The 144,179-nt window shown below is 36.3% G+C and overlaps 3 protein-coding genes and 3 pseudogenes across 4 annotated transcripts in view; 5 read left to right on the top strand and 1 right to left on the bottom strand.

The window, feature by feature from the left end:
* The first annotated feature begins 9,366 nt into the window (after nt 1-9,366).
* LOC129892969 (uncharacterized) lies at nt 9,367-10,276 on the top strand. Its single transcript, XM_055968471.1, has 2 exons — nt 9,367-9,784; nt 9,897-10,276. Exons 1-2 carry the CDS (start codon nt 9,367-9,369, stop codon nt 10,274-10,276), a joined length of 798 nt encoding a protein of 265 aa, XP_055824446.1.
* A 71,468-nt stretch (nt 10,277-81,744) lies between these two features.
* On the top strand, nt 81,745-104,638 carry LOC129891381 (uncharacterized). Of its 2 annotated transcripts, none has more exons than XM_055966720.1 (4): nt 81,745-81,918; nt 99,247-99,350; nt 99,486-99,558; nt 104,397-104,638. In XM_055966720.1, exons 2-4 carry the CDS (start codon nt 99,266-99,268, stop codon nt 104,407-104,409), a joined length of 171 nt encoding a protein of 56 aa, XP_055822695.1. In that variant the 5' UTR covers nt 81,745-81,918; nt 99,247-99,265; the 3' UTR covers nt 104,410-104,638. The 2 variants fall into 2 exon arrangements, with proteins under 2 accessions (XP_055822695.1, XP_055822694.1); XM_055966719.1 differs by lacking the exon at nt 81,745-81,918 and adding an exon at nt 97,762-97,963.
* LOC129892968 (ribonuclease TUDOR 1-like) lies at nt 88,491-96,639 on the top strand (annotated as a pseudogene).
* Nucleotides 104,639-104,780: 142 nt separating the features above from the next.
* LOC129891380 (zinc finger protein ENHYDROUS-like) lies at nt 104,781-118,963 on the top strand (annotated as a pseudogene).
* A 6,565-nt stretch (nt 118,964-125,528) lies between these two features.
* Nucleotides 125,529-126,878, top strand: LOC129893145 (UDP-glycosyltransferase 75C1-like; annotated as a pseudogene).
* Nucleotides 126,879-143,962: 17,084 nt separating this feature from the next.
* LOC129891379 (hemoglobin-2) overlaps nt 143,963-144,179 on the bottom strand; it is a 2,182-nt gene continuing 1,965 nt past the window's right edge. The window contains exon 4 of the mRNA XM_055966718.1: nt 143,963-144,179. This exon is cut by the window's right edge and continues 200 nt beyond it. The gene's annotated coding sequence lies outside the window, so the exon portion shown is untranslated.

Below are 144,179 nucleotides of genomic sequence, written 5' to 3'. Positions count from 1 at the left end.
GAACATACAATATTTACAACATTATACCACCAAGAACAGGTTCATCAATATAACAGGCCAGCAAGTGATCATTTCACACATAGTCTAGAACGTTTCCCTATTTATATACACACATGCATATCATGAAGAAATTTAACAAGTATATGAAGCACATACAGGAAACTAGACCATCACCTACCTCAAATTTAAGCTTTCAGAACCTCACAACGCAATAGCCTTCCCTTTTTGACCCTCACCTCTCTCTTCTCTCAAAAATTCGCCGATGAATCTCCTCGTCCTCTCTTCTCCCATCTATGGCGAACCTCAAGAAGATGGTCTCTTGTCGCCGGTGGAAACCACCAAGTCATCGCTGCTCCTCTCTTTTTCTTTTTCTCCATCTCTCCGTCACACCTCCATCTCTATCTCCCTTCGTTGCTGCTGCTTCTCCTCCGCCAACAACAACCACTACCTCTCCCTCCTCAAACTCTCCTCTCCACAAATCAACACCACCCCATACGCTACTGGACCATCTCCACTGTCCAGCAACCCACCTCACTAGTGCCACCCATATACTCCTCTCCCACTCATCGGAGAACCACCTGCAAACAACCCACATCCCTCAACAACGTCGTCTTCTCCTCGCTGCTCTTCTCCGTTGACCACGCTCCATCAGCGATGAGGACCGTCCTATCCAGCCACTGATCAGCAGCTCAGTCAGTAATAATGATATCCGCAGTCTATCTGGATCGATTGAAAACTTCAAGGTTTGTTTTGTTAAAGATGGATCTTCACAGATCCGTCCGGGTTCATTTCTTTTAATTTTATTATCACCTCATCTTTTAGTTTTGAACGAGTTACTAACTTGCCTATGATTATGATTAAGACTCTTACGCATTTTAGTTCCTCAATGTGAAAATATCAAATATTGAAATAAATGGCTTTAAATTTGCTTGTTACTTATGTTAATTCGATATATTTTTTTATGATTTCGTACTATTAGAGTTGTTGTTGTTTGGGTATTTTGAATAAGTTGGATGGAGAATTGATTATTTGTGGATCTTTGTCATACTTCATTCTCTTGATTGATTCAACAATTTGTTGAAATTAGATTAAATTATGTATTTAGCTCAGTTATGGTATAACTTGATTAGTTAAGTAATTACTCGTCAAATTCGGTGATATCTAAATTAATTATTATAATATTCTTAGTCTTGTATTTTAATTATTATGATTGTGACTAGTTCTTTTGTTTGCTTAAGTTTACATATTTAATGCTCTAAATTGATTCTTGTTACCTTAATTAGTCTAACAGATTGTTACTCGTCTTATTATGGTAAATCTCATTACATATTTTCTTTGGTGAACATTAATTTTTTAGATTGCTTATGGAATTTGTGAGCATAATATTGCCTATAATTAATTATTTTCTCTAAATTGAGTTGCATAATTTCTTTTACAATTATTGATAATAGGTCCCTCTTGGCATGATTTTTGGGATTTTGTTAGCTGTTTTTTTGACTTTTTTCACCAAATTTTGAAATAATGTTTGATCAAATTTGATCAAATCACAATAATTGATTTGGTTGTTGAAAATCTTGACAGATTTTGTTGTTGAAATTTGGTATCCCTTTTTGAAATATTGGGTCTTTTATGGACGTATTAAACAAAAAAGTTTGAAAAAGGGTGAGACCATTTTTGTTGATTTTCTTGCTTCATGATTGTTTTGATTATTATAAAATGAGACTACATCTTCATTTTAAGGGAGATACACACAGAGAGAGACAGAGAATAGAGAAAGAAAAGAAGAACACATAATTCTGTCATTTTCTATTTCAACACCTCACACTCATTAGAACACAAAGAGACTTAAAACAAAATATTCATTGCTCTTAAGTTCTTTTTTTTCATTTTTTCTACTCCGTTACTTATTTGGATCTCAGATATTAAATTATAATTATTTAGATCTACTGGTTAATTACTTAGTGTCATCCTTATAGGCTCTAAATAATAGCTTCACCATGCTGACCAGTTAGATATCATCTTCATAGGATTTTAAAAAAATTCGACATGTCAATTGAATTATATTATTTATTGTACAAATATTTTCAGAATGTTACTTCATAGATATCCTGCATATAGGATTTAAATTTATTTTCAGCATATTATATTATCTAGAAAATTATGTCCATATGACTATAAATATTTTCATCATATTAAATTATAAAGAAATCAAGTCTATAGGATTTAATAAATGTTTTCAATATATACTTTATTTAGATATCATGCCTATAGGATTTGAATTGATTTTCAGCATATTATATCATCTTGAAAATCATGCCTATAGGACTATAAATATTTTCATCATGTTATATTATAAAGAAATCACGTTTGTAGGATTTAATGAATTTTTTCAATATATACTTTATTAAGAAATCATGACAATAGGATTTAATAAAATGTTCAACACATTAATCATTTAGATATCATGTTAATAGGATTTAATAAAATGTTCAACACATTGAATTCTTGAGTTATCTATTGTTTATTGGATTTCTTGTACATATTTAAAATACGTATTGATGTTATTCATGGGTTGAGTATTTGATTTGGATGCATGTTCATGTCTTCATTCACATGAACCTTAATTGAAAATTATATTTGATTTTAAGCATTGATGGTACAAGAGTTTGAGTTTTCACATAAGTTGATTTTTTCATTATTTTGAACATGGATATCTTGAGAATAAATTATGGTTTTAAGATAAAGCTTTAATGAGTTGTGATTGATTTTCAAAAATATATTTCTAAAAGAACTTGATGATTTGAGCATGAGTCCAGCCCGAGTTGAATTGAAAGAGTCTTCAAGAATTTTAACCGTTTTGATCGTGATTTCGCTATGCATTATTTTGAGTCAAAATTGCATGTTTTAAAGAGATTTAAAAGAGTTGATTATTTAATCTCAATGAATGGATTTGATTGAGTTGATTTGAAAGAGCATAATGATTGAGATGAGATTGCGTTTCGATGAGAGTCTAATGAGACTAGTCGGAAGTTTTGATTGAACTGATTTGTTTAAGTTGCATGAGCATTTTGAGTTTTGGAACTAGTATCAAGCACCAAATTGAGAGAGATTAAAACTCAATAACTACGTAGCCAGCGTAGCAGAGGATTGGACCGTTAAAGTCGGATGTTTTCCTATTTCATTGTCTTGAAAAGATAGGACTTGATTGATTTGTGGATCTAGATTGGTAGATTTATCCTTTACCTTGGCAAGTATTGGACGGATGTGGCAACGACGTCAGTTCGTTGTACATCACCTACTTATAGGTGGTGGGATTGTTGTCGGTTAAGAGAGACTCTCAGATTGTGCATGAAAGTATATGACATGTTTTGAACAAGTTGCATATTACTGAGTCCTTCTTAAAGCATTGTTATATTTTATACTTGCATATCATATTGAGTTGGGTGAGTTTCATTCTATCTTGAGTACCTTTGATGTATTGTTATTTCATTCTACCATATTACATATTCGTACATTCTACGTACTGACGTCTATTTGGGCCTACATCATTTTATGATGCAGGGACATATGTTAGATATCATCAACAGACGCTTCGTTGAAGATCTATTTCTTTCCTGATAGCGGTGAGACCTCCTTGCCTTCAGAGGGATCATATTCATTCTTTCCATTACTTATGAGTAGTTTTTTTGAGATAGCCATGAACTTGTCAATAAGTCAAGAACGAAGGATTTTCCATGAAGGCATAGTTTAGGATTGTATCCCTACGTGGGACTGGTTATTTGTATCTCTTTCTCCCATTATGTATCCCCATTCAGTTTATTCATAATATTTGTATAAACATAAGTTTTGGGGCAATGCAACGTTTAAAATAACGTTATACATTCTTGAAATCGTTAGGTCTACCCTTGGCACAAAAGGGTCACATATTTGTTTAGAACACATAATAACTGTTTATATGCTTTATGTCATATTTGTTTGAGTGCATATTTTCTCTATTTGAAGACATTCTAGCCCACTCCTTTCCAAAATATTTTTTCTAAATCCCCCAAAGCACAAACATCAAGTCACTATCGAAAGTGTGACCAAATGCTCCTAGAGTCTTTAGTTTCCCTACAAAATTTGAATTTCACTTTCAAGTCCTAAATCTTACTCTCTCCTCTCAAAAATTCATGATTTGTCATCTCAAGTCAGAAAAGTCTTAAGCTAGTCAAACTACGTAGGGCCTGACATTTCCTTCGTGAGATACATAGGCAGTGTGTCAAGGTTTGACCTCTATCTTTTAAAAGATTGCTTTTCCCCTTCATATTTTACAAAGAAATACCAATATCACATCAATAGATGTCGAGATAAAACTGTGAAAGATGCAAGAAGATTTTGATTCAACGCATGTCGTCTCTCTTGATACACTTTATCCTAAATTTAACTGGCAAATTCTTGTCTATTTTTTTAATTTTTAATACTCGTGGGTTATCTTGTCTTCAAACAAAACAACTCTTATGTGTTTTTCTTTTCCAGTGTGATATTTTGCATTATCTGTTATGAGTGCAGACTGATATATTTTTCTTTTAAGTTATTTTTTGTACAGTTAATTAGAATTGGTCTGTGTTGAATTCAAACTAGCCAACCATCCTTACTTTACGAGATCTAAAGCAATTATACCACCCTTCCCTGACCAATCTTCAGAAAAAAGCAAAGGTAAAATGACTGGTACCCCTGAGGAAATAGGAATAATGGACATTACCATTAGAATTTCTGAACTTATCGATCAAAGTGGATCGTTCAATTGATGCACGTATCGTAGATATGCAGGAAGAGCTACAACAGACCAAAGATCTGGCCAAATTAGCTATTGCAGAGAATGAACCTCCTCTCGATACCAGAAGACCTCCACCTCCTTTTATATCGCACAGTTACCCATTACCCAACTACTTCCCTACCCATATCACATGAGCCATCACTTCCAACACTCACACCATTGATTTAATCGTGTCCAATGCTCCCTATGCCAGCACTTCTTACCAGACACCACTCCCACCAAATCAGAACTAAATACCCAACACTAGTCACTCCCAAAACTTCACACCAATTTACAAAATAGCACTATTAGTTTCCCATAACCCACCTGTTTTGCCTAGCTAACTTGCGCACCCTTTGGTAATATTTCAAACTCCACCGGCTTATGCAATCCCTAAATCATATCCTAGCCTTCCCGTGCAACCAAAACTGGATCATTATAAAGAAATGGAAGAGAGTGGAGGTTCAAAGAAGAAAAGCGCGAGTAAAAAAGAGCGCTATGAAAGATGTCGTCTCTCAAGAAGTAAAAAGTGTTCAATCTTCGAAGAAAATCACAAGACTTGAGTATGAAGACCTTTGCATGCACCCTAATTTGGAGATACCCAAAGGTTACAAAATTCCACAGTTTGACACCTTCAATGACGTTGGGAATCTCATGACCCACCTCCGAGCTTATTATGACAAGCTTGTAGGTATTGAGAAAAATGATGCATTGGTCATAAGGTTTTTAAGCAGGAGTTTAAGTGGAGAGGCTTTAGAATGGTTCACTTCTCAGGAACTACGTCAGTGGTCAACATGGAGAGCTTTGGCCAAAGATTTCTTAGAAAGATTCTAATTTAATGTTGAATCTTCCCCTGATAGATATTATTTGGAAAAGATAAAGAAAAAAACTACGGAGAATTATCGTGAGTATGCATACCACTAGAGGAAAGAAGCCGTCAAAGTACAATCTATGATGTCAAAAAGTGAAATAACCACTGTTTTCATTCGGACTCAGGAGCCTGAGTATTATGAAAGAATGTTGCCCATGATGGGATAGAAGTTCTCAGAACTGATTCATATGGGAGAACCCATAGAGGATGGTCTTAAGTCTGGAAAGATTACGAGTTTTACTTCTTTGCAAGCGACAAACAAAGCCTCATTGTCTGTTGCCACAGGATTTTCTATGAAAAAGAAGGAAGATGTGTCTATTGTGTCTTATAGCCAAGACCAAGACCACAAAATATTTTGGGTCTAGTTCTGCCATCGAAAACTCCAATCAATTCCTTTCCCCAAATGACTACCCACTATCTCCACAAATTTCAATTTCATTTTACTATGCTCAATTAAACTATCAAGCATCCCCACCTATCTATCAAAATCATCCACCAACATACCAAAATGCAGGGCAAAATCACTAAGCCAATGCCACTAATGCACAAAATGCTTGCCACAATTATGTTAAGAAGTGGGTTTGAACCAGGTGAAGGTTAGGGAAGAACTTGGATGGGATATCTGAACCTCTTCCTATCCCATCTAAAAATTTTCAATTTGGCGTCGGTTATATCCCAACTGAGAAAGAATTATTTGAAGCTGATATAAGGAAGAAGCATGATCATGATATACCAAAGCCTATTCCAAGTCTATACCAGTCATTTTCTGCCAAAGCATCAGAGTGTGAGATTGATGATCTAGTGGAAGGGATGGGAAGATTGTTTGACGAAGAAGATTGCATCGTGATCTTGGGGGAAGAAATGGGAATATCAGGCATTCGTGATGCTGAGCCAGAGGAGAAATTATTAAATTGGACGTCCACGCTGCTCTTACTTCCTGGCTTATCTTGGTAGATAAAGACATATTATCTACTTACTTTTAAATCAGTGGTAGTCCGGAGGAGGCCCGAGACCCACCTTTTATGTTATTTTAATTTAGTTATGCTTTAAATTCCCCTTGCGATGTTTGGAATAAAAAGGCAGATTGACCCTCAGTCATGGCCAAAGTTTGTATTTCTTTTAGTTTAAACAAAGACCTCCTTTATTGCGAAATTTACTTATTATTTGCTTAGCGGTCTACATTTTACTTATCTAACTTTATTTTCTTATGATTTCAGTAAAAATAATTTAAAACCTGCCAATATCATGTCACAAGCTAAATGAACAAAATGAGATAGATGGTGATGAATTCGAAGATTATGATGAAGAGACTACGATACTTAAACACCTCATCAATGGATTGAAACAATTTGAGGAGCAATATTAGCCAAACTAAGAGAAAACTGAGGCTGTGAATCTAGAAGATGATGAGTGTATCAAGGAAACCAGAATCATTGTCCATTTAACAAAAGCTCAGAGGAAGGAACTTATCAGTTTGCTCAGAGAGTACATCGATATATTTGCTTGGTCTTATGATGACGTGTTAAGATTGAGTATAAACATCGTTTCTCATAAATTGCCGATCAATTCGGATTGCAGTCCGGTAAAACAAAAGACTCGAAAGTTCAAGTCAGATTTGAGTTTGAGGATCAAAAAAAGGTTACCAAGCAAATTCAATCTAGAGTTGTGAAAGTGGCACAGTATCCGACTTGGTTAGCCAACATTGTTCCATTTCCTAAGAAGAATGACAAGATTAAAATCATTGTTGATTATAGAGATCTGAACAAGGCTAGCCCTAAAGATAACTTTCTATTGCTAAATATCCATATTCTCATTAATAATTATGCCAAGCATGAGATGCAGTCATTCGTGGATTTCTACACGGGTTATCACTAGATTCTAATAGATAAAGAAGATACAGAAAAGACAGCTTTCATCACACCGTGGGGTGTGTATCATTATAATGTCATTTGGTCTCAAGAATGCTAGGGCCACTTATATGAGATCCATGATGACCATTTTTCATGATATAATTAACAAGGAAATTGAAGTGTACGTGGATGATGTCATTATCAAATCCCACGAGAGTGCGGATCATTTAACTCACTTGAAGAAGTTCTTTGATCATCTACGCAAAACAAATTGAAATTAAATCCCGCTAAATGTGTTTTTGGTGTGCTAGCCGGCAAGTTATTGGGATTTATAGTCAGAAGAAGGGGTATCGAGCTTGATCCTGCTAAAATCAAGGCGATTCAAGAATAACCTCCACCAAAGACCAAGAATGAAGTGATGAGCTTCTTGGGAAGATTGAACTACATTAGCCAATTCATAGCTCAACCACGTTGATTTGTGAGCCTATCTTTAAGTTGCTGAAAAAAGATGCATTGACAAAATGGACCGAAGAGTGTCAAACAACTTTTGATACTATCAAAAGTTACTTGTCTAATCCACCAGTGTTAGTTCCTTCGAGGGAAGGTATTTCATTGTTGCTATATTTGTCTGTATCAAATAATGCACTTGGATGCGTGGTAGGTCAACATGATGAGACTAGAAAGAAGGAACGATCAATCTACTACTTAAGCAAGAAGGTTACTCCATACGAGGCTCATTATACTCATTTGGAGAAAACTTGTTGTGCTTTAACTTGGATTGCTCAAAAGTTGAGACATTACTTGTATTCGTATACTACATATCTCAAATCCAAAATGGATCCATTGAAGTATATCTTTCAGAAGGCGATATCGACAGGGAAGTTGGAGAAATGGCAAATGTTTTTAAGTGAGTTCGATATTGTGTTTGTGACCCACAAGGCGATAAAAGCACAAGCCTTAGCTGACCATCTCACAGAAAATCTAGTACATGAAGTGTATGAACCGCTCAGAACTTATTTTCCCAAAGAAGAGGTATCATTTGTAGGAGAAGATATCTCTGAGGTATACCCTGGTTGGAGGGTATTTTTTGATGGGGCGGTGAATCATGAAGGAAATGGAATTGGAGAAGTCTTAATATCAAAATCTGGCCAACATTATCCTATGGTGACCAAACTCTGATTTCGTTACAAGAACAACATGGCGGAGTATGAAGCATGTATCATGGGTCTAAATATGGCTATCGATAAAGACATTCAAGAGTTGCTGATAATCGGAGATTCAAATTTGCTGATTCATTAGGTTCAAGGTAAATGGGCCGTAAAGAATTTGAAGATTGCACCGTACGTGAAGTTAGTTCAAAGGTTGTGTAAAAGGTTCCGCAAGGTCGAATTTAGGCATATTCCAAGGTTACAGAATGAATTTGCTGACGCTCTTGCTACTATTTCCTCAATGATCAAACATCCGGATACAAGTTACATTGGCCCTCTAGACATATATTTGAAAGAACAACCCACTCACTGTTCGCATGTAGAAGCAGAACCAGATGGAAGGCCATGGTATTTTGACATAAAGAAGTATCTAAAAACCAAAACTTATCCAGATAATGCGACTTTCAATCAGAAGAAAGCAATATGTCAATGTCTAACAATTTCTTTCCAAGTGGAGAAACCCTTTATAGTAGGACTTCAGACATGGGACTTCTGAGATGTGTCGATACCATTGATGTTATGAAGCTTCTCGAACAAATTCACTTAGAGTTTGTGGAACTCATATGAATGGGCTTACCTTGGCGAAGAAGATCCTTCGAGCCAGTTATTTTTGGATGATTATGGAGCATGATTGTTGTAAGTATGTACGGTGATTTGATTCGAGAACTCAGTGCTATGAGTTCTCCTTGGACATTTGTGGCTTGGGGTATGGATATCACTGGTTCAATAGAGCCAGCTGCCTCTAATAAACATAGGTTCATTCTAGTTGCGATTGACTACTTCACCAAGTGGGTGGAAGAAGCCTCGTATAAATCAGTTACGAAGAAGGTAGTAGCAGACTTCGTCCATAACAATTTGATATGTAGATTTGGAATGCCAGATTCCATCATTACCGATAATGGAGCAAATTTCAATAGTCATTTGATGGAAGAGATATGTGAGCAATTCAAGATTAATCACCAAAACTCAACCGTGTATCATCCTCAAATGAATGAAGCCGTAGAAGCTGCGAACAAGAACATCAAAAAGATCTTGAGGAAAATGATTGACAATCACAGAGGTTGGCATGAGATGTTGTCATATGCTTTGTTAGGTTATCGAAAGACTACCAGAACATCAATTGTAGCATTGAGCAACGCTAATTGGGTTCGTGATTGAATTGAACATTCAAGAAGTTGAAATACCTTCGTTGAGAATCATTCAAGAAGCTGAATTGAGCAATGCTGATTGGGTTCGTGATCGAATTGAACATTTGGCTTTGACTGATGAAAAGAGAATAACTGTTGTTTACCATGGTCAATTGTACCAACAAAGAATGATTCGTGCTTTTAACAATCGAGTGAGACCAAAAACGTTTGAAGTTGGTCAATTGGTTCTCAAACGCATTTTTCCACATCAAGATTTGTATAAAGGAAAGTTCGCGCCAAATTGGCAAAGACCATACATGGTTCGCAAAGTGTTATTTAGAGGTGCCTTAATATCTTCCAAAATGGATGGCCAAGAGTGGCCGAAACCAATCAACTCAGATGCCGTCAAGAGATACTACGTTTGAAGGTTCAGAGTTTTCTTTTATCACTTTACCTGTAATTGTGTCGTTTGCTTGTAATCATTTCTATGCTTGTTTGTTTTAAATTAACCCTCCTCTTTTTAATGAACTATGTCTGACCTGAATTCTTAAGAATGAGATACGTTGGCGGGCTATGTCATCTTTGGTCGCCCCTTTATCTTTTTTTAATATCTTTTTTGGTGTTTGAACTACGTCTGAGGTGAATTTTCAAGAATGAGATATGTAGGCGGCCTATGTCGGCCTCAGTCATTTTCCTATTAAAATCTCCCATTTCTCATTTATCTCCCAAGAGGGGAACTGCGTTTGACCTGATTTCTGCCTCAACGAAATACGTAGGCACCACAACAGTTCGTTCATGTCTTCCGTAAGTTCTCTATTTTATAATAGAAACTGGGATAGAATTTTTGAGAAGGACTTAAAAATTTCAAAGAAGATCTTTTACATAAGAGTCAAAATTGAGGTGCATCAGAAAAAGCAATTGGGATAGAATTTTTGATAGGGTCTCAAAAATTCTACAAATCTCTTATTGGTAGTTTGATATTCACTAAGACATCTAACTGGGACAGAATTTTTTGAGGATGACCTCAAAAAAATTTCTAGTTGTATCACACGTTAAAGGCAGTTTTGAATATTTTCAACATGATCAAAAATTTAAAGCTAACTACAAATGATCTTCAGCATCATCTGAAGGTTTTGGTCAGCTTCTAAAGTTCAAGACTAAATTCAAATGATCCCCAAAATTATTAGAAGTTTATTGTCAAACTCAACAATCTCCAGCACCATCAGAGTTCAGAGTTAACTACAAAAATTTTCAGCTATGTCAGGACTTTTTAACTTCAACCCTCAGGAGTTCTCAGAATTCTCCTAACCAGCTATCAGACATGCTTAAAGTTTTGAACCAAGGATGTTCATCTAAGCTATGCGTGACATAACATCTGGAAGTTACTCTTTCCAAATTGCTTTTCAAAAACTCATCTTTCTTAAAATCTTATAATACATCAAATACTTTTTGCATAAATATATTTTCGTCTTATGTCGACCAAGACGTGGGGAATCAGAGCAAACAATCGAAGATAGCAAGACAAGGAGCAAACAAATGGAGAATTCAACACAGATCAATTCAGTCAAAACTAACAAATTTACTGTAGATGCAAATTTATAAAGGATCATCATATCCCAGTTCAGCAAGTACAAATAAGTCAAAAGAACAAAGAGTTTTCAAAAGTGATAATTTTTCGTGAAAAAAAGGAAAGTCATTAGAATTCATTAGACGAAAAGAAGACGTTCAAAATACGAGTAACAATGCCTCATTCAAATCTCCAACAAACCATGAGCCACAACTAATATAAAGTGTTTGAAAATGAGCGTGATATTCGCACACTAATGTCGAAGTGATCAGGCACTTTGTACACATTTTCAAGAAATTTCCTTAAGAATTTTGGTCAGACATTAGTTAGAACGACAATGTGTCTATTACTTGTCTCCTTTTGAGTATAAAAACAGGCGAAAGAGCTACTTTCAAAGAATGCAAGCGTCTATAATGACGTTAAATTATATTTTTCAGCGTCAAAGACGTTTGATAGGCATACATAAGTCGCATAAATACCGTAGAGGGTTTGAAGTGCAGCTAGCCAAAATATTCGCTATCATGTCAAAAATCGATCAAATATAGATGTCTGAAGGATGTCAATCATCATCCCTATCAATGAAGCATGACCACCCTATCAATAGGACATCATCATCATTATCATTATCAATGCCAAGAGGGTCATTCATTTTATATTATCAGAAGTGGTAATTGTGAAGAGGGTCATTCATATTTTATTACCGAAAATGGTAATTGCCAAGAGGGCCATTATCATATCATTGCCGAGAGGGCCATCATCATTATCATATCATTGTCGAAAGGATCATTATCATATCATTTCCGAGGGGGTCATCATCATTATCATATCATTGCCGAGAAGGCCACCATCATTTTTATAACATTGCCAAGAGGGCCATTATCATACCATGCCAAAAGGCCATCATCATATTGCATCATATCAATTCATCATCATATTGCATCATATTAAATCATCGCATATTGCATAAATATTGAAAAAAATGGGCATTCGAGAAATATATTATATATCACATGAACTTAGGAAATATATTTTATTTGTTATACGTCAAAATCTGAATAGGTTGACATGCCAACATAGTAACGATGCTACCCTTTTATTTGAGTTACATTTTTATACAAATGAGTTTTATCTTAGTCTTTGTTGAGAGCATCCAAAAAAATGAATTCTCAATTAAACCACACGTGCGGACTACATCAAAAAGAATGCAGCACAATGTGGAACTTTTCTTAGCAGCAAATTGGGATACGAACTGAAGAAAAAATTCCACCACAATCAAACCACACCCCTATCAGAAGGCATGTGGTATCTTAGAGTTTATTAGCTTCAATTTCGCTCCGAAAAACTTCAACTTGTCACCGAAAGCAACTCCTCAATCTGAGTGAAAATACACCAAGATCTTTGGAAATTTTGTCCGTGTAATTTCTTAATTATGGGTGTGAAGCGCGTCACATTCATGGCTAAGAGGTTGAAAGCCTCTTTTTCATACTCGATTCATTTGTCACTCCTCCCAATCGAAGATTATCTTAGCATAGTAGATTTCCTTTTCAACCGATTGAGTTAAACTACAAGCAGTCAGATTCCCAAATTTAGGGATATATAGGAGTGCTCGCTGTTGAAAACTCGACTGTACTCCAACAAACTTCCTCATCTCATTCTCGAGCATTCTGTTTTCTCCATAATTCGACACTAGGATAACTTTTGTATTCTTTCAAAAATCATGCACCAAATCAAGTGTCTTGAACTACAAACGGTCTAAGTTCTCATGTAGCCTAAGATATATAGAAACCCAATGCCGGGGTTCGGCCATATTTCCCAATGTCCGTACCAAATCTCCTTTCAAAAAGAGGAAGATGTGGTCGGTACCTCTTTCATCGATCCTACTCAAAGAAAGTGACAGTTGTTGACACCCAATTTTTGACCAACCTATAACTACTTTTCGGATTGCTTTCTTAATAGGCAAACATTTCTCAAAAAAATATTTCTTTATTAAGTAAGTGAGTTTATATTTAGTTTAACCAATAAATCGTATATTTTGACATTCATAATTTATAATATTTTTACTATTTATTAATACTATAACTATTATCTTTATTATTTTTATTTTTTAAATAACAAGCTTCATAAGTTCAAATATTTTTACGTGTCTATTTAGTATATATTATGTATATGTGTGTATTTTTTTTCTATGTAAAATATTGCTTAATTAAGTTTATTATATATATATTACTTACTATTTTAATACATCTTATATGCATATGCATATAAAAGATTATTACTTAATTAAGTTTATTATATCTTTACTTAATTATGTTAGTATATATTATACATCTATTTTAGTACATAGTATATACATACGTACGTTATATGTATATATACATATATTTACATAGTACATACATAAGTAGTTACTTTATGTATAAAAATTTTATTACTACTTATTCAATAAATATATTATCGTTATTAATTAGATAGCAATCTATTCAATTTTTCTCTATTTTTTTAAGCATAGTCCTTTTTATTCGATTAATTTTAATTTTAGCCTAAATAAAATTCAATATGAACCAAATTCAAATCTTAAATTCGTCCTTTAATCACACCCATCCATTTCATCTTCATTAAATATCAAGATCCAATCCCACTGCTCATCAAAATTGATGAACGGCTAAGATTACAACTCTTATTATTCTTACCTATTTTCAACTACCCACACCTAAACCCTAAGAATATTCTTTCCATTTTTTTGACTCTCTCTCTCTCTCTACTCTTCATCTTCTCCAAAGAGAAGAGAAGACACAATACACCGCCCACACCCTCACTCTCATCTCTTCGTCGCTCCTCCACCGGCAAAGATCGGTTGAGGTCCCTCACCTCTCTCTTCTCTCAAACATTCTCCAATGAATCTCCTCGTCCTCTGTTCTCCCATCTCCGGCGAACCTCAAAAAGATGGTCGTCTATCGCCGATGGAAACCATCAACCCGTCGCTTCTCCTCTCTCTTTCTCTTTTTCTCCATCTCTCCGCTACACCTCCATCTCTATCTCCCTTCGTTGTTGTTGCTTCTCCTCTTCCTGCAGCAATCGCCACCTCTCCCTCCGCTACTATCTCCTCCTCCTCCTCAAACTCTTCTCTCCATAAATCAACACCATCCCACACGTTGCTGGACCATCTCCACTGTCCAGCAGCCCACCTCACCAACGCCACCCATATACTCCTCTCCCACTCACTGGTGAACCACCTGCAAACACCCCACATCCCTCAACCAATGATGCCTCCTCCTCGCAACTCTTCTCCGTTGACCACGCTCCATCAGCGAGCTCCAGTGATAAAGACCGTCCTATTCAGCCACTGAGCAGCAACTCAGTCAGTAATAATGATATCCGCGGTCTATCTGGATCGATTGGAAACTTCAAGGTTTGTTTTGTTATCCATCTGGGTTCGTTTCTTTTAATTTTATTAGCACCTCATCTTTTAGGTTTGAACGAGTTCCTAACTTTCCTATGATTATGATTAAGACTCTTACGCATTTTAGTTCCTCAATGTGAAAATATCAAATATTGAAATAAATGGCTTTAAATTTGCTTTGTTACTTATGTTAATTTGATATATTTTTTTATTAATTTGGTACTATTAGAGTTGTTGTTGTTTGGGCATTTTTAATAAGTTGGATAGGAAATTGATTATTTGTGGATCTTTGTCATACTTCATTCTCTTGATTGATTCAACAGTTTGTCAAAATTAGATTAAATTATGTATTTAGCTTAATTATTATATAACTTGATTAGTTTAGTAATTACTCTTCAAATTCGGTGATCTCTAAATTAATTACTATAATTTTCTTAGTATTGTATTTTAATTATTAAGATGGTGACTGATTATTTTGTTTGCTTAAGTTTACATATTTAATTCTCTAAATTGATTCTTGTTACCTTATTTAGTCTGGATAGATTGTTACCCGTCTTATTATGGTAAATCTCATTACATATTTTCTTTGGTGAACATTAATTTTTTAGATTGCTTATGGAAATTTTGAGCATGATATTTCCTATAATTAATTATTTTTCTCTAAATTGAGTTGCATAATTTCTTCTACAATTATTGATAATGGGTCCCTCTTGGCATGATTTTTGGGATTTTGTTAGCTGTTTTTCTGACTTTTTTCACCAAATTTTAAAATAATGCTTGTCTCGACTTGATTTTCCTCAGGTCATAATGGCAACTACTCCAACCAAGTAAACTGATCCTGGAGTCGGTCCCTAACACTCCTAGGAATGTATCGAGTCTGGAAAGCCTCTAAGAATTGGGCCCATGTCAATGGTGGTGACCCAGCTGGCCTGGATTGAAAATAAGAGCGCCACCACTTTCTTGTTGCCCCTCTGAACTGCTGCGCAGTGAAGTCGGCGCCTTTGGACTCTACAAGGCCCAAGGAATGGAGCTGCTCCTAACAGGTAGTCAAGAACTCCATGACATCCTCGTCAATGGCTCTAAAAAATGTCGAGGGTGATAGCCTCTGAAATACCCCTAACATCTTCTGATCTTGTATTGACATCACACCCTCTAGAACTGCTAATGAGGGTGAAACAATTGGTAGAGGCGGTTGAATCTCAGGTGTTGGCTGGGCAGGCAGATCCCGCAATGCTGGTATGCCCGCTATAGGGGTCGGGGCCTGTGGTACAACCCCAATAACCGTGAGGAGCTGCACAATCGTTGCCTGCAGTGCTGGGGTCATAATTGGTGCGGCTGGGGGCAGTGCTGGTGGTGGTGGTCCCTCTGGCTAAGGAGTAATAAGAGCATCTTGATGCTCCATTACTAGCTCCGTCTCTATCTTCGGGTCGAGAGTTGGTGCTACTCCCCTATCTATCCCATGAGGCCGGCCTCTAGGCTTTCTAGGCCTTGGGGCGTCATCACGACTAGTGGTACGATGCATACGAACCATCCCTATGAAAGAGTGGAACAAATGAGATTACAAGAAATCAATAAGACACAACACTGCATGAAATGATACAACATAGAGAACATTCCTAATGACATCCTACAGCCTCTCGAAGATAAGTTACGGACGTCTCCGCACCCATCCGCGAGACTCTACTAGACGTTAGCTCTATACAAATGAGACAAATGAACTTGGGGCTCTGATACCAACTTGTCACGACCCGATTTTCCTCAGGTCATGATGGCACCTACTATATCCCACTAGTAGATAGGCCAATCCGTAAACCCGAAATGTCAAGTAATGGGTTTGAGGATAAAAACTAAACAAGAATGACAAATTATAAAAGAAAGCAGAATGAATAAGCGGAAGTAAACCAAAATATGATATAAACAACTAAAGATCTCTTTCAAAATCTGGAAGTCATAAGTATAAAGATGCTACAAAATAAAAGACGAGGACAAGTTCCGAAAGTATACCGGACATATATATACAACAAATGGCTAGTCTCAAAAAAGCAAAAGATGGGTCATCTATACTGAAGGAGACAAAAATAATCAAAAAACGTCAAGTGGTCACCCTAGTCTCTGATGCTGACTGCAATAGGCTCAATTTATCCACGATAGTAGCTGGTGCTCGATCCTGCATCACGAAAGTAGATGCAGAGTATAGTATAAGTATCAAAACAACAGATACCCAGTAGGTATCATAGGCCGATTGAGCAGAAAAGGTGAAAATAATATGAAAAAGAGGAATAAGCCTAAATAAGAATCAACATAAGCATCACAAGGGAAAAGTGTACTATTTATGAGAATTATAGCAAACTATACCCAACTGGACTCCCGTAAGTCCAGCCGAGACACTCGTGTGCAAGTTAAATAAAAATCCGGATTAACCCCCATAAGCTCGCTAAGTACACAAAATAGCTACAACTACCAAGGTTGGGAACCAAGAATATGCGATGTCAGGAATCGAAGTACTGTATCATTTTCAAACCTAGAATCTCCAAGAGTCAATGAACTAGGGGTACCTTAGGGGTGAGGCTAGGACTGGGACCCAGATGCTCGCCCGAATGTCTAACGTGGATAAGGTCGGGACTGGGTACCCGAATGCTCGCCATAATATATCAGTGCGGTCGAGGCTAGGAATGGATACCCGGATGCTCATCGTAACACATCGATATGATCAAGTCCAGGACTGGGTACCCAGATACTTGTTATACTAGCAAGCTGGCAGAGGCCAGGGTTGGGTACCCAGATGCTCTACGATAATTCAGAACGGAGGCTGGGACTGGGTACCCGGATGCTCACAGATAATTCATCCCCTGATATCGAATATTCTCCTTTCCAACTAGACAACAACAGTACCGAGAATCTCCTCTCCAATATGTCAACACATATGCTGCCAAAACTTGAATCGAAGACGAAGCCAAAAGATCATGAAATTTAGTAGTATCGATGCATCTCGAAGTCATGGTTATACCGAGTTATGGATGAAGGTGTTATTAAGATCAAGGGTATCGCCTAGCTAAGGACAATTACTAGGCACTAGCCCGCTACACCATTCTACAAAGATCTAAGTTCATCGGAGCAACGCCAGGGCATCTAAAGCATGTTTACATCCTATACTAAGGCTAACATACTCCACAGTATCAACAACATGCTCATTCATGTTACACCCCGTACTTTGGTACCTTAGAACGCTTCTTAAGCTTTTTAAGTTCCTGGGAAGGCTACTAAGTTTCTTAAAAGTTATCATGCGCGGATACACTACGACACTATCAAACGACTCTAAAGGAGGGAGAATGTGATACCTCATACTAGAGAAGGTTGGAGATGCAGTCATAAGAATCCGGAAGGAATTGGAGCCCAAGTAACGAGTCATAGGACTCGATTTAACTACGTAAGTTATAAATGTAAAAGTCTTATATACTTGAGCTACTGGAGGACATACCAAGCCTACATAGCACGGATTACATAGGATCTTAAAATAAAGTGAGATGACAAACCTACGAAAGGGAGCAAAAACTAGTTTCCGAACTTATGAAAGCAAAGCAAGCAGGTGACAAGCAGGCAGGTGACAAGCAAGTAGATGACACACCTAGGTGGGACCCACACTGCCACATGGCAGCATGTGACTGGCCGAATAAGTCGAGGTGGCACCCTAGGCAGATGCCACGTGTCACCCTAGGGGGCTGCCATGTGGCACATTCTAAAAAGGTGTATATATATGTATTATGTGACTCTTAACTTGTTCATTATCCAAAAATCAGCCAAGGAAGTTGAGAGAAAACGTGAGAGAAAGAGAGAAAGCTAGGCAGCCACGGATTGAAGAACCCGTTTTTAAAGAGGACTGCTGTTACTAATACTATCATAACTCCTTCTGTATAGCTCCGTTTCAAGTGATTCAAGATTTTTTGGAAAGATATTTCATAGGGCTATAACTTTCGTTTAGACTCTACAACCCAGTTTTTCTTTTATCAGCTCGAAAAAGGGTGATGAAGTATGGGGTAGGTGCTGCCCAGATTTCGTTTTGGAAATCCTACACAGACTGCTGTTGGTATTTTGGGCATATCTCTTTGTACAAAATTGCTGTAGGGATGATTCGAAATGGTATGCGACCTTGAGACACATGTCTACAACTTTCCTTGAGTCCACAAATCCTGTTTCCGTCAATTACCCCTTCGAAACTAAGAGACAATACGAGACAGTAAGCTGCGCAGAATTCACGTTTTGACAACTTTGGCGAGTTTTGGCCAATTTCGGGTAAGGTAAGGTTTCTCCTTTCAATTTGGAGTTTATGGTGTTTTTAAGAAGGGTATTATATGTCGTTTAAGTTGCTGGAAATGTAAAAACACGATAGAAATGTTTGACGTTAAAGACAATGTAAAATTGAAGTTGTCATAGTGGAATTGTAATCGAAATGAGGCGTTATGTGTGTGGAGGTTTCTGCTGGTTGTGTGGTGCGTGTTTCAGGGTCTAAATATGTTCTAAATAAGGTGGGGGAGCTGCTGGTTTCAGCCACACGACCCTCCTCTCCGCACGATTAAAGGTTTTACGAAATAAAGGCTAAAGACCCTATTTTAATATCGTAATGTTAAGAAAGTTGTTTGGAGCCTATGTTGTATAATGTTGCCATGTTTTATGTGTATATGAGTTGCAGGTTATTGTTGTTGGTTGGCTGTAGTGATTAGGGATAGAATTGGGAATTCGGATAGGGCAAGTTATAGAGGAGATGCTGCCCGAATTCCGTTAACTTCTTAACTAGTTAATAAACTAGTCGAGACTAGTCGAGAAAAGAGAATAAGGAGTTGGTTCCTATGGGTGCTTGGTTGTGGATTTGGAAGATGGAAAGTTGAAGGTTACTAATATTAGTATTACCTTCGTGTTAAATAGGTTTAGAGGACGACGAGACATGCCGGGCTAAAAGCAGTCGACCAGAGGTATGTGAAGCTTTCTTTTGGCATATTTTTGGCATAAGTATGTAAAGCTTATCTTCTTTTCTTTTGGCATGTCTTAGCCATAAGTGGTTGGTATATGTAATGTGGAGATAGTCCCATTCGTAGAATCCCGAGCATGATTCATTAATTTTATTCACTTCTTGATGTTAGAACTCCCGCGATGGGTTGAGTTATGGTCTTGTAAGCCTTTTACGTGATAGAAAAGTAATACACGTGAAGCCTACCCCTCCCTCTTCCTTGAAATGGCTTAATGTAAGTGAAACGATGTACGATATGAGTTAGAGACAGTTCCATTTATAGGCTCTGGATGTGACTCAGGACTTGTACTCACTCCTAAATGTTAAAGGCCTTAAACTAGTTAAACTATGACCCTCGAGCCTTCTATAGGCTGAATAGTGATTGGAGGTGTAAGCTCCTACACCTAGGGGTTTCTTGGGCATACTTTATGATAATGGTTGAGGGATATTTGATATGCTGATGATTCGTACATGTATGTATATGCATATTACATTATATATGGATCGGGCCGTTGTTCCTCGACGTTGTTATATGATATGCATGTATACGGATCGGGCCGTCGTACCTCGGCTCTATTATGCATTATACGGATCGGGCCGTCATACCTCGACATTATCATTATTATAACATGATATATGGATCGGGCCGTCGTTCCTCGACAGGTACTTGTGTTATACATAGATTGGACTGTACGTTCCACAGCGCTAAAAGCATACATATGCCTATCATGATAGATGATGTTTTTGTACCATCGAGCCCCTAGCGAGCCGGGTACAGGGTTGATGAGGGTAGATATGACTCTATTTTGTAAGACGCAGGTATAGTGCTTTATTAACTGTTATACTTGTATCCTGCATCCCAATTTCAGTGTTGTCTGAATTATGATGTTGTATGCTTTATATACTCAGTACATGTATCGTACTGACCCCCCTTTCTTCGAGGGGCTGCATTTCATGCCCGCAGGTGCAGACACAGGTTTTGGGAGTCCACTAGCTCAGGATTCCACCCAGCAAGTTAAAAGAAGCTCCATTGATTCGGAGCTGAGTTTTGGTAGCAAACCTCTGATGTATATATTTATTTATTCAAAGGTATGGTGGGGGCCTTGTCCCGCCATATGATATCGTTACTACTCTTAGAGGTCTGTAGACATATATGTGGGTTGTATGTGTAAGTTTTGTTTAGCTGGGTCTGCATGATGTATTACAGGTATATGTTATGGAAGCCGTGTCGGCTTTTGTGCCCTTACACAAATGAAAGAGGCTACAGGTACATAAAATGCTATGACCCATTGGGATTCTCCTGTACATGATTATATTATTTGCAAACCGGTTTTGACTACACCTGATTTATATGCATACCGGGGGTCCAGGCTGGACTGCAGTCACGGCCTATGGGGCTGATTCGTGACAATTCAACTCTCCTTACAATACTAACAAATAACGACAAGATACACATGCTTCCAAATACCCGAAAAACTCAATAAAAAGCCTAAAGCATGATTTCTAACACCTAAGACAACCACACCCAAGTTTCAGCTTTTCTAACTAATGGCCAATGGAATATTGATCTCATTATCCAAAAAGCCCCTCCTCAGTTTGTTCCTAACATTTTAGCAAATCAATTCAGCTACCATCCTCTCAAACAGGACCATCCATGCTGGATTCCTAATACCAATGGGGAGTTCAGTTGTTCTTCTGCCTGGGAGCTCATTAGAGACAAGAGGACAAATACTATGCTGAATGCATATACTTGGCACCAACTAATACCTTTCAAATGCTCCTTTCTTGTTTGGAGAGCTCTTAGAAGGAAATTACCTACCAATGAGAAAATAACCAGCTTTGGCAAAGCCTTCTCTCAGTGCCATTATTGTGATAGACCTGGCCAAGACACCATAGATCACACCTTTGTTGCAGGAACCTTTGCCAAGAATACTTGGAGGGTGTTTGCTGATTCTTTGGGCATAAAAAAAGATTACACACCTCTTAGAAATATGCTTATGAGATGGTGGACATCTAAATACAAGAATGAAGCACATAAGCTCCTGTTACAAGCAATCCCTGTCTTCATTTATTGGAACTTATGGAAGAATAGATGTGCTTCCAAATATGAAGGGAAGAAATCTAACCTTTCAAGAGTCAAATTTTCTGTCTACAAAGACATCTCTAACTTGCTCATCACAGCTTTTCCTTATATTGAATGGCTAAATAACTGGAAGGACCTAGTCATTTCAGTGGAACAATGCTACCATAACACCAAAATTACCCCTGTATGCTGGATCAAACCAGGTGATCACATAGTAAAGCTAAATACAGATGGTAGTGCCCTTAACAACCCAGGCAACATTGGTGGAGGAGGAATACTTAGAAATACTCATAGTGACCTTATCTTTGCCTATACAATTCCATTGGGGGAAGGAACTAACAACTAAGCAGAAATCAGGGTTGCTATCTTTGGTCTATCTTGGTGTATTCATCTTGGTTATTTACAGGTAGAGTTAGAGGTAGATTCTCAACTCCTAATCAGGTGGTTACAACAAGAAGCAAAACCCCCTTGGTCAATAAAGGAGCTGCTGGACAATTTAAACAACATCATCAACCAATTCCAAACTTTCAGTTGTAAACACATCCTTAGAGAAGCAAACTACACAGCTGATGTCTTATCCAAACACAGCCACAAATGCAAATCCCCTGAACTCTATTTCACTGTGCATGATCTCCCCAAACAAGCTAAGGCATACCTTGAGATGGACAAGCTGGAAATGCCTTCTTTCAGAAGAAAGAAACTCAAGAGAATCAAGAAACCTCCCTAACTCATTCCATTTTGGTTCTAACTCAAACTTCAACATGGTTTTTGTCTATGCATAGCTATAAATACCTTGAAGATCTCACAGTTAGAACTCCTGGCAAAAGGAAAATCTCCCTTCCTTATTACTATCTTTATTATTTTCTTAGAATAACCAGTCTAACTTTAGAGGTAAGGAGTAAAGTAGTTTGTATTTTGTCTTCTCTTCCTTCTTGGCTTAACAAGTATAGGAATCTTGATTGGAAGCCGAGGCTGGTTTCCTTGCAACACACATGGGACACATTCAAGTTCTTGTTTTTTTGTTTTTGTTTGCTATTCTGTGCAGATACATCACATTACACATCCTGGAATTTTCTACATCAGTAACAACAAGAGGAGCCACAAGGGAAGTACTTCTTTTGGGGTGACAGAATTGTTTCCAGAGTTTGCCTTTTGTTTTTGTTTCTGTGCAGGTTACAAACTACAGCAGGAACAACATTCCAACCTCTTCCAAGATTACAACAGTTACAACAATCCAAAAGCATTCATCAGGAACACCTCTCAACAACTCCTACCAACCTGAAATTGCACCTCTTGAGCCATCTGTGTTTGTCTGTTTATCAGTATAGATTCACAACACACTCCAGCTGTGATAATTGGAACAACTTGCAGACATACAGCTCTACAGATTCAGTAAGATCCCAAGATCAAAAACAAGAGGAGCTGTTCCTTGCAACAAGATTGTCAAAACTAAGGAGAAGCAGATGCCAGAAACAAACCTCAGCAGCAGCCATCATCCCTCAACAACATGCATCATGCAACATCCAAAATCTTCCAAATTTTGCAGGATATTAGCATCCCCAAAGATGGTTGAGCCCAAGAAATTTCAGCTCGAACGGATAACCGGAGACGTTAGTCGAGCGATATTGAAGTTGCAGGCAGAACAGTAAATCTCAAGAGGAGAAATAGTATACATCATCAAAAATGCTTCAAATTTTGCAGGAATACAGCAACTACAACAATTGTAGAGCCCAAGAAATTTCAGCCCAAACGGAGAATCGGAGACGTTAGTCGAGCGACCTTGAAAAAGATAGCCGATGAACCCCTTGGTTTCTTCTTCTTTGGCAAAATCCGAATTTTAACAACTTTCAACAACTTGTATGTTAGCTATTATATGGACCCAAGAATGTAAAGCCCAAATGGATTCTCGGAAACGTTAGTCGAGCATCACAGAAGATATGAACGATCTCGACCCATGCAAAGGAAATTGGGTATACTTGATTTTCTTCAATTTAGCTAGGTTCTGTACCTTAGTTGAATAGAACTAGTTTCCTATACTTGATCTTCCTAGTCGAGAGGAGTCCTCTCATTACATATCTTCCATTTTATTTTCGGAGGTAAGGCTTTTCACGTCCCCCTCCTTGTACTCATCAGTTTACTTTTATATATATAAGATGAAAAATTTTATTAAAAAAAAAAAAAACAACTACCCAACCTAAATTTCAACTATTTCAACATGCTTTCACACATTCCAACTCAATCTAAAGAAAGATAAATTATAGCCTACCGGTAGACTAAACACGCGAGCTCCAAATTACAGTGCCAGAGCCTTTCCCTTCCGAGCAATCTTGGAACGTTGCCACGCTATCAAAAATAAAAGCATAATGTCCATATGGTCGTTTAGACACTAATTTTATAATTTTGGAGATGGACTAATTTCGGGTTTTAAAATGGAGAAGGTAGGACCCACATCTAAAATTCTGGATCTGAGCTCCAAAATAGGTTTTAAACGTCACCTCAAGCTCACAAATCGGATTTTATAACATAATTCGGACTAGAAAAAAAACTCAAGACGATTAAACAATCAATTCTCCCATTTTCAAACTAAGAAAACAAATAAGGAAGCTTCTTTACGCGTCAATTTCTCAAAAACGAAACTCTCCTAATCAAAACAAATTATAAAATGACGTTCTTTGTGAAAAACCTCACAATCTAGCCTTAAGAATCACTCAAAATGGAATTAGATTGACCAAGATACACTCTTTCAAAATCCAACAAAATACAACTCCAAAAATCACTAAATCTATAGCTAAAAATTAATTTATTACCTCGAAATACGTGCCAAAAGCAGATTCCGATATCTCTACAATGTTCTCCTCAAAATTCCACACAAGATAACCTCCGTAATAACCCAAATCGGAGTCAAAACGAGCAAAAACCAGTCCCTCAAAGATCAACACAATTCTAACTCGGAAACGTAATAACCCGTTGCTAAATTTGAAGTTTTACCTCAAACAAAGCCTCCCTTCGAGATTCCGAGCTCACCAACAGATTTCCCACCAAGTTCTCTTGAATTTGGACCTTTAGATCGTCAAATTTGAAATTGAAACGAAGGAGAAATAGAGGTATGAAGTGAAACTAATTTCCAAGTAAATGCTGAAATTGGTTACTTTAACAGAGGCGAGGGTGCACCAGATACGGTGCACCAGCGCACCACCAGATTTCAGCAATTTACCAAATCCTTGGCTTCGACACTCCAGACTCATTCCGAGTCAAAAAAACACTAACCATATATGAAATCTGATTGGAAAAGACAATTGGGACTCAATGGTGCGGTTAACTTTCTCATCAGAGATTGTTACATCAAAAAGTGGGTCCCACCTTCGAATATTGAAATCCACTGAGGGGGTTAAAATGAACCCGGAAGCCTCGAGAACCAAACAAAAGTCGTTCTAGACTAAAATCAATACTCCGGAGCTAACTGTGTTGTCAAAATTTCCATTCCAGCGTGTTTTCTAAGAATGTTGACCAAAGTCAAATCTTGGTTTAAAATTCCTCAAATTCTCAATTCAAGGCCTCAAATCTTCGTTACAACTCCAAAATTGATTTGTAAAGTCTACTAAGCCAATTTCGACATTTTGGAGCTACTGTAATTGACAGAATTCCGTTCCTAGACCTGTAGCTCCGATTGACCCCAAATACCACTTTTTAATACTTAAAGCTTATGAAAACTCAAAATTTCTAAAGACTTAACTTTTCATAGAATTTTCTAAAAATCAACACCCGGTACCAATAAGAAATGACTTAGGACAACTGAAGGGAGGGGTAAAATGGTTATTTTACAAATATTTCAAAAATGACCCTCAGAGTCATTACAAATGCTTGATCAAATTTGACCAAATCTCAATAATTGATTTGGTTGTTGAAAATCTTGACAAATTTTCTTGTTAAAATTTGGTATTCCTTTTTGAAATATTGGCTCTTTTATGAACGTAATAAACAAAAAAGTTTGGAAAAGGGTGAGGCCATTTTTGTTGATTTTCCTGCTTCATGATTATTTTGATTATTATAAAATAAAGACTACATCTTCATTTTAAGGGAGATACACACAGAGAGAGACAGAGAATAGAGAAAGAAAAGAAGAACGCATAATTCTTTCATTTTCTATTTCAACACCTCACACTCATTAGAACACAAAGAGATTTAAAACAAAATATTCATTGCTCTTAAGTTCTTTTTTTTATTTTTGCTACTTCGTTACTTGTTTGAATCTCGGATATTACTATTGTTTTTCTTTTGCATATTGATAAAACTTCCGCTAACTAGTTAGTAATTCTTTTCCTATTTTATTATATAGTCTTTACTTTAAGCTCTTGCATAAGATATCTTGTTAAATAAAATATGGAGAGCATCCAGGTTAGTCCCTACCCTTCCTTATATGTGTATTATTCTATTGTATTTTAGATGTATGTGCTATCATCTTTTCTATTTATATGAAAGCTGCATGATTGTTGCATATTTTGTTCTTTGGTATTTCGTTTGTATTTCTTTATGGCTTAGTAGGTTTTGAACTAGAGCTCAAGACACGAAGAGTTTGCCCGGTTGGAAATCACATCGGAAGATTTATTTATTTAGATTATTCTCTTTATGTGTATTTCTTTCTATAAAGTATTGCTCTATTTGATTTTGTATAATGTTGTAAACAATCTATATAATGAATTAACACGGGAGACTATCTAAGGGGAGAGAATATACGTGCTACTTGAATTTATTTTAGTTTTATCATGATCTTGCTTTGTGCTAGAATTAATTAGTCAAAATCATTGAAATCATGCTATTTCGTTGTGTTTGAATTTAATAATAACTTACGTGTTCATAGGTGTTTGTGTGATCATTTATCAATTACATATAATTTTTAATCACATTAGTTAAATATTCTTTGCAAAAAAATATGAATCTTACTACAGTGGTTTTGAACATCTCCTAATGAATCGGTCTAACTTTTATATTGTTTTGTTCAAATTTATTAAATTATAATTATTTAGATCTGCTGATTAATTACTTAGTGTCATCCTTATAGGCTCTAAATAATAGCTTCACCATGCTGACCAGTTAGATATCATATGATTTTTTTTTAAAAAAATTGACTTGTCAATTGAATTATATTATTTACTTTACAAATATTTTCAGACTGTTATTTCACATAGATATCATGTCTATAAGATTTGAATTTATTTTCAACATATTATATCATCTAGAAAAGTATGCCTATAGGACTATAAATATTTTCATCATATTATATTATAAAGAAATCACGTCTATAGGATTTAATAAATGTTTTCAATATATACTTTATTTAGATATCACGCCTATAGGATTTGAATTTATTTTCAACATATTATATCATCTAGAAAATCATGCCTATAGGACTATAAATATTTTGATCATGTTATATTATAAAGAAATCGCGTTTGTAGGATTTAATGCATGTTTTCAATATATACTTTGTTTAGAAATCATGGCTATAAGATTTAATAAAATTTTCAACATGTTAGTCATTTAGATTTCACGTTAATGGGATTTTAAATTAATATCATATAGTCAATTATGTCTATATAACTGAATAGATATTTTAGTAATTATAAATCATATTTAAATTTTAGCATGTTATTAATATGTAATGAATGGTTTTCAGAAGGTTACTTTAAGCAAAAATCATGTTTATAGGTTAAAATTAATCTCGATAATTAATCATGCCCAAATATTGGACATCTATTCTTGCCAATTTAGACATCATGTTCCTAGGGTTTAATTTAATATTTTCAGCATTTTAATATGTATAGAAGTCATGTTCATAGGATTTTAATAAATATTTATCATGTTAATATATATATTTAGAAACCATATCTATAGTATTTTAATAAAGTTTCAGCATGTTATTAACTAAAAATCATGTTAATAGGATTTTATAAGCACTTAGTTAATAACTAAAATTGAAAAAAAAGCCTTCTTTTATTACAATCACCTTAGTAATTAAATTGCCCTCATATGTCTAAATAATAAAATTTGCCTCCATTTTATTCAAGTTTTTATATTTATGATACATACGTCTGATTATGTATGCACACACGGTAATTTTATGACTTTCCACTATTTATCTATGTTTTCAAGCATGCTAATTAATTAATCTAGATGTTTATTTGAGATTCTATATGCTAACTGTTCGTCCTATCTGTTTTATTTGACGATGTATCTAATTAGAATGCCTATATTTTATTTAATCTAAAACCTACCCTAATAGTACGTCGAATGCCTCTTGATTATTAAGTTGAGACGTTAGACACCTTTTAGGATGTTAGTTTTTATTATTTCTTTTAGATTGCTTTATGATTATAATAATAAATAAACCTAGGAGGGGTAGGGGTAGATAGGCCCTTCGGACATGATGGAACTCGACCCGAGCAGAAAAACGATAAAACATTATATTTTTATCTTTCGATTAATAAGCCAGCACTGATCCGAAGAATATGAGTACATAAATATTTTTTCCCATCCACTTTTAAATATTTTTATTTGTATATATTTGGGGTAGTTTAATATTTTAATAAAACTAAAATAATTATTTTTAGGCATCACTAACTTCTATTATTTCGCTTGCCTTTACTCTCATTTAATTAGTTGATGATATTTATTTATCTTGTGTTAATTCTAACATAGATTGTTTAGTTTATCTTAATTAAATCCTTTGAAGAGAGGCCATTTTTATGATCATTTGTTTTCATTTAAATAATTTATTTAAATTATCCCTCCTTTATTTAATCGTTTTCATACCAAAACTATTTCTCTTATATATTATCCTAAATGTTTTAAAGTTTATAATCCTTTCAAATTGTATAATGCCTTGATTATTGTTAAACACAATTTTTCAAAGTTAGTCAAAATCATAGTTTTCAAATCACCGGATAACTGCGCGTTAGCGGTTACTTTGAATGCTTAACACGTTCTCAAAGTGGAAATAAGTATCTCGTATCTTTTTCTCTGAATTTTTAAGACTTAAATCTATTAGTATCTTTTAAATTACGTTTTTTTAATTTCTTTAAAAAATTAAGTGGCAACTCTTTCTTTTCTAAAATATATTTTTTCTCTATAAGGTTGAAATTAATTTTAAATCCTCTTTTTTCGACATAACAATGGGCAATAATGCAACTTGTAAAATAATTGGCATTGGTTCAATTCGAGTTCGCTACCATCATAGAATCGTGGGGACTATTACAGAAGTCTGTCATGTTCCAGATCTGAAGAAGAATTTGATCTCCCTGGGTACTCTGGATAACCAAGGCTACAAGTACATGAATGAAAAAAAGTAATGTGAAGGTCGCTAAAGGTTCTTTCGTCATGCTGCAGGCCAAGCTGGAGGATGGCCTCTACACACTAGCAGGAAGCACCATTGCTGGCTTTGTTAATGCATCTACAGCACGGCAATTATCTGATGATGACAAGGCAAGATTATGGAACATGAGACTGGGCCATATGAGCGCACGAGGACTGAAGATGTTAAGAAAACGCAACCTTTTGAACAATGAGAAGATCAACACACTTGAATTTAGTGAGCATTATGTCCTAGGGAAGTAGAAGAAGGTTAGTTTCAACACTGGCAAGCACAAGATAGGAAGAGTGCTAGACTACATCCATTTAGATTTATGGGGTCCCTCTCAACTTCCATCGAAGGGAGAAAAGAGGTATCTTCTCACATTTATTAATAATTTATCACAAAAGGTTTGAGTACGTTTCTTAAAGGCAAAAGGTGATGCTTTTGAAGCTTTTAAAGAATGGAAGATTTTGGTTGAGAATCAAATGGAGAGAAAAATTAAGTATCTTTGCATAGAGAATGGCTTAGAGTTTTGTAGTGAAGAGTTCAATAATTTCTGCAAGGTTTATGGGATCGCAAGACATAAGATGGTCAAGCATAACCATAGCAGAATGGAGTTGCCGAGAGGATGAACAGAACTCTTCTTGAGAAGGCTCGTTGTATGCTCTTACAAGCTAAAATGTCTAAAGTATTTTGGGTTGAAGTAGTTCACACTGCTTCTTATATTGTCAATTGATCTCCAGCATCATCGATTGACTTTAAGACTCTGAATGAGGTATGGTCAGCTGAACCCTCTAACTATTCATACCTACAAATATTTAGGTGTCCAGCTTATTATCATGCTAATGAAGAAAAGCTTGAACCAAGGGTTAAAAAGGCCATATTCGTAAGGTATGTAGATGGAGTAAAATGGTACAAACTTTGGTGTTTGTCTTTACTCAAATTTGTAGTTAGTATAGATGTTACCTTTGATGAATCCTCTATACTTGATCCTCGTAAAATTTCTATGGAGTTATTAAGAAACAAGAACAATGAGCAGGTAGAGCTACCGGTGGAGCTTACCAAGGAAAAGGATTAAGAGACTCAAGTTGATGAGTCAAAATATGCAGATCTTGAAGAACATGTTGTTAATGAACCATACACAAAAGGTAGATACAAAAACTGGAATGTCTTATAGAGCAAGCAAATATGATTGCATACACGTTTATAGTAGCAAAAGAAAAGATTAAAGACCTAGAGCCCTCTTTGTATGTTGAAGCAACTTCTTGCAAAGGTGCTGCACAATCGCGGTTAGTCATGATGGAGGAGATGAAGTCTCTTCACAAAAATGAAACATGGGTCTTATTTGAAATGCCAAAAGGGAAGAAGACAGTTGGATGTAAATGGATCTACAGAAAGAAAGAAGGTATTCCAGAAGTGGAAGATGCTAGGTTCAAGGCGAGATTGGTTGCAAAGGGTTTCAGTCAGAAGGGGGAATTGACTATAATGAGATCTTCTCTCCAGTTTTGAAACATATCTCAATTCGCATACTACTAGAATTGGTTGCATAATTTGATTTAGAGCTTCAATAGCTTGATGTCAAAACTTCTTTCTTACACGGTGATCTAGAAGAGATAATCTATATGGATCAGTCTGAAGGTTTCCGAGCTGAGGGATAAGAAGATCATGTATGCTAACTAAAGAAGTCTTTGTATGGTTTGAAGCAATCCCCTAGAAAGTGGTACAAAAGGTTTGATGCATTCATGACTACACATGGATTCTTGAGGAGTGCATTTGATATCTAGATAAATATTTTTAAGAATCTGTTGAGAAGGAATTTGATATGAAGGATTTGGGAGTTGAAAAGAAAATTCTTGTAAAGGAGATTTCAAGAGAAGAGGTCATCGAAAAGGTTCTTGAGAGGTTCAATATGCAGATGAGCAAGCCTATAAGTACACCGTTAGCTTCTTATTTTAAGCTTTCAGAGTTACAACTGCCTCAATCTGAGGATGAGGTGGAGCATATGTCAAAAGTTCCTTATACTAGCATAGTTGGTAGCATTATGTATGCTATGGTATGCACACATCCAAATATTTCCCAATCAGTAAGTGTGGTAAGCAGGTACATGTCCAATCCAGGAAAAATGCATTGGGAAGCTGTCAAGTGGATATTGAGATATCTCAAAGGAGCTTCTTATGTTGACCTAACTTTTCAAAAAAGTAAAGGTACTTCAGTTCTTGGTTATGTGGATTCTGACTATGCAGGGGATCTTGATATAAGAAGGTCCACATCTGGATACATCTTTATTCTAATTGGCAGTGCCGTTATTTGGAAATTGACTTTACAATCGATTATCTCTTTGTCTACAACAGAGGCAAAATATATAGCAGCAACAGAGGTAGTGAAAGAAGTTATCTGGTTGAAAGGTTTGGTGGCAGAATTGAGTTTGGTTCAGCTGGAATCAACTCTAAGATGTGATAGTCAAAATGCTATTCATTTGATTAAAAATCAAAGATTTTATGAGCACACCAAACATATTGATGTCAGATTTCATTTCATTTGAGATATTATTGAATAGGGAGTTGTTAAGGTCGAAAAGGTTACCACAAATGATAACGATGCAAACATGTTGTCCAAGATAGTTTTGCTTGCCAAGTTTGCTCACTGTAAGGAATTGGCGGGAGTATGCATCAACTGATGCAACTCTGGGAGAACAACTGTTAGGTAAAACTAGTGTGTTCAATAAAGGTTTGATTCTTCTTGTTTCTTACCATAGGATTGCCCAGTAAGCTTAGAATTTTTGTCCAGAGTTGTTCATATGCATGCTCGGAATGCAAAATATTGTGGAGATTAAAAGAGTTCAGGCTGAAGAAAAAATCAAAAGTTTTTAAGAGAAAATTGAAAATGGAGAATATTGCTAAGGTGGAGATTTGTTAAAATTGTCAAGGTGATGACACTCATCTCAACCCATCGAGACAAGTCAGCCTAAAATCCAACGAAAAGTAAATGTCAAAGTAAATGCGATAAAGCAAAGTTTAACTTAGTCAAAAATAAGTAAATAATCTCAAAATCTCCCAAGACTGGTTTTTACATGTACAAGCCACTAATACATTATCGAACTATGAAAGGAAATACAATCACAATGTCTTTGTATCTAAAATAGGGCTAAAACATAATAAAAGAGTAAGATGTGTCTGCTAGATGGATGTAATAGCTACCTCAACACTCGAAATGATAGCCTCAAATGTGGTAGGAAATACTAGGAGATCAAGCAGGTCCGAGCTCACAACCTACATAAGTGTAGAAGCAAGCGGTGAGTACCAAACAACATGATACTCAGCAAGTTTACAACTAAAATTAAGCAAAGCTCAATAGTTATAAGTACTCCTGTCATCCCAACCGAACCTCCTTAAATACAATCTGCATAAAGCTAGCCCAACTCTACACTTTGCACAATAATAATAATACAGTCCACAAATATTCATCAATAGTCTCATCAAGTGAATTATATCAAGTCAAGTTCAGCATATACAAAGCAATAAATGGTAATCACGAATTCACAAATACTAAAAAATAATGCGATGCAATGCAATAAAATGATGCATGTCTGTCCTATCAATACGCTTTCACTGAATCACAGTCCGGAACCTATGAGGGACATTCTTGTACATATAACCTGCCACAGAGCGTGTGACCCGTCCTCTCAATATACATATCCTGCCACGGAGCGTGTGACCCGATCCCTTTATTTCATATTATCTACCACGGAGCGTGTGGCCCTACCCCTTTATTTCATATCATTGTTTGGTCTTAGCACAGTATATCAGAACCAATGCAACCAGTTAAGGTTTATATAATTCACAATAATAGCATGATATCAATAATAATTTTCACATCATATCAATATAGTCACTTCACATGTCCAAAATAAGTCAATAATCTCATCACATCGATCACACCAATACACGTCATTAAATTGCCATTTTATACCCCTCATCTCCATTTTTAAGATCACTCATACAGTCAATAAACCCATTCCAATTCTCATTACTCCCCAACGCACATAACAAGGAAATACTAGCATTTACAAGCTTAAACTGAGGTTTAGAAGTTCACTTGCCTCAAATAATCACGCAATCACTTCGGGACTTGAACCTTTCCCTTTCGTTGGGCTTCCAAATCAATGTAATCTAGTCAAATAGTTAATCACAATAAGATTTCGAAACTAACAACACCGAAATTACTATATGTTTAGCCTAGACCCAAAAACTCATACAAATCTATAATCAAGTTCCCAAATCTTGATGCCAATTAATAAATCAAATCTCATATTTTTTTAAATTTCAAGCCTAGGGTTAAGTCTCAATTCTTCCAAATAATATAAATTTAATGGTGTTTATAAATATACCACACCTATTATTTAATCATCTATCTCAATATATCAAAACTTGAATCATAATATGATAACCCTAAGAAAAATTCCAACCCCAAACCGAATTGGTCACTAGTAACTTCGACCACGAAATCAATATGCAAACAAAACCCATCACAATCTAATGTCCCCAATGATTAACTCACTATTGGCCATCATTAATTTTCTATTTCAATAATTATCATCACAACTTAATCACTGCGACTATTTATATCACTAAGTTAGGCCATAATTCAAACGTCTATATGCTTTAGTATCTTTTCCAAAATAAATAATATTAGCATGATACAATTCAGAAGATTACTTACAATTGCTTCATACAAGCATCGTGTTTCTCTTCTGTTGTCGAGGAACCGACTGTGGGTTCCTATTCTCCCATCTCTCTCTTTTCTTTTCTTTTCTTTATAAAATAATTATCTACTAAAAGTGACAAACCCTACTAACTTATTTTAATAAATAAAGTGGTATATAATATTAAATAAATTAACAATTTAGCCCATCAACTAAATTAATTATCTAAAACACCTGTCAATTAATTAACCGTAGTTATCGAATAGTCCAAAATTTTCAATTTAAATTTACAGAAAGGGTCTTTTATGAAAGAGATATGACTCGTTCTCAAAATGACCTATCGGGTCATTACATGCTTTCATTTACGTTTTGGTGGCACATTCTTATTATATAAAATACTAGATGCGAGCTTCTGCTTCAATACAATGTGCGACATCATTGATGATCTTCCTTTTTTCTTGAATTAGACCCAAGATACTTGAAGTTTTCTTTCTTGGGATAACTTGCTTATCAATCATCACATCTCCGACCTGTGTCAAATATATACGTTCACAACGAATACAACCTTTGTCAAATGTATTTGTTTGTGCGATATATAGCTTATATCAACTGTATGCATTCGTGTAACGAATACAATCAAGGAGAAACAACAAAAATACAGCTTACTATGTCAAATGCATTTGTTCGTGCGATATATAGCTTACTATGTCATACACATTAATTTTACTTGTATTCATTCGCTCAAATGTATCAATGATTACCAATTTGTATTATTTATATTCATTTGCTCTAATTTCATTTATATTCACTCACGCTAATGTATCAATTATTATAAGATTGTATCATTCGTATTCATTCATTCTAATTTCAATTATATTCATTTATTGCTACTGTTCAATTATTACCAACTTGTATTGATTATATGCGTTCACTTAATTTTGTTGCATCAATATATAAAATCACAATATTAGAAGAAGAAGGAGGAGGAGAAGTGGAAAGAAGAGGAGGAAGAGAAGGAGCAGCAACAAAAGGAGAAGGAGAAGCCTTCATTTAAGTCTCAATGGCACATTCTTATCATATAGAACACTGAATGTGAGCTTTTATTCCATTTACTCTACTTCAATATAATGTGCTCGTTCTTGACGATCTGCTTATCTTCTTGAATTGTATACCCAATTAAATACTTGAAGTTTTCTTTTTTGGAATGGCTTGCGTATCAATCAACATTTCTCCATCTGCCTTCTGTGAACACTGAATTTGCTTTTTATGTATTCTATTTTAATCCTATTCAACCAAAAAAAATTTAGCCTCTAGGGTCTGTGTCTCCAAACCCCCGATTCTATCTTTAATTGTTCTCTTAATTAAAAAATTATTGAAAACGAGATATGAAGTTACTAACTCAATTATCAACCAAAACAATAGCAAGATGTGTTAAGAACGATTTCATTCATAATAATGAACAAAATTATCAATTACGGTCTATGGATTGTATATGTAACATATACAAATTTTGTTCAATTTCATAATACACAAACTACTACAATTAACAAAAATTGTTCATCAAAAGAACAACATGATATATATACAGATTTTATCAAACATGTATCGAAATCATGGACTTTTATTACATTATCAGTTATATGTAAGAAAGTTCTTATACCAATTGTTAGAGTATAAAGTTCATATACTCAGCGGAAGCATAATCACAGATTGTAAACTTACATTAACATGATAATATAAATTCAGAAAATACTAACATTTTGAAGGTTTCACCCAATTGGTTTACAAGCAAAGAATCTATAACTCCAATCTTCTATTGTTATCATGATTATCTCTTCAATTGAAACTCTTGTATTTTCTTATGGAAAAAGGATGATTCTTTCTGATGGAAAATCTCCTCTACTTATTCCCACCATTCTCCAGAAAAAGGGAAGGGAAAGGGTGTTAACGTTCAAGGCATTTAGGGTGATTAAAAGCCATTAAAACCCCATAAATCGCCAAAAACGTTTTTCCATTTAATAGAGAATATTCTATTTTTAAATCAGCATTATAACTATTTAAAAATAAAACAATTTGTTCTTATAGAAAACGAGCAACACTACTTCTTCCGGAACATACCTTTTCTTTTTCAAAATTCATTAATTAATCAGATACAATTGGGACCACAGACTTATTAATTGAGGCTTTCAATTATAATATTAATTCGTAAATGCATGAATTAACTATATCATAATAAACTATAAATTATTTCAATAAGAATTTATAATTGGCTATCCTCGATTTAATTTCGAAATCAATCATTACATTTTATTTAAATTCCCATTTTAGAATTACCGACACCAACTATTAAATCAATTTTTCTGAAAAAAATGAATTTATCGATTAACTTAATCCTTTATTATTATACTTAACTTATTTCACATGTAGGATAAAAATCCACCTACAGTGTTTCACGTGAAAACTTATAAGCAACCCTAAAGGGGTGTCTTCTATTTCAAGACCAAGATACGATTTTATCAACTAATTATTATTTCACTAATGTGATTTGTCATTATCTAATCTATTAGAAATTTATTGGCTTATTAAAAGAGTCTCACATTTTAATAGATTAAAATAATAAATCAAATTACATAAATCATAATTATTATATCAAGATTAAGAGTATAAGTACATGTAATGGACTATAGATATTTTTTATTAAAATTCAAAACCTAAACAAATATCTCAATTGGTCCATTCAATATATACTAAATTTACTAGCACAAGAAGTTGGAATTCTACCATTCTCATAATTAAAGTCAAATTATATTTAATCTTGTGTTATAATCATCAAGATGTTTGTTCAATTTTATCTTTGATTATAAACATTTAATTTATAACTTATAAGAACCAACAATTTTAATCTTCCGTATATGAGTTAAATAACCCCATACACAAAAACTGTCATATATAAGTAATGGACACACATATTAACACAATGATCTATACAAATAAAGACTTTATTATAATAAATAAAATAAAATAAATAGTCTTTACAAGAAATTAAATAAAACTCTATGACTCAATTACATGATTAATAGTATATTCCAATAAAGATACTTACTCTTGAATATAGTGTGTCAGTTCATTCATCATTAAAACACATAAAAATGAGTTGAGAGTTAATCATTAGTGCAATGTCATCTCGATCGGAAGTATTCCGAGTCTTCTCCCACTATCCTTACTCGTGTCTTGGCTTAAAGTGGCACTCTACCTGACTATTTTATCCACTTAAGCTAATTAGGATGTTTATTAGTGATTTTAATTAATTAGTGATTTCAGTTAAATGAGTAAAAGTTTTTGATTCCTCTCTACTACTAGACTTGCCAATTTTGTGGTCAAAAGTTGCTGCTAGGAGGAATAATAGTCAAAGTTGCCAAAAGCAACTGCTAGGAGGAAGAATAGTCAAAGTTGCCAAAAGCAACTTTTGACAGAAAAACTGGCAACACGTTTACAAAGCGCGTAAAAATTTCTTTTACGCGTTTTGTTCTTCTTATAAATAGAGGGCATTCTGCCCTCATTTATATCATCTAAAATCCCAGAAAGAGAGAGTAAAAATACAAAGAGAGTTATACACCAAGATAAATATTTTAGTCTTGAGTGTCCTCTTTAGTAGTTGTTCCTTTTACAAGAGAGAAATATTAATTGTTGTTTTTTCCTTGTATTTGAGAGCTGTGTACTCCATATTAAATTAGTGAGATCCTTCTACCCCGTGGTTTTTCCCCTCTATCAGTTAGAGAGGTTTCCACATAAAATTCTCGTGTCCAATTTATTTTCATTATTTTCATCATATCAAACTTTAGTTGTGGTACTTCCTTCCCTCAACAGTGGTATCAGAGCCCTCGGTTATTCTGTCTATTTTATGCAAAGGTACTATCTGAGAATAGTAACTTTTCGTGAATAGTAAAATTCGGTGAATAGTACTATTCACGTGAATAGTAAATTTCGATGACGGTACAGTTTGTCACGATTGTTCGCAAAAATATTCAGAAATGATCTAGAAGGGTGTGAAGCAAATAACAATGTCGAGTACAACAAAGTTTGACGTTGAGAAATTCAATGAGACTAATTTCTCATTGTGGAAAATGAAAATAAAAGCAATACTGAGAAAAGACAATTGCTTAGCTGCAATTGAAGGCAGGCCCACAGACTTTGTTGATGACAGCAAGTGGAACGACATAGACAGCAATGCAGTTGCTGATCTACACTTGGCACTAGCTGATCAAGTGTTGTCTAGTGTGGCTGAAAAGCGGACGGCGAAGGAAATATGGGATACTCTTACAGGGTTGTATGAGGCCAAGTCTTTGCATAATAAAATCTTCTTAAAAAGAAGATTGTATACTCTTCGAATGGCAGAGTCCATGTCAGTTACTGAACATATCAATACTTTGAATACTCTGTTCTCGCAACTTACAACAATGGGTTGCAAAATAGAGTGGACTGAACGTGCGGAGCTTCTACTTCAAAGTCTGCCTGACTCGTATGATCAACTCATCATCAACCTGACGAACAATACTGACAGTCTAGTTTTCGATGAAATTGCAGCCGCTGTCTTGGAAGAAGAAAATCGGCGCAAAAATAAAGAAGACAGACAAGCAAGTTCGCAACAAGCTGAAGCTTTGATGATGGTGAGAGGAAGACCAACTGAACGTGGCTCCAGTGGGAGTCACAATCATGGCAGATCTCAATCAAGAAGTAAGAAGAATATCAAGTGCTACAATTGTGGCAAGAAAGGGCACTTCAAGAAAGATTGTCGGTTCAAGAAGAATAGTGAACACCCTGAGCCATCAAATGCTCAAGGGAATGTTGCATGTACCTCGGATGATGGCGATATTTTATGTAGTGAGGCAATATCAAATAATGAAGGCAGAAAATATTTTGCTGATGTCTGGATCATGGACACAGGAGCAACATGGCACATGACTTCCAGGAGAGAATGGTTCCATCAATATAATCCTATCTCAGGAGGATCTGTGTTCATGGGAAACGATCATGCTTTGGATGTTATTGGTATTGGGTCCATCAAAATAAAGATGTATGATGGCACGGTTCGCACCATCCAGGAGGTACGACATGTAAAAGACTTGAAAAAAAATCTATTGTCTTTAGGACAACTAGATGATAATGGATGTTCGTATAAGACTCATGGTGGAGTTATGAGAATATCCAAAGGAGCGCTTGTAGTGATGAAAGCAGAAAAACTTGCTGCAAATCTATATGTGCTTAAAGGTGAAACACACCAAGAAGGAGAAGCATCAACCGCGTCAGCAAGTTCATTTGAAGAATCAATGATGATGTGGCATCGTAAACTTGGTCATATGTCGGAACGAGGTTTGAAGATTCTTGCTGAGCAAAAACTTCTTCCAGGGCTCAAAAAGGTTTCACTACCCTTTTGTGAGCATTGTGTTACCAGTAAGCAAAATAGACTGAAGTTTAGCAGTTCCTCTGCTAAAAGCAAGGAAATACTAGATCTGGTTCACTCTGATGTCTGGCAAGCACCGGTGGAGTCTCTAGGAGGAGCGAAATATTTCGTGTCATTTATCGACAATTACTCTAGGAGAAGTTGGGTGTATCCAATCAAGAGGAAGGTAGATGTTTTTTCAATTTTCAAAGAATTCAAAGCGCGGGTGGAACTTGAATCTGAGAAAAAGATCAAGTGTTTAAGAACAGATAATGGAGGAGAATACACTGGTGATGAATTTAATAACTTCTGTAAATAAGAAGGTATTAAACGGAAGTTCACGGTGGCATATACTCCACAACAAAATGGAGTAGCAGAGCGGATGAACAGAACCTTGTTGGAACGGACAAGAGCTATGTTGGCAACTGTAGGGTTGGAAAAACCATTCTGGGCAGAAGCAGTCAAAACCGCCTGTTATGTGATCAATCGGTCACCATCAACCGCAATTGATCTGAAAACGCCAATGGAGATGTGGACAGGAAAACCAGCTGATTATTCTCGCTTACATATATTCGGAAGTCCTGCTTATGTTATGTACAACACCCAAGAAAAATCAAAGTTGGATCCAAAATTCAGGGAATGCATTTTCTTAGGGTATGCTGATGGAGTCAAGGGGTATCGCTTGTGGGATCCCACAGCCCGCAAGCTGATAATCAGCAGGGATGTTGTATTTGTTGAAAACAAGATACAAGCAAAAGAAGGTAGCACTTCAAAAGAAAAATCAGAGACTACTACAGTTGAAGTTGAAGAAATAGAAGAAGTTCCAGTTTCTTCTAAAGCAGCACCAGAGCACGAAGAACAAGAGCAAGCTGAGATCGAAACTCCAGAAGTTTGACGGTCAACTAGGGAGAGAAGAGAACCAGCTTGGCTCTCAGATTATTCTATGGAGAGTAATATTGCATACTGTCTATTAACAGAAGATGGAGAGCCTTCAACCTTTCAAGAAGCTATGAAAGGCCAAGAATCATCTCTGTGGGTGGCAGCAATGCAAGAAGAAATTGAAGTTCTCCATAAAAATAAAACATGGGATCTTGTTCAATTACCACAAGAAAGGAAGGCCATTGGAAACAAATGGGTCTACAAGATCAAACACAATGGTAATGATCAAGTGGAGAAGTATCGTGCAAGATTGGTGGTGAAAGGATTTGCTCAGAAAGAAGGTATAGACTTCAATGAGATATTTTCTCTGGTGGTTTGACTCACAACAATTCGAGTGGTCCTGGCGATGTGTGCTACATTTGACTTGTACTTGGAGCAGTTAGATGTCAAAACTGCATTTCTTCATGGAGAACTTGAAGAGGAAATTTATATGCTCCAACCAGAAGGTTTTGAAGAACAGGGAAATGAGAACTTGGTTTGCAGGTTGAACAAATCTCTATACGGTCTCAAACAGGCGCCGAGATGTTAGTATAAGAGATTTGATTCCTTCATTATAAGCCTTGGATACAACAGACATAGTTCAGATCCTTGTGTTTATTACAAGAGATTTGGTGATGAAGATTTTGTTATTTTGCTGTTGTATGTTGACGACATGTTGGTAGCAAGCCCCAACAAAGATCGTCTCACAAATTTAAAGGCACAGTTGGCTAGGGAGTTTGAAATGAAGGACTTGGGACCAGCAAACAAGATTCTAGGGATGCAAATTCACCGAGACAGAAATAATAGGAAGATTTGGCTTTCTCAAAAGAACTACTTGAAGAAAATCTTGAGACGCTTCAAGATGCAAGACTGTAAGTCAATTTCTACCCCACTTCCTATTAATTTCAAGTTATCCTCAAGTATGTGTCCTAGCAATGAAGCAGAGAGGATGGAGATGTCTCGAGTACCGTATGCATCAGCAGTGGGAAGTTTAATGTTCGCTATGGTATGTACAAGACCTGACATTGCACAAGCAGTGGGAGTGGTTAGTCGGTACATGGCTAATCCTGGTAGAGAGCATTGGAATACTGTTAAGAGGATCCTGAGATACATCAAGGGTACCTCAGATGTTACAATGTGTTATGGAGGATCAGACTTTACTGTTAAAGGTTATGTTGATTCAGATTATGCAGGTGATCTTGATAAAAGCAAGTCCACCACAGGTTATGTGTTTACTCTTGCTGGAGGAGCTGTAAGCTGGGTTTCAAAACTGCAATCTATCGTGGCTACATCTACGACGGAAGCAGAATATGTAGCAGCTACACAAGCTAGCAAAGAGGCAATATGGATACAGATGTTACTGGAGGAGCTCGGGCACAAACATGAGAAGGTTGCTCTGTTTTGTGACAGCCAGAGCGCTTTGCATCTTGCAAAGAATCCGGCATTTCATTCAAGGACAAAGCACATACGAGTTCAGTATCACTTTGTTCGTGAGAAGGTGGAAGAAGGCAGTGTGGATATTCAGAAAATTCACACTAATGACAACCTGGCAGATATGTTTACGAAGCCGATCAACAGTAACAAGTTCATATGGTGTCGATCTTCTATTGGCCTAGCAGAAACGTAACATTGCAGTAATTGGGTAGAAAGGATGGTGTGAAGACTTAATTGATTCTCAATTAAATCTTCAAGTGGGAGAATGTGGTCAAAAGTTGCTGCTAGGAGGAATAATAGTTAAAGTTGCCAAAAGCAACTTTTGACAGAATCAAAAGTTGCTGCTAGGAGGAAGAATAGTCAAAGTTGCCAAAAGCAACTTTAGACAGAAAAACTGGCAACACGTTTACAAAGCGCGTAAAAATTTCTTTTACGCGTTTTGTTCTTCTTATAAATAGAGGGCATTCTGCCCTCATTTATATCATCTAAAATCCCAGAAAGAGAGAGTAAAAATACAAAGAGAGTTATACACCAAGATAAATATTTTAGTCTTGAGTGTCCTCTTTAGTAATTGTTCCTTTTACAAGAGAGAAGTATTAATTGTTGTTTTCTCCTTGTATTTGAGAGCTGTGTACTCCATATTAAATTAGTGAGATCCTTCTACCCCGTGGTTTTTCCCCTCTATCAGTTAGAGAGGTTTCCACGTAAAATTCTCGTGTCCAATTTATTTTCATTATTTTCATCATATCAAACTTTAGTTGTGGTGCTTCCTTCCCTCAACAAATTAACATTTATCCAAAGCAAAGAGTAACTTTTAAATTTTATAGTTTTAAATTAAAGACGTGTATAATTCGATCCTTTTAAGTTTTGTGGTCTTAAACTTGTCATTATCACGTAGAACATTAGAATTGGAAAACTTACTTAGAGCTCGTTTGGATGGGCTTAAAAAAATAACTTTTATGTATGAAGTGTTTTTAGAACTTTGAAGTGCTGAAAGTTATTTTTATAAATAAGCAGTTGAGTGTTTGGATAAAAGTGCTTAAATGAGGAAATTGATGTGAATTTTAGGGTTAAAAGAATAAAAAGGGTAGTTTGAAAATTTAGTTAAAATATAAGGGATATAAAAGTAATTTCCATGGTCAAAGAAAATGACTTTAAACACTTAGAAAAAAAAGTTAGGAATCTAACTTTTCATTTTTGACTGACTTTAAGAACTTTATGACTTAAAGTTAGCATTAGGCAAACACGTCCAAAAGCTAAAAAGGGACTTTAAGTTGGTTTTGACCAACTTAAAGCTCATCCAAACGGCTCTTAATATAGAAAGAGACTTTTTTTTAAAGAAACTAAAATTAATACACTTAAATTAGGACGGAGGGAGTATTAGTTAGTTATCACTTTGATTTAATGTGTGTTTTAGATCATAAACAGTTCATCAAAATATAATATAGAAATAATTTTATTATTGCCGCTAAATTATTTATCTATTGTAGTGTGTATGCAAACTTATGATATACGTACTTCAAATTTCTCTTATCAATTTGATTCAAACACTGACATTTGTAAGATTTTGTTTAGTTTTGATTCTCTGTTTCTTATTTGGGTTTATATTATGTTGATGTTTGTTCATGAGTTAATTTACCAATTAGTTCCAGTTAATGAGATTAACAACATATTCAGTGTAATCTTGCGAATGAGATCTACGGAGGGGTCCAAAGCTTTAGGAATCTTATTGATGTGGATGCATTAAAATGCCATTACACAAATAGGTTTCATGTCATTGCTCGAAAAACTTTATAGAAGTTTAGTAGGTAGTTGAATGCAGTCTCGCTTATTTTTTCATACTAGTAGTTGTAGTATTATTTCAGTAGGTTCTTGTTTCTTCGATTTCTATTACTATCTATTGACCCTTCTAATTCGTTTAACGTATTATTTTATTGTAGTTATCGTTCCTTTTTTCATATACTTTGTCATACCTTGTGTAGTATTTTGTCTTGGTTTCTTCACTCCTGTTATTTTCTCGAGTCAAGGGTGTATCAAAAACAACCTCTCTACTTCCCAAGATATAGGTATGATCTGCATACACACTACTCTCCCCACAGCCTCTCTACCTCCCTTTATATGGTACTATGCCTGGTTTTTCTTTTACCCCTCCATAGGAGTTTCCATCCTTTTTGCTCTCTTGGTGACTCAAATCCACAACCACAGATTTGAAGGTAGAAGGTCTTTACCATCTGAGCAATGAATCCCCTCTCGTCAGTATAGTATGTCTGTTGTTGTAGATGTTACACCCACCCCAGGGACCTCTTGGACCCTCTAAATCTATATAAATTGGATGTCCTGCTGTTACTCTTGGCTTCGTCTGTACAGAAGGTGTCTGCAATTTGTACAAATAAGGTAATATTCCATCTTAGTGTCCGTCAGCCACAACGTCTATATAAAGGATTGCTTATGGAAAATATTGAAATTAGTATCGCTGTGGTTGAGAGCCAACTATTCAGAAATCTTCTGCTAATCAAATACAACATTGATTTCTTTGAATTTCCAACTTAGGTATAGGCCACCTCTAACATATTTGGAGACCTAAAGCAAAATTTTAATTAGAGGCCTAAAATCTAAATAACTTCATATTTATATATATATATATATATATATATATATATTTAAATTTTATTTTTCTAACTTAGATGCAAATTATTACTTAATATTTTTTTTTTATAAATGATTTCGTCGAATACATTTTTTTCCAGTTATTAATTTTAGGTAAGACTTTATCAATTAATCGTTGAATTTTTTCCACCGAAGCAATCATTACATCAAAAAGTTGATAACTTGATATACTTCACTTAATATATTTGTTGTAATGCTTGAAAATTTAAGAAATATAATAAAGAATTTGCAATTCACTTTGTTCAACACTTTTCGACTATTGATTCATATTTTTGACAAAATATTACTCCAACTCATCAAAAATTTGAAGAAAAAGAGCACGAAATGTGTTAAAAAGAATAAAATAATATGAGTGTTAGTAGAGAGAATGTAAGAAGGAAAAACAATATTTTTTTGATTTCTTCTATTTGAATGATGTTAAAGAGAATAAAATAATATCATTTTTTAAAAAAAAATATTTTTTATCACAAATAATCACTTTTTAATGAAAAAATTAACACATAATTTATTATTGGTAAAAATTGGAGGCCTAAGGCATATGCCTTCTCTTTTAAAGGCTAGAGCTGGCCCTACTGTGGTATCACACGCCTATAATTCTCCGACCAAGTAGTAGGAGGAGGCGGATCTAAAATTTTAAATTTAAGTAATATTCTGAAAAATAATGAAATAAAGTGAAAGAAACAACTAGGCGCGCACACACAGTAAGACACTGGAAAAATAGTTTACTAGTTTACCTTCTCCTCTAAGTTAAAAAAGAGTGGAAAAAAAACAATCAAAGAAAGAGTTAAGATATGAATTATCACGTTTTTGCGAGTTTTCTATCTGAACAATCAGATGTTCACTTTTCCTCTTTTTAACTATCACTAACGATGTATGAAACACACTAAACTATTAGTTATTTCCTTTTTAATTTCCTACTTGAACTATCACCGATAGTTGAAGTGTATTGTGATAACTAGTTGATGATAGTTTAGGTAAAGAAAGTGAACAATAGTTCAGATAAAAAAGTCGCAAAAACATGATACATCAGATGTTTTTTCCTTTTACCATTATCTCTCAAAGAACTATATACATGTCAACAAATTAACTAACTCAAAGTTGTGCATAAAAATGCATTAACAAACCAAGAGATTGTTCACTAGTTTAATTACCTTCCTACTCTTAAGTTAGAAGAGAAAAAGAAAAGAATGTATCAGAAGATCAACATTTTCAAGGATGATAATACTTTGTTCCACATTTGCATTTCCATGAGAGGAGATAATAGCCTTCATCTTCTCTAGATTTTATTGTTTTTAAACCTTTGTTAGTATGTGGAGGAATGACAAGTGTAGCAATGCAAGGTCTACATCCTTTGCATTTATTGACACACTTTGGTGGACTTGATCCCAACATAACCATTCTCATTTGCTTCCTTTCTTCATTTCTTCCTATAACATAGACAACAATTTCAATTTCTTCAATAAAAAGGAAAACAAATGTTATGACTTCAATCTCGTCTCAGAGAAATAAGTGGTTCACGAGGAATTGAAAAAAATAATGTACTATATTTGTTATTGTGTCGCAGTGCATAACAATCCTAGGTGAGTAATCACTCGTTAGCATTAACATATGCTTCATATGTTGCCATATATACATAATGTTATAATGAAACTTCTTCTAAATCAAACAATTCCTAAATGACAAAGGCGAATCTAGGATTTTAAGTTAATAAAGGCAGAGTCACTGCACCCACTAACATGTTGTTCCAATGGGATTCATTTTGTATAAATGTAAGTATAGTTTAAAAAATTATTAACATTTGAAACAGTAGTTCAAGTGGAAAGCAATTGGCATTATTTGTACCATATCATAATACCATACCATAATAAAATACTAAATACTGGTAATTAATAGAGTTAATGATAAAAAAACATATCTGAACTGTTATTTTTTTTTGAGTTTCACATCTTAGTTATTGGGTGTTTTCTTTTCCTATCCGTAGCCTAAAATATCATCAGTTGTGTATGAAAACATACCTCTGATTAGACTAATTATCAATTAATAATTAGGGTATGAAACTTAAAAAAAAAGTGATAATTGAAGTGTGAAACTAAAAAGATAGTTCAGATATGTTTTATCATTATCTCTAATTAATAAGTTAGATTGAACTTTCCAATTAGTACCTATCATGAGCAAGTTAGTAGATAAAATAAACATTAAAGGATCCATATACAACAATAACAACAACATACCCAGTGAAGTTCTATTAAGTAGTGTTTGAGAAGGATAAAGTATACGTAAACCTTATTATTACCTCGGGAGATAGAAATGTTGTTTTCGGAAGACGCTTTGTGAAATTCAATGAATGAAGAAAGAGAAAGAGTAGTTCTTTGGAAAAGAAAAAAGAAAGGTTTAAAAGGGAGAGTGACAAGAAGATGAAAATTGTTTTACCTGATATAGATGCAAGGAATGTTAGAGAATAGATAAGCATCACAATGATTAGTCCATTTGAGTAGATATTAATGGTTGAAGCCATCACTCAATCTTGTCCCAAATTTTCACAACATGAAAAATAAAAACACCCACCACTATAGACTTGAGTGTGTTGGGAAGAATTTAGAAGTGTTTAACTCTGTATATCAATATAGCTCTACCTATGGTGGTTCTATAAAGACAAAATTGGAGCTTTATGATGAAACCCTCTCCCCCCCCCCCCCCCCCACACCCAACCCCCAACACCTATCTTTGTAGGGACAAGGACCAAAATACAGTGAACTATTTGTAATAGGTAATTTTATCCTATTATATTTTTAACTTAAAAATATTCTTATGTTAATTAACTAGTTCAAAAATTATTATTTCTAAACATGAAATCTTATATAATTTTTTTATATGATTATTTGAAAATTTATTTTAATTGATGAAATAATTGAAATGCGGTCTATGCCATCATCTTAATAAATAAATAAATAAAGGTGGCCCACTACAAAGAAACTCTGGTTTCCTAATTGAGAAAACAGTAATGCTGACTCTATTTATTTTCAGTGTGAATGACAGGAGTGACAATTTGAAGCAACAGGTTCTCAAATAATTGAAGTACAAACACCACTTTTTTTCACCTTATCACATATAATATCAGCCTTTGGTTGTGGAATTGTCCAATCCCCACTTGGGTTATTTGTTTTTTTTCCCTTTGATTGATGTCTTCTTTTTTCTTTTGTTTTTAAGTTTTTCGTTCGGTGTCCAGAGCCATGAAACTTTGATTAAATTCGGATCGCATATAGTATAAACTTATTTGGAGATGGTACTCCCAACATGATTTTTTTTATACCCAAAACTTGAATTTAAAACCTCTAATTAAGAGCGAAACAGTCACTGCATCACAATTCATGTTTTGTCTTCTTTTTTCTTTGCTATCTCTTTACCATACAAGGACATGACAGTTGACTAAAGATAGGAAATAGACTTATTTTTTCAACTTTGGGCTATGGGGTATGATGCAAGAATCCAATATAATTGCACACACTTTTTTTTTTCAAATACATGGTCAGCCAGTTAAATTTATCAACAAATTTCATTTAGATTTATGAAATTTGACATATTTTAATTGAGCAGCTGAACATATAATAAAATGTTTTTATTAGATATTTTAAATAAAATTTTGAAAAAGTTTCTAAAATGTTCATTACGTAGATAAGTAAATTATTTAAAATATGTCACTTTTGAACTAACTATATGCATTAACTTAATAAGTAGTAAAACATGTTTGTTTCAATTGATGCTGTTGAGTATAATTAATCAAGGTGCCATATTTTATGGAATCCATTAGATATGTTGTTGTTGTCATATTTTATGTAATCACAAAAAAAAAATCAAATTTAAAATGACGGAAGTGTCTAATAGAAATATATTTTTATATGTTTAGATATTTAATTGGAACATGTCATAATTCGAACATCTAAATAAATTTTTTTGATAAATTTAAGACCATATCGATCTATATATTTCACATTTTTTTCTTTATTTTTCTAAAGGCCTTTACAAAAGCATACAGTTCTGAACAGTATTTTTGAATGTTGTCTCTTTATTTTTATTTTTGTAATTCCTTTTTATTGATACTAATAAATTGCATGTAACTGTAGCAGACTTTCAGAAAGATGCTAGAAATATTCCAACATTTTTGCTTAAATAGTTACTTCATGACTTATCATGTAAAATAGATAAGAGCATTTGGCTGCAACGGTGGAGAGTGGAGACAAAGGATTTTACATTTCCCTTTACTCATTTTAAAATTTTCTACAAGTCATTCGCTTTTGGGTTCATTTACACTTTGTTACTGAATTCGTTATGTATCGTTTCATAATATTATATATATATATATATATATATATATATATATATATATATATATTATTTTGTATTGTGTTATGCTATGTTATATTATATCATATTGTTTTGATGGTTTAAGCATATTAATGGTCTAAAGCCTTGTATGAAGACCTTAAACTTTTTTTTAAAAAAAATAATTAAAGTATATTATAGTCTATCCATTTAGTTTTTCTTACGACATAATACTTTAAATGTGTCAAACTACTTCTCATAATTCTTTTCTCTTAAATAAAAAGTTTACATTTTCTAAAATTATACTCAATATTAATTTTTTAAAAATAATACCTAATTACCTATTATTGCTAAAAATAAAATAAAAATGAGGTTCCTCAAATTTGGGAGTCTAAGGCAGCTGTCATCTTTTAAGCTTGTAGAGCCGCTACGGGACTTTTGATAAATATGATATTTGGATATATTATATTTTTTTTGTCTACATAATATTACATTTGAAAAACAATCTTATAGAAAAATAAGGTATGGAATAAAATTATTATTTGACTTTTAGGGTTTCTAATTTGACTTCTGTTGACGGCAGTGGTGGCGCCGGAGATCCGGCGGCCGGAAAAAATAATTTGAATTAAATTTTACTCCCCAGCATCAAACTAACCCACAAGAACAAAAATTTTCAAAAAACGATCCCTCCAACAATTCAAACGTCAATTCTAGTTTTGAACTTAACGATAAAACCACCGAAACCACCTTTCTGGTGAACGCCCAAAATAATTCTCAAAGTAAAAGTAACCCTCATACCCTTAGGAATGATATAAACCAAACAACACAATTTTTAGGCACCTCCAACTCAAATTCTAAAATTCCAACTTGCGTCACTAGGGTCGAAAACAGTCTTCTCGTGCCCGAAGCTGTTTTGATTGATTGTATCACCACCCCGGGTAATCCTATCACCTCCACTAATCCTAAACATACCAACCATCCTCCCGTTTCAGACTTCCCTCCCATCTCGTCCAATTTCTAAAAATTCGACCCAAAAAACTCTAAAAATCCGGTAGTGTCCTTAATCCCTAGTGTGCTACATCCTAAGACTAAGTCCCCCAAAAACCAACCCACCACCACAAACCACCCTCCACCCCCTATAGCAAAGCAATCCATGGCTACAAGACTAAGAGTTAAACAAGCCGAGCCTACAACCAGAATTGACCTAACACCTCCAAAAGGGTTGACAAAACAAGGTTGTCCTGCTATCATGTTTAAGAGAGAAGACTACATGGTTAAGATGGCTAAATCATGTAAGTATACTCTCATAGGCAAGTTTTACAGTCCAATGCCCAAGATGGAGGTAATAAGAAAGAAGTTCATTACTCAAACTGAACTTCAGGGCAAGGTCAAGATCACCCATTTTAATTCTAGACATATATATATTGACCTTGATAATTGTCACGCTCCAGGAGGGTACCCTAGACGTAACCGGCACTCAGAAACCATTTCTGGCTCCTAAGCGAACCACATAGCCTGATCAGACATCCGTTCATCCATTAAATCAGCGGAAGACTCAGAATAAAGAGAATATTTGGCGGACAACTCAAATCATCAATCTAACTCAAAGAATAAAGGCCATGGGCCAACAAATCAACTCCAATATTTGTCATTAAAAATACTTTGACAAGAATAATTCTAGGAAAGAAATACTCAACCGACCCATCACTATCTAGTCTATGAAGCCTCTATCACTACTATCTAATTGGTGTCAATGCCATGTTCATGGCTACCTCAAATTAAAATGAAAGGGCTAACTAGACGCAAGAATAACATAAGCGGTATCCTTCGAATATAGGAGAGGACTCACCAATACGCTGAGTGTGAATAGATCCTCAATAGTGCTCCTATTGAAGATCTCTTAAACCTGTCTCTGCATCATGAAATAATGCAGGTCCAAATGGACGTCGGTACGTGGAATGTACAAGTATGTAATATGGTAGAATGAAACACACCTTAAGGAAGAATAATGTTGGTTCAAATACCTCAATTCAGAAAGATAAGAGGGACTCAATTAAAGTGTCATAAGTCTAAAGTAAGAATACAATTTTTAGACAAAGACCAATCATATACCATCCTGTAATGACCTTGAGGGTGATTTTTGAAAATTTGTACAAAACACGCGTGAACAGTAACACGCGTGAATAGTAACTTTTTGGGCAGAAAATGCCCCTTTCTTTCCATTTCAATATTTTTCATCATTTGTTTGAGTTCTTGAACTCCTTGAGGTGATTTAAGAAGAGATTTTCGAGGCAAAGTGTTGGGTAAGTGATTTTTGACCTAAAACCTTCCTCTTTCATTAAGTTTTTGACAATTTTAACTCTTAAATTTTAGTTTCAAACCCCAAAAATCTTTGTTTCTTCCCTAATCCAAATTTAAGGAAAATTGTGATTTCCAACTCGTTTTGAGCTCTATTTTTATGGGTTTTTCAACCATGAGTTCCTTATTACCAATAGAATGGGATTGTTCAATAAATTTACAGATTTGACCCTTTTCGAAAATAGTTAATTTTTGGACTATTTTACCCCCGGTTCCGAAACCTATCAATATGGGTGTCATTGGACTCCTTGTGACGTGTATGTTTCATTGTTGATAGTGGGTTGTCATTCCAGGTGCTGAATTCGAGAGTTGCTTGTCCGGTGGAGGTATTCGAGTGCGGTTTCGACAATTGAGGTAGGTTTGGCTATCTTTCTTTGAGATTGAGATGGGGTAATTAGTCATTCATATATTATAGACTTTGGGATGGGGTTGTAGTATGAGTTGAGAATGTTATATATATTATGATGTCCGTGTGGAGGCTTATTTATTAATGTGTTGCCATGACGGGGTTTATTTGTATTACATAGCCCGTGTGGGGGCCTTATTTGTTATCTTATTTGCTTTGAGAGCATGTGAATTATGATTTGCCTAAGAGAGAGGCTTGAGTATATTATTTGACTTGTGATGCCGCCTGAGAGATTGAGTTGGGGGTTTTGAGCATACTTGAGTATTGAAATATTGTTGAGAAAGGGGTGAATATTTAAATAAAAGTGTGTTCTTCCCATTACTATTTATTGAGGGTGAATATCATGTGTAGGTTAAGTTTTGAGAACTTTGAACCTTATACCACATGTGAGTTGATTATTACTTCCATGCATATGTGTTTTGATGCATTCATCCTCATTCATCATATCATGAAACCTGGGAAGTTGAGAAATATGAAAATTCTTTTTGAGAAAGAAAATGAAACACCTTTAAACCTTTGTATCTTGAGTCCCTGACCGAGGCAGTTTTCCGACAGGGTAGTGGATGCATTGTGATCCCAACCTTTGTATCTTGAGTCCCTGACCGAGGCAGTTTTCCGGCAGGGTAGTGGATGCATTGTGATCCCTTGACCACGAGGAGGTGGCAAGGATAATGAGATATTGTGATTGAGGTATATGGTCTGTGAGACCTCCATGGGTCCTGCTTGGTAGCACAGCTCGGCAGGTGTATACGACAGGCTGTGCGATAGTCTTGATTCCACCGTACCACCATATCATTGCATCATCATATTGCATTGCATTGCATTGATATCTGTGCTGCTTGAATTATCTGATTAATTGTGATTATGAGCTGTTATTATGGGTTTACTTTATTCGCGCCAATATATATATAAACTGGCGGCACCGATGCCAAAGTGGGACTTTTCTGTATGCAGGTGGAAGCGTTCCTTAGTTTATTTTATAGGTTTGATTAATTCCTTATACTCAGTCAGCTAAAACCTACTGAGTACATGTGAATTGTACTCACCCCTACTTCTGTGTCCCTTTTTGATGCAGATACTAGTCGGGGTACCCCACGTGGCAGTTAATATTCTAGCGGATTATGTATTCTCAGATTAGTGGTGAGGTCCCAGAATTCGGATCGTCACTAGTCTATCTTTATTTTTTAGTCTTTTGTATTATTCAGAGACTTATGTTGTATCTTCAGATTCGAACCTTGTATTAGATGCTCTTTATACTTATGACACCAGGTTTTGGGATAATTTCTTCATTTTTTTTTCTTTTTATTTAAATCATGGTATCACTTTCCCCTTTGGGAATCTTGTATGAGTTTTATTTTTAGGGTTATACATCAAATTGGGTTTTGAGATGTGTGTCATCATGACCTCAGTTTTTGGGTCGTGACAATTGGTATCAGAGCACTAGGTTCACCGGTCTTATAAGTTAAAGAGCAGGGTGTCTAGTAGAGTCTTGCGGATCGGTACGTAGACGTCCGTACTTATCTTCAAGAGGCTACAAGATACTTAATAGGAGAATTTCCTTCTTTTTACTCCTTTCGTGCGATTTATTCATATCAAGTATTGTATACCTCTGATCTATTCCTTCTATGCAGATGGTGAGGACTAGAGCCACAATTACTGAGGGTGAGGCTGCACCTGTTGCTCGAGCCCCAGTACGCGGGCGAGGTAGAGGACGTGGTGGAGTCAGGGGACGAGGCCGAGCAAGGGGAGTGGCACCTGCTCGTGGATGAGCTAGAGAGCTATCACCTGAGCCCATGTATGAGCATGAGGATGACTTAGAGCAGAAAACTGAGGAGCAGAGGCCATTCCAGCCTCCTGTGGTTCCCGATAATGCTCCGATTCTTCAGGAGCTACTGGTTCGATTATTGGCTAGACTGGATGGTGCTCCTACCTCTAGTATTGTTTCAGGTGCTATAGGTTCTCCTATCATAGTTGGTGCAACACCGCCAGTTCAGGGGCCTAGTGTAGGATTTCAGACTCCTGGTTCATCTTCAATGCCTTCTATTGCACCTCCGAGATTTGCAGCTCCGCCAGTTTCTGCTAATGCTTCTATGTCGGTAGCTGAGCAGAAGAGTTTCGAGAGGTTCGTTCGATTAACGCCTCCAAGGTTTGATGGTAAAACCGGAGAGAAAGCCTATGACTTTTTGACTGAGTGTCAAGACAGGTTGTTCAACCTAGGCATTTTAGAGGCACATGGAGTTGCTTACACTTCATATCAATTTGCGGGAGTGGCCAAAGAATGGTGGAGGTCAGTTCTTGCTCGTAGACCTATTGGTTCTCCTATGATGAGTTGGGAACAGTTTACTGAGGTGTTCCTTGAGAGATTTGTGCCTTATAGCCTTCGTGATCAGCGTAGGGATGAGTTTGACAGACTGGAGCAGGGCTCCTATCTGTATCTGAGTACGAGACTCGTTTCCATGAGTTATCTCGTTATGCTATGTCGAGTATTCCCACCAAGTTCGAGCGGATTCACAAATTAGTGAAGGGATTCGCCGGTTATCTCTAGGAGGCTACAGCCTCTCTTGTATTGTCTGGGGGTACGTTTCAGAGTATTATTGATCATGCCAAGATGATAGAGAGTATCCGATGTGCTAGACAGGGCGGGGCCAAGAGGTTCCGTCGGCAGGGTCAATTCAGCGATCATTCCTCCAAGGGTAGAGAATATTCGGGTTCAGGAACCCATGGTTATCAGGGCAGACCAATCCAGGCAGCTATTCAGGGTTCTTTGAGCTCTAGAGGTCGTTTTGACACTTCTAGTTATTCCCCACGGAGTTCAGGTCCTCGAGGTTGTTATGTGTGTGATGAGTTTGGGCATAAGGCCCAAGATTGCACCAAACGTGCTCCTTCTAATGGACGGCCTGGGGCACTAGTTGTTCGTTCTATAGATGCTCCAACTGTTCGAGGTTCTTCGCAGAATACTAGAGGTGGTACCCATTGTGCTAGGGGTAGAGTACGAGGTGGTGCTCGTGGTGGTTCGCAGGCTAAGGGTGACCGTCAGTTATGCTATGCTATACCGGGTAGATATGAGGCAGAAGCCTCTGATGCAGTTATTACAGGTATTGTTCCAGTTTGCCATCGTTCTGCTTCAGTATTATTTGATCCAGGATCTACCTATTCTTATGTGTCGACTTATTTTGATGTGGGTATTGATTATGTGAGTGAGTCCCTTATTGTGCCTATTACTATTTCTACCCCAATAGGTGAATCTTTAGTAGTGGATCGAGTATACAAGGGATGTTTGGTGATATTTTCGGGTAGAGAGACCCGTGCGGACTTGATTTTATTAGACATGCTTGATTTTGATTTGATACTGGGTATGGACTGGTTATTTCCTTATCATGCTATATTAGATTGTTATGCAAAGACCGTGACCTTAGCTTATCCCGGTTTACCTAGCTTAGTATGGAAGGGTAATCTGAGTTCGTATCCTAAGGGGGTGATATCTTATATTCGTGCTCGTCGCTTGATGGATAAGGGTTGTTTGTCTTATTTGGCTCATGTACGTGATCTTACCACGGAGTCATCTCATATAGAGACTACGAGGGTGGTGAGAGAGTTTATAGATGTATTTCCTACAGACTTGCCGGGAGTTCCTCCTGATCGTGATATCGATTTTGTGATTGATTTGGAGCATGACACTAAACCCATCTCTATTTCTCCTTATCGGATGGCTCCGGCAGAATTGAAAGAGTTGAAAGAACAATTGGAAGATTTATTGAAGAAAGGGTTTATTAGACCTAGTGTATCACCGTGGGGTGCACCGGTTTTATTTGTGAAGAAGAAAGATGGTACTATGAGGATGTGTATTGACTATCGACAGTTGAACAAAGTCACTATCAAGAACAAGTATCCTCTCCCTCGCATTGATGATTTATTTGACCAGCTTCAAGGTGCATCGGTGTTCTCAAAGATTGATTTGAGGTCGGATTACCATCAGTTGAGAGTTTGGGAATCTGATATCCCAAAGACTGCATTCAGGACTCGTTATGGGCATTATGAGTTTGTGGTTATGTCCTTCGGGTTGACTAATGCCCCAACTGCTTTTATGGAGTTGATGAACCGGGTATTTCGACCTTATTTGGACTCGTTTGTGATCGTGCTTATTGATGACATCTTGGTTTATTCCAAGAATGAGGCGGATCATGTTAGGCACCTGAGGACAGTCCTTCAGAGATTGAGAGAGGAGAAGTTGTATGCAAAATTCTCCAAATGTGAGTTTTGGCTTGAGTCCGTGACATTCTTGGGTCATATAGTGACCAAGGATGGTATTATGGTTGATCCAGCCAAAGTTGCAGCGGTTCGTGATTGGGTTAGGCCTACTTCGGTTACCGAGATTCGGAGTTTTATTGGGTTGGCAGGCTACTATCGTCGGTTTGTTCAAGGATTCTCTTCTATTGCAGCCCCATTGACTAGGCTAACTCAAAAGACCGTGGCATTTCAGTGGACTGATGAGTGTGAGGCGAGCTTTCAAAAGCTCAAGGAATTATTGACTTCAGCACCTATTCTAGCCTTACCCGAGGAGGGCGTGGCATTTATTGTGTTTTGTGATGCTTCGGGAGTCGGCTTGGGTGGTGTATTAATGCAAAAAGGTAGAGTTATAGCTTATGCTTCTCGACAGTTAAAGGTACATGAGAAGAACTATCCTACCCACGACTTAGAGTTAGCAGCGGTGGTGTTTGTTCTGAAGTTGTGGAGGCATTATCTCTATGGAGTGCATTGCGAGGTCTATACTGACCACTGTAGCCTTAAGTATATCTTTTCTCAGCCAAATCTGAACATGCGGCAGCGTAGGTGGTTAGAGTTATTAAAAGACTATGACATTACCATACTTTATCATCCAGGAAAAGCTAATGTGGTAGCGGATGCCCTGAGTCGCAAAGCATCTAGCATGGGTAGTTTGGCCTTTCTTAAGGCTGTGGAGAGGCCTTTGGCATTGGAGGTTCAGTCATTAGCTAGACAGTTGGTTCGACTTGATATATCTACACATCATGGTATTTTGGCCTTTGTGGAGTCTAGGTCTACTTTGATGGACCAGATTCGTACACACCAGTTTGAAGATGAAAAGTTGAGGGCCATTCGAGACAAAGTGTTAAGTGGTGAAGCAAAATCAGCCTCTCTTGATTCGGAAGGAGTTTTGAGGATTAATGGTCGCATTTGTGTGCCCAAGGTTAGTGAATGGGTACGTATGATATTAGAGGAGGCTCATTATTCCAAGTATTCGATTCACCCGGGAGTGGCAAAGATGTTTCATGACTTGAAACAACACTATTGGTGGTGTGGCATGAAGAGAGACATTATTGATTTTGTGGCTAAGTGTCTAAATTGCCAACAAGTGAAGTATGAGCATCAGAAACCGGGTGGTCCTATGCAAAGGATGCCCATTCCTGAGTGGAAATAGGAGCATATCACTATGGACTTCGTGTCTGGATTACCCATGGCATTGGGTAAGTATGACTCTGTCTGGGTGATTGTGGATCGATTGACCAAATCAGCCCATTTCCTTCCGGTGAAGACTAGCTACAATGCGGATCAGTTAGCTAGGATCTATCTTCGTGAGATTGTTAGGCTGCATGGGGTGCCTATCTCTATTGTATCGGATCGGGGTTCAGTGTTCACCTCTCACTTTTGGAAGGCATTACAGCGTGGTTTGGGTACGCGGCTAGAGATGAGTTCAGCATTTCATCCCCAAACTGATGGTCAGTCCGAACGGACTATTCAGGTGTTGGAGGATATGCTTAGGGCCTGTGTGATTGATTTTGGTGCCCGATGGGACCAACACTTGTCCTTAGTAGAGTTTGCCTATAATAACAGTTATCACTCCAGCATTCAAATGGCACCATTTGAGGCATTGTATGGTCGTAGGTGTCGATCACCCATTGGATGGTTTGATTCTGTTACGGTTGATGCATTGGTTACTGACTTAGTTAGGGATGCTGTGGAGCGGGTACGTTTGATTCAGGGTCGACTATTGACATCTCAGAGTCGTCAGAAGAGTTATGCTGATAGGAGGGTTCGTCCCTTAGAGTTTATGGTGGGTGATTGTGTGTGGCTTAAAATATCGCCCATGAAAGGTGTAATGAGGTTCGGAAAGAAGGGCAAGCCTAGCCCAAGGTTTGTTGGCCCGTTTGAAATCCTGAGGAGAATAGGTGGAGTGGCGTATAAGTTGGCCTTACCCCCTAAATTATCAGCTGTCCATCCGGTGTTTCATGTTTCCATGCTTCGCAAGTACATACCGGATGAGTCTCATGTGATTTCTTATGATGCGGTAGAGTTGAGTCCGGATTTGACTTATGAGGAGGAGCCGACAGTTATTCTAGATAGGCGGCTTCGTAGACTCAGGACCAAGGAGGTCGCTTCGGTCAAGGTGCAGTGGCAGCATCGGCCTGCTGAGGAGGCGACTTGGGAGTTAGAGTCTGATATACAGGCTCGGTACCCTCAGCTTTTTGAGACCCCAGGTACTTTATTTTATCTTATGTTCGAGGACGAACATCCTTTTTAGTGGTGGATATTGTAATGACCTTGAGGGTGATTTTCGAAAATTTGTACAAAACACACGTGAACAGTAACATGCGTGAATAGTAACTTTTTGGGCAGAAAATGCCCCTTTCTTTCCATTTCAATATTTTTCATCATTTGTTTGAGTTCTTGAACTCTTTGAGGTGATTTGAGAAGAGATTTTCGAGGCAAAGTATTGGGTAAGTGATTTTTGACCTAAAACCTTCCTCTTTCATTAAGTTTTTGACAATTTTAACTCTTAAATTTTAGTTTCAAACCCCAAAAATCTTTGTTTCTTCCCTAATCCAAATTTAAGGAAAATTGTGATTTCCAACTCGTTTTGAGCTCTATTTTTATGGGTTTTTCAATCATGAGTTCCTTATTACCAATAGAATGGGATTGTTCAATAAATTTACAGATTTGACCCTTTTCGAAAATAGTTAATTTTTGGACTATTTTACCCCCGGTTCCGAAACCTATCAATATGGGTGTCATTGGACTCCTTGTGACGTGTATGTTTCATTGTTGATAGTGGGTTGTCATTTCGGGCGCTGAATTCGAGAGTTGCTTGTCCGGTGGGAGTATTCGAGTGCGGTTTCGGCAATTGAGGTAGGTTTGGCTATCTTTCTTTGAGATTGAGATGGGGTAATTAGTCATTCATATGTTATAGACTTTGGGATGGGGTTGTAGTATGAGTTGAGAATGTTATATATATTGTGATGTCCGTGTGGAGGCTTATTTATTAATGTGTTGTCGTGACGGGGTTTATTTGTATTACATAGCCCGTGTGGGGGCCTTATTTGTTATCTTATTTGCTTTGAGAGCATGTGAATTATGATTTGCCTAAGAGAGAGGCTTGAGTATATTATTTGACTTGTGATGCCGCCTGAGAGATTGAGTTGGGGGTTTTGAGCATACTTGAGTATTGAAATATTGTTGAGAAAGGGGTGAATATTTAAATGAAAGTGTGTTCTTCCCATTACTATTTATTGAGGGTGAATATCATGTGTAGGTTAAGTTTTGAGAACTTTGAACCTTATACCACATGTGAGTTGATTATTACTTCCATGCATATGTGTTTTGATGCATTCATCCTCATTCATCATATCATGAAACCTGGGAAGTTGAGAAATATGAAAATTCTTTTTGAGAAAGAAAATGAAACACCTTTAAACCTTTGTATCTTGAGTCCCTGACCGAGGCAGTTTTCCGACAGGGTAGTGGATGCATTGTGATCCCAACCTTTGTATCTTGAGTCCCTGACCGAGGCAGTTTTCCGGCAGGGTAGTGGATGCATTGTGATCCCTTGACCACGAGGAGGTGGCAAGGATAATGAGATATTGTGATTGAGGTATATGGTCTGTGAGACCCCCATGGGTCCTGCTTGGTAGCACAGCTCGGCAGGTGTATACGACAGGCTGTGCGATAGTCTTGATTCCACCGTACCACCACATCATTGCATCATCATATTGCATTGCATTGCATTGATATCTGTGCTGCTTGAATTATCTGATTAATTGTGATTATGAGCTGTTATTATGGGTTTACTTTATTCGCGCCAATATATATATAAACTGGCGGCACCGATGCCAAAGTGGGACTTTTCTGTATGCAGGTGGAAGCGTTCCTTAGTTTATTTTATAGGTTTGATTAATTCCTTATACTCAGTCAGCTAAAACCTACTGAGTACATGTGAATTGTACTCACCCCTACTTCTGTGTCCCTTTTTGATGCAGATACTAGTCGGGGTACCCCACGTGGCAGTTAATATTCTAGCGGATTATGTATTCTCAGATTAGTGGTGAGGTCCCAGAATTCGGATCGTCACTAGTCTATCTTTATTTTTTAGTCTTTTGTATCATTCAGAGACTTATGTTGTATCTTCAGATTCGAACCTTGTATTAGATGCTCTTTATACTTATGACACCAGGTTTTGGGATAATTTCTTCATTTTTTTTTCTTTTTATTTAAATCATGGCATCACTTTCCCCTTTGGGAATCTTGTATGAGTTTTATTTTTAGGGTTATACATCAAATTGGGTTTTGAGATGTGTGTCATCATGACCTCAGTTTTTGGGTCGTGACACATCCAATCCAGTCTAATCATGTACGATACAATTCAATTAAATCATTCAATCCCATTCAATCATATACCGTTAACTCGAAGTCAATCACATATCATCTAATCCAATTCAATCACATATCTAACAAAATCATGTACAATCCAATCACAATTCGTCTAACCCAATCCGATCATATACCATCAACTCAACAATCAACTCAAAGGACTCAACTCAATAAATATGCAAATTAAACTATGCAATGTTTTACAATTCAACGCAAACATCTACAATCACAATCAAGCCAATCATATCAAGCACAATTCATTCAATTGGGAGTTTCTCTAACCGACAACTATCACTATATGAGCGAGTGATAGTATAATAATTCGACGTTTTTGCCACGTTGGTCCATACTTTGCTAGGGTATGAACGATCAACCAATCATGGATCCAATCCAATCAAGTCCTATAATGTCAGGACAGTAAAATGGGAAATATCCGACTCTAACGGTTCGATCCCATAGCATCCAACTTTAACGGTTCAATTCCCTCCTACGTTTGGCGATGTAGTTTATTAGTTCGAGTATGGACTATACTCTTACCCAATTCGGTGCTCGATACTCCTCCCAAGACTCAATATGCTCATATCTACCAGGTTAGTAAAATACTCAAAATACTCATTTAGTCTCATCGGACTCTTTCAAATTAACTCATTTAGTCTTATTGGACTCTTTCAAATCAACTCATTTAGTCTCATTGGTTTCTTTCAAATCAACTCATTTAGTCTCATTGGACTCTTTCAAATCAACTCATCTCAAACCATCAAACTCTTCTCTTTAAAATTTATACAATCTCAACTCAATCTCAAAAATCGGCATTTTTTTAGTAAAAATGCTCAACTCATTTATACTCAAAATATTCATGTTCAAAAACAATTAAAAGACTTCTCAAACTCAACTCATGCTTAAACTCTTTTAAAAATTATAGATGAAAATAATCATTCTTTAAAACTCAACATAGTGTATAAATAATTTATGCAAAAATACTCACAGTCATTTATTTAAAACTCCTTCTCAAAAGATCATTTATTTTTAAAATGCTCATAAGACTCCAATCAAATCAAATTATGCAAGTCACATATCACATAATCATATTTGACTCCAATCCACTTCATCACGCAACATCCTCATCAACATAACCTCTTCATTCACATCATCGTCAAATATCATCATTCATATCATCATCAAATATCATCATCGCATCATCACCAAATATCATCATTCACATCATCATCAAACATCATCATCACATCATCATCAAACATCTACTCCAAAATCCTTATTTAATTCTACATTCCATTTATAGAAACAAAAGTGACATTCTAGCTCTACCAATGTTTCAATTCTTTTTATGCCATTCACATTCATAAATATTCCAATTCATTCTTTTCATTCCAATCAACACATATACACAAACCATCCATCTCAAACTCAAGACAAATTATGACCAAAAAGAAATCTCATCTTGGGTTCATGTGAATGAATACATGAATCCATACTCTCAACAAAACTCAACTCGAGAACACCATCAATACATATGAAGTTATATATAAAATTTCATTTGTATTCAATAATATGAAATATAACTATTCAAGAATTTAAGTCATGAAAATCGCCAATCAATTTCTAGTAAATAAAAATATTCTAGAGTTTAGGAAAAATTTCAAGAAAAATCTTCATAAAAGGTTCAAATCTTTCACAACTTCTACCTAACATATCTATGGGCATATGGAAGAACTCAATCCATATTTTAGGTTATCCTTACATACCTTGCTTGAAGATCATCTCACCGGAAATCAAGACTTGACTTGAAGATCTTGAAGGCACTCTTTGTTGGAGAAGGATTTGGAGAAGAAGAGAGGGAAACTCTAGGGATTTTTTAGAGAGAGAGGGACTAAAAAAATGGTCCCAAAATGCCCAAGGATAGTGTATATATAATTTGGGGAAATACCCAAATTGCCCTTTCTCCAAAAATCTGGAAAATAGGCTAAAAATGCTCCTGGCGCGATAGTGGCGCATCGCGCCACTGCAGCGCCAAGTCGAATAGGCTTAAAACATGCACACCTGCTAGTGGCGCTTCGCGCCAAGGACCAAACTACTGAGGCTGTTTGATGGCGCGTCGCGCCCTTAAAGCGCCAAGCCTAAGTTTTTTGAGTTCTGGAAAATAGACTTAAAAACCCTGCACATCTCCTAGTGGCGCGCCGCGCCAGGGACCAAACTACTGAGGCTTGTTCCAGGCGCTATAGTGGCATGTCGCGCCACTGCGGTGCCAAGCCCAAGTTTCCAACAGTTGTCACCTAGGCCTGAAATTCCTGCAGTACTAGTCTGTCTTAGGATAGTCATAACTTTTGACTCAAGGCTCCAAAATTTACAATCTTAGCGGCATTGGAAAGAAGACTCAAAGACCTTTAATTTGATAGGTCATGAGCCATCCAATTCATCCTATTTTAGGATATATGGTCATTTAAAGTTGACCCTTATACTAACTCGTCCGAAAACTTAATCGATTGGAGTTCTTTGGACTCGACTTAGTGTTAGAGATCCCTTATGACCCCTAAACACATATGACACACTTCAAATACTTAGGAATTAATCCTAACTCATGTAAAAAATTACGAGTCCTCTGGTCCGAGTCTACACTCACATGAAGAAATATTCTAGTCTTTGCGAAAAAAATTCTGGGGTGTTACAATAATGAACACGATAGAACTATTGTACTAGATAGCAAGCGAATGTATATTGATGGTGTCTTTATGAGGTTTCAAGTTTGGACCCCTACTTTTGATCCAAACTATGAAACCTTCATTCTCCCTGTTTGGGTCATACTCCCAGAACTCCCTTGGCATTATTTCCATAAAGAATTTGTTACGCTCCTTCTTGCGGACGTGGGACAAGTGTTTCACTTGGACATAGCTTTCATGCAAAAGACGGGGGAAGCATGGCAAAAGCAAAGGTCCAAATGGACATCACCAATCCTAGAATCCAAAGTGTATGGATTGGATTCGACGAAAATGATTATCCAAATGGAGAAGGAAGATGGCAGGACATCGAATATGAAGATGGCCTCCTTTACTGTACTTACTGCAAACACCAAGGTCATACTCCTCTTGCTTTCCCCGTTAGCAGAAGAGATACAGAACAAAACAAGGCCAAAGACAAGGAAGAAGAGCCAAAGAAAGATACGTCGCCAAAACACAAAGGTATGATCTCTACTCCTATTGTCTTAACTAATGCTATAAGTTTCAGGTAGCAGGTACCACTTGAAGAAACCACCACCACAACTCAGGAAGGAAGTCCCAAGGGTAAGGAGCACTCAATCAACCCAAATAGGAATCAAGTCTCAAACGACCAATGAAAAACCCAAAAGCGAAGAAACTTCAAAGGTAAGACTCAAACTATGCAAAACACCCAAATGATACAAGGCAACACTCAACAGGTATATAAACCCACTCAAGCCAAGACTTCAGGTATTGATTGTAATACTGTTGCTATGACTGGTGCAATTCAAAATGGACAGCACGAGCATCAACCAGGTATTGACTCAATGCTCCCAATCCCCCATGGCTCCCCGAACAATATTATTATTGTATTGTCTGAATCTGAAGCTGATGGAGGTAAGGATGGTGGGATTAAGGAGAACTCAACTAACTTGCAGGAAGGGGTATCCAAAGAGGGGGCTTTGACTCATGTTTTGCATGAGAACCTTATGGTTGACCCTAGGAATGACTTTAGAGCCCCTGCTACCACTGGAAATATGTTTCAGCATTCTTCCTCCCAGCATGTTGACAAAAGGGATTTTGTTGATGCTCAAAATATAGCCTCCAAACTGATCTCTGATGGTGCTGAAATGAGGCTTATGAGTGGCTTTAGTTCCACTCAGGAACAAGGTTACACTACAGCTCCAACTCAAATGCACAAGCTGCAGTTTTTGGGAGAAGGCTCAACTACTGGTTTGAGTTCTTTGGGTGCAAGTTCAGCTACTAGTTTGAATGAAAATAATGTGCAAGCTATAAAATAGGGCTTGCAGGTTGTGAGAGATTTTCTAGCTGTTAGTTTGAAAGAAAACTTGCAGGCTTTGGTTCCTTCTTTAGCTCCTATTTTGAAGGAAAATAGTGTGCAAAACAGGGCCACTCAGCAGCTAGGATTGACACCTACAATTGCTCTTATTTTCAATCAAGAAAATAGCAACAATGCAGCTCAATTTCAGACTTAGCACCTGCAATTTTTGGGAGGTTCTGCAACTGCTAGCTCGAGGGAAGCCATACATGTTTTGGGTTCTACTTCAACTGCTACTTTGGAAGAAAATATGGTGCACAATAGGGCCACTCAGGTGCAGAGACTAAGACCTGCAGGTGCTCTTATTTCTACTAAGGAAATAAACAATACTGCAGGCCCCTATCAGTCTCAAAACTCACAAGTTTTGGGACATGCTCTTGCTACTGATTTACAGGAAAACATGCATGTGTTGGGTGCTATTTCAGCTGATATTTTGAAGGAAAATATGTTGCACAATAGGGCTACCCACATACAGGGATCAAGACCTGCAGGTACACCTATTTCCACTCAGGAAATGGGCAACACTGCAGCCCCTATTCAGCCTCAACAGTTGCAGGTTCTGAGACAAGTTTCAGCTGCAGGATTGGAGCAAAATTTGCATGTTTTGGGCCCTGTTTCAGCTTCTAGTCTGAAAGAAAAAAATGTGCAAGTTATGGCCCCTAAACTAATATCAATTCAGCACCACATTCAAGGTGTAGATCACATTGAAAGTGCTGAAAAAGACCAACATAATGGCTGCAGTTTCAGCATTACTTCAGGTGATCTAACCCCTAGTCCTAGTTCCCACCAAGTGCAACATTCAAACTCCAAACAAAAAGACAATGCAACCATTAATAGTATAGAATTCTCAGCTAGTCCTAGCAACTCTAACCAGCCTGCTACTTCTAAAACTCTAAGGAGAAAGAGATCTAGAAAGAAGAAACTAGAAAAGCAACAAGAAGTTGCAGCCTCCACCCCTACAACCACTATTGATAAGTGAAAAAGATAACAATGGTGAGGTGGTTTCAAACTCTTGCTCACAGTATGTACTCCTAGATCAGACCACACTAATAAGAAGCCCAGATTTTAGTTGTGAAGACCCTTTTAATCTTACACCTTTGAACATTCAGCCAGCTTATTTTATGCAACCTGAAAATGCCACCAACATCCTATGCACTCTCAAGGCTCAAACTTCAACTCCTGATAGTGATGATGAATATGGTGTTATTCATTCGGAGGATGAATATGACCAAGACTTTCAAGGTGAGGTTGAACTTGAGGATGAAGAAGGGACTGCTGAACAGTCCAACAAATCAGCTGCACCATCCAAGACCACTACTAAGGTCACGAATGATGAGATGAACCAACTAGCTAGTGAGCAAGGCTTATCACCTAGAGGCATTCATCACAATCCAAAATTTACAACTATGCATGCTTCTATTAGCAGACCAAACACTAGGCTCCACAATCTTAGATACCATCAATGATAAACACAATTGTATGGAATGCTAGAGGTATCAATACCAAAGGCATCATAGACAGACTAAAGTCGCTCAAACATATCCATCAAACGTCCATCAAATTTCCATCCTAGAACCTTTTTCTAACAATCCTCATCTCCAAAACTTTAGAATCAACCTTGGTATGGATAGGTCCGCTTGCAATCCTAATGGCAAGATTTGGATCTTCTGGACTCAGGATGTTGATTGTAAAGTTATTGATGTTGACGACCAACAGATCACTTGTGAGGTGAAATATGTAGAGCATTCAAATGCATTTCTCATGACATTTGTTTATGGAAAATGCAAAGATACTCTTAGAAGACCGCTTTGGGATAGGCTACTGCACCACACTTCCACTAACCTTCCTTGGTGCACAGTTGGGGACTTCAATGTCACCACCTCCACTATTGAGAAACTAGGTGGAATCCCTTACAACATGCAAAAAAGCTTCGAGTTTATAAGCGTTATTGAAGCATGTGGCCTAACGGATTTAGGGTATCATGGCTCAGACTACACTTGGTGTAATTAACGAGATATGCATAAAAGAGTATGTAAGTGACTCGATAGAGCTATGGTGTTCGATAATTGGTTAGCCGTTATGCCTCACACTTTTGTTACTCATCTTCGCTCTACTGGTTCTAACCATAACCCTTTACTAATAGAAATGAATGCTAGAAAGGATTCCTCTATTAAATATTTTAAATTCTTGAATTGTTGGGTGGATAACCCTACTTTTCTTGAAACTGTAGAGTCCTGTTGAGACAGGGAATCTAATGTGGTCCTTCCACCAAAAAATGAAAAGACTTTCCTCCACCCTTAGCAAATGGTCGCGAGTGGAATTCAGCGACATTTTTGCCAAAGTTAAGGAATATGAAGAATTGGTGAAAAGTGCCGAAGAAAATCTGATAGTGTCCGATAATGAAAAGAACAAGATGCAATTGCATGCTCTCAATGCCGAATACATCAAATTTCTTAAAATTGAAGAGAATATTCTCAAACAAAAAACTCAACTACATTGGTTCAAGGATGGAAATGCTAACACCAAGTATTTCCATGCTTTAATCCATGGTAGGAGAAGGAGGCTGTTCATTCATAAGGTTACCAATGAGGAAGGGGATTGGATTCAAGGCGACGAACACATTGCTAGAGCAGTTTGTGATCATTTTCAGAAAATATTCACAGGTAATGAGTCTCCGATTCCAAAGAACATCTTGAATTAAGTTCCTAGAATGATCACAAATGCTCAAAATGAAAGCCTTCAAGCCATACCTACCATTGAGGAGTTGAAACAGGTGGTCTTCTCCATGAATCCTAACTCTGCAGCTGGTCTGGATGGTATGAATGGAAAATTTTTCCAAGCTTGCTGGGAGATTATTTCGGAAGACCTACTAGCAGTGGTTACTTCTTTCTTCGGAGGGGGGGTATGCTATGCCTATGTTATTTTCTCATGCTTGTTTGGTCTTGCTCCCAAAGGTATATCACCCCAATACACTCTCTGACTATAGACCCATTAGTCTCAGTAACTTCACCAATAAGATCATATCAAAACTCATTTGCCTCAAGCTTGCTTCGATTATCCCCAGTCTCATTTCTCCTAACCAATTCGGGTTTGTAAAAGGAAGAAGCATCTATGAAAATATCATGCTAGCATAGGAGATTATCTACGATATTTGAAAGCCTGTTATTGGCGAGAATGTGGTTATCAAGTTAGACATGGCCAAAGCATATGATAGAGTCTCCTGGTCCTATACTTGTTTGGTACTGAGAAGAATGGGCTTCGACGAGACTGTTATTGATACAATTTGGCGAATCATGACTAACAACTAGTACTCGGTTATCGTTAATGGGTATAGACATGGTTTTTTCCACTCCACCAGATGGCTCAAACAGGGGGATCCTCTTACTCCCGCCTTATTCATTTTGGGAGCAGAGGTGTTGTCCAGATTACTGAATAGTCTTCATAATTATCACTTCTACCGTGGTTTTCATATGGAGAAAAGAGGCCCACAGATTAATCATTTGAGTTTTGCGGATGACGTTATCATCTTGTCCTTCGGAAGGAGGGAAATTCTTCAGATTATCATAAAGACCTTGACTCTATATGAAAAGACATTGGGGCAGCTTATAAACAAGATTAAGAGCCACTTCATGATGCATTCCAATGCGCTCCAAGACAATGTGGATACGGTGAAACAGGTTACGAGTTTCACTCAGAAGCATAGTCCTATCACCTACTTAGGATGCCCTCTGTACACTGGCAGGCAGAGAGTCATGTACTACATGGACATGGTCACTAAGGTTGTCAACAGAATTAGAGGGTGGCACTCCAAAATCCTCAGCTACGGTGGTAGAGTTACACTCATGAGATACGTACTTCAATCGCTCCCTATTTACCTTCTTTCGGTCATTACTCCCCTCCGTACTACTCTCAAACAGATTGAGAGAGTCACCGCTGATTTTTTCTGGGGTAGAAGGATAACAAGAAAAAATACCATTGGGTTTCATGGAAAAATCTTTGTTACCCTTACGGCGAATGAGGTATTGGGTTGAGAAAAACTACAGATTTGTGCAAATCTCTCCAGTTAAAGCAATGGTGGATCTTTATAGCTAAACCAACGTTATGGGTGATTTCCTTAGAGACAAATACTGTCAGAGAGCCAACTCCATCATCAAAAAATTCCATATTGGCCAGTCGCTTGTGTGGAAACACATAATGCACAACAAACACATTGCCAAACCTCACATTCAATGGAGACTTCACTCGGGTTTGTGCTGTTTTTGGTAGGACGATTGTCTAGGTATCGGACCCTTAGACAATTATAGGCAGGAGTTGAGAAGAGCAAAAAATGCAATGGTGGCTGATTTTCTTATAGATGGGCAATGGAACATCGATATGCTAAATCAGTTGGCACCAGCGCAGCTCATTTCTCTCATTACTTCTTCCACACCTCAACTGCAAGGAAATACACCGGATTAGGCCATTTGGAAGCGGAATACCAATGGAAACTTCACATGTTCCTCGGCATGGCAGCTTGTGAGGGAACACAGGACCAAGACACTTTCCGACCATTACACTTGGCACAAAAACATTCCATTTAAATGTTTTTTTTATTGTGGAGGGCTTTTAGAGGCAAGCTGCCAACGGAGGAAAAGATCATTGCATTTGGTCATGTTTCCACTCCATGCTATTGCTGCCACAGCCCAGGTCCGAATACCATAGAGCACATTTTCAGCACGAGCCACTTCTCTAGGAATATTTGGCGCTACTTCTCAGATTCCCTAGGCATAAGGCATGAAGCCACGCCCCTCAAACCTCTTATTATGAGCTGGTGGCTTCGCAAGTACCGCACAGAAGCTCACAAACTTATCCTTCACTCCACCCCACCATTTATATATTAGAATTTATGGAAGAATAGGTGCGCGAGCAAATACGGGGGGGAAGAGTTCTAGCCTGGCGAGATATGATAAGAATAAGAACAAAAAAAGGGCACAATTCTATCTGAAAATACAACACAAGGATAAAACTTTCATCCTTCGCCAAAAATGAGTTAGGAGATTACTATTTATACAAACTAACCCCCGCACTAATAAAAATTAGCTAAACAAAAAAAAATGGTCTTTATCATATTTGAAGGTGAGTCACTAGAAGTAGACTAAAATGCAAACATCAACTTGTGTTCAACAAGTGGAAACTAGGACTGGGCATAAATATCGAAAAATCAAAATATCGGATCGAATTAATTTTTTTTCGGTTTTTTGGTTTTGATATTTCAATTTTTGATTAATTTTTATGTTCATATTTTTTGTAATTTTTATTTTCGATAACACAATTTTTTATATTTCGGTTTAACCAAAAATTTTGCACTACTATATAATTTATTTTTTCATATTCTTCCTACAGGTTAAAAAGGTTTATTCTTCAAACTCTAGAATGAATTATTCTTAGCCTTATCAATACCATTTCAAATCACAGAATGCGTATAATAGCCTTTAACGCCCCAACTTGGGTTGACAAAAAAATGCTATTCTCCAGCCATGGAGGATTTTCTAATGTAGACTATCATTAAATAATTTAATTATTATTATACTAGAGGGACATCTCTAATCTTCTTAGAGTTGTGTACCCCTATATCCATTGGCCTTTGAACTGGATCCACACTATCTCCTGCATAGATAAGTGTACTCATGAGATGAAGATCACCCAAGTCTCGTGGATTAAGCCACAACTCAGTTTCATTAAGCTAAACACTGACGACAGCGCGTTGGGTAATCCGAGGGCAATTGGGGGTGTGGCAACTTAAGAGATTATATGGGTAGATTCATCTTCGCCTACGCCATACCATTATGGGAGGGAACCAACAATCAAGCTGAACTAGAGGCGACAATTTATAGGCTTAGATGGTGCATTCAACAGGGCTTTCAGCACGTTATCCTAGAAGTCGACTCGGAGTTGCTCACTAAATGGATCAATCATCAGACAAAACTTCACCAGGTAACTCATGACCTTGTTTCTATTTTTGAATTATTTGTTTTCTTTTCTTACAGGCATGTATACAGAGAGGCAAACTTCAGTGCGGATGCTCTCTCCAAGCACAGTCACACTCTTACCACTCCAAGCCACTACACCACCCTACAGTAGCTACCTCGTGGTACTCGAGGACACTACATGCTAGATAGAGTCGGCCTGCCCAGCTTCAGATGGAGGAAGACCAAACGGATTAAGAAGCCTCTATGATCTACTACTTTTTGTTGCATCCTTAGATTGAACACCTAATTGCAGTGTTTGTGATTCTCCATGTTATATCTTTAGCCATGTTATTTGATGATCTTCGCTTACGCTAAAATTTTGTTATATATATAGCTTTTATGAGGATTCATCTCCTTTTTTCTTTAGATCTTTCATTTACTATGTAAAGGGAGAGTCTCTCTTATTTATGCTTTCCTAGTTTCTTTGTATCGAGAGGAGTCCTCTCCTTTAGGTGCATAGTTTCTAGGTTTCTTTTTGTGTGCTTGTATCGGGGTTGAGTTGGCTGCTCTTAGTAGGATGGCCGGCTTATGAACTACTATAGGATTGGAGGTTAGGTTTATACCTCCCTCCATGTATTTTTCTATTTTTATGTATAATACAACTTGGGGGTGGGCGGCTCAACCCTATCCGCGCACGAGAGGTGAGAGCCTCGTGTATGGTCTTTTCTCATAAAAAAAACAATAATCCCAGTATAATCTATCATGTGGGGTCTGGGAAGGGTAGAGTGTATGCACACCTAATCCCCCACTTTAAAAGGTAGGGCGACTGTTTCTGAAAGACCCTTGGCTTAAGAGAGAAGAATAAGAGAAAACAAATAAGGAAAATAAGACAAAGGTTAGATAGAACCAAGCATATCGAAAATAATATAAAAAAATGAATAATGAGAGCGAGAAAGTCATGGTAAGACAGACCAAAAAGAAAGGAGCATTAACTACTATAGATAAATAGGATAGCCAAAGTATACCGGCCCAACAAATGTAAGCAGCAATCAAATGCAGAAATCAAATGTTAATAAACAAATAAGCAAAACTACGACTACTATGGTGAAAAGATAAGTCACCTAGCCTACTATCTTAATCTGAGTCCTTCACAATCTCCTATCTAAGGTCATGTCCTCGGTGAGCTGCAACTGTGTCATATCCTATCTAATCACCTCTTTCCAATACTTCTTCGGCCTCCCTTTACCCCAATTGAAACTGCCCATAGCCAATCTCTCGCACCTCCATACTGGAACATCTATGTCTCTCCTCTTCACATGCCCAAACCATTTCAGTCTCACTTCCCGCATCTTGTCCTCCACCGTTGTCACTCATACTTTGTCTTGGATATCTTCATTCCTAATTCTATCTATCCTAGTGTACCCACACATTCACCACAGCATTTGCATTTCCGCGACTTTCATCTTCTAAACATGAAGTTTCTTGGTTGGCCAACACTCCGCCCCGTATAATAAAGTCGGTCTAACTACCACTTTGTAGAACTTGCCTTTGAGTTTTGATGGCACTTTTTTATCACACAACACTCCGGAGGTGAGCCTCTTTTTCATCCATCCTGCACTAATACGATGTGAAACATCGTCGTTGATATCCCCATCTTTCTGTATAATAGACCCAAAATACTTGAAGCTTCTTTTCTTTTGAATAGCCTGGGTACCAAGCCAAACTTCCCCGTCAGCCTCACTCGACAGGCCACTGAACCTGCAGTCGCAGTAATGGTATGCATGCACAATGTACGATAATGTGGCTGATAACTTTTGACAAGTGAGCATGACACAGGTCAGCATGCATGCCTTGCCAGCATGACTGTCACGACCCAAGCCTAGGGCCTAGACGTGACATGGCGAATGAGGAACCCGAAAGTACCTCAAACAAGCCTCTTAGCATTCTTTTAGCCTTTCATAGGTAATAATGATAAATAAACAAGCGGAAATCATAATAAATCTTCAACTTACATATGTCCAACAATACCTCTAAATATTAGATTTAATGGGGCTAAGACAAGTTCCTAGCTCACCCTCAATCATACTAGAAGAAATGCCATAATAAAATATCTTAACATATCATAAGCTAGAAAGACAAAGGAGTATTGTTCCCGGAACATGGGAACTCACCAAAAGTAGTCTTCAATGGAATATCAACTAGCCACGTGGAGGAGAACGAGGAGGAGCACCGATCCTTACACGGTGATATCATGTAGGCAAAAGAGTATGCGTTAGTACTTTGAATGTACTAAGTATGTAAGGATGCATGAACATTGAGAAAATATTATAACATTTATGTAATATGGAACATAATGTAATACATGCATAATAAATCATATGGATATCCTTTAAAACATTTATTTTGTGGGAAGCTAACCATAACCGACATTTAAGACCATGCGAGCTATTACATGGAATCCAACATAACCCCCTACGTTGGCCGGGGAGACTACTTGCCAGGTAGAACTCCGTCAACTTCATTTATTTCTTTAACTTTAACTTTAAGGGCTATTTATGGATCCATTAGCCTAATCCTACAAGGGCTCCTATGTTGGCACATAGTTAATGAGACAAGGGGTTGCTACTAGGATTCCCTTACCGAATCCCACCTCAATGACCCATTCGGTGCTAAAGTCAATCCCACGGAATAGTTTAATACTTCAAAATAGTCATAACATATAGCTTGAATATTCAAAACATCATATTCGGTAGAATAGCTCATTAAAACATTTGGTAATTCAATTATGCAAGAATTGTCCTTATTGCATAAAGAATCCATCATTCATATCATTTCATCATTCTTTCATTTCATAAGACTCCCTTTTTATCAAAGATATTGCTTTCATAAATATTTATTTGAAGTCAAAGCTTTCAAGTCAAACTTTATTAAAAACATAGTAAAATTAGGTGGGTTCAAATCACTTCAACTTGCAAATATGTATGTAAATAAATATACATAAATACTTTGAAATCCATTAATTAAAAATCATGCTTTAAACAACCCACCATTAATTTCAAGAACCTTTAAATAGATAAATAAAAGAATTACTTGTAAACCATCAATTCATACATATGAAATTATGTTGCATCAAAAAAGAGCAATAATCATTAGTTTAACCATGATTCATATTATTAAGTAAAATTAAGAATTAACATAAGAAAATATTACTTGAAATCTAGAGACTTAATTGAAAGAGTTTTTGGACTACATGGGTGGAAGAACCCATGGATAAATACCCACATAACTTAGAGTAGAGCTTAGAGAAAATAAATATAATTTATCATATAATCAAAATAATTTAGACATGAGAGTGGAAGGAATACTCTCATTGAAGCCTTACATACCTGGAAACCGAAGCTTTAGTTGGTACCGGAAGACTTAATGACCACTCTTGAGTCCTAGCTTTTCTCCTTGCCGGAACGTTTTGTGTACTACCCGGAATATATGAATTACCGGAATAGTATTTCTTCACTACTAAGAACTAAAACTATATTTGAGAATGTGTAAAGAAGTGTATAGAGAGAAGATTTGCTTGAGAAAGCTTGATGAATAAAATGAGGAAATAAGGTGGGTATTTATAGGTGGGAAAGAGGACCTAACAATAAATAAAATAATTATAAATAAAAATCTGAAAATTTAGTGGAATATATTGATGTCATGGATGATGTTAAATGGAGGACAATTTATGTCATGAGTGATGTCAAATGTATCTAGATCTTTCTATGGTAGGTGAAATGAGTTATCTTTGACAGAATACTCGTTTTGGGAGCTACGTTTGAATAAGATAAATTCCTTATTAGGATTTGGTGTCTTCATAAGAATTGTAGATATGGAAGTCTAGTTTCATATCGTTCAAGAATCAACCAATTTGGATAAACCTACAGTGAGATATGATTTTTCTTCTATAAACACTCATTTCCGTCACAGCATCCTACCTTACAAAGATTAATTTATTTGACCTACTTAACCTCCGAATCTTAAAATATGGTCTTCATAAAAGTTGTAGGTAATGATCTTGTGGTTACTCAGAAATTTGAATCACTCAATTTGGATATTCCTATGAAAAGTTATGACCAAAATACAGAAGCTGTATCATGTTTAGGCAAAAATTGAAACATCGTATACAACGTTTTTAGGGGATCTTACATTATCTCCCCCTTGGGAATATTCGTCCTCGAATGAGAAAAGACTTAGTTTGAGTAGAGTAGAGTGTTAACAAACAACCTATCATTAATGCAACAGTGTAATTTAAAATATCATTTAAAATATATTTCATAATTTTGCAAGCATATGACAAGAAAAGTTGAGATGTAAGGATTTCAAGTAATTGAGCAAGGACAACTTAATACCTTAGGTTTGGGTAGAGGAGAAAAGATGAGGGTATCTCTTAATCATATCCGCTTCCGCTTCCCATGTTGCACTTTCTATTTGTTGATTCCTCCAAAGGACTTTAACAGATGCAATTTCTTTGTTCCTCAATCTCTTAACTTGCCGGTCCAAAATTTCCACAGGAACTTCTTCATAGGTCAAGTTTTCTTCAATATTCACTACTCTCATAGGTACAATGGAACTAGGATCACCCACATGTTTTTTCAACATAGACACGTGAAACACCGGATGAACCATGGCCATTTCCAATGGTAATTCCAACTCATATGCAACCTTACCAACACGTCTCACGATTCTATAAGGCCCTACATATCTAGGGCTCAATTTCCCTTTCTTACCAAATCGAACCACACCTTTCATGGGTGAAACCTTCAGATACATCCAATCATCCACATTAAACTCAAGATCCCTTCTCCTAGTGTCAGAATAGGACTTTTGACGACTTTGAGCCGTCTTCAACCTTTCTCTAATGATCTTCACCTTCTCTAAAGCATCAAGCACCAAATCGGGGCCCAACAAGGTCATCTCACCTACTTCGAACCAACCAACCGGTGATCTACATCGTCTCCCATACAAAGCCTCAAACGGTGCCATCTCAATACTTGAGTGGTAACTATTATTATAGGCAAACTCGATGAGAGGTAGATGATCATCCCAATTCCCTTTAAACTCCAACACACAAGCCCTTAACATATCCTCTAGTGTTTGAATCGTCCTTTCGGCTTGCCCATCCGTTTGAGGATGGAATGCTGTGCTCAACTTTACCTTAGTACCGAGGCCTTTTTGAAATGATCTCCAGAAGTGAGAAGTGAATTGGGTACCACGATCCGAAATAATGGATAATGGCACACCATGCAACCTCACCAACTCCCGAATATACAACTTGGCATAGTCTTCGGCACTATAGGAAGTTTTAACAGGTAAGAAGTGAGCTGACTTAGTCATTCTATCAATAATTACCCAAATCGAGTCATGATATTTCCGGGTATGAGGCAAACCCACTACAAAATCCATATTCACATTTTCCCATTTCCAAGTTGGGATTTCAATGTCTTGGGCTAGGCCACCCGGTCTTTGATGTTCGGCCTTCACTTGTTGACAATTTGTACATTCGGACACAAACCTTGCTATGTCCTTCTTCATGCCACCCCACCAATACAACTCCTTTAAGTCTCGGTACATTTTTGTTGAACCGGGATGAATGGAGTATCTAGAATTATGAGCCTCCATCAAGATCAAACTCCTTAGGCCATCAACATCTGGAACACATATCCGACCTTGGTAGTATAGAACCCCATCTCCCCCTTGGGAAAAGACTTCTATCTTCTTTTCCTTTACCAACTTCTTTAACTCGATAAACTTTGGGTCAAGATCTTGCTTTGATTTAACATCCACTACTAAAGAGGATTCAGAACTATTTTGAACAACCATACCCCCATCATTAGTACTACCCAACTTCACCCCTAATCTAGCCAATCGGTGAACATCTTTCACCAACTCCCTCTTCCTTTCATCCACATGGGCCACACTCCCCATAGATATTCTACTAAGTGCATCAGCAACCACATTGGCTTTACCCGGATGATAGTGCACACTCATGTCATAGTCCTTAAGGAGTTCTAGCCATCCCCTTTGCCTTAGATTAAGGTCTTTTTGGGTAAACACATATTGAAGACTCTTATGATCAGTATAGACATCCACATGCACCCCATAGAGGTAATGCCTCCAAATCTTCAGAGCAAAAACAACAGCCGCCAATTCAAGGTCATGGGTAGGGTAGTTGCGCTCATGCACCTTTAATTGCCTAAAAGCATAGGCTATTACCTTGCCTTTTTGCATTAAGACACAACCTAAACCAATCTTTGAAGCATCACAATAAACTACAAACCCTTCTAATCCTTCTGGGAGAGTCAAAATAGGAGCAGAGGTAAGTCGATCTTTTAAGGTCTGGAAACTCTTCTCACACTCATCTGTCCATATGAATTTGGATTTCTTTTGGGTCAATTTTGTCATAGGAGATGAGATGGAAGAAAAGCCTTTGACGAACCGTCTATAGTACCCGGCTAGACCTAAGAAGCTCCTAATGTCTGAAGGAGATAATGGTCTAGGCCAATTTTTGACTGCCTCTATTTTCTTAGGATCAACCTTGATTCCTTCACCGGACACTACGTGACCAAGAAATGCTACCTCCTTTAACCAAAATTCACACTTACTAAATTTTGCAAATAATTGTTTATCCCTCAATGTTTGAAGCACAACTCTCAAGTGATTTTTATGTTCTTCCTCACCCCGAGAGTAAATTAAAATATCATCAATGAAGACTACTACAAAGGTATCAAGGTAAGCTTTGAACACCCTATTCATCAAGTCCATAAACACCGCCGGTGCATTCGTCAACCCAAAACTCATCACCACAAACTCATAGTGACCATACCTTGTTCGGAAGGCTGTTTTGGGAATGTCACACTCCCTTACCCGTAGTTGGTGGTAGCCGGACTGAAGGTCGATCTTGAAGAAGTGACTTGCCCCCTGTAATTGATCAAACAAGTCATCTATTCTAGGGAGTGGGTACTTGTTCTTAATGGTCATCTTATTTAATTGCCGATAGTCTATGCACATTCAAAGTGACCCATCCTTCTTTCTTACAAATAGAACGGGAGCACCCCATGGCGAAATACTTGGTCTTATGAACCCCTTCTCTAACAAGTCCTTTAATTGTTCCTTCAGCTCTTTCAATTCTGCTGGGGCCATGCGGTAAGGAGGAATAGAGATAGGTTGGGTATCGGGGAGGATATCAATACCAAAATCAACTTCCCTTTCGGGAGGGACACCGGGAAGGTCATCAGGAAAGACATCGGGGAATTTATTGACTATAGGAACTGACTCAAGAGAAGGACTTTTGGAGTTGACATCCCTAACCCTCACAATATGGTAAATACATCCCTTAGAAATCATTTTGCGAGCCTTAAGATAAGAAATAAACTGACCCTTAACCACTGAATCACGACCTTGCCATTCAATAACAGGCTCATTTGGAAATTGGAACTTGACTCGACGATTCCTACAATCTATGGAAGCATAAGATGCATGTAACCAATCCATCCCAAGAATGACATCGAAATCTACCATATCAAGCTCAATGAGATCACAAGGAATAACTTTATGCAAGATAGACACAAGGCAACCCCTATAGACCTTTCTAGCAATAACTGACTCACCAACAGGGGTAGACACCAAATAAGGCTCTAATAACATTTCAGGTAAAACATCAAATCTATTAGCAAGGAATGGAGTAACAAAAGATAAATTTGCACCTGGATCTAATAGTGCATACACATCAAAAGAAAAGACCTTTAACATACCGGTAATGACATTGGGTGCATCCTCAACCTCTTGTCTCCCATGCAAGGCGTAAAAGCGGTTGGTGCGTTGGACACCTCCTTGGACTTGTTGACCATGAGCAATTTGGCCTTGAGTCCTACCACCACCATCTCTACAATCCTTAGCATGGTGGCCCAGCTTGCCACACTTAAAGCATGCATTGGAGCCAGCTAAGCATTCCCCTTTGTGAGTCCTTCCACACTTCTTGCAAGCAGGGAAAGTTTGAGTAGCAACATTCTCTCTTGGAATCATTGGTTTACCACTCTTGTCCTTGTTGAACCTTGGAGGAGGAGTATTGGTGGAACCTTGCCCCATAAATCGTTGCCCACCTTGGCCTTTGCCATTGTTACCATAATCGGACCTTTGAGGGTTAAACCCTCCACCATCCACTCTAGCCTTTTTGAACCCCCTTGATCTCTCTCTAAGCTTCTCTTCTTCAATTTGTTCTGCGTAAGTCATTAACCGAGAGATATCCATCTCCTTGATCAACATGGCCGTTTTGCACTCCTTGGACACCAAGCTTGAGACACCGGAAATAAACTTGCTCATCCTAGCTCTTGGGTCGGAGACCATAAAAGGAGCATACTTTGACAACTTAGTGAATTTGAGAGCATACTCCCTCACGCTCATACTCCCTTAACGGAGGTTGATGAACTCTTGGATTTTGGCCTCCCTTGGCTCTAATGGGAAGAAGCGGTCTAGGAAGGCACCTTTGAACTCTTCCCATTCTATCGATCCTATTTCTTCATCCCTCTCAACAACCCATTGTTCGTACCACACTCGAGCTACACCTTTGAGTTGATAGGCCACTAGCTCGGCCTTCTTATTTGGTGGCACACCCATGATAGCCACAATCCGGTACACCTCATTAATGAACTCCATAGGGTCCTCATCTAGTTTAGAACCATCGAACTCGGGTGGATTCATCCTTTGGAAATCCCGAATTCTAGAGGCTGGATTTTGCATTTGGGGAGGAGGAACACCTAGATTTCCTTGGTTAGCTACGACTTGAGCTAACAAAGTAATAACACTGCGAAACTCGGCATGGGTTACCCCGTCCTCATGATGTTGGGCATTAGGAATCGGAGGAGTTTGGTCCTCATCGTCAACCCTTGCTCTTCGAGGTGGTCTTCCACGAGTCATTATCTAGAGAACACAAAATGGGTCGTTAGTTAAAGGAAAGCTTAGGACACTCTAAGGCACGACATGAATTTGAAAGAAGTGAAAATTTTCCTAAACGTCTCATAGTCTCTTATTCATAATTGTGGCGCGCTTCACAACCATGAACAAGAACCTATTCGACGCGGTATGTTGGACTTCCAATGATCATTCAAAACCTCGGGCTCTGATACCAAGTTTGTCAAGACCCAAGCCTAGGGCCTAGACGTGACATGGCGAATGAGGAACCCGAAAGTACCTCAAACAAGCCTCTTAGCATTCTTTTAGCCTTTCATAGGTAATGATGATAAATAAACAAGCGGAAATCATAATAAATCTTCAACTTACATATGTCCAACAATACCTCTAAATATTAGATTTAATGGGGCTAAGACAAGTTCCTAGCTCACCCTCAATCATAATAGAAGAAATGCCATAATAAAATATCTTAACATATCATAAGCTAGAAAGACAAAGGAGTATTGTTCCCGGAACATGGGAACTCACCAAAAGTAGTCTTCAATGGAATATCAACTAGCCACGTAGAGGAGAACGAGGAGGAGCACCGATCCCTACATGGTAATATCATGTAGGCAAAAGAGTATGCGTTAGTACTTTGAATGTACTAAGTATGTAAGGATGCATGAACATTGAGAAAATATTATAACATTTATGTAATATGGAACATAATGTAATACATGCATAATAAATCATATGGATATCCTTTAAAACATTTATTTTGTGGGAAGCTAACCATAACCGACATTTAAGACCATGCGAGCTATTACATGGAATCCAACATAACCCCCTACGTTGGCCGAGGAGACTACTTGCCAGGTAGAACTCCGTCAAATTCATTTATTTCTTTAACTTTAACTTTAAGGGCTATTTATGGATCCATTAGCCTAAGCCTACAAGGGCTCCTATGTTGGCACATAGTTAATGAGACAAGGGGTTGCTACTAGGATTCCCTTACCGAATCCCACCTCAATGACCCATTCGGTGCTAAGTCAATCCCACGGAATAGTTTAATACTTCAAAATAGTCATAACATATAGCTTGAATATTCAAAACATCATATTCGGTAGAATAGCTCATTAAAACATTTGGTAATTCAATTATGCAAGAATTGTCCTTATTGCATAAAGAATCCATCATTCATATCATTTCATCATTCTTTCATTTCATAAGACTCCCTTTTTATCAAAGATATTGCTTTCATAAACATTTATTCGGAGTCAAAGCTTTCAAGTCAAATTTTATTAAAAACATAGTAAAATTAGGTGGGTTCAAATCACTTCAACTTGCAAATATGTATGTAAATAAATATACATAAATACTTTGAAATCCATTAATTAAAAATCATGCTTTAAACAACCCACCATTAATTTCAAGAACCTTTAAATAGATAAATAAAAGAATTACTTGTAAACCATCAATTCATACATATGAAATTATGTTGCATCAAAATAGAGCAATAATCATTAGTTTAACCATGATTCATATTATTAAGTAAAATTAAGAATTAACATAAGAAAATATTACTTGAAATCTAGAGACTTAATTGAAAGAGTTTTTGGACTACATGGGTGGAAGAACCCATGGATAAATACCCACATAACTTAGAGTAGAGCTTAGAGAAAATAAATATAATTTATCATATAATCAAAATAATTTAGACATGAGAGTGGAAGGAATACTCTCATTGAAGCCTTACATACCTGGAAACCGAAGCTTTAGTTGGTACCGGAAGACTTAATGACCACTCTTGAGTCCTAGCTTTTCTCCTTGCCGGAACGTTTTGTGTACTACCCGGAATATATGAATTACCGGAATAGTATTTCTTCACTACTAAGAACTAAAACTATATTTGAGAATGTGTAAAGAAGTGTATAGAGAGAAGATTTGCTTGAGAAAGCTTGATGAATAAAATGAGGAAATAAGGTGGGTATTTATAGGTGGGAAAGAGGACCTAACAATAAATAAAATAATTATAAATAAAAATCTGAAAATTTAGTGGAATATATTGATGTCATGGATGATGTTAAATGGAGGACAATTTATGTCATGAGTGATGTCAAATGTATCTAGATCTTTCTATGGTAGGTGAAATGAGTTATCTTTGACAGAATACTCGTTTTGGGAGCTACGTTTGAATAAGATAAATTCCTTATTAGGATTTGGTGTCTTCATAAGAATTGTAGATATGGAAGTCTAGTTTCATATCGTTCAAGAATCAACCAATTTGGATAAACCTACAGTGAGATATGATTTTTCTTCTATAAACACTCATTTCCGTCACAGCATCCTACCTTACAAAGATTAATTTATTTGACCTACTTAACCTCCGAATCTTAAAATATGGTCTTCATAAAAGTTGTAGGTAATGATCTTGTGGTTACTCAGAAATTTGAATCACTCAATTTGGATATTCCTATGAAAAGTTATGACCAAAATACAGAAGCTGTATCATGTTTAGGCAAAAATTGAAATATCGTATACAACGTTTTTAGGGGATGTTACAATGACACACGTCGTGCTTGTACAATCTTACAATATATAAATAGCTCATAACCAATTCATATTTGCGCATAAGAAAAGAGTAGCTTAGTGATATTTTAAAAATCACTGAAGTTAAAAGGTATTTTTGTCATTTAATTTAGAGCTGATCTTTCATCTTTTCTACATCAATCCTAAAGGCCACCTCTAGATCACCTCCGCCTGCTCTGTCCTCATCTTCTCCTGTGCTCAACTTAGCATTTTCCTCAACTTTACACCTCCGTCGTATCTCAGGTCAGCTAATAAATTTTACGGGTCTTTTTGTTGTGTTGCTTTTGATTTCCTAACTCTGCTTCTGCTATGTAATTTTGAAATCTTTCGTGCTTTAGATGATTTTTCCTAAATTAATTGTATGGCTCTTTTCATTTATTTGATTGTGATTCCCTAACTTTACTTCGGCTAATTGATTAATTAGCGTCTTACTTGTGATTTCTTTATGTTCGACATTTTTTTGTTCCTTGAGCTTTCCCGTTTCCATGGTTGTTTTCTAGTGGGCCTTGGTTCTTGGTATTTGCCTTTTTCTTCCATTTTCTTAACTGATCTTCTTATTAATTTTGGATTGGAACAAAGGGAGTGCTTAAAAGACGAAAAATTCAGTCTTAGGAGCTGTAGGGAAGATTATATCGTGAACATATATTTTGTGATAGAATAAAAAGCAGTACCTTGGAGATATCGATGTATTGATCTGGTTAGGAAAGATGCAGACACAATAAAAAATGAAGATTTGTTATTTAAGGTTTTCATAGTAAGTATCATGAACATTACCAAAGGGAAAAATACAATTTTATAATTTAGCAAGAAATCTCAACCATGTATTAGAAGATACTTTCATATATTGTGTACATTTAAATGAGAAGGGGAACTTTGGCTCAGCAGTAAGAGTTGACACGGTGTGGCCTAGACATAAATGGGTTTAATCGTGGAGACAATTTCTTGTAGAAATGCAAGGTAAGACTCTATAAAAGAAATCCATTCTGATCCAATCCTTTCTAAATCCTACAATTGGGCTGCCCTTCTGTGACACCCCAGAATTTTTTTCGCAAAGACTCGAACATTTCTTCACATGTGTGTAGACTCGAACCGTATGACTTGTAATTTTATATATGAGTTAGGATTAATTTCTAAGTATTTAAAGTGTGTTATAAGTGTTTATGGGTCATAAGGGATCTCTAACACCAAGTCGAGTCCAAAGAATTCCAATCGATTAAGTTTTTGGAGGAGTTAGTATATGGGTCAATTTCAAATGTGCATATCTCCTAATATATAATAAATTGGGTGACCCACAACCTACCAAATTAAAGGTCTTTGAGTCTTCTTTCCAACTCCACCAAGATTGAAATTTTTGGAGTTTAGAGTCAAACGTTATGACTATTTTACTACAGACTAGTACTGCAGAAATTTCAGGCCTGGACTCTAACTGCAGAAAATTTAGGCTTGGCGCTCCAGTGGTGCTCGGCGCCACTATAGCGCCAGAAAATAGCCTCAATAGTTTGGACCTTGGCACGATGTGCCACTATTAAGTGTGCAGGATTTTAAGCCTATTTTGTCTTGGCACTGCAGTGGCGCGGCGCGCCACTATAGCACCAGCAAGATTTTTGCCCAGTTTTTCAGATTTTGAAGAGGGGCAACTTGGACATTTTCCCTAAATATATATACCCTAACTTGGAATGTTTTAGGATTATTTTTCAGCCTTCTCACCTCCCAAAAACCCCAATCTTCATCCCCTCTTCTCTTCCAAACATCTCCAACAAGATTTGCCCTCAAAAGCTCAAGGATTCAAACTTCCCATTGAAGATCCAACAACAAGGTTTCTTCAAAATCTACTCTAAGGTATGTAAGGCTAACCTAAAATATGGATTGAGTTCTTCCATATGCCCCATAGATGTGTTGGATGAAAATGGTGAAAAGCTTGAACCTCCCATGGAGGTTTTCTTGAATTTTTCCCAAAATTATAGAAAGATTTTCTTTTTTTACTATTAATTGATTGATGATTTTTATGACTTGAATTACTAAATAATTATTTTTCACATTATTGACTACAAATAAATGAACCCAAGATAAGATTTCTTTTGTCATAATTGTCTTGAGGTTGAGATTGATGGTTTTTGTGTATATGTATTGATTGAAATGAAAAGAATGAATTGTGATAGTTATGAATGTGAATGACATAAAAAGAAACGAAACCTTGGTAGAGCTAGAATGTCATTTTTGTTTCTATGAATGGAGTATAGAATTAAATAAGAATTTTGGAGCAAGGTGTTTGATAATAATGTGAATGACGATGTTTGATGATGATGTGAATGATGATCTTTGATGATGATGTTTGAGGTGAAATGGATTGGAGTCTAATGTGACTACATGATATGTGATTTGCATAATTTGATTTGCTTGGAGTCATATGAGTATAAATTATTGTTTGAGGAGGAGTTTTAAATAAATAATTTGTGAACATTTTTGCATAAACTATTTATACACTATTTTGAGTTTATAGAATTATTATCTTCATCTTTGATTTAAAAAGAGTTTAAGCACGAGTTGAATTTGAGAAGTCTTTTAATTATTTTTGAATATGAGTATTTTAAGTATAAACGAGTTGAGTATTTTTACATAAAAATGCATTTAATATTTTCTGCATTCATTGAGTTGAGATGGTATCAAATTCAGAAAGAAGAATTTGATGATTGAAATGAGTTGATTGTGAAAAAAGGTCCAATGAGACCAGACTGATTGAGTTTTGAAAAGAGTCAAATGAGACTAAATGAGTTGATTTGAAACTAAGTCCTAAGAGACTAAATGAGTATTTTGAATATTTTACTCACTTGATAGATATGTGCATATTGAATCTTGGGAGGAGTATCGAGCATCGAATTGGGTAAGAGTATAGTCCATACTCGAATCCTATAAACTACACCGTCAATGTAGGAAGGGATTGGACCATTAAAGTCGGATGTTTCCCATGTGATCGAACTGTTAAAGTCGGATGTTTCCCATTTTATTGTCCTGAAATGATAGGACTTGACTGATCGATAGAATTCATGATTGGTTGATTCGTTCATGCCCTGGCAAGGTATGGACGGACGTGGCAACGATGTGGCTTATTGTGCATCACCTACTTATAGGTGGTGGGATTGTTGTCGGTTAGAGAAACTCCCAATTGAATGGATTGTGCTTGATATGATTGGTTTGATTGTGATTGTAGATGATTGGGTTGAATTGTAAAACATTGCATAATTTAATTTGCATATCTATTGAATTGAGTCCTTTGACTTTATGGTGAAGTTGATTGCATATGATTGGATTGGATTGAATCGGAATGTACATGATTGGATGGGATCGAATTGTAAATAATTTAATTGAACGGTATTGTACATGATTGGATGGGATTGAATTGTAAATGATTTGATTGAACGGTATTGTACATGATTGGATGGGATTGAATTGTAAATGATTTGATTGAACGGTATTGTACATGATTGGATCAGATTGTATGGTATATGATTGGGCGTTGTCTAAAAATATATTCCTACTTTAGACTTATGACACTTTGATTGAGTCTCTCTTATCGTATGACTCGAGATATTTGAACCGATATTATTCTACCTTGAGGTATATTTTGTTCTGTCATATTACATACTCGTATATTCCATATACTGACGTCCATTTGGACCTGCATCATTTCATGATGTAGAGACATGTTTAAGAGATCGTCAATAGGAGCACCATTGAGGATCTATACACACTCAGCGTATTGGGGAGTCCTCCCCTACATTCGGAGGATACCGCTTATGTTATTCTTGCGTCGAGTTAGCCTTTTTCATTTTGATTTGAGGTAGCCATGAACATGTCATTGACACCAATTAGATAATAGTGATAGAGGCTTCATAGACTAGATAGTGATGGGTCGATTGAGTATTTTCTTTCCTTGAATTATTCTTGTCAAACTATTTTAATGACAAAGATTGGAGTTTGATCTGTTGGCCCATGGCATTTCTTTCTTGAGTTAGATAGTTGATTTGGATTGCCCACCAAATTATTTCGTTATTTTAAACTTTCTGCTGATTGGTTGAGAGTGAATGGATGTGTGATTGGACCAAGTGGTTCGCTTGGGGACCAGCAATGGTCTTCGAGTGCCGGTCACGTCTAGGGTACCCTCTCAGGGCGTGACACATTTTTAACCATAAGGGATTTATATTTACATAGTTCAAGCTAGGAAAGATATGTTTTTGCCACAATGGGAGGAGAAGCCCAATCAGATTTATGTTAACTCTTTCAATGTCCTATATTTGATGTGAAACACTACACATCTTATCAATATCAACTCTTGTCACCATTCATCTTATTTTTTTCTTCCAACTAGATTTAGGAATACTTTTTGCATCTTTAAATCTTGTTCTTTTTTGCTCCTAAATAATGTTCTCTTATATGTGTTTGTTTCACTCTCTACGCATGTCATCCTATAAGCAAAAAAGGGAAAAAGATTGACATTCCTACTATTATAAGGATAGATCTTTTGTGGATTTGTTGTTAGTTACTATAGTTTCTCTTATTGACAACATTAATTCTTCAGAGATTTAGTAAAAAAGATGATCAAATTTATTGTGTCTGAAGAAGTGGACTATATGTAGAAATCATTTGATAAAGTATAGATAAGGATTGTAGAAATCATTTGATAAAGTATAGATAAGGATAAATTTGAGACAAATATTTTAAAATTTGTTGCAAAAAGTATTTGTATATATAGGAGTTTTGTTTTAAAAAATATATTTCAAAAATTAGAAATTCTTTCATAAAATACTTTATCAAATCAAAGAATTGGATTTGTTACTAGTTACTACCAAAAAAAAGCTATAGGAATTTTTTGGGGGAAATTTGGCAAATAATCACTATAAAAACTTAATTGGGCTCCTTTGGCTATAGTTTGCATTTTTACGGATTGGAGGCTGTAGATTTAATTTAAAATGTCATTTTTGTATAATTTGCGAATAATTGAGCTTTTTTTTTATATAAACTCAAAATAATGTATTTATACAAACACAAACACCTGAACTTTAAATATTTATACAAATTATATTATACAAAATTACATCATATAAATTATATTATATAAATTTTGAGAAGGGGATCCTTGGAGTACCTGGTAAAGTTGTTGCCATGTGACTAGGAGGTCACGGGTTCAAGCCTTGGAAACAGTCTCTACCAGAAATGCAAGGTAAGACTACGTACAATACACCCTTGTGGTCGGACTCTTCCCCGGAACCTGCGCATAACAGGAGTTTTAGTGCACCGGGCTGCCATTTTTATATAAATTTTGAATTATACAAACATGCAAATTATACAATCTAGAATCGTAATTAATCCTAAATGTTAGTGGCGAATTGTAAATTTACTAAATTGTAGTTATATTAACTAATTAACTAGTATATATTTGCTTATTCATCTTCAACTGACGTTTTCTTAATATTTTAAATGATCTTGTGTAAATATTTTATCCATCCGTTCTTTCTTATTAAAAAAGAATATGTTAGGTAGGAGGTAGTGCTAATTTGTGTATTCATTAATTAGTTATTTTTTTTGTTTCAGTTTGTTTGTTTTACTCTTTTTATTAATGTCTTTTTGTTTGTTTGTTTTACTTTTTTCTTTAATGTCTTTTCTTTTCGATAACCTTTTAATTTCAATTTTCATATGACGTATTTCTTCCGTTCTATTTTAGTTGTCATGATAAGATTTTGCACAATTCTTAAAAAATATTAATTAAGAGCGTTATTTGACTAATATTATCTCCGTCCCATATAAGATGGACACTTTCAACTTTACACGGTAATTAAAAAATCATTAATACATTGGAAAATTTTATCATTTTGCCCTTTATGTATATCAATGCACTATACATAGAGTATAAAAATAGCTAGTACTGAGAATTGTTTACATTCAAAAGGTCATATTAATTGTAGGGGTAAAATAGAAATTTTTTAATTAATTCTATCTTGATTTAGTAAGTGATCAAGTAATATGAGACAAACATTTTTAGTAAGATGCCATATAATATGAGACGGAGGTTGTATAGCCCTACTATAAATATTCTTCAACCATTATGAGAATTAGTCTCTATTAATGGATTATTAAATTTATACTCCCTCCATTCCAAAATAATTGAATTGTTAGAGCATGACACACATCTTAAGAAAAAAAAACAAAGACATAAATTAGTCATGTTTTTTCATTTTGTACATTATATCATTGATTGATGTGTTATTTATTGAATGATAGGCAAGGATTATCATAAGTTTAACAAAAAGTAATCTTGTAACTTTAAAATGACCTTTTTTTAAAACTGTAGTAACAAAGTAGAGTTATATTAATAACTTTTTCCACATTTTAAAATGACTTAATTACTAAGGATAGAGTTAGAAAAAATTGACTAATTATTTTTTGATTGTTTAAATTGACAACTAATTTAGGACAATTATTTTTAGTATATTTGACAACTAAAATGGACTGGAAGGAGTGTATTTTACATATTTTTAATTAAAATTTCTGAAATTCAAATATTTTCCTTATATTTTAAAACTCGATACGATTAATGAATAGACGATTGTGGAGGGGTCATATGTAATTTTTCTTTTCCTAAGGGGTTCATTTGTAATAATTTGATCTCCGGAAAACGACAAAGAAAAGTTGACGGAAAAAAAAATCTAATTCGGAGGCAAAAAGTCGTTAGCGTGTTTAAAAGGCGGCAGGATCAAGCAAATTTATCATTACAGCTATCACATTTCCTCTTCATAATATTAAATTTTTCCTGCATGAAGCTTGAAAGGAGAAAAATGAATTGGCTTCAACGGAAAATCTATCTCTATAATGTCACTTTTGGTTTGTACATGCTCAATTGGTGGAAACGTTGTCTCTTCAGTATCTTTTTTTTGTTAATTACTAATTTATTAGATCTGATAAAGGCTTTTTTAGTTTACTGATTTTCAATTCATTTTGCTAATATAGATGTCAGATTTTGGTTGGATATGGAGTTCTTAACGCCTTTTTTATAGATATTTTGGTGCTTGCGTTGCTATGGTTTATGTGTTACAACGGGTTTCGATTTGCTTCCGAACTCTTCAATAGGTAAATAATTGCTCTCACAAAAGTTACGACTACCAGTAGCTTACCATCCCCAACAGCAGAAAAGAAAAGTAAAACCTTTAAAGAAGCATTGAACGCACCCAAGGATGTGGCCTAGTGATCAATAAAGTGGGAGGAGAATCATAAGGTCTCAGGTTCAAATCTCAAGTGAAATGCAACTGAATATACATAGATTAGTCAAAATGAATTTGCTGGGAAAAATAGTCAAGTCAGAGTTGCAAAGTCATGACATCTAAATGAACCAATGTCATGAACACTACATTTGGCAACCTGTTGTTCTTCAAAGTTATGCCAATTCTCCATTGGCCACCATTGTCTATAAAGCTATACCCAAGTTCTGATATTTCTCTTGTTTCCTGATTTAGTTGATATGTTTTAAGGTAGATTCATGTTATTTTGTGATAGCTTTTATTTGTGCTAGATTGTTAATAGATGCAGGTTATTTTTAATACACTAAACCCAACAAAGTTAGGCCCCTAACTTTCTTTTTTGATGAAAAAGTCATTGCATTGCTGGCATCAAGAAGATGCAATGGTTACAAAGGAAGTATTGTTAGATCCAGTACATTTGTCAATGCTAGGACAGAGAACTAACAAAAGCAAACAAGAAGGGACAGCGTTTGGACAAAAAATGAGATTATGCTAATATAATGAAACTGTTAGCTCCAAATATCAAAAGAAACTAATCTATGTGCAGGAAGCTAACAAAGTCCAGAAACTATTCAGGAATATTCACAGGGGAAAGTTTACTTTAACTAAAGAGAAGTAGGACACATTTAGCCTTGAGAGAGTGATTTAGAGTTGCTACACCATTAAAACATCTGTGATTCCTTTCTGTCTATGCTATCCAAAAAATGTTGGTTGGTATCATAGTCTTCCTGGTGGCTTTATCAACTTTCCATGAGCTCCAAGATTCAACTGCTTCCTTCAGATTTTGTGGCATAACCCATTTAAGTCCAAAAGTAGAATAAAACATATTCCAAATGTCATTTGCAACTGTACAGTGGAGCAGCGAGTGATTGACTCTACTGATTTTTGGGCATGTCGCATCTATTTGTAATTTGAAAATTTCTTATGACGAGGTTGTCCTGAGTCTAGCGTGCTCCATATTAGTCCTAGCCAGTTGTAGCAATCTATCTTCATTGGTTTTGTTCCTAACTTGGAATGTTAATCTCAGGCATTTAGCAGTTGAAATGGCATCAACAGGATGGTTGAAGGGAAGAGTGAAAGCTGTTCCCTCTGGTGACAGTTTGGTGATAATGGGTAATTCCAAGGCTGAAATCCCCCCTGAAAAATCTATTACCATGGGATCTCTAATGGCTCCACGATTGGTATGTCATGCACTAATAAACCTTACCTTTTTATGATCCATACCTTCAAATCGCTCCTATATTTGTATCTCTTTTTTCACTACTCATTCTGGCTTTCCACTTGTAGGCACGTCGTGTAGGAGTGGATGAGCCATTTGCATGGCAAAGCAGAGACTTCTTGAGGAAACTTTGCATTGGAAAGGTGTCCTTGCATTGATCATACTAACTTGTATATATATTTATATATCTTTGCTTATTAGTAGTATAAGATTTAATGCATCCTTTTTATTTTCTAGGAGGTCACTTTCAAGGTGGAATATACTATACCTTCCATAGGGCGAGAATATGGAACTGTTTTCCTTGGTGACAAGAACGTTTCCATGCTAGTTGTTGCTGCAGGATGGGCCAAGGTTGGATTGGTGTTAATTTCTCTGTTTCTCAGCTGAGTTGTTTCCCACTATATATAGTTTCATGAAATGATTAATTTTGGTGGAACCAGGTCAGGGAGTAGGGTTAACAGAAAGATGCTAATCCCTATTTGAAACCACTGCAAGATGCTGAAGAACAAGCCAAACAACAAGGCCTAGGTCGTTGGTGTAGGGTGCGTTTCTCTTTGTCTTTGATGTATTTTTGTTATTGGACAAATATTGTATACTTCATCTTTTTACTTTATCAAGATCAGATACTTGTGATACTTGTAACTTCAAAGCAATATATTTCCAAGCTTTATAGTCTTTTGAATGGGGGGATGGGTTTTGAGCCAGGGAAGATGATATTTTCTGCTGACTGGAACATTAAGAAGTCGTTTACCTCTCCTTTTTTGGTGCCTATGTATTCTTATAGTTTTGTTCCATTTTGGTGTTCAATTCTGTCTATCCTTACATTTTTTTAGATGTTATGGAGCATATTTGTTGTCCCATTTTGTGGTCTGCATCTGCCTGCAAATCACCTTATGCTACGAGGATTTATCTAGAATGAGTTAAGCTTTGATGGCTAGCACTTCAAGTGCTGAGACAGTGGGTGGTATCTAGATTATCCTGTTATATTTCTCTTACTTGTTTTTCTTCTTTTTTTGGTGTAAAAGGAGTATATAAGAGAGCAAGGATCAGTGCAGCATATAGCCTTTTTCTTCTTAGGATCCTATTGTTTCTGCTTCAGCGGCCTATCTGAAAGGGATTCCGAAGCGAGCGAGTCCCCTATTCCGTAGGAATTTGGGGTTCGCTAGGAAATATGTAACTAGGAATCTTGTAAGGGCTGTCTGTTTAGGAATTATTTTTCAGTACCTTCTTGGTTTTACTAATAAAACTCCTATGTTATTAAAATAATTCTTTTACTTGTTATTCTTTCAACTTCATCTTTTATGAGTAGCTCCTGTCACTGTGGTTTGTGTTTGGTGGTGGATCTTTTGTGTTGTATCTTTTTCCATTTAGTTCAGTGTTCCATACATTTGCGATCAAGCTTGTTTTTTTCTTCCTTTTTTTGCGTGCATAGTAATTTCTGGCATACTGCTGTTTTTAGGCACCTGGTGCTTCTGAGTCATCTATTAGAGATCTACCTCCATCTGCGATTGGTGATGCTAGCAACTTTGATGCAATGGGCCTATTGGAGCGAAGTAAAGGTAAGCTTATAGAAGCATTTATTGAGCAGGTTCGTGATGGAAGTACGCTGCGAGTGTACATGCTTCCAGACTTTCAGTTCATCCAAGTGTTCGTTGCTGGAATACAGGTCAATGCAATACAAGTTAAATTTTCTTTATGACCAGATCTTGTTACTTTTCCAGTTCGTTTACCCTTTTGTTTCAATAAACAGGCACCAACTATAGGAAGAAGAGCAACACCAGAAACTATTGTTAATACTAGTGTTACCTCTGATGAACTAAACGGAGAATCAACTACTGAACATCGTGCAGCTCCGACATCAGCGCAGAGGTTGGCATCCTCAGCAGCATCCATAACAACAGAAGTTGCTCCTGATCCTTATTGCAGAGAAGCAAAGCATTTTACCGAAACTCGTGTCTTAAATAGAGATGTGAGATTCTATTTGTTAGCTCTTAATGATTTGTGTTTCCTGTTTACCCTTTTTCTAATGTAGTTTACCATACATGTTCGAATTGTCCTTGAGGGTGTTGACAAGTACAGCAATCTAATTGGCTCAGTGTACTACCCTGATGGAGAATCGGCAAAGGACCTGGGATTGGAGCTTATTGAAAATGTACGTGATAGACATACTACTGCTGATACTTTAGAACATGTGTCTAATAAGAAGCTGAAGTTGTTATGAGGTCACTGTAATTGATACACCAGTAAATTTTGTGTCTTTTTATTATAGGTTTCTTCAAGAAATTGGAAACTATCTTAACCATAGATGGACCTTTCTTGTTGGTTCTCTCTTGTAAAGATTATTTATTTACTGATAGATTTTCTCTAATTTGGAAGGCTCTGCTTTTATGCTTTGATATGCTCAACAAACGGCTTATATCTTGTTCAGTAACACCATTAGTCCTCTCATTTTGCTGGTGATTAATCGTACAATGCAGTCATTGATACTGTGCATCTGTGTGCAGTATTCACCGGTTTCCTATCATAGTATTTATTACCTTTACATTCAGTGTGTGCTCAGAGTCTTTATTGCCATTACATTCAGTGAGTAATATCTCTCCCATTTTGTACCATCTCTTGGTTTCTTTATGTGGATTAACAAGGGATCCTTCATCACCTAAATTTATTAGTTTTCTCTTGCCGTAACTTTCATAATTAGAAAAGTGTTTGTGATTTTCCCAAAAGAAATTAGCTTTTGTTTTATGGAATTGAAGCTGTAGTATAAAGAATGTTCATTTCGCTCGTCACTAATTTTTATATTAGTTAACTTGACGGTGATCGTCTAGTTACTCCTAATTCTTGAAAGGAAATGTATAACTTTTTTTTTTGGTTTCAGAACGTTTAAGGTCAATCTAATCTAAAGTTTATACCCTCCCCCCTTTCCTTTGACATAGGGTTATGCTAAATATTTTAATTGGAGTGCAAACATGCTGGAAGTTGAAGCCAAGAAGAAGCTGAAAAGTGCCGAGCTTGAGGCCAAAAAGACTCGCTTAAGAATCTGGACGAACTATGTAGCTCCAGCAATAAATTCCAAGGTTATTCATGACCAAAATTTCACAGGAAAGGTAGCTATGAGTCAAAGGGTCGTTTTAGTTCTTCCTAATCCCCCCTCTCTCTGTCTCTCTTCAAATGCTTTGTGCTTGGCTTTTTGTAGGTGGTTGAGGTTGTCAGCGGAGATTGCCTTGTTATAGCTGATGATTCTCTGTCATTTGGGGATCCATCAGCAGAAAGAAGAGTTAACTTGTCAAGCATTAGGTCTCCTAAAATGGGAAATCCTCGTAGAGATGAGAAGCCTGCTCCCTATGCTCGGGAAGCAAAGGAATTTTTGAGAAATCGCCTTATCGGAAAACAGGTATTGCTGTCTTTTCTGTTATCTCCTCTCCTGATTTTAGAGTTACAGAATCAGAAGGAGATGATTACTGACCTTATATCCTTTCAGGTGAATGTTTCAATGGAGTAGTCTCGGAAAGTCAGCATGGCAGATGGACCTGCTTCTCCCACCAGTGGCGCTGATTCAAGGGTGATGGATTTTGGAACTGTATTCCTGACATCCAAGGATGGGGATGATGCCTCACCCGCTCCATCTGCTGCAGGCAGTCAGTTGGCTGGAGTCAATGTTGCTGAGCTTTTGGTAGCCCGCGGACTTGCAACTGTTGTTAGACATTGTGATTTCGAAGAACGTTCAAACTATTATGATGCGCTTCTCTCAGCAGAATCACGTGCTACTTCTGGGAAAAAGGGCATTCATTCTCCCAAAGAACCTCCGGTGATGCATGTAACAGACCTGCTGACGGATAGTATCCTTGTCACTGGCTTTCTCTTTTTATGTGGTGCTAAGGAATAACTAATTTTTTCTGTTTTACTTTCAGGCAGCGTCAAAGAAAGCTAGAGACTTTTTGCCTTTCTTGCAGCGTAACAGGAGGATGTCTGCTGTAGTAGAATATGTCCTCAGTGGTCATAGATTCAAACTGTTCATTCCCAAGGAGACTTGCAGCATTGCTTTCTCTATTTCTGGAGTGAGATGCCCAGGTCGTGATAAACCGTACTCTGAGGAAGCCATTGCCTTGATGAGGCGGAAGATAATGCAGAGGGATGTTGAGGTAATATTTTTTCTTTCTTACATTTGTAATGTGATGCACATGAATTTCTCTCTTATTTCAATCTTATTGGCTTCTACATAGATCGAGGTAGAAACAGTTGACAGAACAGGGACTTTCATCGGAACATTATGGGAATCGAGATCCAATATGGCAGTGACCCTACTGGAAGCTGGTTTAGCAAAGCTTCAAACTTCTTTTGGAACTGATAGAATCACAGAAGTTCACCTCCTCATGCAAGCTGAACAGGCTGTCAAAAGACAGAAATTGAAGGCAAGAGCAAGATGTGTTATACTTATTAATCATGAATTTGTTCTTTACTATTATTAACAAGTGCCTCGATATAGATATGGGAGAATTATGTCGAGGGAGAGGAAGTTTCCAATGGTGGAGCAGCTGAAAGACACCAAAAAGAAGAGGTAAAGGTAATGTAATTAGACCTAGTGCTTCTCAGTTAATTATTGTTTGTCATTATATTACCATCTAGATTTATTGTGAATACTATTTCGTCTTATGATTGTTGGACTTCTATAATTTTACATGTTCATGTTATCAGGTCACAGTCACTGAAATTTTGGGTGGGGGTAAATTCTACGTTCAGTTGGTTTCTGACCAGAAAGTAGCCGCCATTCAGAAGCAACTTGCTTCTCTAAATCTTCAGGAGGCTCCTGTAATTGGTGCCTTTAATCCAAAGAAGGGTGATATTGTTCTTGCTCAATTCAGTGCTGATAATTCATGGAACCGAGCAATGGTATGTGATCCAACAATCTTATTTCTCTTACTTGAATTAAACATTTAAAGATATGACTTGAATTACTGAGTACCCTTTGTGTATGAAGGGAAATTCCAAGTTTGGATAGTTGTATGAAGTCAAACCGTTGAATCTTCAAAACTGCATTTGGTACTTTTCACTTAAAAAGTTACTGTTGGAATGTGTGCTTTTCCATCAATCAAATAAACTATTTGCTTTAACTGCATTCCTTTTTTGTTTTTTTGGTCATCACATATCGAGTCTTTTCTTTGGACTACACATATAAATCCCTCTATAAAAAAGACCTTACCTCGTCTTGCTGCTGCTCTTGTCTCATGAATTGAACTTTGTTCACCATCTAGTTGTCCCCTAAGCCGTTTTTCTTTAGCCAATCCAATGCATATCTTTGTTGGGTCATTAATGTAGATTATTCAAGTTTCATGTCTTCTGAAGGATATAGCTGATTTTTTTATGTTATATTTTTGGCTGTCATATCATATTCTTTTTCTGATTTTTCACTTGAAAATATGTTTAAGATTGTCAATGCCTCTCGTGGTGCTGTGGAATCTTCCAAAGACAAGTTTGAAGTTTTCTATGTTGATTATGGAAACCAAGAAGTTGTTTCGTACAGTCAGTTGCGTCTTATAGATGCATATGTGTCCTCCAGTCCTGGTCTTGCTCAGCTCTGCAGTCTTGCTCATTTAAAAGTTCCTGGGCTAGAAGATGATTATGGTCAGGAGGCAGTATACCGGCTAAGTGAGCTTCTTCTAAGTGGGCCAAAGGAATTTAGAGCTGTTATCGAGGAAAAAGACACTTCAGGAGGAAAAGTTAAAGGACAAGGAACAGGGACCGTCTTTTTGGCGACTTTGGTGATATCAGCATAAATGCTACCTTGCTTAAGGTTCGAAATTAATAGCCACTTTTATTTTAATTATGATTCGACATTATTTTACTCATTTCTATTGCTTTTGGATTCTGCTGAGTTTTTCAATAGCCATTAGGTCCCTGTTCAATACCCTCCACAGTATCATGGTGAAGCAGTGCCCTTGCATTTGGCTTTTCAAATTCCATTTAGCTAGACTAATCTTTTATCTGGCAGAGTTGGGTTTGAAATTCCTAGTGCTTCCACTTTCCTATGTCCCTTCAAGGTTTTTTTTTGTCGGCGGTGTTCTAACAAGGGACCTGTAAAATTTTCAGGAAGGACTTGCTATGTGGGAGTATGGAGATGTCGAGTCCGATGAGGAGGATATCCCTGCTAGGAAAGCTGCTGGGAAACGGTGAATGCTCTTCAACAGAGTTAAACTGGTGGCAATTGTTAGTTTGGATGGGCCTTTTTCAGCCTAAAATCTCTACCAATCAGACAATTGCTCTCTAGAGAAATAGAGAGGTGAAAGTTTGAGTTAGCTTTATGTGTTGTTCACATGTAACTTAGGAGAGAGAGACTTCAGGAGGCGAGAGAAATTTTGTTCTCTTTCTTTTTACTTAATTTTTTAAAAAAATTTATATGACTAAATAAATCGGCCTTCTTTGTCGTTCATTCATCAGGGATATGATCAATTTTATCAAACTGTGAGGCAATATTTATCTTGATCAATTTACTACTATCTGTTTTTTTATGAGGCAAAACGGAAACAAAAAACAAATGTTTTCCAACCAAAAAAACAACAAATGTTTTCAATCAATTTACTGAATATTATACGGGTAGAGTTTTAGATTATACTATAAAGAGAGATGTAGATAATCCCTATTCCTCGACTCTCCTTTTCCATTCCAGATAAGACTTTCACTTATTTACCATTTTTCTTCCCCCATTTCCGTCAACCATCGATCTTCTTTTCCAGCCCTTTCTATCAGAAAATTACGAAACATGAAATAAGATGGTTGAGAAGCAAATTAAATTATGAAAATGCAAGTACCATTATGATTTATATAGAGATCAAAAACCATTTAAAATTTTGCTGTCACGACCAAATGCAATTGTGAGTAGTGAAATGATCGAAAGATAGACGAGGTAGAGTCTTTGGTGGAAATGTTATTCAATGGCACTGCCTTTTCTTCTTTTTGTCTTTAACTCTTCTTTTTTTTATTCTGGAGGCATTCTATTCCGTATGGAAAAGGTTATAGAGGGGGACCAAACCTTACCTCATACAAGAGAAGCGAAGCTAAAATGGCATGCTATTCTTAAATTTTAACTTCCAAAATAAAAGCAAAAGAGGAGGATTGCTCCAAATACAGTAAGGTTTTCAAAAAATGTCTAGGTTAAAATACCTAGTATCATTCGAGAGGAGCTTAACCAAGATCGTGTTGTATTTGTTTGAACAAAGAAGAAAAATGTTAAAATTGTGAGCATTTGGTTGGTGGAAGTAAAAAAAGACTAATTGTTTTCACATATTTTGTCAAATATGGTGACATAAATATGTTTATAAAAACCAACCATGCCTCTAAATTGCCAAAAATTCAAGCCCATGGTTTGCTGCTGACATGGCAAAAGTATTGCCTCTAAGTGACATGGCAAGGCTTTATTGGAAGAATAATCTTACGTGGCACTCCATCGTGGTCATAACCACGAAAAATCCGCCTTTCTTTATCGGGTCCAAGCATGGCATTTTAGGTAATTTTACCCGAAAAACGAGGTGAATCTTATTTTCACTTCCCCTTCTATGCCCCCGGTTTCATATAAATCCACTCTACAATTAGGACTTTTTTCTAAATTTTCCCCGATCTGATCCGCCGTCCACCTCCAGACACAGCCCTCTGCCTTCACACCGTTCGTCGTATTCCGGTAACCGTCGTTTCTGAAGAAATTCATTTGTGAATAATTTGTTAGCTCATTCGCTACCAGATCCGTGTGTTACTTTGCTTTCTCTTGATCCATTCAGCGCTGATCACTCAGGTATCGCTATTGGATCGTGCTTATTTAATGTGTTTCCGCATCAAATCAACTTGCTTTTACAATTGAACGTTATGCCGATGCAATTCCATAATTTTTTTATTTTTTTGTTGTACATGCATAATGAATTCATATCACTGGTTTGAGGATTCGGATATCACTGCGTATATGTTTAAGGCGTATTCACATTGGCTGATAAGTACAAACAAGTAGCCGTTTGGTCATGTTTATAGGAAGACCGCTTTGATATTCGCTTTAAACTGTATTAATTTGTTTAATTAACACGGCTGAGATTTTGGCTGTTATTTTATTTAGCAATCTTTACCTTTCCAGAGATCTATAACTGAATTCGTTTTATTTTTAGTTTTGATTTCATTTACTTTGTCGATATAAGATCTCGTCATTCTACCAAAATTCTTAGTTATTCTACCAAGCTTTTGATTTTTCTGTACCAAAAGAGGACCCTTGAAAAGTGTGGCTGTGCCTTATTTTGTTTCTGCATGTCGACCTGGTCAATGAGAACTTTTTATTTGGTGTCAGCAGTATGATACCTGCCTCGATCAAATTTTGTTCTTAACTTGGAATGTTAATCTCAGGCATTTAGCAGTTGAAATGGCATCAACAGGATGGTTGACGGATAATTGAATTGTTAGAGCATGATACACATCTTAAGAAAAAAAAAACAAAGACATAAATCAGTCATGTTTTTTTTCATTTTGTACATTATATCATTGATTGATGTGTTATTTATTGAATGATAGGTCAGGATTATCAAAAGTTTAACAAAAAGTAATCTTGTAACTTTAAAATTTAAAACTATAGTAACAAAGTAGAGTTGTAATAATAACTTTTTTCACATTTTAAAATGACTTAATTACTAAAGATAGAGTTAGAAAAAAGTGACTAATTATTTTTTGATTGTTTAAATTGACAACTAATTTAGGACAATTATTTTTAGTATATTTGACTACTAAAATGGACTGGAAGGAGTATAGTTTACATATTTTTAATTGAAATTTCCGAAATTCAAATATTTTCTTTATATTTTAAAACTCGATACGATTAATGAATAGACGATTGAGGAAGGGTCATATGTAATTTTTTTCTCCTAAGGGGTTCATTTGTAATAATTTGATCACCGGAAAACGACAAAGAAAAGTTGACGGAAAAAAAATTCTAATTCGGAGGCTATAAGCCGTTAGCGTGTTTAAAAGGCGGCATGATCAAGCAAATTTATCATTACAGCTATCACATTTCCTCTTCATAATATTAAATTTTTTCCGCAGGAAGCTTGAAGGGAGAAAAATGAATTGGGTTCAACGGAAAATCTATCTCTACAATGTCACTTTTGGTTTGTACATGCTCGACTGGTGGGAACGTTGTCTCTTCAGTATCCTTTCTTTTGTTAATTACTAACTTATTAGATCTGATAAAGGCTTTTTTACTTTATTGATTTTCAATTCATTTTGCTAATATAGATGTCAGATTTTGGTTGGATCCGGAGTTCTTAACGCCTTTTTTATAGATATTTTGGTGCTTGTGTTGCTATGGTTTATGTGTTACAACGGGTTTCGATTTGCTTCCGAACTCTTCAATAGGTATGTGCTTCATTTGTCTTAATTACTTGCAATTAGTTTAATTTTTCCACAGAAATGATTAAATATTATAAAATCTGGAACATCTGTGTTTAATTCCAAAAGTGTGTTGATGGAGATTGGATGTAGAAATGGAGTGACAAATGGGATTAGTAAATCATTAAAGCAAACTGATTGTGTTTTTGCAGTTTAAATCTTCATTTTGAAAAATAAATTATAGTGAAACTTGCATAATGATATTTAGTTATTGCCCGAGCACTGAACTTGCATAGTGGTTTTTAGGTAGGTGATTTTGTAGTCTATACCGTCGAATCTCAATGAATGTAGTGGAAGGATTTGGATATAGTTTTATGAATATGAGTATTAATTATGGGCGAGAATTTTTTTTTATAAACTGGTTTAACTGTAGGAATTGGCTGTAATTGTCACTTGTCTTAATACCAGGGTGTCTGACAAATCTGTCTCATATTGAGAGATTGACGACCAGGTCAAAAAAAAAACCATGTCATTGGTCAATCTATCAATCCATATTTCGTAATGCTGTATAACTATTTGGTCATGAACTTTCTATTTGGCACCTTGGAGAATTCATCGGATCGTAAAAAGATGTTTTTTTTCTGTTCTGATCACCAATCTATGAATCTTACGAGATAATAGCTAGGTTCTTGTAGTGATTTTGGTTCAGAGCAGGTGTATAGTTGCTCTCACAAAAGTTGCGACTACCAGTAGCACCATCCCTGACCGCAGAAAAGAAAAGTAAAACCTTTAAAGAAGCATTGAATGCACCCAAGGGTGTGTCCTAGTGGTCAATAAACTAGGAGGAGAACCAATGTCATGAACACTACATTTGGCAACCTGTTGTTCTTCAAATTTATGCCAATTCTCCATTGGCCACCATTGTTTATAAAGCTACATCCAAGTTCTGATATATCTCTTGTTTCCTGATTTAGCTGATATGTTTTAAGGTAGATTCAAGTTATTTTGTGATAACTTTTATTTGTACTATCTTGTTAATAGATGCAGGTTATTTTTAATATACCAAACCCAACGAAGTTAGGCCCCTAACTTTCATTTTTGATGAAGTAAGTCGTTGCATTGCCGACATCAAGAAGATGCAATGGTCACAAAGGAAGTATTGTTAGATCCAGTACATTTGTAAATGCTACGACAGAGAACTATCAAAAGCAAACAAGAAGGGACAGTGTCTGGACAAAAAATGAGATTATGCTAATATAATGAAACTGTTAGCTCCAAATATCAAAAGAAACTAATCTATGTGCAGGAAGCTAACAAAGTCTAGAAACTATTCAAGAATATTCACTGGGGAAAGTTTACTTTAACTAAAGAGAAGTAGGACACATTTAGCCTTGAGAGAGTGATTTAGAGTTGCTACACCATTAAAACATCTGTGATTCCTTTCTGTTTATGCTATCTAAAAAATGTTGGCTGGTATCATAGTCTTCCTAATGGCTTTATCAACTTTCCATGAGCTCCAAGATTCAACTGATTCCTTCAGATTTTGTGGCATAACCCATTTAAGTCCAAAAGTAGAATAAAACATATTCCAAATGTCATTTGCAACTGTATAGTGGAGCAGCAAGTGATTGACTCTACTGATTTTTGGGCATGTCGCATCTATTTGTAATTTGAAAATTTCTTATGACGAGGTTGTCTTGTGTCTAGCATGCTCCATATTAGTCCTAGCCAGTTGTAGCAAGCTATCTTCATTGGTAACTTTGTCCTCCAAACCAATTACCACTGTATGATTATTCTGTGAGAATTCCTTCCATAGTTTGCTAATAGTTTTCCGTAGACATACCCCTTGGTATACCAGTGATTATAGGTTCCATGCTTTGCTTTAGCCACTTCCTGCCAGAGACATCCTGGCTATACCTCCATAGCCATGTTCTTGTCATGTATGTCAAGGTCTCTTATTCCCCAACCCTCTCGAGATATTGGTTGAGTGACTTTGGTCCATTTCACCAAGTGGACTTTAGGAGAACTACTATTACCTACCGGTCCTACCCAGAGAAAATTCCTCCTAATCTTGTCCAATTGCTTGAGAACCTTACCTGGTATAGGAATAGAGACATGTAGTAAGTGGTGATCTTTCCATAGAACACTATTGACTGGTGTAAGTCTACCTTCCACAGAGATACTGCATTTGTCACGGTGCAAGCCTTTACTGAAAATTTTCATACTCTATCCAAATTCCAATAGCTCTGAACTTAGCACCCAATGGAAGCCCCAAGTAGGTAGTTGGGAAAATAGCAGTATTGAAATACAAAAGATCTACTAGGTCAAACAAGTTTGGCACTGAATTAAGGGGTCGTTTGGTAGCGTGGATTAGCAAAAAGAATGCATGCATTAGCTTTGTCTATTAGTAGTACCTTATTTGGTACACTTTTTCATGTTGTGTATAACTAAGGGTGACAATTTCAGCCCGTTAAAGTAAAATAAATTCATTTAGCCCATATTTATTAAATGGATCACTCGTGTTTTTTAAATGGTAAATATGAATTGACCATTTCAAAAGCTCATACAAATATGGGCAAAGTTGGTAAAACATGGGTATCTATATAGAGCCTTAGATCACCACTTATAATAAAAATTTCGAATTATACTAAAAATATTTTTTATTTTTATTTTTTAAAGAAAATTGGGGTGGGTGGGGGTAGGGTGGGGCAAAAGTTTTAATTTTTGTTTAATCTTTTTTTTTTAAAAAAATAATTTTCTTTTAAAATTTCTGGGTGGGGGTAGGGGGTCTGGTAGGGAGGTAGCTTGGAGAGATTGTCGAATTTATTTTTTTTTTGAAATTATTTTAATTTTTTAAAACAATTATGGTGGGGGTGGTAGGGGGTCCGAGTGGGGGGTGGGCGGGAGGGGGGGTTGGGGTGGGCAAAAGTTTTTTGATTTTTTTTTTAAAAAAAGAGATTAGGGTGATGGAGATAGGGGGTGGGTGAAAAATTTGGTTGGTGGGTGGGTGGGTGAGGGGTGGGAGTGGGAGTTACGGGGTAGAAGAAAAATTAAATTTTATTTTTGTATGAAAAATTAATTATTTTAAAAAATAATAATTTAGGGGTGGGTTGGGGGTTGTAGGGGTTAGAACAATAGCAATTTTGCTTTGATTTAATGTTTTTTTTGACTTTAGCAGATTAAAGTGGGTTAGATGGTTTTTACCCAAACCATATTTGATTAAATCCATACTTACCCATATTTTATATGGGTGGATTGTAATTCAATCCATTTTGGTTCAATTTATATTCAATCCATCCAAATTCAATCCAATCCAACCATTTGCCATCCCTATGTATAACTAATACTTGCATTAGTTATAAACTCTATTGTGTATTGAGGAGTGTATTACTAATACCATGAATTTCTAGGTATTAGTAATGCAAAGAGATTTAATACATGTATTACCATGGTTAAAGACTCAATTACCCCTCAAAATCCCTTTTACAACTTTTCCACCATAATTGTGGAGGATACTTTTGTAAATAAATATTTTTATGTAATGCATGCTTTTTTTAATACACCAAACCCAACAATGCGCACCAAAATATTCTATATATAATTAATGCAAGCGTAACTAATATACTCTATTTAACATTTTTTTATACACCCTACCAAACGACCCCTAAGTGGATACATCACTCGCTCAAAATGTTAATGTGAAGATCTGATGATGCTTCAAATATTAAGAGTGTGAGATCAAGTTTTATAACTTGGGTTAAGTCTGCTTGACAAAATATCAAAGTACATCAGCCTAGAGTAAGGGAGAGGCAGTGATTGAGTTCCCAGAGCCCAACCTCAAACCTTTTAACTGACTCATTTGACAAATTTATCCTACATTTTTTATGTCCGTTCATAGCCAAGATGAGGAGGAAGGGTGAGAAGGGTCCCCCTGTCTAAGACCCTTAAAATTGTACACTGAGAGCTTGACTGTGGAGATGCTGAACTTGATCCATCTAACACACCTATCACTAAACCTGATTTTCCTTAGCATAGAGAAAAGATATGATCAGTTTAGTTGATCAAAAGCTTTCTCTATATCCATTTTGTGATTAATACATGCTTCCCACTTTTTAGTTTCCAATCAAGAATTTCATTAGCAATCAAAGCTGCATCAGCAATTTTCCTGACTTAAATGAAAGCATCAGCAAGGGGCTTAACTTTCTTTATCACTATCCCTGGGGTGGAGAAACTTTTGATTGTTTTTGGAATTCTAGTGGCAAAGTGAGAACCTTTTGATTGTTTTGAGTAAGTGGTTGAAGAAAGAAATAGAAATTAAAGCGAAGAAGGTGTACCACAGGTGAGCTTAGAAATATGTATGGTTGAAGAAAATATAACTGAAGCAGCCGCATTGTTAGTCTGGTGAACGAAATAAAGTTTGGTTGTCAGTGATCACTAGTTTGGAAAATAACATTGGTTTTTAGTCTCGTTTGCCTGGACTCGTGACCCATGTTGTTGAGATGAATCTTAATTTGCTTCAAATTGTCTGCCCATAAAAAGTAATTTGGAAATAATACTAAAACTACTTCATATGATTTGTTGTGATATTTCTCTGTTATAGGTTAACCTGAATTACTGCACTTTGTGTTCATTGCTGGCTGATCAAATGAGTTTGAGAATTGTCATTATTCAAATATTTCGTATTTCACTTTCCTGTCTATGCCTTTTACTTTTGTAATTAATTGGGAATACTAATGTGTGGCTTTGTTTAAACTCCATTTTATGGTTTTATGTACCTTATTAGTTCTGGAAAAATATATCTAATATTTTGCACCAGTTATTATAAGCAAGTTCCTACTTATATCATTGATAATTTTCTTTCTCAGGCAAATGTGGTGAAAGTTCATCAACTGTGTCGAGCGTTATTCATCACCATAACTAAGATATGTGTGCCTTTTTTGGCATTTAACTTTTAAGGCTATGACATTGTTTGTTGTGCCATGGATATAGTTGGGTTTGTATGAATTCATCTTACTAGAAAAATACGTTGTTGTTCTTTTCTTATTCTTTTCCGATACATGACATTTAATGTAATAGTTTGAATGATCAAGCAGAGATCCAAGTTGAATTTCTTGATTGTTGCGAGGAATGCTTTAAATTAGCTTATCAATTTGTCAAGTTTTAAAATGATGTGAAAGCCCCCATTTTCTCGTTTTCTCGATCCGGAGTTTCGACCTGTTTTTCTGAAATCGCTGTAATACAAGTGGAGCTTTGAGCAGTGTAGGCTCCTTAGCACTTGTGAATCTTACTCGGCAACTCACTAATTTGAGTAGAGTCTTTTCATTTTAGCAAACCCCATTCCATTTTTTTTCATTTTCTCGTCGGTGATTGATTTCTTGCCAATTTTTGTATCTGGGTTTTGCTCTACTTAGCTTTGAGCTGGTTCTGTGATATGGGTTCTGTTAATTAGCTAGTCTGAGCTTGTGTTCAGAGATATTAGTTGGGTACAAAAGAAGAAGAAGAAGAAGCAATATTAAATGGTAGATTCGCAGAAAGAATCGAGCAGGAAGTTTCTTAAGTAGAAATGTTCTAGATTTTTACTTTTCCATAAATCCTAGAAGGATTCTATTTTATCCGCTATGAATGATTGCGCGGGATCTGGTGAAGCGAGTGTATCGGCTTCTGGTGATCAGGCAGCTCCTTGTAAAGAAGCAGCAAAGAAAAAATGGAATCTCCCTGGAATGCCAGGTAAATTAATTTTAATTTGCAATTCCTAACGAATACCACTACTGTGATTGCTTTCAAACAAGTTAGGTGTTAGTTATTTTGCTCTATTTGAACCCTTTTTTTTAAGAACACAGATTTCTATTTCAGCAGAAAATTGATTTTTGGGGCTTTTCTAGTATCCTTTGATTAGATCGTAATGCGGAAGTTGTAACTTTTTCATCAAAAACTCTATTGGAAACGAACCAATTTGTGTTGAAATTTGCAACAAATGGTTTTAGAGAGACCAGAATCTGCAACTTCATAGAAAGGGGTCACAATCTGCCTTGGAAGCTAAGGCAAAGATCAAGTAATGAGGTGAGGAAGAGAGTGTGTGTTTGCCCGGAACCTACGTGTGTTCACCATGATCCTTCACGGGCATTGGGCGATTTGACTGGGATCAAGAAGCATTTCTGCAGGAAACACGGTGAGAAGAAGTGGAAATGTGACAAGTGCTCGAAAAAATATGCAGTTCAATCTGATTTGAAGGCTCATTTGAAGATTTGTAGAACTAAAGAGTATAAGTGTGATTGTGGGACTATGTTTTCAAGGTCCATTCTTGATGCCCTTTTAGTTACTACTCTCTCTTTCTTGTAAAGGTGATATCTTTGTTAATAATATATAGAAGGGATAGCTTTAGCACACACAGGGTATTTTGTGATGTTTTAGCAAAAGACAGTGAGAAAGCACAGAATGCAGTTACAACTCCTATTGCTGATGAGTACTGTAAGTTTCAAGTTGTTGTTTCATCAACACCACCAACCCCTCCTACTCCCCCACCAGCCTCAGAGCCGTCAGCTCTTTCTTCACCAGCTGCCCCAGAGCCTCTACCACCTCCTGTTACTCCATCAACCGTTGTAGTGTCATCTGATTCTCCTGTCCAGAATCCAGGTACATTTTGAAGTTCAATTTTACAAGTTCAACAATCCAGATTTGTAGTTTGGCTGATGTGTGTTTGTTGAGAACAGACAAGAGACTTTGTCCTTTCTTTGTTTTGGAGTCTTGCTAATTTTGTCAGTCAGTGATATTTTATCGAGAACTTTTGTCATCTATTGATCCTTCTTGTTATCTGTATTCCTCATTAGACTATTTCAAGTAAGTGTTTGTTTATTAATCTGGGCCATCATTTCAACTTCTAACTTGAAAAATAGGTTTTAGGAGTCTTTTTCAAGTTTTCACTCACTAAAATTCAACTTGTTTTGATGTCCAAACACTAACTTCAATTTTCAAATACTCTTCTTCAACTTCAAATACTATTTTTTTCATATCTCGACCTACTCATGTCCAAACGCCTAAGTGATCCTCTATCTGAACAAAATTCAAATTGTAAAAACAGTAGTGTGTGAAGTAACGTTTCCAATCTGAAATTTTTTTGGGTAAAGTAAAGAAAACATAGCACGACTTAAAGAAGTCTAATGTGTGTTATCACAAAGGATATCATGTCTTGATTCTCTTTTTTTTTTCTACTTATCTTTTAAATCGAAAGCTTAACTTTCCCTGCTTCTTTATATGAGTTGCTTCTTTCTGTCTTACTATAATTGTTACAACTTGGTAGAGTTGGCAGAGAGTCCATGCACGAATTCCATTGGAACTATTACTATACAGGATATAGAGGAAACAACAGCAAAATCAAGGTTGTCTGGAATCTGCAGCAGTAGCTCATGCACCAGATGTACCAACAACAACTGTTTGACAAGCTTGACTGGAATCTGCAGCAGCAGTTGGAGCTCAAGCAGTAATGGAAGTACCAGCAGCAGCAGTTGGAGCTCGAGTATGCATTTATCATGTTTTGGTCTTTGATGTTTGTCAAAAGTTACACTTTTAATTTTTATAAAATATTTATCAAACTCTTATCAAATTGGATGAACATAGTAAAAATAAATTATTTATTTACTATATAAGAAGATGAAATAGCAACACCTCTCCGTCAACACGTGTGCTTAGAGTCCGTTTGGATTGATTTAAAAAAATGACTTTTATGTATGAAGTGCTTTTAAAACTTTTAAATGTTGAATTATTTTTAAAAAAATAAAATATAAGGGATATAAAAGTAATTTCTATGGTCAACGAAAATTGCTTTAAGCCCTCCAAAAAAAATTATGATTTTCAACTTTTTATTTTTGGATGACTTTAAGAACTTTATTACTTAAATTTAGCATTTTATGTTGGTAGTCAAACACCACAATATGCTAAATAAGCCCTCCAAACGGGCTCTTATTTGAAAAATCACTGAAGTTAAAGGATATTTTTGTCATTTAATTTAGAGCTGATCTTTCATCTTTTCTGCATCAATCCTAAAGGCCACCTCCAGATCACCTCTGCCTGCTCTGTCCTCATCTTCTCCTGTGCTCAACTTAGCACTTTCCTCAACTTTACACCTCTGTCGTATCTCAGGTGAGCTAACAAATTTTGAGGGTCTTTTTGTTGTGTTGCTTTTGATTTCCTAACTCTGCTTCTGCTATGTGATTTTTAAATCTTTCGTGCTTTAGACGACTTTTCCTAAATTAATTTTATGGGTCTTTTCATTCATTTGATTGTGATTCCCTAACTTTACTTTGGCTAATTGATTAATTAGCGATTTTTTTGCGATTTCTTTATGTACGACATTTTTTTGTTCCTTGAGCTTTCCTGTTTCCATGGTTGTTTTCTGGTGGGCCTTAGTTCTTGATATTTTCCTTTTTCTTCCATTTTCTTAACTGATCTTCTTATTAATTTTGGATCGGAACAAAGGGAGTTCTTAAAAGACGAAAAATTCAGTCTTAGGAGCTGTAGAGAAGATTATATCGTAAACATATATTTTGTGATAGAATAAAAAGTAGTACCTTGGATACTGGTGTATTGATCTGGTTAGGAAAGGTGCAGACACAATAAAAAATGAAGACTTGTTATTTAAGGTTTTCATAGTAAGTATCATGAACATTATCAAAGGAAAAAATACAATTTTATAATTTAGCAAGAAATCTCAACCGTGGATTAGAAGATACTTTCATATATTGTGTACATTTAAACCAGAAGGGGAACTTTGGCGTAGCAGTAAGAGTTGACACGGTGTGGCCTAGACGTAAATGGGTTCAATCGTGAAGACAATTTCTTGTAGAAATGCAAGCTAAGACTATAAAATAGATCCATTCTGATCCAATCCTTTCTAAATCCTACAATTGGGCTGCCCTTTTTAACCATAAGGGATTTATATTTACATAGTTCAAGCTAGGAAAGATATGATTTTGCCACAATGGGAGGAGAAGCCCAATCAGATTTATGTTAACTCTTTCAATGTCCTATATTTGATGTGAAACACTACATATCTTATCAATATCAACTCTTGTCACCATTCATCTTATTTTTTTCTTCCAACTAGATTTAGGAATTTTTTTTGCATCTTTAAATCTTGTTCTTTTTTGCTCCTAAATAATGCTCTTTTATATGTGTTTGTTTCACTCTCTACGCGTGTCATCCTATTAGCAAAGAAGAAAAATGACTGACATTCCTCTTATTATAAGGATAGATCTTTTGTGGATCTGCCGTTAGTTACTATAGTTTCTCTTATTGACAACATTAATTCTTTAGATATTTAGGAAAAAAGATGATCAAATTTATTGTGTCTGAAGAAGTGGACCATATGCAGAAATCTTTTGATAAAGTATAGATAAGGATTGCAGTTTTGGTGGGGAAATCCATTTAAATGAAAACAGGTCCATTAAACTGGTACAAAGTAGATATTTACTTTTTCCAACAATCCCCTTTATTGTAGAAATACAGAAAATCAAGCATAAAAAACTGAATAGGAGATAGTCAAAGGAACAATCAGTTGATAAAAGTAGTTGAATTTAATCCTGCTGTTGTTCAACTTAGATTTTGGGATTGAGTTACCATTTTCTTACATGATATATATCGAATCAAGCGTACTGGGGTTGTTGAAAGCCTTGGACAGTCTTCACTTGATCATCAGAAAGTTGAGTTAGATGCCTGATATTAGGACAACTTTACTTAAGTTTCTTCATGAGTAAAGGTTTGATGATTTTGGCAGTCAATCAGTTGAAGACCGCCAGTTGAACTATTATATGGTGGATAAATTTGAGACAAATATTCTAAAGGCTCTCTTCACGTTTTCATTAAATACCTTTGGTTTTTCATCCATTTACTTACTATCTATGTAACCATCAATTTCAGGTAGTTGAGTGCAACTCCTATCCAACATTTGTTTGTGCAGTTTTCCCCCTCATTCACGTTATATGTTTTGAGCTTCTCCATCCAACTCACACCATCCTTATTCTACTTGTGTTTCATCCACCACGCTGCTTCGCATCTATCAAGTAAATAAAAGATTGACCATGCTTGGATGTACAGAGGAAAATCATACCAGTATTTTGATCTTCATTTTCGGTATTTCATCATTATACATATTTACACAATAAATCTATGCTCACGTTGGGCCCGGACTACCTTTAATAGTTTAACAATAAGCATCAAGAAAGTTTTATTTGATCGTAAAATATACAACATAAAATATTATTCGAAACACAAAAAGTATATAAAAAATAGAGAAATCATACCTCAAAAAAATTGTACCAAATTCTAAAAATAAATCAAATTTTTTTAAAAAAATACTACAAAAATTGTATCTCAAAATGAGAGTTCCCGTTATTTTTCTGTCTTTTATAGTTCCTATTAAATTTATCAGAATGAGTTTAATAAATATTTGTTGAAGATTAAAGTGATCTTTTAAAAATTTAAAGAATTAAAACTATTAAATATAAAAGTATATATTTAAGCAATTATTTTGAACCCACTCTTAAAAATAAGAGATTATTTGTTATTTTGTTGAGCAAGGTGTCACGGACTTAGACTTCAACTAAGACTTCCGTGCGGCACTTGACAACTTACTCACGAATCTTTCATGATCTTGCAAGCTCAAGTAAGCCTTTAAGACTAGATCGCTAAGGGAATGATATATAGTAAGAAAGACAAGAGAGCTTTTATGAAGAAGGCTTTTGTATTGCTTGGAAGAATACTTGTTTGCTTGATGGTTTGCTACAAATGAATGCCCCCTCTATTTATACTACTCCTAAGGGGCCCAAGTGTAAATAAAAATTGCTATACAAGTCCCTCCATATTTACAAAGAAGTCCCTCTCTAGAATTCTCTACACACTCTAGAGAATTCTAAGTCTTTCAAGACTTCTCTACAAGTTTCTATAAGGATCTAGAGTCTTCCACTAACCTCTCCAAGACTCTAGATTCTTCTACCTTCTTCAAGATCAAGTGGCGGGTCATAACACTCTCCCCCACCTGATGTGGCGACGACCGCGGCGCACTGCTACTGCAAGAACTCCCGGATCTTGTCTTTGAACTGCCACAGGTCTTCATATCTCTCCCAGGTGGCCTCCTCCGGAGATTGTCCCTTCCAATGGACTAAGAACATAGCAGTGGCCTGTTGTCCCTGTTTTCGCTTGGCTTGGTAGTCCACAATGGCCTCGATGTCTCGATCATGGGAGGCGGTGATTGTGAGTGGCGCCCGACTTGATTCTCCTCGTCTAGGATCATCCTTGTCCTCATGGTACGGCTTGAGTACGCTGGCATGGAAGACTGGATGAACCTTAATATGCGGTGGTAGCTCCAACCTGTAAGAGATCTTGCCAACCTTGGCAACGATCCTGAACGGGCCCTCATACTTTCGCACCAAGTTTTGATGCATGCCTCGCAACGCCTTGAATTGCCTGGGGTTGAACTTAACCAAGACCATGTCTCCAACTTGGTAATCCGTGGGACGACGCTTGCGGTCGGCAAACTTCTTCATCTTCTTTGCTGCCTTGTCCAAATAAGACTTGGCAGTGTCGAGCTGCTCCTTAAAGCCCTTGTCCATGTGATAGGCCCCCAAACTCTTGCCCTCGAACGCGGCCGGTAGTGAATGTGGAGTTTGTGGCTGTTGGCATGTAGCTAGCTCGAATGGTGTTCGCCCTGTGGCCTCACTCCGCTGTAGGTTGTAAGAGAATTGGGCTACGTCCAGTAGTCTCACCCAATCTTTCTGATGGGAGCTCACAAAGTGCCTCAAGTAGCACTCCAGTAAGGCATTGACTCGCTCCGTCTGGCCGTCTGTCTGCGGGTGGAAACTAGTGGAGAAATGTAATTTTGTGCCAAGAATTTCGAACAATTCTCTCCAAAAGTTCCCGGTGAAGCGTGGATCTCTGTCGCTAATGATATGTCTTGGCAATCCCCAATACTTCACCACATTCTTGAAGAATAGTCTGGCAGCTTCCTTAGCAGTGCAACCTGCCGTGGCGGGCATGAAGCTGGCATATTTGGAGAACCTGTCCACCACGACCATAATCGTCCCGTACCCGTCGGACTTCGGTAAGCATGTGATGAAGTCCATGGTCACGCTCTCCCATGGACGCTCCGCTATGGGCAAGGGCTCCAAGAGTCCTCCTGGTTGGCGCTGCTCTACTTTGTCTTGCTGGCACACAAGACAAGTCTGCACATAGCATTCAATATCGTCCCGCATGCGTGGCCAGTAGTAAATCGCCTCAATCAATGTCCTCGTGCGACGCTGCCCTGGATGTCCGGCCTATAATGTGTCGTGACTTTCCTTCATGATTCGTCGCCTGATAGTCCCGAATTTTGGCACATAGATCCTTCGTCCGGCGGTAAGCAAGAGTCCATCTTCTACCCAGAAGCGCCTTGTCTTGCCCTGAACGGCTAACTCCATAAGCTTCTTTGCCTCTGGGTCATGCTGTAGACCATCCTTGATTGCATCTTGGATGTCGCAATGTGCTGTGGTGATGGCCGCCAGCTCGAACTTCCTGCTAAGGGCATCGGCCACAACATTGCCTTTGCCTGGCTTGTACTCCAGTTCATAGTCAAACTCGGCCAAGAAGTCTTGCCACCTAGCTTGCTTCGGGGTGAGTTTCTTCTGTGACTGGAAGTAGCTAGTGGCCACGTTGTCGGTCTTGACTAAGAAGTTGGAGCCAAGTAAGTAGTGTCTCCACGTGCGTAGGCAATGGACGATGGCTGTCATCTCCTTCTCCTGCACGGTGTACCGCCGTTCTGTCTCATTCAGCTTGCGGCTCTCAAAGGCGATAGGGTGCCTCTCTTGCATCAATACTCCTCCAATGGCATAATCAGAGGCGTCCGTATGCACTTCGAATGTCTTGGAGAAGTCAGGCAACGCTAGGACCGGCTCCTCTGTCACGGCAGCCTTGAGGTCTTCAAAGGCCTCCTTGCACTCCTCGCTCCAAACCCACGGCTTATTCTTTTTCAATAGCTCAGTAAGTGGAGCGGCTTTAGCGGAGTAGGCGCTTATGAACCTGCGGTAATAGTTAGCAAGTCCAAGAAAAGATCTAAGTTCGGTTACCTTTGTGGGCGCCTCCCACTCTTTGATGGCCCGAACTTTTACTTCGTCCATCCGTAGCTCTCCCTGGCTGATAACATGTCCCAAGAAGTGCACCTCATGTTGGGCGAACTCGCACTTCTCCCGCTTGATGAAAAGTTCATTCTCGCGCAAGACTTGGAATACTTTCTTTAGATGTTCCACGTGCTCCTCCAAGGTGTTGCTATAGATGACTATGTCATCCAAGTAGACTACTACAAACTGATCTAGGTAGGGTGGAAGATCTTGTTCATTAGGGTGCAAAAAGTGGCGGGTGCGTTGGTTAGGCCGAAGGGCATCACCAACCACTCGTATGCTCCATATCTCGTTACACATGTGGTCTTCGGTTCATCTCCCTCTGCTATGCGTACCTGGTGGTAGCCCTTCCTTAAATCCACCTTGGTGAAGTACTTGGCCTGTCCAAGTCTATCAAACAAGTCGGCAATGAGCGGGATGGGATACTTGTTCTTCACGGTCACCTTATTGAGCGCCCGATAGTCTATGCATAGGCGCAACGAGCCATCCTTCTTCTTTTGAAATAACACCGGCGCGCCATAAGGTGCCTTGGATGGACGAATATGACCGGCCTCGAGGAGCTCCTTCAACTGCTTCCTCAGCTCCTCTAACTCGGGTGGAGCCATGCGGTATGGTGGGTATGCGGGCGGCCTCGCTCCTGGCTCCAACTCGATCCTGTGGTCTACCTCGCGCCTTGGAGGTAGGTGTTTTGGCAACTCTTCGGGCATCACGTCTTTGTTTTCTTCAAGCACCTTCTCTATGCTAGGTGGCAATGTATCCTTAGCACCATTGCCTTCATCCAAGCTCGCAATGGTGGCTACGAACGTCGGCTCCCCCTTCTTTAGGCCCTTCACAAGCTGCATGGCCGATAGGTGGGTTTGTCCTTCCTTCTTTGGCATCTTGAGTAGAGGTACCATGCAGGGTCCCTCTCGCTCCATCACCAAGAGTTGTTGGAGGTAGGGATCGATCATCGTGTGTTACCGTTGGAAGAACTCCTGTCCAAGGATGATATCAAAGATATCTAAGGGGGCGACAGTGAAGCTTGTCTTACCTTGCCACTTGCCCAACGTGATGTCCACTCCATGAGCGACTCCGCACACGGGAGTCAATGGTGCATTGACCGTCTTCAGGCGGGTGTTGCTTGGCCCATAACTTAGCCCCAACCTTGCTGCCGCCGTCTTGGTCATGATGTTGGCTTCTGCTCCAGAATCCACCATGGCACGAGCTGGTCGTCCGTTGATGGATATGTCAACATATTGGGCAGAGTAGTCTCCTGCCTTCTCAGCTTGCTTCGCGATGGCTCCACATAGCCTGATCATGCCTAGCTGAGTCGTGTCCGAACCCTGCCCTTGGTCCACCTCCTTGTCCTTTCGCTCCCGCAGTATGGCACCAAGGTTCTTCATCTCCGGACACCTAGCATAGCCGTGAGGACCTCCGCATATGTAGCAGCCGCTGCCCTTCAAGGTCTGCTCCTTTCTCTCGGCGTAGCCCTGTCGCCCGAACCTTCTACCGTCGGACTTGTTGGAATCATGGCTCTTGGGTGGAGGATGTTGCTCTTTGCCTTTGCCACGATCTCCCCCACCTTTGGCATGACTACTACTTATTTCTTTGCCCTTGCCTCTGTCATGCCTGTCATGCTTAAAGTCCGTCAAGGCTTCGGCTTGGGTGATGGCCTCATCGATGGTGCTGACTTGACGGCGCTCCAACTCCGTCTTGGCCCAACTCTGTAGCCCATCCATGAAGTGGAAGAGCATATCTTCATCTGTAAGGTTGGGGATTTGAAGCGTAAGGGTAGTGAACTCTTTCACATAGGCCCGTATGCTTCAGCTCCCGGAACTTGCGTTTAGCCTCATAGATGACATTGTTGGGGAAGAAGGCCTTCTTGAACTCATCCCGGAACTGCTCCCAGGTGTTGATGGTGCATAGACCCTTCCCGATCTCGGACTCCTTGCGCTTCCACCATAACATGGCCATCTCCGAGAGGTATAGCACGGCCGTGTTGATCCTCGTCTCATCGCTCTTCACTTTGTTACACTTGAAGTAATTCTCCAAGTGCCAAAGGAAGTTCTCCACCTCTTGTGCATCACGGGCACCTTTGAACATTGGTGGCTTGGGAGCCTCAATCTTGGCCTCCCGGTCTGCACTGGACGTCATGCATCTCCCAGCATCTATGTCTCCTTTGAGTGCTGCCATCTCGGCCTTCATGGTCTCCACCGTGCTTAGCGCGTCCATGAGCCGACACTCCAAGGAAGTGATCACCTCCTTCATCTCGTACTCGGCAGCCTTGCGTACCTCCAACTCCTTCCGGATGTTGTCGTTCTCCTCAAGGGTGAACTCCTCCAGAGACTTGAACTTGCCGTCGACCTTGTTCAAGCGCTTGCCTAATATCTCCACAGCTTGTCGGGCAGCATCCACCCTTGCAATCCACTCCATGCCGGGTGTGACGTCCACGGGCTCCTCGCCTCGCTCATCGTCACTCACCTCAGTGGCCGAGGGTGAGTAGGATGTTAGGGCCTCGCTTGGTGTAGGCTCAAGCGGCACCTCATCATTTCTCTTAGAGTTTTTCTTTCCCTTGCGGTGCTTCCTTCCAACATCTTGCTTGACGTTGGTGGCGGTAGTGGCGTTGATGTCTCCCTCACTTGCCATGTCCCTTAGTAGAACCTTGCTCTGATACCACGTTGTCACGGACTTAGACTTCAACTAAGACTTCCGTGCGGCACTTGACAACTTACTCATGAATCTTTCATGATCTTGCAAGCTCAAGTAAGCCTTTAAGACTAGATCGCTAAGGGAATGATATATAGTAAGAAAGACAAGAGAGCTTTTATGAAGAAGGCTTTTGTATTGCTTGGAAGAATACTTGTTTGCTTGATGGTTTGCTACAAATGAATGCCCCCTCTATTTATACTACTCCTAAGGGGCCCAAGTGTAAATAAAAATTGCTATACAAGTCCCTCCATATTTACAAAGAAGTCCCTCTCTAGAATTCTCTACACACTCTAGAGAATTCTAAGTCTTTCAAGACTTCTCTACAAGTTTCTATAAGGATCTAGAGTCTTCCACTAACCTCTCCAAGACTCTAGATTCTTCTACCTTCTTCAAGATCAAGTGGCGGGTCATAACAAAGGACACCAAAAATTAGCTGTTAGAAGTCTTGAAGATAGAAACATGGTTTGCTTCTCTGTGCCGCCATTTGTCAACAAATATTACAACTTGTACTGAAATTATTAATAAGCAATTAATGTATTTTGATTAAAAATAGTGTCGTCTTTTTGTTGTTAAAATATTTTAAAATTTGTTGCAAAAAGTATTTGTATATATCAAAAAAAGGAGGGACGAAAAATATACAGTAAAGAGAAAGTTAGGAGTTTTGTTTTAAAAAATATATTTCAAAAATTAGAAAATTTTTTCATAAAATACTTAATCAAATCAAAGAATTGAATTTATTACTAGTTACTACCAAAAAAAGCTATAGGAATTTTTTTGGGGGAAATTTGACAAATAATCACTATAATAAACTTAATTAGGCTCCTTTGGCTATAGTTTGCATTTTTACAGATTGTAGGCTGTAGATTTAGTTTAAGCTGTCTCTTTTGTATAATTTGTGAATAATTGAGCTTTTTTTGTATAAACTCGAAATAAAGTATTTATACAAACACAAACACCTGAACTTTAAACAATTATATAAATTATATTATACAAAATTATATTATATAAATTTTAAATTATACAAACTAGAATCGTAATTAATGCTAAATATTAGTGGCGAATTGTAAATTAACTAAATTGTAGTTATGTTAACTAATTAATTAGTATATATTTGCTTATTCGTGTAATTAATGCTAGCGTGATTGATTTCGAATGCATTATTTTTCGGTTTCATCTACAACTGACGTTTTCTTAATATTTTAAATGATCTTGTGTAAATATTTTATCCATCCATTCTTTCTTATTAAAAAAGAATATGTTAGGTAGGAGGTAGTGCTAATTTTTGTATTGATTAATTAGTTGTTTTTTTTTTGTTTCATTTTGTTTGTTTTATTTTTTTTAAATATTTTTTTTTGTTTGTTTTACTTTTTTTTTAATGTCTTTTTTTTGATAACTTTTTAATTTCAATTTTCATATGATGTATTTTTTCCGCTCTATTTTAGTTTTCATGATAAAGTTTTGCACAACCCTTAGAAAATATTAATTAAGAGTGTTATTTGACTAATATATTCCTTATTAATTCTTTGATTTTTATCTATTTATATGTCTCTTAATTCTAGAACAATTAATGTGAAGGTAAAGTTGGAAAAATATAATTAATTCTCTCTTGATTGTTTAAATTGATAATTATTTTGGGACAACTATTTTTAGTATACATGACAACTAATATGAGACGGAGGGAGTACTATTTAAGATGACATATAAATAATATTTTAATACTTCCTCCGTCCCATTTTAGTTGTCAGGATAAGATCTTGCACAACCCTTAAAAATATTTAACAAGGGATGAAATTTGACTAATACCATCTCCGTCCCATATAAGATGGACACTTTCAATTTTACACGGTAATTAAAAAATCATTAATACATTGAAAAACTTTATCATTTTGCCCTTTATGTTAATCAATGCACTATACATAGAGTATAAAAATAGCTAGTATTGAGAATCGTTTAGATTCAAAATGCCATATTAATTGTAGGGGTAAAATAGAAATAATTTAATTAATTCTATCTTGATTTAGTAAGTGATCAAGTAATATGAGACCAACATTTTTAGTAAGTTGCCCATATAATATGAGACGGAAGTAGTATAGCCCTACTATAAATATTCTTCAATCATTATGAGAATTAGTCTCTATTAATGGATTATTAAATATATACTCCCTCCATTCCAAAATAATTGAATTGTTAGAGCATGACACACATCTTAAGAAAAAAAAACAAAGACATAAATTGATCATGTTTTTTCATTTTGTACATTATATTATTGATTGATGTGTTATTTATTGAATGATAGGCAAGGATTACCAAAAGTTTAACAAAAATTAATCTTGTAACTTTAAAATTTAAAACTGTAGTAACAAAGTAGAGTTGTAATAATAACTTTTTTCATATTTTAAAATGACTTAATTACTAAGGATAGAGTTAGAAAAAAGTGACTAATTATTTTTTGATTGTTTAAATTGACAACTAATTTAGGACAATTATTTTTAGTATATTTGACAACTAAAATGGACTGGAAGGAATATATTTTACATATTTTTAATTGAAATTTCCGAAATTCAAATATTTTTTGTATATTTTAAAACTCGATACGATTAATGAATAGACGATTGAAGAGGGGTCATATGTAATTTTCTTCTCCTAAGGGGTTCATTTGTAATAATTTGATCACCGAAAAACGACAAAGAAAAGTTGACGGAAAAAAATTCTAATTCGGAGGCTAAAAGCCATTAGCGTGTTTAAAAGGCGGCAGGATCAAGCAAATTTATCATTACAACTATCACATTTCCTCTTCATAATATTAAATTTTTCCTGCAGGAAGCTTGAAGGGAGAAAAATGAATTGGGTTCAACGGAAAATCTATCTCTACAATGTCACTTTTGGTTTGTACATGCTCGACTGGTGGGAACGTTGTCTCTTCAGTATCACTTTTTTTTTGTTAATTACTAATTTATTAGATCTGATAAAGGCTTTTTTACTTTATTGTTTTTCAATTCATTTTGCTAATATAGATGTCAGATTTTGGTTGGATCCGGAGTTCTTAACGCCTTTTTTATAGATATTTTGATGCTTGTGTTGCTATGATTTATGTGTTACAAGGGGTTTCGATTTGCTTCTGAACTCTTCAATAGGTATGTGCTTCATTTGTCTTAATTACTTGCAATCAATTTAATTTTTCCGCAGAAATGATTAAATATTATAAAATCTGAAACATGTGTGTTTAATTCCAAAAGTGTGTTGATGGAGATTGGATGTAGAAATGGAGTGACAAATGGGATTAGTAAATTATTAAAGCAAACTGATTGTATTTTTGTTGTTTAAATCTTCATTTTGAAAAATAAATTATAGTGAAACTTGCATAATGATATTTAGTTATTGCTCGAGCACTGACCTTGCATAGTGGTATCCAGGTAGGTGATTTTGTAGTCTATACCGTCGAATCTCAATGAATGTAGTGGAAGAATTTGGCTATAGTTTTATGAATATGAGTATGAATTACGGGAGAGAAATTTTCTTTATAAACTGGTTTAACCGTAGGAATTGAATGTAATTTTCACTTGTCTTAATACCAGGGTGTCTGACAAATTTATTTCATATTGAGAGATTGGCGACCAAGTCAAAAAAAACCATGTCATTAGTCAATCTAACAAACCATATTTCGTAATGCTGTATAACTATTTGGTCATGAACTTTCTATTTAGCACCTTGGAGAATTCATCGGATCGTAAAAAGATACTTTTTTTCTGTTCTGATCACCTAACTTTGAATCTTACGAGATAATAGCTAGGTTCTTGTAGTGATTTTGGTTCAGAGCAGATGGATAATTGCTCTCACAAAAGTTGCGACTATCAGTAGCTTACCATCCCCGATAGTAGAAAAGAAAAGTAAAACCTTTAAAGAAGCATTGAATTCACCCAAGAGTGGTCAATAAAGTGGAAGGAGAATCATAAGGTCTCAGGTTCAAATCCCAAGTGAAATACAGCTGAATATACATAGATTAGTCAAAATAAATTTATTGAGAAAAATAGTCAAGTCAGAGTAGCAAAGTCATGACATCTAAATGAACCAATGTCATGAACACTACATTTGGCAACCTGTTGTTCTTCAAATTTATGCCAATTCTCCATTGGCCACCATTGTCTATAAAGCTACACCCAAGTTCTGATATTTCTCTTGTTTCCTAATTTAGTTGATATGATTTAAGGTAGATTCAAGGTATTTTGTGATAACTTTTATTTGTACTACCTTGTTAATAGATGCAGGTTATTTTTGTAGTAACCTGTCATAAGGGGCCTAACTTTCTTTTTTGATGAAGTAAGTCGTTGCATTGCTGGCATCAAGAAGATGCAATGGTTACAAAGGAAGTATTTTTAGATCCAATACATTTGTCAATGCTAGAACAAAGAACTAACAAAAGCAAACAAGAAGAGACGGTATCTGGACAAAAAATGAGATTATGCTAATATAGTGAAACTGTGACGGGCCTATTTTCAGCGGCGCGTGGGACAACCTAAAACAGCTTGCACAGGTTGCTAAGGCTCAGTCCTAACAACAACCTTGCACACACAAGTTCAAGAACAAGATGTCTAACAAACAGTCAACACAAACAGCCTCAAAGATATAACAATATGAGAGAGCTTTTGGGAGGCAAGTGTCAATTTTCTGTGATATTTCTTTTAAGTGTTGGATACAAATGATGTTGTCCAAAGGTACTTATATAGCCTAAAACTAGTTACAGCAAAGGGGTTGGACGCCCCAAGAAAAATACTAAAGAATGGCTATCTTTAAAGCTTTACATGGGTTGTTGGGAAAACTAGTCAAAAAGCTCTGACACCCAAGCTCACATTTTCTCCCAGTGTTGGTAGCATGCTGGCGAGGCGCTCGAAGCTGTCTGAGCCTCAGAAATGCTGGGATCTAATGTAGCCCTTGGCGGGGCGGCACACGCTCCCTCATCTGATTTGGCGACGACTCTGGCACCACAAAAATGCAAGTACTTTTGGACATTGTCGCGAAATTGCCACAAGTTCTCATACTTTTCCCATGTTGCCTCCTATGGTGATGTCCCTTTCCAATGAATTAGGAACTGAGCACTCAAGTTATTCCACCCTTTTCCACGAACAAATTGGTGATCAATAATTGCCTTGACCTGCTTGTCCACAGCTGGTGGGGTAATAAATATTTGAGCGCGACCTGATTGCCCCCGCTTCTTGTCTTCCACATCTTCGAAATATGGTTTCAATTGGCTAGCGTGGAAGATAGGATACAGCTTTAAGTGACGAGGCATGTCGACCCGATACGAAATCTTATCGGCTTTGGCAATAATCTCGAACGGCCTTTCATACCTCTGAATCAGATTTTGATTCACACTCCTCAGGAACTTGAATTGTCGGGAATTAAGTTTGATCATCACTTTGTTCCCAATACGATAATTGACCGGACGCCGATTACGATCAGCAAACTTCTTCATTTTTCGGGCTGCTTTGTCAAGATAAGACTTCATAAGGTCAACTTGCTCCTCCTAGGCTTTCGCCATATGATATGCACCCGGGCTCTTTAGGCCATCATCGACAGGCAAAGACTGAGGCGTGTTAGGTTGCTGCCCAGTAGCCAATTCAAACGGTCTCCTCCCCGTCGCCTCACTTCGCTGTAGGTTATACGAGAATTGGGCGGTGTCCAGCAGTTTATCCCAATTTTTCTGATTGGCATATGGTGCCGCAAATAACATTCTAAGAGACCATTGATCCTCTCTGTTTGCCCATTCGTTTGAGGATGGAAGTTGTTCGAGAAGTGTAATTCGAACCCAAGCAAGACAAACAATTCTCTCCAAAAGGCTCCAGTGAACCGCGGATCGGAATCACTGATTATGTGTTTGGGTATACCCCAATGTTTGACAACGTCTCTCAAAAAGAGACGGACAACTTCCTTCACCTTGCAACTAGCTGTGGTGGCACTGAATGTTGCATACTTGGAGAAACGATCCACAACTACCATAATTGTGCCAAATCCTTCGGAGTTTGGCAGGCAAGTGATAAAGTCCATGGTGACACTGTCCCATGGTTTCTCTGCAATAGGCAGCGGCTTAAGCAATCCGCCCGGCACCTTGTTCTGTTGACAGACAAGGCAAGTGCGCACATAAACTTCAATGTCATCCTGCATGCGAGGCCAATAATCGGATGACTCCAATAACGCCAACGTTCGTTTCTGCCCCGGGTTACCTGCCCAAGCAGTGTCATGCCCTTCTTTGATCAAGGTACGCCTAAGGTTAGCCCACCTTGGAACGTACACATGCCTTCCTGTATTGTACATCAGCTCGTCCTATTCCAAAAGAAGAAGGAAGGGACGCTGTGGTTGTGTATTGATTGCCGAGCTCTGAATAAAGTTATAGTAAAGAAGAAGTACCCCATTCCTTTGATCGCGGATCTGTTTGATCGCTTGGGCCAAGCAAAGGTGTTCACCAAGATGGACTTGAGGAAGGGTTACTACCAAGTTCGGATTGCTGAATGAGATAAGCCCAAAACAACATGCATAACTCGTTATGGGGATTTTGAATGACTGGTCATGCCGTTTGGCTTGAAAAATGCCCCTGCTACGTTGTACATTGATGAACAAGCTGTTTCATCCCTTTTTGGATCAGTTTTTCGTCATCTACTTGGATGATATTGTGGTGTACAGCGATAGCATGGAAGAACATGTGGAGCACCTGCGCAAAGTGTTCCAAGTATTGATGGACAATGACTTGTACGTGAAGCGAGAGAAGTGCAGCTTTTCACAGCCCGCTATACAGTTCCTTGGGCATACAATCAGCTATGGAGAAATAAGGATGGACAACGATAAGGTGAAGGCAATCCAAGATCGGAAGGCCCTAATGAAAGTACCCGAGCTTCGGTCCTTTCCTGGCCTTGCCAATTATTGTCGGTGATTTATTTCCGCCTATTCAACAATTGCTTCCCCTCTCAGCGATCTGCTGAAAAAGGGTCGTGAGTGGGAATGGGATGATCGGTGCAACGATGCCTTTGAGAAGCTTAAGGATGCTATCACCAAAGAACCAGTCTTGGCGTTGCCTAATTTTGCCAAGGTGTTTGAAATTCACACCGATGCATCCGACTTTGCCATCAGTGGTGTACTGATGCAAGAGGGCTACCCAATAGCCTTCGAAAACAAAAAATTGAAGGATGCTGAGAGGCGTTATTCGGCACATGAAAGGGAGATGACGATCGTAGTCCACTGCTTAAGGACTTGGCGTCACTATATTTTGGGTGCGCACTTTGTTGTTAAGACGGACAATGTCGCGACAACTTACTTCCAGACCCAGAAGATCTTGATCGCCAAACAGGCTCGTTGGCAAGACTTCTTAGCAAAATTTGATTTCTCCTTTGAGCACAAACCAGGGAAGGCTAATGTTGTAGCCGATACGTTAAGTCGCAAAACTGTTCTGGACCCTCCTATTAGCTCAACAAGCAGCAATATTGTGGAGAGTATTAAAGAGGGTATGCAACACGACCCCTTCTTTAATCAAGGTACGCCTAAGGTTAACCCACCTTGGAACGTACACACACCTGCCCGTGGTGTACAGCAACCCGTTCTCCTCCCAAAACCTTTTTGTCTTGCCTTTTTGGGCTAAGACAAGGAGCTGCCTTGCTACAGCGTTGTGTTGCATACCCTCTTTAATACTCTAAATTAAATGACAAAAATACTCTTTATATTTGAAAAATCACTGAAGTTAAAGGGTATTTTTGTCAAAGTAGGGACATTTACTTGTATGATGCAACACGAAAAAATGATACTTTGACAAAAATACCCTTTAACTTCAATGAATTTTCAAATATAAAGGGTATTTTTGTCATTTAATTTAGAGCTGATCTTTCATCTTTTCTACATCAATCCTAAAGGCCACCTCCAGATCACCTCCGCCTGCTCTGTCCTCATCTTCTCCTGTGCTCAACTTAGCACTTTCCTCGACTTTACACCTCCGTCGTATCTCAGGTGAGCTAACAAATTTTGCGGGTCTTTTTATTGTGTTGCTTTTGATTTCCTAACTCTGCTTCTGCTATGCGATTTTGAAATCTTTCGTGCTTTAGACTTTTTTTTCTAAATTAATTTTATGGGTATTTTCATTCGTTTGATTGTGATTCCCTAACTTTACTTCGGCTAATTGATTAATTAGCGATTTTTTTGCGATTTCTTTATGTCCGACATTTTTTTGTTCCTTGAGCTTTCCCGTTTCCATAGTCCAACCATTTTGCTTGAACTTCAGTCAAAAATGACTGAACTTTAACCATATGTAACTTCAAAAACATTGTATTCGAAATTTAATTTTTTTCAAGCTTAACTTCAAACACAACATATCTGAGGTGAATATATGAGCAAATATTTTACAAAGTTGGATACAGATTAAATGGCAATGTCAAATAGGTTGCCTTGTGAAATTTTTACTATTGTGCAGCCCAATAAATGTTCAGAGAAGGCCCAATTTTTCAAAAAGGATCCGAAGGCCCAACTATATATGTTTCACCCGTTTGAGATGAAAATTAATACTCCCTCCGTGTTAGTTTAATGTCATATAATTTAACTGGATCCAAAGTTTAAGAAGAAAAAAAAATTAAACTTCTTGTGCTAAATTTGTCTGATTATTAAATGTTGCACTAGGTTAAAATGGAAAATTTAAATTATTGCAAATTTAAAAAGGTATTATTTTTTTTAAACAAACTAAATAAAAAAAATATTCACACATAAATTAGAATCTGAATATTTATATTTTGATCTAAATAAGGAGGTGTTGGCTCTGAAATGATGAAAGATTGAATTATTCCTTCATTCTATTCCAGCTATTTCTTTTCGGCCGGTGATTTATTCATGAGATAGAGATAAGAGCTTCGATTCGCATGCAGGATATAAAAATTGGGCACTATGCAACTATCTATATATAGAAGATTCTTATTTCGCAACTAAACTAAAGGCTCTGGAACATAATATACACTTAGAATTGGTGATGCGGATAATGTGATATGTGTTAGAATTAGAGCAAATCCAGATGCAATTTACCAAGTCAAAACAAGGAATTGAAAAAACACCACAAGAAACGGAAACGACGTCCTGACTAAATAAGAGTTTCTTGAATTTGAGCAAAAGTCGTAAGGAAGGCAGCTAACATACACTACTACCGTACAACAATATATATATATATATATATATATATATATATATATATATATATATATATATATAACTTTCCTCCTCAACTTAACCGTTTGGATTTTTACGACCTGCTCCACTCACCACTGCCCTTGGACTATACAACCAATAACTTTTTGAAAAAACATACTAATATGTATCGTTCAGCCAAATTTATTTATAAATATGGTTAAAATATATAAACTTTATGTGTTAATTATATATGTTATTATTTAAATATATAAAATATATCCATTATTAAATATATAAAATATATCCATTATTGGTTAACCTACAAACTATACCACCTAAAGATAATTGAACTGTAATTATTCCTATTTTTTTGTATGCTTCCAACACATGTTTTAAATCACTGAATTATTCTCACATTTTTAGTTGCTCGTTTAATAGGAGGAATAAAGAACAATTAATTTTAGGATGAGTTTATTCATAATTTATCTTGTGATTGTAGTGTTATTTTTATTTCATATTGAGATTTGAGAGTAGAATAACAATTTGGAATAATTAATCCTAAAATAACTTGTTCTCAACCAAATGAATCTGGGATAATTATTTCTTTTTGCTATTTTTTCCTTCAAACTTATATCACATGTTGAGCAAACGGCCAATAGAACTAAGAATGAGTGATCTAATGTGCAAAGATTCCAAATTCAACCACTTAAAAACAATCATTGTTTAAAACATAATCAACATGCAACTTTTTTGTTTTGGGATATTAATTTCTTCACAACTTGATGTTGCTTAATATATTATCTACGACATATGAGTCATTATTATATACATGAGTTGGTTGTTATGTCTCTTTTAAAAAGTATAAATTAAGTGAATAAAAACACATTATTTTGTCTCCACAAATAATTCATTTGGTCACCATGTCAATAATTATCTTATTATATAAACTATAAAAACCTAACGCAATATAGGAATACAACCTAGCCTTTCAATTTGCCTAAAAATATAGCATTGTAGCAAATGGAAAACTTGAAGAATAATGGTTGTCATGTTCTTCTTGTGTCATTTCCTATGCAAGGTCACATAAATCCATGCCTTCAATTTGCCAGGAGATTGGTCAATTTAGGAGTACAATTCACCTATTGTACTAGCCTATCAGCTTTCAATCGCATCTCCAATCTCCCAGTTATAACCTTTGCTTCTTTTTCTGATGGCTACGATGGCAATTTTGAAGGATCCATTGATGAATACCATTTATTATATAATTCCGTAAAAACTCATGGGATCGAGTTTGTGACCAATATGATATAAGAGCATGCAAAAAACAATTCCCCCCTCACACATATTATCTACACTGCCCTTATGGCTTGGGTCGGGTCATTGGCCAAGAGCATTAATGTACCATCAACACTTTTTTGGATTCAACCATGCACAATATTGGATATATATTATTATTACTTCACTAACTATGCAGATTCTTATGAGAATTGTCCTCAACATCAATCTTTAGATCTTTCAGGATTGCCTTTAGTTCTTAATTCTTGTGAGGTACAATGTTTGGGCAATTCAATCTATCAAAGAGCACATTCAACTATTGATCAATGGCGAAAAAAATCAAAGAGTATTAGTAAACACTTTTGATGCTTTGGAATTTGATGCTCTTAGGGCTTTGGAGAATATTGTGACCATGGTGGGAATTGGTCCTACCATTCCTTCAGCTTTTCTTGAAGGGAAGGATCCTTTTGAAATCGATTTGCGACCAATTTCAAAAGATTGCCTAAATTGGTTAGATGAAAAGCCTAATGAATCAGTTATTTACATAGCATTTGATAGCTACACTGAGATACCAAATCAATTAATGGAGGAAATAGCTCAAGGATTAATAAAAAGTGGAAGGCCATTTTTGTGGGTGGTTAGGGAAGGCGAAAAAGGGGAAAAGTCGGAGGAAAATTGAGATGCAAAGAGGAGTTAGAAAAGCAAGGGAAAATAGTGACTTGGTGCTCACAAGTGAAAGTCTTACCTCATCCTTCTGTTGGTTATTTTTTGACTCACTGTAGTTGGAATTCGACTCTAGAAAGCTTAGCTTCTGGGGTGCCTGTTGTGGCATTTCCGCTTTGGAATGATCAGCGTTGTAACGCTAAACTCATTCAAGATGCTTGGAAAATCGGAGTCCGAGTCAGTGCCAATAATGAATGTATTGTTGAAAAGGATGGATTGGAGAGATGCATAGATGTTGTGATGAAAGGGGAGGAATATAGAAAGAATGCCAAAAAATGGAGAGATTTGGCTAAGGAATCTATGACGGAAAATGGTTCATCCAATGTGAATCTCCAAGCTTATGTTAACGAGATTTTACTTGGTAATAGCTAAATTTCACCTTTTCTTATGTAAAGTAAGCTATAGTATGTTATGATAAGAATTTTGTTATTTATCAAGTTCCATTATTTTTATGTATGCATATATAACATAGTCTTTTGTATTTAGGTAGATATTCCAAGTAAGAAATAATGTTAAATTGGACAAACATTCAAGATATAATTAAAAAGGATAGGAGAAGTTTTTTTGTCAAAAAGTTTGTGATCAACGTGTTTATAAAGCAACATAATTTTCGAAAAGTATCTCCACCTTCAACATCGAAATCGCAGCTTCATTGAGCAATGGACAATCTCTTGGTACCTAGACAAACTCAGGTGCACGAGCAACTATTAGGACCGATATAATCAAGTGTCATACGAAAGCTAACAAAACGAACCTCAAAAATCATGAGTAAAAAGACAAACGAAAATTTACCAAAAAAGACACAATAAGAAGAGTAGCCACCTGCAATGACCCAAATCGGACAAAATCACTCCTAAGATCTATCAAGAAACAACAACAACGACCCAGTGAAATCCCACAACGTGGGGTTTGGAGAGGGTAAAGTGTACGCAGACCTGACTCCTACCAAGGTAGGACGACTGTTTCCGAAAGACCCTCGGCTCAGTAAAATCAAAAAAGAAGTCAGAAAAGAATAAGAAGTTCAAAGCGATATGGAAAAGCAAGTATCAAAAGCAACCCAAATAAGATAGAGCAAAGATCTATCAAGAAAGAAAATTACAAATGGAATAAAAGGTACTTCACTTTTAAAAAATAAAAAACTAAAAATGGTCAAATGCACTTAAATTATGCGAAATTGAAAGAAAAAAATATCTTTAGTTAATAGTTTGTTAAAAAAAATCATTGTTGTTAATGTTATAAAAATAAACTTAATTAACTCGACAATTAATAAAGAAAAGGAGAGTAAGAGAATTTAGAGAGAGTAGAATTGATATTCTTATTTTCGTTTCTGTGTATCAATTTCCTTCCTTGTATCTTGCCTTTATATAGGCATGGAAAGTAGAACAATTACCAAGTGAAATGGTAAGTTATTGGTAACTTGTTTAGTGGGCAATCCACTTATAAGGTGGACAATCCACCTTTCACCTTCCACTTTCATAACACTCCCCCTTGGATGTCCACGTGTAAAAAAAAACTTTAGAAAACATAATATACATATTTATCATGAATATCCATAAAGCTTGTGTCTACATATCTGATAATACGCCTTGATTGCTGCCTCATTAAAAACCTTACCAGGAAAACCCACTGGGACAAAACCTTGGTTAAGGAAAAAAGAGTGCAGCGCGTATTTTACTCCCCCTGATGAAAGCTTCATTTGATATTTTGGAGACGGCGCATTCCAACTTTATATCTTAATTTCTCAAAAGTTGATGTTGGTAATGCCTTTGTGAATAAATCTGCAAGATTATCACTTGAACGAACTTGTTGTACATCAATTTCACCATTCTTCTGAAGATCGTGTGTGAAAAATAATTTTGGCGAAATATGTTTCGTTCTGTCTCCTTTTATGAAACCACCTTTCAATTGAGCTATGCACACGGCATTGTCTTCGAATATAATTGTGGGTATTTTAACATTATTTTCCAGACCACATCTTTCTTTGATGAACTGTATCATCGATCTCAACCACACACATTCTCTACTTTCTTCGTGAATTGCTATTATTTCAGCATGATTTGAAGAAGTAGCAACAATGGACTGCTTTGTAGATCGCCATGATATAGCAGTTCCTCCGTATGTAAATAGATAGCCTATTTGAGATCGGGCTTTATGTGGATCCGATAAATAACCTGCATCTGCATAACCAATAAGGTCTGCGCAATCTTTGTTAGTATAAAACAAACCCATATCAATAGTACCCTTCAGGTATCGCAAAATATGTTTGATACCATTCCAATGCCTTCGCGTTGGGGAAGAACTATACCTTGCTAGCAAATTAACAGAAAATGTTATATCAGACCTAGTTGCGTTAGCAAGATACATAAGTGCACCAATAGCACTGAGATATGGTACTTCAGGACCAAGAATTTCTTCATCCTCTCTTGGAGGTCGAAATTGATCTTTTTCCACTTCAAGTGATCGAACAACCATTGAAGTACTTAATGGATGTGCTTTGTCCATGTAAAATCTTTTTAAGATTTTTTCAGTGTAGGCAGATTGATGGACAAAAACCCCGTCTGCTAAATGTTTAATTTGCAGACCTAGGCAAAATTTTGTCTTTCGAAGGTCTTTCATTTCAAATTCTTTCTTTAGATATTCAATTGCCTTTTGGACCTCTACAGTGGTTCCAATGAGATTTATATCATCAACATAAACGGCGAGTATAACAAATTCTGATTCCATTTTTTTAACAAAAACACATGGACAAATGACATCATTTATATATCCTTCATTTATTAAGTACTCACTAAGGTGATTATACCACATACGCCTTGATTGTTTCAGACCATATAATGATCTTTGCAGTTTTATTGAGTACATCTCCCGAGACTTATTACATGCTTCAGGCAATTTTAATCCATCTGGAATTTTCATGTAAATTTCATTATCAAGTGAACCATAAAGGTAAGCTGTAACTACATCCATTAGATGTATTTCAAGTTTTTTATATACAGCTAAACTGATGAGATATCAAAAAGTTATTCCATCCATAACTGGTGAATATATTTCTTCATAGTTGACTCCCGGTCTTTGAGAGAATCCTTGTGCAACAAGGCGTGCCTTGTATCTTATAATTTCATTTTTCTCATTTCATTTTCGCACAAAAACCCATTTATAGCCAACTGGTTTTACACCTTCAGGGGTTTGGACTACTGGTCCAAAAACCTCACGTTTAGCAAGTGAGTCTAATTCTGATTGAATTGCCTTTTGCCATTCTGGCCAATCACATCTACGTCGACATTCTACGACGGATTTAGGCTCAAGACTTTCACTATCTTGCATGAGGTTAAGTGCAACATTATATGCAAAAATATTATCAACCGTGATTTTAGATCGATCTAAATTTATCTCATCACCGATAGAACTTATTGAAAGTTCTTCATTCACTTGAGTCTCGGGTTCACTGATTTTTTCAGGAATATCAGGATTACTCAAATCTTGACCTTCTTCAGGAGGTTCTATTGTAGTATCATTTTTATTATTTCTCACGCTTCTCTTTCTAGGATTTTTATCCTTTGAACCCAACGGTCTACCACGCTTCTGGCGTGTTTGGGATTCAGAAGCTATGATACTTGTAGATGATCCTTTTGGGACATCAATCCGGATAGGTACATTCACTGCAGGGATATGTGACTTAGTTATCCGTTTCAAATCAGTAAATGCATCTGGCATTTGATTTGCTATTTTCTGCAAGTGGATGATCTTCTGGACCTCCTGTTCACATGTGCGGATACGTGGATCAAAATGTGATAGTGATGAAACTTTCCACGCAATTTCTTTTTCTTTTTCGGGTTCTTTTTTCTCTCCCCCTAATTGCAGGAAAATTGTTTCATCAAACCGACAATCTGCAAATCGAGCAGTGAATAAGTCTCCAGTCAATGGTTCAAGGTATCTAATTATGGAGGGTGAATCAAACCCGACGTATATACCCAACCTTCGTTGAGGGCCCATTTTTGTACGTTGTGGTGGTGCTACAGGCACGTATACCGCACAACCAAAAATTTTTAAATAGGCTATATTTGGTTCATGACCAAATACTAATTGTGACAGAGAGTATTTATTATAATGTGTCGGTCTTAGACGTACAAGTACTGCTGCATGTAAAATAGCATGACCCCAAACAGTAATTGACAATTTTGTTTTCATTAGTAGAGGTCTTGCTATCAATTGTAGGCGTTTTATAAATGACTCTGCAAGGCCATTTTGAGTATGAACATGAGCAACAGGATGTTCAATTTTTATCCCAATTGATAAGCAATAATCATTAAATGCTTGGGATGTAAATTCTCCAGCATTATCAAGACGAATGGCCTTAATTGGATAATCTGGGAATTGCGCTCTCAATCTTATTATTTGTGCTAACAACTTCGCAAACGCCAGGTTGCGAGATGATAACAGGCACACATGAGACCATCTAGATGATGCATCTATTAGGACCATAAAATATCTAAACAATCCACTAGATGGATGAATAGGTCCACATATATCTCCATGTATACGTTCTAAAAAGCCAGGAGATTCGATGCCAACCTTCAGGGTCGATGGTCTGGCAATTAATTTGCCTTGATAACAAGCAGCACATGAAAATTCATCATTCGTAAGAATCTTCTGGTTCTTTAACGGATGTCCAGTTGAATTTTCAAGAATTCGTCTCATCATTATTGATCCAGGATGATCTATTCGATCATGCCATAGCACAAATGTATTTGGATCGGTAAACTTCTGGTTTACGATCATATGTGCTTCAATTGCACTAATTTTTGCATAATATAAGCCAGATGACAAAGTTGGTAATTTTTCCAAAATATATTTCTGGCCTGAGACACTCTTGGTTATACCAAGATATTTAGTATTTATTTCAGTTAGTGTCTCAACATGATATCCATTTCTACGGATATCTTTAAAACTTAACAAGTTTCTTGGGGATTTAGAAGAGAATAATGCATCTTCTATAACAATTTTTGTCCCTTTAGGCAGAATTATAGTAGCTCTTCCGGAGCCTTCAATCATTTTGGAATTGCCAGATATCGTAGTAACATTAGCTTTTCTTCTAAGCAAGTTGGAAAAATATTTCTCATCTTTAAAAATAGCATGAGTTGTTCCACTATCAATTACACAAATATCTTCTTGATTGATCATTGATCCAAATAAAATTTGAGGCATTTCCATATTTTTTTTCAAAAAGAAAGAAAGTAAATATTATAATTAATACCTGATTTATTATACAAAGTTTTATTTCATTACATTGAGCTAGAAAAATACAAACATAATATTTAATACATACAACAACAAAGAGAATTATTTAAATATTATCGGGCTTATCAACATTCATATTTACTTCTGGAAAATTAAAGAAATCAGCTACATCCAGATGCATGGGCTCAATATTGTCCTCAGAGATAAAATTTGTCTCTGGATTATTTTCTGCCCTCTTTAACGATGTCTGATATAGCTGAACCAGGCGTTTTGATGACCGGCAAATCCGCGACCAGTGCCCCACACCTCCACATCTATGACATATTGTTTCTGAATTATTCTTCGGTAAAGCTTTTGGCTTTTTACCCTTCCTTTTATATTGCTGGTTATTTCTCGGTGCTAGCCGAGCATCATGATTAAAATTTCTTCTTTGACTACGACCACGACTGGGGCCATGACCTCTTTTTCGTTGGTTAGAATTTGTCTGATTCACTTCAGAGAGTGGCAAAGAACCAACTGGCCGACTATCATGATTTTTCATTAATAGTTCATTATGTCTTTCAGCAATAAGAAGGTGAGAAAGTAATTCAGAATATTTTTTAAAGCCTTTTTCGCGATATTGCTGCTGCAAGAGCATATTCGCGGGTGGAAATGTGGAGTATGTTTTTTCAAGTTTATCTTGTTCCGTGATTTCATTTCCGCATAAAGTTAACTGAGCTATAATTCTAAATAAAGCAGAATTATATTCAGTTATATTTTTAAAGTCCATCAGTTTCAGATTTAACCAGTCATAACGTGCTTGTGGAAGCATGACCAACTTCAGGTGGTCATACCTTTCTTTTAAATTTTTCCACAATTTCAAGGGATCTTTTAATGTAAGATATTGTAATTTAAGACCCTCGTCAAGATGGTGGCGGAGGAAAATCATAGCTTTTGCACGGTCTTGACTAGATGCCGTGTTATCATCTTTGATGGTGTCTGCCAGACCCATCGATTCAAGATGAATTTCGGCATCTAGTGCCCATGAGGAGTAATCTTTTCCAGAGATATCCAAAGCAACAAATTCAATTTTGGAAATATTTGTCATTTTATAAAAATAAAATTAAATTAAATTCTTACCACTTTTGTTACCTTGAAAATTAGCCGGAACCTCGTGCTGATAACGTGTTATAAAAATAAACTTAATTAACTCGACAATTAATAAAGAAAAGGAGAGTAAGAGAATTTAGAGAGAGTAGAATTGATATTCTTATTTTCGTTTCTGTGTATCAATTTCCTTCCTTGTATCTTGCCTTTATATAGGCATGGAAAGTAGAACAATTACCAAGTGAAATGGTAAGTTATTGGTAACTTGTTTAGTGGGCAATCCACTTATAAGGTGGACAATCCACCTTTCACCTTCCACTTTCATAACAGTTAATAATTTGACTAAAAAATACCCCTATTATTGCTTGATTGGGTCCCACACTTTTTTTCCTTCTAATAAGCATATTGTTTGTTTGTTTTTAAACACATTCTTTTCTTAATAAAAATATTATGTTTATAAAAACGTTTTCTTATTTCTTTTCTTTGCAAAATTCCTTTAATTAATAAAAAATAAGAATTTTTTTATCAATTAAAACAAAATAAGCCATGTAATTTTTATAAATTGTTTAATAGCCTCGCAGAACCAATAGCTTGTTATGCGAAAGCTTTGTATGCAGGGGCGGATATATGGGAGTGAGGGGGTTCACCCGAACCCCCTCAATCGAAAAATTATGTTGTATATAGAAGGTTAAATTTGAATATTATGGATATATACCCTTTAATGAACCCTCTTAGTACAATTGAAAAGAATGGCTTAGCGGTCAAGGGGGTTCAATTTATAACTAAGGTCGTGAGTTCGATTCTCGCTCAAGTCTTTTTTTAAAAGTTTTTAAAAGTTTCTCACTCCCTTTTCTATTTAATGTGCATTTTGGGCTTTGGATATGTTGTTAGGCTTGAGCCTTCTCACTCTCAAATGAGCAATTGTGGCTGGGTAGACAAAAAGTAGTTAGCCCATTTGTGTATATTTGTTATTTACTTAATTATTTTTTTATTTTTCTTAAGTTTAAATTTTGTATTTAAAATATTTTTATATTTTTTTTTATGTAATTGGAATGAAAAATATTCCTATTCTCTCTTTTTCATACTCACATATAAGCCCTAACTAGATTTCTATAATTTCTAACTGATTTTCAATATTAACACACTTTTCCACCAGAAGAAAAGAAATAACACACTATGCATATCTCGTTTTGTTAAATTTTATATATTATTTATCGAGTTACATAGTGAGTTCTTTTCAACTATATTTTTATCATTCTACGTATTAATATATTAATGTTGTTCAACATCTTTTGTTATTATTACTATTATTATTGAGTACTAAAAATATATTATTTTTAAAAAAGTGTAAATATTGAATTATTAATATCATAATATTTTTTATTTTCTTTATCAATTTCAAAAAAATATATCATGATATTAATAATTCAATTCACACTTTTTTAAGAAACTTATCTTTTGTGGGGCATTAATTTAAAAGAAAAAATAGAAAATTTAAAATAAAGTAGGATAGTGCAACGTGAAAGTTAAAAACAATGATATTTTTTAAAAAAGGCTCGACGGTGTAGAGAAAAATGGAAAGAAATGTTAAAAGGACAAATAAGGCGAGTTAAAATTTAGCAAACGTCTGCTTTAATTTTTCTTTGCTTATTTTCTTTCTTTATATGTTGAACCCCCTAAATTAAAATCCTGCATCCGCCACTGTTTGTATGGTTATTGCTCTGACTGGATATATAACAATGGTTCCGTAGTCTTAGAGCTATTGTCATGCAATCTGATGAAACAAACCTTAAATCGTTTGCAATAAATCTGTGACAATAGTTTAATATTCGATTGCAATGGATTTTCTTGCATTGTCATAGACACACTATGAAGGTCGGGGGAAAAAGTGGTAGAAATTGTTACGGGAAGAAAGCATCACAACTAAAGTTTGATATGATAATAAATAATGAAAATAAATTGGACTCGAGAATTTTACGTGGAAACCCCTCAAACAGATAGAGGGGAAAACCACAAGGTAGAAGGATTTTACTATGATAATATAGGAGTACACTGCTCTCAAATACAAGGAGAAAACAATAATAAACACTTCTCTCTTGTAAAAGGAATAACTCACAAAAGAGGACACTCAAGACTATAATATTTATCTTGGTGTATAACTCTTTTTGTGTTCTTACTCTTTTGGATTGTATTTTTGTGGGATGATCTAAATGAGGGCAAGAGGCCCTCTATTTATAGAAAACTGGAAATGCGTAAAATACGCATTTTCTTCTTGAACGGTGTATGTGCACCTTCCTTTTTGACTTTCTTGCAGAGATGAGGGTGCAGAGAGAGATGTCCATTTTCAAAAATCAATTTTGGATTCATGCTGAGGCGATCGTCGAAGCAATCCATCTTGTGCAGAGACTGATGGAGAAGTATAGGGAAAGGAAGAGAGACTTATATATGGTGTTCATTGATCTTGAAAAGGCCTGTGACAAAGTTCTGAAAGATGTCCTTTGGAGGTGTTTGGAGGCAAAAGATGCCTCAATGGTTTGTATTAGAGCTATAAATTACATGTATGATGGAGCTAAGGCCCGCATTAGAACAGTGGAGGAGACTCTGAGCACTTCCTAGTTGAGATGGGGCTTCATCAGGGACCTGTGCTTAGCCCTTTTCTATTTGCATTAGTGATGGATAAGCTAACACGATCTATTTAGGGGGAGATTTCATGGTGTATGTTATTTGTGGACGACATAGTATTGATTGATGAGATACAGGACAGAGTTAATGATATATTGGAGCTTCGGAGACAAACTTTGGAGTCCAAAGGGTACAGGTTAAGCAGGACCAAAACAGAATATTTGGAGTGTAAATTCAATATTGCGATGGATGAAGCAGACATAGAAATGAGGCTTTCCACGCATGCTATCCCTAAGAGAATTTTTTAAAAAAAAATATCTAGGATATTAGAGACATCGAAGATGATGTTACACACCGTATTGGAGCGGCATGGATAAAATAGAGGCTTATACCTAGAGTAGTGTGTGATAAAAAGGTACTGCCTAAGCTTAAAGGTAAGTTTTACAGAGTGTGGTTCGACCGTCCTTGTTGTATGAGGTAGAGTGCTGGACAATTAAGAAATGTTATATTCAAAAGATGCATGTTGCATAGATGAAGATGTTGAGATGGATTTATGGACATACTAGGAATGACAAGATTTAGAATTAGGTTATTCGGGAGAAGGTGGAGTGGACTATGTGGTGGACAAAATGAGGGAAGCCAGATTAAGATGGTTTGGGCATGTGCAGAGAATGTGTGTCGAGGCCCCGGTGAGGAGATGCGTGATGCTAGTTATAAGGGGTACGCAGATGGGTAGGGGTAGGCCAAAAAAATATTGGGGAGAGTTGATTAAAAAGAACATGGCGCAGTTTCATATTACTGAGGATATGATTTTAGATAGAAAGAAGTACAAGTCGGGTATTAGGGTAGAAGGATAGTAGGGGTAGAGTATTGTCTTGCCTTGCGAAGTTTAGTGTCTAGTGTAGGATTAGTCGTGCCGTTATAGTTCTTGTCATATGTTGTTTACTATGTTTCGCCTATAACACTATTTTATTGTTGATTTTATTTCACTCTTATTTACAATATTTTGATTATCACAAAAACTGACAATTTGCAACAATAACCAATTATGATATATATGTTATAAAATAAACTAACTTAACAAATTAATAAGAAGGGGGAAAGAAATAGTAAGAGAAAGAGAGAAAGTTGAGAGAATTGAGTGTATCATTTTCATTGCAGAAAACGAGTGCCTTTTATAGGCAAAGCTGAAGAAACAAACGTGTGCTACAGTGCAACTACAGTGCAAAACGCGTGATTCTACAATGATTTTACTATTCATCTACATTGAAAATACTATTCACTATAGTAAAATGGGTCCCATGGACATCCACTTTATCTACTTTTTTCAACACTTTCCCTTGGATTTGCATGTAATACAGAAAAATTCTAGTGAAAGAACAAACATTCCGATCACCCATAAATGTCGTGTCTCATTAAAACTTTATTAGGAAAAAACCAGTAGGAAAAAGTCTAATGAAGGAAAACGAGTACACACATCTGATAATACGTCTTGAGTGTTGCTTCATTAAAACCTTGCTAGAAAAATCCAGTGGAACAAAACCTAGATAAGGAAAAAAGAGTGCAGCGCGTATTATACTCGCCCTGATGAAGACATCATTTAATATCTCGAAGATGACGCATTTTAATCTTATATCTCAATTTCTCAAAGGTTGAAATTGGCAATGACTTGATGAACATATCTGTTAAATTATCACTTGAATGAACTTGTTGAACATCTATTTCACCTTTCTTTTGAAGACATGGGAAAGAAGAATTTTGGTGAAATATGTTTTGTTTTATCTCCTTTGATGTATCTTCCCTTTAATTGAACTATACATGGAGCATTGTCTTCATACAATATTGTTGGAGCGTCTCTTGTCAAAGAAAGGTCATATGTTTCTTGAATGTGTTGAGTTATTGATCTTAACAAAACACATTCTCGAATTGCTTCATGAATGGCTATTATCTCTGCATGATTTGAAGAAGTGGCAACCATAGTTTGCTTTGTTGAACGCCATGATATAGCTATATCACTACATGTAAATAAGTAGTCTGTCTGCGATCGACCTTTAAGAGGATCAGACAAATATCCTACATTTTCATAACCAATCAATACTAACGTGGATTCATTTCACTAAAACAATTCCATATATGTGGTCCCTCGAAGGTATCTGAATATATGCCTAATTCGATTCCAGTGTCTTCGCGTTGGGGAAGAACTAAATCTTACTAACAAGTTTACTGAAAAAGCTATATCTGCTCTAGAATTATTGGCAAGATAAATTAATGCACCAATTGCACTAAGATATGGTATTTCAACACCAACAAGTTCTTTATCATTTTCATGAGGTCGAAATGGATCTTCATTAATATCAAGAGATCTCACAATCATTGGGGTACTCAGTGGGTGTGCTTTATCCATGTAAAATCTCCTTAAAATATTTTTTGTATATGTTGATTGATGGATAAATATCCTATTTGCAAAATGTTCAATTTGTAGACCAAGATAAAATTTTGTCTTTCCGAGGTTTTTCATTTCAAACTCCTTTTCCAGACATTTTACTGTCTTTGAAAGTTCTTCAGGAGTTCCGATTAGGGTTGTTCACAGTTTTGGTTAAAACCAAAACCAAATCGAATAAAAAAATTGATATTTGATTTGGTTTGATTTTAAATTTGAAAAACCGATAATATTTGATTTGGTTATGGTTATAGTAAAAAATAACCGAATAAATAACCAAACCAAACCGATAATTATATACATAAAATTTATAATTATTTATATGATGAATTCTCTAGTTAGTTTAGTTTAAATATGTAAAAAAATATATTTTAATGGACAAAGTTGTTTGTATTTTGGAACCTCTGTTTGACTTGTTCTTTTAAATCTAAACTGCGTTGCAAATTTCGTCCACCTGATTTGCCATCAGTATGTCTTTCCCTCAATATGCATCAAAGTTCTCCCTTGTGGGCCGTGAGGAAAAAAGAGCTTCATAAGAAAAAATTGAAGAATGTAGAAAGAGATTATTTGAATTGTCCCGGCTAGTCATAAACCGAAAAATCGAATCAAACCGAATCAAACCGACAATAACCAAATCGGTGGTTATTATTTTACTTGATTTGGTTATGGTTTTAGACATTTTAAAACCGATTAAATTGATTTGGTTATGGTTTTAATCAATAACCGACCCAAACAGAACCATAAGCACCCCTAGTTTCGATAATATTAAAATCATCAACATATACGGTTATTATGATAAATTCAGATTCAGACCTTTTCATAAACATACAAGGGCAAATTGGATCATTTTTATATCCTTCTTTTAGCAAATATTCGCTAAGACGGTTGTATCACATTCGTCTTGATTGTTTCAGCCCGTATAAAGATTTTTGTGATTTTATTGAACAAGTTTCCCAAGAATCTTTATATATTTCAGGCATTTTAAATAATTCAGAAATTTTCATAAAAATATCGTTCTCCAGAGAACCATATAAATAGGTTGTAACGACATCCATCATATGCATGCCAAATTTTTCATGAACTACCAGATTTATAAGATACCTGAAAGTGATTGCATCCACCACAGGAAAATATGTTTCCATATAATCAATGTCATATTTTTACGAAAATCCTTGTGCCACAAGTCGTGCTTTATACCTTACGATTTCATTTTTTTCATTTTTTTCATTTTATTTTTACATAAATCCATTTTTACCCCATTGGCTTTATACCTTCAGATGTTCGAACTATCGGTCTAAAAACTTCGTATTTTTCAAGCGAAGCTAATTCAACTTGAATTGCATTTTTTCATTTTGGTCAATCATTTCTTTATCTACATTCATCGACAAAATTTGTTTCCAGATCCCTATTTTATTGCATTATTTTAATAGCAATATTATAAGCAAAACTATTGTCAATAATTACATTATTTTGATTTCATATTTTTTCTGATGAGACATAATTTATTGAATTTTTTTATCATTTTCAGGCGCCTTAACCACTTCCAAGGTTTTATCAATTGTTATGTCTCCTCGCTCTTCTTGGGTGGTCTCTGCCTTCTTAACACGCGGCACACCAACTTGAAGTGTGATTTGAAAATCTTTCTCCACCTTTACATTCTTTCATATAATGACCATCTTGATTGTTTGCTTATTTTCTTTTTTGATGATTTTTATCTTTGGAACCGATCGGTCTACTATGTTTTAAATGTGGTTTAGACTTATTTGCATTAATTAATTGTTCTACTGGGACATCAACTCGAATTGGAGCATTAGCAGCTAGAATATGAGATTTAGTAACTCTTGATAGATTAGTGGATGCTTCTGGCAGTTGATTTGCAATATTTTGCAAATGAATTATCTTTTAAACTTTCAGTTCACATTTATTTGTACGAGGATCTAAATGAAATAGTGATAATGCATTTCAATTATTTTTCTTTTCAGCTGTTTATTTTCTCCCCCTAATTTTGGGTATACTGATTCATCAAAATGACAATCAATAAATCTTGCAATAAATAAATCTCCAGTCATAGGTTCCAAATATTTTATGATAGAAGGAGATTCATACCCAACATATATCTCAAATCTTCTTTGGGGTCCCATCTTTGTGCATTGTGGTGGAGCAATTGGAATATATACTGCACATCCAAATATTCTAAGATGGGAAACATTCGACTCCTGACCAAAAATCAATTGTAATGGGGAGACTTTATGATAACTTGTAGGTCTGATCCGCACAAGACTTGTTGCATTCAAAATAGCATGACCCCATAATAAAATGGAAAGTTTTATCCTCATAAGCATTGGTCTAGCAATTAAATATAAACATTTAATCAATTATTCCGTTAAACCATTTTGAGTATGAAGATGAGTAATCGGATGCTCAACTGTTATCCAAGTGGACAAACAATAATCATTAAATGTCTGAGATGTGAACTCACTGGCATTATCAAGACGAATTGGCTTTATTGCATAATTTGGAAATTATGCTCTTAACTTAATTATTTAAGCAAGTAATCTCGCAAATGTCATATTACGAGTTGATAATAAGCACGCATGTGACTATCTTGTAGATGTATCTATTAAAACTATATAATATTTAAATGGTCCACATGATGGGTGAATGGGGTCACATATATCACCCTGTATACGCTCCAAAAATGCTGGAGATTCAATTCCACTTTGATTACTGATGGTCTAGTAATCAATTTGTCTTGAGAACATGCAGCACAAGAGAATTCTTTAAATTGAAGAATCTTTTGATTCTTCAAAGAGTGTCCATGTGAACTCTCAATTATTTTTGCGCATCATATTAGAATCAGGATGGTCCAATCGGTCATGCCAAATAATAAAATCATTTGAGTTAGTAAACATTTGGTTTACTATGGCATGTGTTTCAATCATGCTAATACTAATGAAGAATAAGCTAGATGAAAGAGAGAGTAACTTTTCAAGTATAAACTTTTTGTCCGACATCATTGTAGTGATGTAAATATATTCATTCTTTTCATCATTTGTATTCATTCTTATAATGCTTCATTAATTGTTATATTTTTTCCTCCGACAAGTATAACTTTAGCTTTTTCGAATCCATCAATTAATCTTTTTCTATCATATATTGTATTAATATTAGCTATTTTCATAATCAAACAAGAAAAATATTTCTTATCTCTCAAAATAGTGTGTGTTGTGGCACTATCAATAAGACACATATCATCATAATTTATTTTGGATCCAACTGATGACTCAAGAATTTCCATATTCTTCATAAACAAAAAGATACATTATAAGAACGTGAAAAACTAGCAACACAAGAAACTTTTAAGAAATCGCATTGCTTTAAAAAATATTTTTACGAAGGACAACATAATCTCAAGCATAACAGAAAAACTATTTTTTTATAATATTTATCTCTAGTTAAATGATCAATTCTTCAGTCAATGTTCATAAAGTCTTCAGTTTCCTAATGAGTAATATTTGGTAGATCTTCAAAAACATCGTCTTTATAAGTAAGATTTGCCTCAGTATCTTTATATTTATTTGATGGAGTTGTTTCATTACCATCATTCCGAAAATTCAAGTATGCCTCCACATTATTATCTCTTCTTTTGAGAAAGGCTTGATAAAGTTTCACAAAATGATCGGGCGTACGACATTCACGTGCCCAATGACCCTTCATACTACACAGGTGGCAAATATTGAACTTACCTCTGGAAGGATTATTTTGAGAAACTTTATTGTTCTCAAGTTTATTTCCAGCATGATGACGATAATTGTTTCATCTTCTACCACGTCTTCACCCACGACCACAGACACGGCCGCGGCCGCGATAATTATTTTGTCTTGATTCAGACTAATTATGTGCTGCTACAACATTCGCTTCAGGGAATGGAGCAAACCCAGTGGGACGGGCTTCATGATTTTTCATCAGTAAAGTATTATTCTGCTTGGCCACGAGTAGGCATGTAATTAATTCAGAATATTTCTTAAATCCCTTTTCACGATACTATTGTTGTAGCAACACATTTGAAGCGTGAAAAGTGGAAAGAGTTTTCTCAAGTAAGTCATCATCAGTGATAGTATTTCCACATAATTTTAACATGAAACTTACCTTGTGAATAGCAAAATTATATTTTATCACAGTTTTAAAATCTTGAATTCAAAGGTGTATCCAGTCATATCGAGCTTTTGATAAAATCATAAGTTTTAGGTGGTGATATCGATCCTTCAAATTAGTCCATAATTAAGAGGGTCTTTCACAGTTAAATATTCAGTTTTTAATCCTTCATTAATATGATGACGGAGAAAAATTATGGTATTTTCTTTTATCTTGACTAGATGCTTTATTTTCTTGTTTAATAGTATCACCAAGACCTTTAGCGTCAAGGTGAATTTCAACACCAAGAATCCATGAAAAATAATTTTTTCCGATAATGCTAAGTGCCACAAAATCAAGTTTTGATAAATTTGACATGATAAAAATTGAGATAGAAATTAATTATTTTATAACGTGTTATAAAACAATATAAAGTTTTTTTTTTCCACATTCGTAGTATAGAATCCAAAAAAATAGGGGAAAACAGAGGCATGAAACTAATTAATTAACCAACATCCTTCATTCCAAATTAATTCCTTTGATACATGTATTAGAAGTTAAATTCATACACCAAGCCTCTCCAGAACAAACAACAACAACATGTTCACTTAATCTCGCAATTGGGGTATGAAAAAAATATAATGTATGCAGATTTTATTCCTATCTCGTGGAAATAAAAAAAATGATCAATTCTTTAGTCAATATTCATAAAGTCTTCAGTTTTCAAATGAGTAATATTTAGTAGATCTTCAAAAGCATCATCTTTATAAGAAAGATTTGCCTCAATATCTTCATATTTATTTGATGGAGTTGCTTCATTACCATCATTTCGAAAATTCAAGTGTGTCTCCACATTATTATCTCTTCTTTTGAAAGAGGCTTGATAAATTTTCACAAAATGATCGGGCGTACGACTTTTACGTGCCTAATGACCTTTCATACTACACAGGTGGCAAATATTGAATTTACCTCTAGAAGGATTATTTTGAGGAACTTTATTGTTCTCATATTTATTTCCATCATGATGACGATAATTATTTCGTCCTCTACCACGATCACGGCCACGACTGCGTCCGCGATAATTATTTTGTCTTGATTCAAACGAATTATGTGCAGCTACAATATTCGCTTCAGAAAATGGAGCAGACCCAGTGGGACGGGCTTCCTGATTTTTCATCAGTAAAGTATTATTCTACTTGGCCACGAGTAGGCATGTAATTAATTCAGAATATTTCTTAAATCCCTTTTCACGATACTATTGTTGTAGCAACACATTTGAAGCGTGAAAAGTGGAAAGAGTTTTCTCAAGTAAGTCATCATCAGTGATAGTATTTCCACATAATTTTAACATGAAACTTACCTTGTGAATAGCAGAATTATATTTTGTCACAGTTTTAAAATCTTAAAATCGAAGGTGTATCCAGTCATATCGAGTTTTTGGTAACACCATAAGTTTTAGGTGGTGATATCGATCCTTCAAATTAGTCCATAATTCAAGAGGGTCTTTCACAGTTAAATATTCCATTTTTAATTCTTCATGAATATGATGACGGAGAAAAATCATGGTCTTTGTTTTATCTTGACTAGATGCTTTATTTTCTTGTTTAATAGTATCACCAAGACCTTTAGCGTCAAGGTGAATTTCAACACCAAGAATTCATGACAAATAATTTTTTTCGATAATGCTAAGTGCCACAAAATCAAGTTTTGATAAATTTGACATGATAAAAATTGAGATAGAAATTAATTTAAAAATAACAAAGACAAGTAAAATTAAATTTCTTCAGTAGATATAACTGATATAGAAGTTAATTTGTCTGGAAAAAATTAGAGTTTCGTACTGATAACGTATTTTGAAACAATATAAAGTAATTTTTTTTCCACATTCGTAGTATAGAATCTGAAAAAACAGGGGAAAACAGAGGCATGAAACTAATTAATTAACCAACATCCTTCATTCCAAATTAATTCCTTTGATACATGTATTAGAAGTTAAATTCATACACCAAACCTCTCCAGAACAAACAACAACATGTTCACTTAATCTCGCAATTGGGGTATGAAAAAAATATAATGTATGCAGATTTTATTCCTATCTCGTGGAAATGAAAAAAAAAATATAATGTATACAAATTTTATTCCTATCTCGTGGA

The sequence above is a fragment of the Solanum dulcamara genome, chromosome 6 (assembly GCF_947179165.1).
Source record: "Solanum dulcamara chromosome 6, daSolDulc1.2, whole genome shotgun sequence".
Classification (NCBI taxonomy): Eukaryota; Viridiplantae; Streptophyta; class Magnoliopsida; order Solanales; family Solanaceae; genus Solanum; species Solanum dulcamara.
The sequence above is the reverse complement of the archived record's forward strand: the minus strand, read 5'-3'. Positions and strand labels throughout refer to the sequence as shown.

Bases quoted from the DNA above. Each gene is read 5' to 3' on its own strand.
- LOC129892969 (XM_055968471.1), top strand. From the start codon at position 9,367: ATGTACGGTGATTTGATTCGAGAACTCAGTGCTATGAGTTCTCCTTGG. The intron at 9,785-9,896 runs GTTGGCATGAGA...TGAACATTCAAG, and splicing joins AATGATTGACAATCACAGAG to AAGTTGAAATACCTTCGTTG.
- LOC129891381 (XM_055966720.1), top strand. From the start codon at position 99,266: ATGAATTGGGTTCAACGGAAAATCTATCTCTACAATGTCACTTTTGGT. The intron at 99,351-99,485 runs GTATCCTTTCTT...CCTTTTTTATAG, and splicing joins GTGGGAACGTTGTCTCTTCA to ATATTTTGGTGCTTGTGTTG.